Source organism: Plecotus auritus, assembly GCF_963455305.1.
Source record: "Plecotus auritus genome assembly, chromosome: X".
NCBI lineage: Eukaryota > Metazoa > Chordata > Mammalia > Chiroptera > Vespertilionidae > Plecotus > Plecotus auritus.
In genome coordinates this window covers 133,683,844-133,828,022 of record NC_137784.1, presented here as the reverse complement: position 1 = coordinate 133,828,022, position 144,179 = coordinate 133,683,844, and the positions used below count along the sequence as shown (strand labels likewise).

The 144,179-nt window shown below is 40.5% G+C and overlaps 3 protein-coding genes across 4 annotated transcripts; 2 read left to right on the top strand and 1 right to left on the bottom strand.

The window, feature by feature from the left end:
- Positions 1–29,597: 29,597 nt before the first annotated feature.
- On the top strand, positions 29,598–109,638 carry CLIC2 (chloride intracellular channel 2). Of its 2 annotated transcripts, XM_080653716.1 has the most exons (7): positions 29,598–29,722; positions 48,617–48,795; positions 99,861–99,970; positions 100,096–100,221; positions 105,948–106,054; positions 107,008–107,189; positions 108,164–109,638. In XM_080653716.1, the coding sequence occupies exons 2-7, from the start codon at positions 48,781–48,783 to the stop codon at positions 108,317–108,319; spliced, it is 696 nt and encodes a 231-aa protein (XP_080509842.1). In that variant the 5' UTR covers positions 29,598–29,722; positions 48,617–48,780; the 3' UTR covers positions 108,320–109,638. The 2 variants fall into 2 exon arrangements, with proteins under 2 accessions (XP_080509842.1, XP_080509841.1); XM_080653715.1 differs by lacking the exons at positions 29,598–29,722; positions 48,617–48,795 and adding an exon at positions 90,260–90,729.
- On the top strand, positions 56,470–58,900 carry LOC308239593 (40-kDa huntingtin-associated protein-like). Its single transcript, XM_080652362.1, has one exon. The coding sequence runs from the start codon at positions 56,509–56,511 to the stop codon at positions 57,706–57,708; it is 1,200 nt and encodes a 399-aa protein (XP_080508488.1). The 5' UTR covers positions 56,470–56,508; the 3' UTR covers positions 57,709–58,900.
- Positions 67,764–68,114, bottom strand: LOC308239787 (histone H2A-Bbd type 2/3-like; the record flags this gene model as incomplete). The annotated part of the gene is made up of 1 exon (XM_080652615.1): positions 67,764–68,114. The coding sequence occupies one exon, from the start codon at positions 68,112–68,114 to the stop codon at positions 67,767–67,769; it is 348 nt and encodes a 115-aa protein (XP_080508741.1). The 3' UTR covers positions 67,764–67,766.
- Positions 109,639–144,179: the final 34,541 nt, after the last annotated feature.

Sequence of the window (144,179 nt, the reverse complement as noted above, 5' to 3'; positions counted from 1 at the left end):
CCTGCATATTACTCTTTTATTAGATAGGATAGAGGCCTGGTGCACGGGTGGGGGCAGCTGGTTTGCCCTGAAGGGTGTCCCGGATCCGGGTGTGGGTTCCCTTGGGGCGTGGGGCAGCCTGGGCGAGGGGCCTGTGGTGGTTTGCAGGCCGGCCACGCCCCCTGGTGACCCAAGCGGAGACCCTGGTATCTGGGGTTTATTTATCTTCTACAATTGAAACTTTGTAGCCTGGAGCGGAGCCAAGCCTTCTGCTTGCTCTGTGGTGGCAGCCATTTCTGTTGGGACTTACGTATCTTCTATAATTGAAACTTTGTAGCCTTAAGTGGAAGCCTGGGCTGGCCAGGGTGTGCGGAAAGCTTGGCTTCCTCCATCACCGGGGGCAACCCTAGCCTCCTGCTCTTTCCAGCTCTGTGGCTGCCGCCATTTCTGTTTGGATTTATGTATCTTCTATCATTGAAACTTTGTAGCCTTGAGTGGAGGCCTAGGCTGGCAAGGGCAGGTGGAAAGCTTGGCTTCCTCCATTGCCGGGGAAACCCAAGCCTCCCTCCTGCTCTCTGTGGCTGTAGCCATCTTGGTTCGGTTTATTTGCATATTTCCAATGCTCTTGATTGGTTTTCACATTGAATTCATTTCACCTTTAATTAAAGAAAGTGAGATTTCCGTCTTTGCTTCTTTTGATTTTGATCATTTCCCCAAATGAACTCAAGACTTTGTCTCTTTGTTTGTAATCTTCAGTATTTCCTTTAGGAGAAACAGTCGAAAACAGTGGAGATTGAAAAGCTTTTAAGGTTTCCTTTAGGGTCCAGTTCATCCTCTCTACCTGCCCTGACACCAGGGCCTCCGCTTGGGTCGCCAGGGGGCGTTGCCAGCCTGCAAACCACCACAGGCCCCTTGCCCAGGCCACCCCATGCCCCAAGGGAACCCCCACCCTAATCCAGGGACCCTTCAGGGCAAACCAGCTGGCCCCCACCCATGCACCAGGCCTCTATCCTATCTAATAAAAGAGTAATATGCAGATTGACCATCACTCCAACACACAAGATGGCTGCCCCCATGTGGTCAAAGATCCTGCCCCCATGTGGACACAAGATGGCCACCATAAGATGGCCAGCAAGGGAGGGAAGTTGGGAGGGACCAGGCCTGCAAGGGAGAGCAGTTGTGGGTGATCAGGCCAGCAGAGGAGGGCAGTTGGGGGGGACCAGGCCTGCAAGGGAGGGCAGTTGGGGGCGATCAAGCCTGCAGGGGAGGGCTGTTAGGGGGTGAACGCATAATAATCTGGCCACTCAGTGTGTGTGTGTGTGTGTGTGTGTGTGTGTGTGTGTGTGTGTGTGTGTATTAGAGGCCTGGTGCATGAATTTGTGCATGGGTGGGGTCCAGCCAGCCTGGCCAGGAGGAGGGGACATGGGTGGTTGGGCGGCCTGCCTGCTGGTCAAACTCCTGGTTGAGGGAACAATTTGCATATTAGCCTTTTATTATATAGGATATACACTGAGTGGCCAGATTATTATGCGTTCAGAGATCATCATAATCTGGCCACTCAGTGTATATGTATATATTTTTAAAAAGTACCGGACAGGCTGGCTCCTCTCTACCACAGAAAGCTTTTACTTAAATGGCAGTGTCACCTAATACTTGTTAAGGTAACTCCTGTAGACCTGCGCCCTTGTACAGGATCTTAGATCCTCCCCAGAGAATTTACAGCAATGTACTCTGAAGACCATCAAGCTGGATCTGGGATGGCTGTAACACCCTCTTAATATGTAGTTGGGGGGGGGGGGGCGGGATAGGCTCCTCTGTGTTGAAACAGGTCAGTGGCTGACTGATTGGGATGTAATCTGTGCACTCAAAATTGAGGTGCTGTGAGTGAGATGGAATCTATTGTCAAGCCCCACTGCTATAAAGAAAAAAATTCCTCCTGAACCACATATCCTTCCATGTATTACAGTAAATTCACCTCCATTATAATCTTATGGTACCATCATCATGTATGTGGCCCATCATTGACCAAAACATAGTTATTTGGCCCATGACTGTAATATAAAATAAAAAATATAGGCGTAAACAAAATATAAGAAAAAGAGAATAAGCATTCACTACGCAGCCGCAGGAGCGCACGCGGGTGCCGTGCCACCCAGCCCTGCCGAGAGGGGCGCACTTGCTGTCGTGGAGCCGCCACCACCGCCGCTGCTCACTGCAGCCCTCACCTGGCGACCCGCAAGTCTTCTCAACTGTGCGCAACTAAGTGCTTTGCGCATTATTCCAGTGGCAGCACTAAAATCCCCAGTGATCTTGTCTACTTGGCCTACTCTCCCTATTCTGAAATCAAGAGAAGACTGCTGCACAAGACTCCTCCTGGCATTGCTGCGATGTCTGTATCTAATTTATCATGGTTGAAGAAAAAGTCCCAGTCGGTGGATATTACTGCTCCAGGGTTCAACCCTTTGGCCGGTGCAGGAAAGCAAATGCCACAAGTCAGTAAGCTCCCTGCACCCAAGACACCCATCATTGAAGAACAGAACACAGCCAATACAGCCAACACAGCCAATACCCCGAAGCATCCTTTCCACAGGAGTGAACTGAAGAGGTTCTACATGATTGGTGAGCTGCAGCTATTTCACGCACTTGAATACATGAAGTCTGTCCTAGACAGCACTGTGAATGCATGGGTCTGCAGGGAAATGCTCCCTTCTTTATACGATGTGCATGTCTTTCTGATGGTTTATGTGGACATTTCCTGATATGGTCTGAACGTGGAGATGGAAAAATACTGAAAACCTTCCGTACCGTTAAATAAGAGGGCAGGCTGGAGGGCCTTCCATATTTGGCCTAAGGGGAGTAAATTATATACAGACAGTCCGTGGGTTACGTCACCATCTCCCATTTATTTATAAAAAAAGTTCCATCATTTCGATTTATGTACATATGTGCTTCATGTTTTTCATTATTTATTTACCACAAGTAAAGGTCAGGAATTGTTATCTTTCTTTTAAATTGTTTTTACTGTTTCACTTCATTACTGCTGTGTATGTGCTCCATGTGAGTGACATGGGTGCTTACGTAGGTGGGTTCTGACTTATGGCGAAAATCGCGTTACGTCACCCGAGGACCTACTGTATCCGGTTTCACAGTGTTTAAGCTGAGGTGCTACCATTTGCATTTATGCCATTCTTCAGCCAAGACCATTTTGGGGTTTTAATCTTTGCTTTTTCCCTCCAGGCTCTCGAGTCTTTGACGCTATTTTGTCAGGATGTCAGCCTGTAACTAATAAGCCTGTAACTAAGGAAACAGAAAGTTGTTACTTTCTCAGCAAGAACAAACAACATTGTAAGTCTGTATGGAGCTTGCACGTGACCTCACCTGGAGAGACTGAATCACACCAGAGCCCATGTGGGAAAGGATCTGTGGAAAGGGTATTGCGTTTAAATGTCCCTGCTTTCCCAGGTAGAATAATATCCTGTAATTTTGAACTTTAGTATTTAATTGGAATATAATAGGTAATCAATCTAAATGAGTTGAATTATCAATTTTTATGTACAAAAAAAAAAAAGAAAAAGAGAAGAAAAAGCCTGGCTGAAAGAGTGAAAATACAGCATAAAATCTAAGACAAAGATACATTTCTGTGTTTATTAATTAGTAGTGACCCAGTGCATGGATTCATGCACATTGAAAGGAAATTAATTAGAAGGTGGCCAGCAGGGTGGGACTGGGCAAGATGGGCCGGACATGCCCTGGAGCCAACCTCCACCGGTCCCTCCCCGGTGTCTGCAGAGTGAACAGGGTTCTTCTGGCAGGTGGGGTCCCTCAGCCTGGCTTGCAGGGATCAGGCCAAACTGGCTCTCCGACATCCCTTGAGGGGTCCCAGAGTGCAAGAGGGCACGCTGCAAAGTTGCTGTCGTACAGGGTGTGGAATGCAAACACAAGTGTTCAGTAAACCAGATTTGGGGCCAACAGTGCCCCAGCAACAACATAACCCATGGCCCAAGGTGGAATCGTGCGGCCCAGCAAGGAATCAGGCTCCCTCCTCTCTGGTTTTGGGGTGCATCACCTGAGAACCCCCGCTGCCAAGTCACTGCAGCTTGGCAGCTCCTGTGTTGAGTGTCTGCCCCCTGGTGGTCATTGTGTGTCATAGCTACCAGTCAGATGGTCAAACGGTTGGACGGTCACTTAGGCTTTTCTATATATAGATGTGATCAGATTAGGGTTATCAAATATTAATAACAGATCTCACAGAGGTCATGGTGTATAATTTTACAGTGTGATACTGACTGATTGAAAGAACTAAGCTCCTGTATCCTTATCCACCAAAAAAGCAGTTAGGGCAGCAAAGTCAGGGACTAGGGATCATGCACAAGTGATTGGCCTGCAAAGAGTTAGCTACTGCATTCATGAAAAAAAAGTGACCTTGAACAATCACTTAATGACAAGTCTAAACTGAGGGAACTTAACTTTCAACATTGCAGTAGCTTTCTTCACAAAGAACCTTCATTCAGAGGCAAGACTACATCCAGGCTTTTGTGTAGCTGGAGGCTTGAAAGCTCTTGATTCTACTACTAACTCAATATATGACCTTATGAAATTCCCTTCCCCACTCTGGGTCTGTTTCCTCACATGTACAATAAAATTATACAGCTCCAATGGTTTACAAAGTTCTTTATAATTGATATGAAATCTAATTCTGTATAATTTCCACCTTTTATTTTAATTTGTGTTCTAGGATCCAATTGAATAAACTTATTATCTCTTACACAGGACAAACTTCCTTAAATGTGAATTCTTCAGGCTACACATCTCTATCTTCTTTATTTCCTAAATGTATTACTTTCAAGGCCATGGGCAAATCAATAGGCACTACAAGGATGATGTTACAGTAAAGGAAAGAAGGCCAAGGATGTGAAGACTGACATATTTATGAAATTATAAGGATTAGAAGAGAAATTAATAGAGAATAGAAAAAAGCTGAGCAAATTAGTCCAAAGCATGGATCTTTGAAATTATCAGCAAAATTGACAAACCTTTACATAGATTGATCAAGGGGGGAAAAGAGAAGACTCAAATAACTAATACAAAAAAGAGACGTTATCACTACCAACCATATAGAAATAAAAAGGATTATAAGGGAATATTATAAACAAGAATATACCAACAAATTAGATAACTTAGATTAAGTGGACAAATTCCTAGGAAAACACAAAACAGTGAAAGAGATTTAAAAAAAATTAAGCATCTTCATAGACTCATAAAAAACAGATTGAATTAATAACTTAAAAAAACATTACACTAGGAAGTGCCCAACCTAGAGGGCTTCACTGAAAATTCTACCACATCCAAAAGCAACTCTTTTCAGTTCTTTACCAGTATAGATATATTTTCTTTCTCACTTTTAGTCCTTTTTTTTTCTTCAATGGAAAGGGCTGATTTGGGATCTCTAGCAAAGGGACACAGACTGTTAATTTGCTAAGTATTTTATAAGGGATTTCTTCAGCCAGAAATATAGGACATTAGAATTGGATACTTTATAGATTAACATAACAAAATCACAAGTAGACAGGCCAGTATCTTACTCAACATGGATTTTCCTGTCCATTTTGAAGGATACTGAAGTCATTCTACTGCAGTCATTAAAGTGTTTTTTCTTCTGAAATAGGATTATAGGAACATTCTCTTAACTGCACTTTAGGACGTTAGGGATAGAATGGTTTTCTCCTAAATTCAAAGCACAGATAATAAAACTAAGGAAAGAAAAATTTACACTAAGAGAAGCCCCTTTTGACAACTAGCCCATTCAGTCTAGAATAGTCCATTAGAGATTATACAGATATAACTTGAAATTTTACAGGTTTCCTACCTGATGATGAGAGAGCAGCTGTACTGGTAAAAGCTTTTCAACCTCCACTGTTTTCGACTGTTTCTCCTAAAGGAAATACTGAAGATTACAAACAAAGAGACAAAGCCTTGAGCTCATTTGGGGAAGATGATCAAAATCAAAAGAAGCAAAGACGGAAATCTCACTTTCTTTAATTAAAGGTGAAATGAATTCAATGTGAAAACCAATCAAGAGCAGTGGAAACTCTCAGCAGGACCAGAGTCCTTTGTGTGTTCTCTTTTCACTTCCAGGAGTGGCTCATTAAGTGCTTCCCCAGAGGAAGGGGCAAACCACCTTAGGAAGTAGAAAGAGCTAGCAGTTCCTGTAGGATAACACATGTCATTTACAAGAATGTACAGAGGTGGAAAAATGGTGGCGGAATAGACAGACGTGTCCCGAACCTTGTCCCGGAGCAGACAGAAAGAACAGCTGAGGGTTGCACGGGGAGTGTCTGTTGGAGAGTTAAAGGACAGCTATACTCCAGGAGAAGGTGGGGGACTGCTGGATGGGGCTCCCATGACCAGGAAGCCCTCACTGCTGCTGGGTTCCCTCCCGGAGCCACCAGCTCGGACGCAGAGACCACGCCATCTTGAAGGGGAAAGTGGATGTTATCAGAAGCCTGAAAATCTACAACTGTGGCATCCACCGAACAGCTGCGAACCCCAGAGCACCAGTCCCCAATTGGCGCAAACACACGGATTCAGAGGAGCTCTCCACTCCACCATGGAAAGGTCAGATTTCGACTGGGATAAGGAGAGAGAGAACTACATAACCAGATACCCAGAGAAGAGAGACCATGGGGAGACAAAGGAACAGCCCACATATGAAAGAAAAGCAGGCATCACCAGAAAAGGAAGTAAACGAAATGGAGGCAAGCAACCTGTCAGAGAAAGAATTCAGAGAAATGGTCATAAGATGGCTGAAAAGAATGGAAGACAAATTCGACAATATGAGTAAAAACCAAGAGGAAATGAAGAAGAACCAAGAAGAAATGAAAAATGACATCGCTGCTGTAAAGAACTCAATAGAAAGCATCAAGAGTAGACTAGAAGAAGCAGAGGACCGCATCAGTGAGCTAGAAGACAGGGTAGGAAAAAGTACCCAAGTAGAGCAGCTTCTAGAAAAATTAGAATAGTCCATTAGAGTCTGTAAGAATCCTTACATTTCAAACCAGGCCATCTCATTCATTGTGACAGTGCTGATATACCCCTGGACACATCTTTTCCTTATTCAAAAAGCTTACAGGTTTATGTGGAAGGCCCCAGTATAGCCAAACACAAGTCTATGGTTATTCATAAAACCAGATCTTGTGTGTGTTTGTGTGTGTGTGTGTGTGTGTTTTAATCACTTTTATTATTTTTTATTTTTTAAATTTATTTATTGTCTAAAGTTTTACATATGTCTCCTTTTTCCCCACTTGACCCTCCCCCCACCACCACCAATCCATTCCCACCCTGGGCAAGCCCCCACCACTCCAGTGTCTGTGTCCATTGGTTATGCAAATATGCATGCATACAAGTCCTTTGGTTGCTCTCTAACCTCCCTCCCCCACCATTTGTCTCTGTATCTATTCTTTTTCCTCAAAGTATGTTGATCATTATATCCCACATATGAGTGAGATCATGTGATATTTATCTTTCTCCGACTGGCTTACTGCACTTAGCATAATGCTCTCCAGTTCCATCCATGCTGTGTGTGTGTGTGTGTGTGTGTGTGTGTGTGTGTGTGTGTGTGTGTTTTGGTGGGAGTTTTCCAACATTACTGGAGCGCCCAATACCAAATAGTCACTCAGTAGGCATTTCAGTCTGTTAATGGGAATAATAAAAAAGTATTCCATCAGGAGAGCCATGAAGTCTTGGCCAGGAAAATAGATAACCTTTCTGCTCTGATAAGACATTTCTTGGAATGACTTCGCAGGTACACAGTGGAATCCATAGAGGTCACATGTGTTTTCTAGATTTGTAGGAGCTCCATTTTCTGGTTATAAGGGCTCTAGGGGGGTCACCATATAACTCTCCCTTTCTTAGCTTTAGTTTGGAACCAACTTAAAAATAGAGAAGTTATACACATGGAGATAAAAAACATCAACTTTATCACTGATTAAGCTAATTTGGAGAATGTGGCTTTCTTAATATTACACCAAATAATTAGTCACTTCTTTATCCAATACTATACAACCATAGGTATGCTTATGTGAAAGCCTGTCCCTGTAAAACTTGGATAAAGAACTAGACAGGACCACATGCTTCCTTGTAGTCTGCTGACAACCAAGGGAAGAGAAGGGAAAAGAGTCTCAGTTACACATGCTCAGTTCATGTTCCCAAATTCATCAGTCAGGTAAGTCACCAGAATTAGTAGGTGAGGGAACAGACAAATAACAGAAGAGTGTAGGGAAAATCTTTTCTCTTCAAAACCAGAGGAGAGAGGAAAAATTGGTCTCCACCTCCCAGAACATCAATTTTTCACCTGCAACATTTAACATTCTAATAGTCTATGTCTGCAGGTGTAGCAATTAGATATGTCCAAAATTTACATCAGTATTTTTATTGATGAGTATTTATTTTTAACTTGATATTACTCTTAACTTTTTATACCTTTGCAAATGACTGTAATTTGTTGGCTTTTCTCACTGTGACTATGTAGTAAGAGATGCAACTATATAATCCTATGATTCAATTATTATCTATAATCACTGACATGAATCTGCTAAAACACAACTAGAAATGTACAGGATGAAAAGAAAAAATATGAAGAACTCAAAAGGAGCCTAAGATGTCTGTAGAGACGATGGGTAACATAAAAGCAGTGAGCATCTATGACTACAGAGATTTCATATTCTAATAGACCTTTAGAACCACATAATCTGTAAAAAAAAATATTAGGCATCATTTGCCCCAACTCATTCAACACTAACGTCCATAGAAGGTAAGCAACTTGCCAAAAATCGTAAGAGCAAATGTAAGCACAAGGAGGGAAATGGAAATAAAATTCAGGTCTTCTGATTTCTATTACAAGATATCTTACCAAGATTTATCCTTTGGGAACCACTCACATATGTGATTCATGTGGGGAAAATGCTTAGGCCATATATTATGTTAACATCTGATTTTTTTAAAAATCAGAAATACTCAGATACCATTTGTCCCCCTATTCCTTGTCAAAGATATTGGTTTTTGTACTGGACTTAATAAAACTTTAGAAAGCAAAATTTTTAGCCCCATAAAAGTGATGAAAGAGAGGAAAGTATGTAGTTAACTCAATGGGTTCAAGTCTTCTATCCAGATGAATCATATTCATACTGAGAAAAGTTATGGATGAGATCCTTCTTTATGATCTTTGAAGACTTATAGAGTATGGGAGAGGAACTCTAAAAAGTGCTTAACATCATTAATCATCAGAGAAATGCAAATCTAAACCATGATAAGATATCACCTCACACCTGTTAGGATAACTATTATAAAAAATAACAAGATTTAGCCAAGATATAGAGAATTGAAATACTTGTACACTGTTGGTGGGATCATAAAATGGTTTAGCTGCTATGGAAAACATATGGAGATTCTTAAAAAAATTAAAATTACGATATGATTCAGCAATCCCACTCTGGGTATTTGTTTGAACAAATGGAAATCAGGATCTCAACAATTTATCTACACTTGCATCTTCATTGCAGTTTTGTGCACAATAGTCAAGACATGAAAACAACTTAAACGTCCATTAACAGATTAATGGACAAATAAAATGTGGTATATACATACATTGGAATATTATTCAGCCTTAAATAGAAGGAAATCTTGTCATATACAATAACATGTATAAATTTGAAGTACATCATGCTAAGTGAAATAAGTCAGTCACAGAAGAACAAATACAGTATGATTCTACTTATAATGGGGAACCTAAAATAGTGAGAAACAGTGCTCGTCAGGGACTGAGAAGAGGGAAAAGTTCAATAGGCATAAAGTTTCAGTTACACAGGATGAATAATTTCTAGAGACCTACTACAACATAGTGCTTATAGTTAGAAATCCTGTATTATACACTTAGATTTTTGTTACAGGGGTAGATCTCATGTTATGTGTTTTGTTTTGTTTTAATCCTCACCCAAGGATATTTTCCATTGATTTTTAGAGAGAGTATGGAAGAGAGGGGGAAAGACAGACAAATGTTGATGTGAGAGAAACACTGGGGATGTGCCTGCAACCAAGGTACATGCCCTTGACCGGAATTGAACCCGGGACCCTTGAGTCCGCAGGCTGACACTCTTATCCACTGAGCCAAACCGGTCAGGGAGACATGGAGAACTCTTAAATGCCTATTTTGAAGTGAAAGAAACCAATCTAAAAAGGCTACATGCTGTACAATTCCAACTCTATGACACTTTGGAAAAGGCAAAATTATGGAGGTAATAAAAACTATCAGTGGTGGAGCACAGAAGATTTTTAGGGCAGTAAAACTATTCTGTATGGTGCCATAATGGTGAATACATGTCCTCATACATTTGTTCAAACCCATAGAATTTGCAACACCAACAGAGAATCCTAATGAAAACTATAAACTTTGGGTGATAATGGTGTGTCATTGATCATAACATATACCACTCTGGCGGGGAATGTTGATAGTTGGGGAGGCTATGCATGTGCAGGGTCAGGTGGTATATAGAAATTCTTTCTACTTTCTGTTCAATTTTGCTGTGAATATAAAACTGCTCTAGCCCTAACCGAGTTGGCTCAGTGGATAGAGTGTAGGCCTGTGGAATGAAGGGTCCCAGGTTCGATTCTGGTCAAGGGCATGTACTTGGTTGTGGGTTCGATACCCAATAGGGGGCGTGCATGAGGAAGCTGATCAATGATTCTCTCTCATCATTGATGTTTCTATCTCTCTCTCCCTCCCCCTTCCTCTCTGAAATCAATAAAAATATATTTTAAAAATATATAGAGTCTATTAAAATAGAGGTTGAAAATATAGTCCTTAGTTTCAAAATAATGAAGGGAAATTTAAGAACTTATAAAATGTGATCTTAATGTAAAGTTTGGTCAAGACTTTAGAACTAATTACCCAAAAAAAATAATTATGGGTGAGAAGAAAAAATGTAGTGATCACCAGGAACTGAGAGTTATGACCAACAGTTTTGACAGAATACTATTATTTCCTACTGAAAACTCTGTGCTGATTTTTGATAGAACAAAAGATCCAAATTAAGTTACTATGAATACTTTATTTTAGTATATGTTACAGCTAGAAATATATGTTGTACTGAGGCAAGTTGCTTTCTTTTCCCATAAGCATCATATTTTTGCACATTTTACACCCTTGCCACAGTGTTACATGAAGAAGCTCAATTAACAGAAAACAATATATAACAACATTGTCAGTAGCTGGCAGATGTAGCTGACCAGCCACATCTTTCCTACACTGTCAATTCATAGTCTTTTGGATGTTCTTTGTTTCACTCATAATGACCAAAGTGGTGGAAAATATTCTTGTTTGGGAACCACCATCTTTGTTGTGTGTTTCCTAACACCTAAAATTTTGTCCCTCCCACCCTGGAGGTCCTCAACTGACTACTTATTTTTGGAGTTATTTGCATATCTTTAAGCCATGTGCTGGTCACTCTCCATTACTCTGATATATCTCCTTTCTCATTCCATGGCACCCTCCCCACCAAATTTTCCTCTTCTCTTTCCATACAGAGACATAGTTCTTGTTTCTCTTGTAGCCTTTCTCCTAAAGTAAGCCAGAAACACATCCACATAAATTCTTGTGTTCTTATTGGCAAGTGACAGCTAAGTTTCCAACTTTCAATTTCATATCTATTTAGAGACATGTTGCACTTCCTTCCTATGCTGTATCTGGATTGAATGATGCAGGCATTTGACAAAGTTTCATATGATATAATTCTGAAAACAATAGAAAGATGACAACACAATTAGATAGGCTCACAGCTAGTTGAACAATAAAACCAAAAGCTAGTTCAATTTTTGCTGATGACTTAGATAGGGATAAAGAGACCTCAAATAGATTTAATATTTTGCATCTTTCTCTTTTATTAGTATGTATATCACCCATAATAGAGAGTAAAATACACATAGAATCTTGAATTGAAGCAAAATAAAGATAGCTATTGTGGAATTAGACTTAGAGAAAGATGATAAAGAAGACAAGTGGACTACATTAAAATAAAAAGCTTCTGCACTGCAAAAGAAACCATTAACAAAATACCAAGAAAGCCCACTACACGGGAGAACATACACTGAGTGGCCAGATTATTATGATCTCTGAATGCATAATAATCTGGCCACTCAGTGTCTATCCTATATAATAAAAGGCTAATACGCAAATTGTCCCCTCAACCAAGAGTTCGACCAGCAGGCAGGCCAGCCAACTGCCCATGTCCCCTCCCCCTGGCCAGGCTGGCCGGACCCCACCCATGCACAAATTCATGCACCGGGCCTCTAATATATATACTGAGTAGCCAGATTATTATGCATTCAGAGATCATAATAATTTGGCCACTCAGTGTATTTGCCAATGATACATCCAATAAGGGGTTAATCTCCAAAATATATAGGGAACTCATACAACTTAACAAAAGGAAGACAAACAATCCAATTAAAAAATGGGCAAAAGACCTAAATAGACACTTCTCCAAAGTGGACATACAGAAAGCCAAGAGACATGAAAAAATGCTCAAAGTCACTAATCATCCGAGAGATGCAAATCAAAATGACAATGAGGTACCACCTCACACCTGTCAGAATGGTTATCATCAACAAATCAACAAAAGACAAGTGCTGGTGAGGATGTGGAGAAAAAGGAACCCTTGTGCACTGCTGGTGGGAATGCAGACTGGGGCAGCCACTGTGGAGAACAGTATGGAGTTTCCTCAAAAAACTAAAAATGGAGCTCCCATTTGACCCAGTGATCCCACTTCTAGGACTATATCCCAAGAAACCAGAAACACCTATCAGAAAGGATATATGCACCCCTATGTTCATAGCAGTGCAATTTACAATAGCTAAGATTTGCAAACAGCCTAAGTGCCCATCAGCAGATGAGTGGATAACAAACAAAGAAAACTGTGGTACATCTACACAATGGAATACTACATGGCAATAAAAAAGAAAGAACTCTTACCATTTGCAACAGCATGGTTGGACCTGGAGATTATTATGCTGAGTGAAATAAGCCAGTCAGAGAAAGATAAGTACAGTATCACATGATCTCACTCATATGTGGGATCTAATGAACCAAATAAACTGATGATCAAAAATAGACCCAGAGACATAAAAACATGAACAGACTGTTGAACCTCAGAGGGGGGCAAAGGGAGGGTGGGTAGGAAGAGATCAACCAATGAACTTGTATGCATATATGCATAACCCATGGACACAGACAATGGGATGGTGCGGGCCTGGGGAGGAGAGACGGGAGCGGGCTAGAAGAGGTTAATTGGAGGGGGGGGAGGAGGACCTATATAATACTTTCAACAATAAATACTTTCAACAATAAAGATTTTTAAAAATAAAAATAAATAAAAAACAAGATAAGTGGGATAGGCTATAGTTCTAAGGGTCTGGTACAAGGAGGAGAAATCCCATCCTTGGTGCATTGATAGTAGAATTGACCAGAGGTGAATAGAGCTGCCCTCTATTTAACTGTATCCTGAATCAGTGTCTGTTTCCATAAGGTTAGTCTCTCACAGTCCATGGCCTTCTGAAAAAGAGTCTAGATACATTTTACCCAGCAAAAGACTGAATAGAAAAACTCCAAGCATGAACTGCCCAAGTAAGAAAGATCTTGGTAAAATGCAGTAAGAAGAGAGTTGGAAAGCTGGGGGACAATTTGAAGGCCTTAGAGATTTGAGAGGCAGTAGTCAGGGAGGTTGGAAGGGCACCAGAGAAACCTTGGCTGATTTCACACTTTGGCAGCATTTCTGACAAACTTTGGCCAGAAACCTGTCCCACTGCAATGTCCCCTTTTGAGAATACCAGGAAGGATTTACTAAAACCAACAAATGCTTTTCACAGGAGAAATACCAACATCTTTTCAAATCTATTTCATATTTAGTGAACAAAGAAGAAAAAAGTTATATACATATAGTGTTTTGAAAGCATATCACTTTCAGTCATATGTGGTGCTCATGACATAAGGCCCTTAAAGGCAGAAACTGTTTTGAACTTTTGTATTTGTGTTCTTATTCTGGTGCCTAAGATATAGCACCTAGATAGATAGATATACATGATAGGTATATATATATATATATATATATATATATATATATATATATATATATGATAGATAGATAGATAGATGATAGATAGGTAATAGACAGACTATGAATAACTTCTCAAAACAAATGTTTGAATGAAATAGTTGGATAATTGCTAAGACTTGGAATGGTAGCCATAAAAAGACAGAGAATGATTTGTCCTAGCCCTTGGCACGCCCTTCCTGCTTCCTCACCAAGCCCAAATACCAACCCTTAAGATATCCCCATCCCCCAGACATTTGGATAAGCAATAACCTTCCTGCAGAAGAAAACTGGCTCCTTGCCTCAAGGATCAGAATGACTCAGGGGAGAGAGAGAGTGATTAACAAAAATGTTAGGCTAAAAGATCACTGTTTAAATCATGAGCAGTCTACAAGAAAAAAATTTAAAATAAATAATTGTATTTCTCCTTCCAGCCCATCATTCCCCTATGTCTACTAGTTCTATATCCTCCGGCCCCCAGCTTCCTCATTATGTCTAAGATAAAGTATCGCAACCTAGCAGATTGCCTCAGCACCTTCCAAAGCCTTAGAAGGTGGGAGTACCATGATTCAGCAAGAGATAAAGGTAAATGGTACAGAGCATGCCAAGTATGCTAAATGAAAGGAAAAGGTTACCCAGGGCTCATATCTGAGGACAAGGAAAGACCATGGACTAGTGATGGGATGACTTCCCTCAGGTAACTCTGTTTGAGGATGATCAGTGGTTCTGGCCTCTAACAGGCTTTAAAAGGCCAGTATGGTATTATGGAAAGAACATTGTAGCAGAAAGGTTCTAGCTCCAGTTCTTCCCTGTTTGACCTTGAACAAGTCCTTTTGCCATTCCGAGCCTAATATGTAAAAGTAGAGAAAATAATGCCTACTTTGTATAACTCATAGGTTGCTATGAGGTCCGATAAGATAGTTCTTATAAAAGAATTTTAAAACTATAACGCAAAATACAAATAAAAGGAATTTTATACTCTAAGCTGTTCAATTTACGGAACAGACAAGTCTAAAGCCAAGAGATAGGGAGCCGAGTGGAGGGGGGCAAAGGGAGGGGGGGAAATGGGGGACATCTGTATTACTCTCAACAATAAAAATAAATTTAAAAAATACATAGCTACTTAGTAACAGAGCCAAAACAAGAACTCATTCTCCTGACTACAAGTCAGGTGCTTTCTCCACTACACTATTTTACCACTAATAGGATATGTGAGAATTCAATTGACAGAGCATGCAAGCATGGGGTATCTAATTCATTCAGAATAATAATCTACACATTTGCATTCACACTTCAATGGAATTTACTGAGAAATATCTAGATATTGTTACTGTAGATTTAGGTCATTTCTGTGGATTTTAACTTAGAAAAAAATGGTAATGGTAAGCATGTCCAGCCATTAATTGGAGCAGTACTGTGGTCTGTGTTGTGATTAGCTGATACTGTATTAGCATAGGGATTATAAATATGCTTATGATTCATCTTTCTAGAAGGTATGAGATGTTCAGTTTAAGGTCAGTTTCTTAAAGACACAGTTAATAATGTGGGAGATTAATTTGACTTATACATATTATACACCTTAAATAGTTCAATATTTAGAACATGGCGGGGGGGGGGGGAGAGGTCCAAGGATAAATTTTAAAAAAGCTTTTTGTAAGATGACTGAAGAATACAATAGTATGAGTAGTTAAGATAGATAGCATGATGTGAAAGAATAATAACATCAGAATAGAGGAAGGAAGAATAAAGAGAGCAAAGGATAATTAGCTTAAAGGTAACTCTATAAAAGCCATTGATGATTATTTAGAGACACATTAGAAATTATTCAGTGGGTACTTAATGCCAAGAAAGAATCCGTTTATTACTTGTCTGATCTAGGTTGTTTATCTCCAAAAGCAAATCATTGGAATGGGGCCAGTATTGCATTAGGGTTACTAATGGCTCACTGTCTATGATGGCCTACTTTTTTATTTGAAAGACACTTTAAGAGCAAATCTTCCATAAGTCTCCCGCTGAGCCCTTGGACCTTTATAACATGGACAATCCTAAATCATGGAACAAGGAAGAGGACAGAAATACACTATCCTAGAGCTGGTAATTATGGATTGGAACATAGCAACTAGAATACTCTATAAGATTGGCCTAAGCAGAAGAGAAAGGAGAAAAAGCACCAGCAATAGAACAGAAAAGGCACAGAGAAAATATGGGTCCCAAGGAGAGATAGTTACTCTAGAAGCCCAAGGGTAGTGTTGAGCTTCATAGTAAGAGGCTCAAAAAAAGGAGAGGGAGTGAGGAAAGATGTAATATAAGAATTACCTAGGAGCTTAAAAAATGTATTCGGATATAATATGCACAAAATGCATAAAGAAGAATAATCTTCAGTGTACAGCTAAATAAAATTGCACATATGTGTATATGCCTGTGTAACCTCTATAGAGATAAAGCTATAGAACACATCTAACATCTAAGAAAGTTTCCACTGGTCCTTTCTGATTCTGTATTCCACCTGTCCTTTCCCAGGAAGTAACCCCTATTTTGACTTTTTCTTTTTTTTTCTTTTTTCTTTTCTTTTTTTTTTTAAATATATTTTATTGATTTTTAAAGAGAGGAAGGGAGAGGGATAGAGAGTTAGAAACATCGATCAGCTGCCTCCTGCACACCCCCTACCGGGGATGTGCCCGCAACCAAGGTACATACCCCCGACCGGAATCGAACCTGGGACCCTTCAGTCCACAGGCCGACGCTCTATCCACTGAGCCAAACCGGTTAGGGCTTGACTTTTTCTTATCATAGATTAGATCAGCCTTTTCTAAAAATTGATACAAGTGGGATGATACACTATGCACTCTATTATATCTGGCTATTTTGCTCAGCAAACTGTTTTTGAGATTCATTCATATTGTTATATGTGTCAGTAGTTTCTAATGGCATTCAAATAAAAGTTTTATTCATTCTACTATTGATGGATTTTTGGGTAGTTTCCAGGTTGGGGCTATTACAAATGATGCTTTTCTTATCAGTCATATACATGTCTTTGGGTAAACATGCACATTTGCTTCTATTAGATATATATTCATGCGTGAAATTGCTAGGTCTTAGGGTATTCATATGTTCAGCTTCAATAGATACTGTTAATTTTTGTAAATAGGTTGTTCTAATTTATACTCCCATCAGCAGTGTATAAGACTCCAATTGTTCAACAACCTTGGCAACACTTTGTATTGCCTACTCTATAAGTCATTCAGGTGGATGAGCAGTAGACACATTGTGGATTTAATATGCATTTCCTGATTGGTAATTATGTTAAACATATTTTCATATGCTTATATTGGTCATCTGGATATCCTCTTTTGTGATGTGTCTTGTCAGGTCTTTTGACCATTTATTAAATTTATTATTTTTATTTTTCATTTACAGTTTATATTCAATACTAGAGGCCTGGTGCATGAAAATTCATGCACTGGAGGGAGGGTCCCTCAGCCCCACCTGCCCCCTCTCACAGTCCGGGAGCCCTCAGGGGCAGGAGGCAACCGGGTGATCAGGGGAAGGTGACGCCCCCATCACACCTCTCCTGCTGTCACTGCCGGCAGCGCAAGCCTTGGCCAGCCCTGGTTACCTGAGCCTCGGGCAGCCCTGGGAGGCTGGGCAGCCACCATCTGGGGCTTGCCTACACCTCAGGCTGGCCCTGGGCAGCTGGGCAGCCGCCATCCGAGGCTTGCCTATGCCTCCGGCCGGCCCTGGATGGCTGGGCAAATGCCATAGGCGGCTTGCCTGCGCCTCAGGCGTCTGCTGTGCAGCCGCCATCCGAGGCTTGCCTGTGCCTCGGGCCAGCCCTGGGTAGCTGGGGGGCTGAGGGGACTAGGGGACTCTGGAGGCAGGCATGCAGAGCGGCCAGACCACCTGGGGGCGGGCCCAGCCGTACCATGCGCCTGCTGCCCCGGTGGGGCTGAGGGGACTGGGCACCGCCATCTTGTGGCTGTGGGTGCCACCATCTTTGAGGGTGTGGCAGTCAATTAGCATATTCCCTCCTTATTGGCTGTGGGTGCCGCCATTTTGCGATGATGTAACAGTCAATTTGCATATTCTCTCTTTATTAGATAGGATTATTCTGTATTAGTTTCAGACGTACAGCAAAGTGGTTAGACAATCATGTACTTTACACAGTGGTCCCCCCTGCTGCTTCAAGTACCCACCTGACCCCATACATAGTTGTCACAATAGTATTAACTATATTTACTATACTGTAACCTACATCTCTGTGACTATTCTGTGACTACCCATTTGTACTGCTTAATCCCTTCAGCATTTTCACCCAGACTCTGAACCTCCCACCCCTCTGACAACTGTCAGTCTATTCTCTGTATCTATGAGTCTGTTTCTGTTTTGTTTATTTTGTTCATTAGATTCTACATATAAGTGAAATCATATGGTATTTGTCTTTCTCAGTGTTCATTTTAATTGGGCTATTGTCCTTTGTAATTGATTTAGAAAAGTTCTTCATATATTCTGAACATGAGCCCTTTGACATGTATATGTATTGCAATTATTTTCCTGTGGCTTTCCTTTCCCCTCTACTAATGGTATCTTTTGATGAACAGAATACACCCACCACCATCACCACCACCATCTCCCCAGCAGAAAAACTTACTTCCTAGTCCTACTTTAGAGGGATAACAAAAGCCACCAGATAAGGGTTCCTTCATTTTCTTGCCACCAACCCTTCACTTCCTATTTCTGCCCCTATTCTATCTTCTTTTCAACTTATAATTATTATAATAGAGGAGTTCTTCTTCCTCCTGGCTAAGGCCAATCTCTTTCATGCTTTGAATCTCATCCAGTCTTACCATTTCAGGAACTAGACATTATCATTTGTCCTCTAATTGTCCTGTACCTTCAAACTATACCTTGAATGGACTCTTTCTCATCAGTATTTAAGCATTTTTATTTCTCTCCCTTTTGAAGAAAACAACAAATAAACATCCCCCTATTTCGTATCTATATTGGTACATATATATCTAGTTCATCCACTTTAACTGCATTAAGGTATTCTTTGAATTAATGAACCACAGTTTATTTATCCATTTCTCTAATAAGGGATAGTTAAGTACATTACAATATTTTCCTATACAAATACTTTGTAATTAACTTCCTTTACCATATCTCTTTTTGCATATGTACAATTTTCTACAGGGTATATGCCTAAACATGGGTCTGTGCATCTTCAATATTTACTAGATATTGTCAAATTCTTTCCAAAGCAGTTTTACCAATTTAAAATTACCAGCAATTTAAAAGTTCCTAATTCTCACCCAGCCAGTGTGACTCAGTGATTGAGCATCAACCTGTGAACCAGGAGGTCACAGTTCCATTCCCCGTCAGGGTACATGTCCGGGTTTTGGGCTCTATCCCCAGTGTGGGGCATGCAGGAGGCAGCCAATCAATGATTCTCTGTCATCATTGATGTTTCTCTCTCTCCATCTCCCTTCCTCTCTGAAATCAATAAAAATATGTAAAAATAAATACATACATAAAGGTTCCTAATTCTCCTCATTCTCAATACTTGGTGCTATCAGACTAATGGATATGAATTAATAGGTCATTGTGATGTATTTGCCTGTATACCAGTGGGATGAATTTTCTTTTAATATGCTTACTGGTCATTCAGGATTCTTCCTCTAGTAGTTGCTGGCTCATAATGTACCCATATTTTTAGTTTCATTGTTTGTCCTTCTTTTCGCTTATAGAAATTTTTATATATTCATAATTTTAAAACTGTCAGATATCAGATTGTAAATGTTTTCCGGCAGTCTGTAACTTGCCTTTGTTTTTGCTTATACTTCGATATTTTAAATTTTAATGTAATTAAAGTTATCAATCTTTCCCTTTATGGTTTATATTTTTATGTATTTTATGTCATGATTTATTGTTATGTCTTATTAAATAATCCCTCTCCTACTTAGATATCATAAAGATATCTGCTGTTCTCTTTTCCTTACTGTATATGTAGATATATAATTAATGTATAAGGTACATATATAACTTTATATACATATAAATGATTTCATATTGTACATACCTTTTGAACTTACTTTTTCACTCAACATTATGTTTTTAATATGTATCTACATTGTTATATATAGATATAGTTCATTCACTTTAACTATATACAGCTGACCTTGAACAACAAGTGTTTGAACTGCTGGAGTACACTTATACATGGATTTTTTTTTCAATAAGTATACTTTTGGCATCCATGGATTCAACCAACCTGGGATAAAGAAAAACCACAGTATTTTCAGTCTGTGTTTGGGAATCCTCAGATGTGAAAGACAGACTGTATGTATTGTTCTATGCCATTTTATATAATACTTGAGCATCTGCGGATTTTGGTACCCATGTGGGGGTCCTGGAATCAGTCCCCTATGGATACTGAGGAATGATTCATCAGTTAGCATGAAAGCAAGAAGAGGGTAGAGTGAACTATTGAGACTACTGAAAAAAAACCCACCAGCTAGAATTCTATACCTAGTAAAATTATCCTTCAAAAGTAAAGGAGAAATAAAGACTTTCTCAGACAGACAGAAACTGAGGAAATTTACCACCAGCTGATTCGATTCCTGGTCAGAGCACATGCCTGGGTTGCGGGATCCTCTGTAGGGGGCATGCAAGAGGCAGTCAGTCAAGTTTCTATCTCTCTCCCTCTCTCTCTAAAAAAATCAATAAAAACATATTCTTTTAAAAAATAAAGAAAATATGGTATATAATACAATGTAATATTATTTGGTCATAAAAAGAAGGAAATCTTGCCATTTGTGGCAACATGGATGGAACTCAAGGGCATTATGCAAATGGAAATAAGTCAGACAGAGAAACACAAATACCATATGATCTCATTTATATGTGGAATCTAAAAAAAGGCTCATAATATAAACAGATTGGTGGTTGCCAGAGGTGGGGATGTGGGTGGGCAATACAGTGAAGGGGGTCAACTGGTACAAACTTCCAGTTATAAAAGAAATAAGTCATGGGGATGTAATGTACAGCATGGTGATTAGAGTTAATAATATTGTAATGTATATCTGACAGTTGCTAAGGGAGTAGATGTTAAAACTCATTACAAGGAAAACATTTTTGTAACTATGTCATAAATGTTAACTATAATAATTGTGGTAATCTTTCACAATATATACAAATATGGAATCATTACATTGTATACCTGAAACTAATATAATGTCATATGTCAATTAAACTTCAACAAAAATTAATTTTAGGAAAATAATTTTTTTAAAGTAACAAATATTTTCTACAAGTCAGAGATGGCTGTTCTGACTTCTGATGAAAGATCTTTGAGGTAGAATGATTATGAAGCTTTAGCTACCTAACAAATATTAATGATATCTCAGGTTACATTGAGATGAGAAAACTAAACTGAAGGAGAACTTGCTTGTGTGATAATTTTGGCCTAAAAAACAAGACATTAAAAACATCTCCACAGTGCAAAAAAATGAACTTGGACCTCTACATCACACCATATACAAAAACTAATTCAAAATGGATGAAAGATATATGTGTAAGAGCAAAAAAGAAAACATTGATGTAAATCTTCATGATTTTGGCTGAGGCAATAGTTTCTTATGACAACAAAAGCACAAGCAACAAAAGAAAAAAATAAACTGCACATCATTAAAAATCTTTGTCCTTCAAAGGACACCATCAAGACAGTGAAAAAAACTACTCACAGACTGGGAGAACATTTTTTGCAAATCATATATCTGCTAAGGTCTTGCATCCAGAATATGTAAAGCATTCTTACAACTCACTAATAAAATGACAAATAACCCAACTTTAAAATAGGCAAAGGATTTGAATAGAAATTTCTCCAAGGAATATATGTAAATGGCCAATCAACACATAAAATATCTCAACATCATTAGTCCTTAAGGAAAAGCAATTCCAAACCACTTCACCCCCCACTAGGATGGCCATAATTAAAAATAATAACAGCCCGGCCAGCATGGCTGGGGCTTGGGCGTCGACCTATGAACCAGGAGGTCATGGTTTGATTCCCTGTCAGGGTGCATACCCGGGTTGCAGGCTCAATCCCTGGTAGGGGTGTGTGTGCAGGAGGCAGCCAATAGATGATTCTCCCTCATCAGTGATGTTTCCATCTCTCTCTCCCTCTCCCTTTCTCTCTGTAAACAATAAAAATATTAAAAAAAAAACAAGTGTTGGCAAGATGTGAAAAAATTGGAGCCTTCAGACATTGCTAGTGAGAATGTAAGATGGTGGAGCTGTTGTGGAAAATAGACTGCCAGATCCTCAATAACTAAGGAGTGCTACCATTTGACCCAGAAATTCCACTATTAGAGAAATGAGAATATATCTCCACATAAAAACTTGTACCCATAGACTCATAGAAGCATTACTCACAAAAGCCAAAAAGTGAAAAAAACATAAATGTCCATCAACTGACAAATGAATAAACAAAATTTGTCAAATTCATACAAGAGCATATGATTCAGTCATATCAAGAAATGAAGTATTGATACATGCTGCAGCATGAATTGACCTTAAAAACAATAGGCTACGTGAAATAATCCAGTCACAAAGGACCACACATCGTATGATTTTATTTATATGAAATGATCAGTACAGGCAATATATAGAGATATAAAGTGGATTAGTTGCCAGTAGCAGGGCTGGGGGTTGGGACATTAAGGGTGTGAGGTTCCATTTTTTGTTAATCCTCGCCTAAAGATATTTTTCCATTGATTTTTAGAGACAGTGGAAGGGAGAGGGAGAGACAGAGAGAAGAACATCAATGTGAGAGAGACACATCGATTGGTTGCCTCCCAGGTCAAGCCTACAACTGAGGTGTGTGCCCTCAACCAGAATTGAACCTGGGACCCTTCAGTCCACAGGCCGATCCTCTATCCACTGAGCCAAACCAGCTAGGGCTGTGAGGGTTTTTTTGGGGGTAATGAAAATATTCTAAATTTGATTGTGATGATGAATGCACAACTCTGTGAATGTATTAAAATTCACTGATTTTTAAGTGTGTGAACTGTATGGTATGTGAATTATATCTCAGTAAATCTGTTTTTAAAACATGCCCAGAAATAGTCAGAAAAATTGAGACTTTGGGAAAATACAGATAAGCAATCCTTCAATAAACATATGACAAGGAAAAAGTAAAACAGAAGATGAAGAAGTCTACATTTAAAAAGATTTAAAAGATAAACTGACCAATTTCAGATTCTGTACAGTATTGGGGTCAAATCAAACAAACTGAAAAACAGAAAAGGTTTGTCACATGTATGAGACAATTAGAAATTAGGATACTGACTGAATAGTTGTTTATATTAGGGATATATTATTTGGTGCAATAATGGCATTGTGGTTATGGCAAATAAAAAAGTCCTTATACTTTATAGCTACATACTGGAAAATTTATAGATGAAATGATAAATTATAAGAAACTTGCTTCAGAATCCTATATAATAAAGAGGTAATATGCAAATTGACCCTCATGCCCTCACACAAGATGGCCGCCCCATGTGGTCAAAGATGGCCACCACAAGATGGCCAGCAGGGGAGGGTAGTTGTGGGTGATCAGGCCAGCAGGGGAGGGAAGTTAGGGGCAACCAGGCTGGCAGGGGAGGGCAGTTGGGGGCAACTGGGCCTGCAGGGAAGGGAGGGCAGTTGGGGGCGACCGGGCCGGCAGGGGAGCAGTTAGGTGTCAATCAGGCTGGCAGGGGAGTGGTTAGGGGCAATCAGGCAGGCAGGCAGGTAGGCGAGTGGTTGGAAGCCAGCAGTCCCACATTGTGAGAGGGATCAGGCCTAAACCGGCAGTCGGACATCCCCCAAGGGGTCCCAGATTGGAGAGGGTACAGGCTGGGCTGAGGGACACCCCCCCCCCAGTGCATGAATTTTGTGCACCAGGCCTCTAGTATCTAGATGAAACAAAACTTGGCATGAATTGAATAGTCAAAGCTGGGGGAAAGGTATGTGGGAATAAAAACATTCTTTCTACTTTGGTGTAGATTTCAAATTTGCCATCAATAACAATTTTTGAAAGGAAAAAAATGCTTCAAAATTGGATGTGATGTCCCTATACCCTAGAGAGGCTGACTTTATAATGGGGACCACCAACCTGCACTTCGGGGTGGCCTTTGGCTGCTGAGAGTTTGTAGTAAAAGTATGGGCAGAGCAGGTGCAGTGCCAGGGTTTCTTGTACTGCTCTGTTGGAGAAGTCTCTCTCTCAGATGTATAGAAGTTGTGACATAAGATGGGGTATAAACAAAGAGCATCCTGAATGCCTGGGCTGCTCTGGAGTTCCAGAGACCCTGAGTCTCTTGCCCAGGAAGTCAGTAATAACAGAAGTTGGGCCCAGCACTACTGATTATACCCTAATGAATCCCATACTGGAAGGAGGAGACCTTGGCTGACATCAACCTGACTCTCTGAGTGGACAGGATACCATTTGGGAACTTGGCCTCCAGACTCTTGAAGACAATGTTTCCTGTTGGCATGTGATGGCAGTCCAACTCATTTTATGAGAAACAGTTTAAATTTCTCATAAAATGTTTAATCTAGGGAAGACTAGTGGAAGTCAGGGAGTGGTAAAACAAAGGAAAATCCAAGAAGGGTTTGATGGTCAATACAAGAGGACCAGGATAGAATTCTAGGTTTGTCAGACTACAGAGTCTTTTTGCCTTACCAGCAGTGAGACTGGAAAGGACGTAATAGGTAATAAGATAAAAATTAATATGCCTTTGTGACTAGAATATACTTTTTCATTGTTTTATGCATTTCTTGACTCAAATCCAAAATGGATTTAAAGTCATTTATAATACAGGACATGCATGGAATAGATCTTCTAAAATAAAGGTTAAAAACTATTTACTTTTCCAAACTCACTTTGCGTGTCTCTTTCTTCCTCCTCAGATATCATTATTAATTCATTTTCTTTTATATAAGTCCATTGTAGACTCTGGCTACAAGTGATTGCCCAAGGGGCTTCAGTGTCAAAATCTTTTCATCTCCAAATGTCAATTATATTACTTCCTTTTTTTAGTTTTTAAAAATGTATTGGGGTGACATAGGTTAATAACATTTATAGGTTTCAGGGGTACAATTCTCTAATACATCATCTGTAGACTCACATAATGTCAGGAGAATAACTAAACTGACAATAATGACTGTGGCAGAGTTTGATCACAAAATTTAGTTGTTTGTACATGCTTACATTCATAATTTCTCTGTGAGCAGCCATGATAGTTGCCAGATTGAGTGTCCAGTATAGAAGTGGCAGCCATCAACATTACTGACTACAGGAAAGTTTCTGTTGCAGCAGTAGCAGTGGTATAAATAGTGGTACCTAGTGTTTTGTGATATCAAAAGAGGTCTCCTCACCACACCAGTTGTGCAGTGAATTTTTGGTTGTTGAACCTGGAAACAGCCCCATGCCTTGTTCTCTAGGCCTTATGATGATGCTGTTAGCTTCCAAATATCCTTTCTTCCAACTTAATTTTTATCCAAGTTATTTTATACACAGTTAAATATACAAATCTTAACTGCACAGGTCAATGAATTTGACAAATGTATACAGTGTGGGACCAACATCACAATCAAGACATATAACATCATCATCACTCTGAATGCGGAATGATGCTGAATTTGTGCTGAATCATATTTCTGTTGAGAGTCAGAAATGCTCACATCCTGCTCATATCCTCAGACACAAATTAAGACACTTTCAGCTTTTAACACATTTTTGTCCATTGGTAGATGAGGAAAATTTTGCATGGTCTAGGTGATTTTTTTTTAAATGTCAGTATTTATTTGTTTCTGTATAGAGTTAGTAGTAGAATTGTCATAGACCAAAGCCTCCACCAAATTCAACATTGTGTTGTGTCCAGAATATTTATTTTCTGGCTAAGAGTCATTTTCAGTTGCATAACCAAAGTTCATTTTATTATAAATCTTCATTTTTTACTTTCCTTCATTTTTTAACCTTTTTAAAGATTGCTCTTAGTTGGTTCTTTTAAGGACCATTTTGAAAAATCACAATTCAAAATTATAGCATACTGCTTTAATTCATTTTCAACAACTCAAGGTTATGAACAGGATTAAAGAGCATGGCATCTTCATTAAGATGCTGGGCAAACCAAGATGTAGATGTTGGCCAAAGATGACAGTTGCCACACATCATTCGTATACAATAGGAGTCCATGCAAGAGATGGTGCTAATTTGGTCTAGAGCAGGGGTTGTCAAATTATAAGCCCACAGGCCAAATTCTGCCTCTTGCCTCTTTTTGTAAATAAAGTTTTATTGGAACACATCCACATTCTCATTTAAGTGTTGACTGCAGCTTCTTTTGCTCACTAAAGGTAGAACTGAGTAGTAGCAGACAGAGAATGTATGCACCCCACAATGCCTGAAGTATTTGTTATCTGACCCTTTATAGAAAAAAATGCCAACTCTTGGTCCCCAGTGCTATCAGGGCAAGTGGAGACAAATAGATGAGCAGACTATATTATTGGAAGTAGAGCAGGAATAAGCCTGATGTGTTCTAGAAACACAGGGAGGCCATAAACGGACCCAGATACTATCATTTCTCCCCTTATTTTGTAGCACATTTGTACCTATTGATAATTATTTGGACATTAATTCACTCATTCAGTGAATATTCTTTAAGTTCCCACTGTGTGCCAGACACTGTTAGCTGCTTCACACACACACAAACACACACAAATCGTAATAAGGGGAACCAACTAGTAAACAATTACAACACAAAATAGTAAGTGCTAACTAAAAATGAGGGGGGAGGATGCAATTGATACAGAGGAGGCAATAAACTTTTCTTTTACCACCTAGTCAGCATCTGATATTACATGTAACCTTCCTCAAATTATACCCGAACCACATCTTCCCTGGTCGGTCATGCCTCCCCTCCTTCAGTCACTAAACTACACCATATAATAGTAACAATCATCTTTATAGCAGCTAATACTCATTGAGCATTTACTGGGTGTAAGATATAGCCAGGTACTTGACACACATCTACTATAATAAAAGCGTAATATGCTAATTAGACCAGACAACCGGATGACCTTCCAGACGAAGCTGGGGCTGCGAGGGCTGAGGCAAGCCACCACAGCTGCAAGGGCCGAGCCCCTTGCACGAATTTCGTGCATCAGGCTTCTAGTATTGATATAAATATTACTATGTCCGTTTGTGAAATAGGAAATTAAGGGTCAGAGAGGTGAAGTCCTTTACTCAAGTTCTCATGTGTGCTCCACAAAGCAGCGCTCAGGGCATCTGCTATTTTCTTCCTCCTCTGCTCTGGCTTGCTGCTGATGGCTAATGTTAAGATTGCTGCTTGATGGTATCACCTACTGAAGGCGCCAATACCAACCAATGTGTACGCCAAAGTCTTATGTGTAGAGCATTAATGTTCGAGTCCAGGGTATTGTTTCTCATAGATGCTAAATATCTGGGAACAATGATCATATTTTGTGAAAGAGTTCTTTGTAGTTTTTACTTGTGCTTTTATTACAGTTCCTGCCCTTGGGTCTGGTGCCCAATTACCTAGGTTTGAATCTCAGCCCTGAAACTTAAGTGCTGTGTGATCCTGGCGAAATTGCTTAACTTCTTCATCCCCCAGTTTCCCTATCCTTAAAGCAGGAATAATATTATCTACCTTCAGTGTCTATTATAAAACACTTAGCCCAGAGTTATTGCGAAGAAAACTGGCTTTTTTTCCCAACTCTTAAACAGGCCTCTATCTATCAACCTCTTGCCTCTTTCTGGGTACTTTCTATCTGTTAATTTCACCTTACGTTTATTGATCTTATTCACTTTAATTGCTACTGTCATGCTCCTTCCTATTACAGGAACTTTGATTATGCTGTTCATTCTGTCTGGAATGTTCTTTTTCCTGTTTGCCTGGCCAATTCTTATGTGTTCTTTAAACTCCATAAGGCTGAGGACTCTACCTGTTTTTCTTTGCCATTGTACACCCAGAGCTTAAGATGGCACTTGGTGCACAGTAGGCCCTCATTAACGTTTGGTGCATGAAAACCAACCTGAGTCAGCCTAGTAGCTCACCATATTCAGGCATTGCTCTGTATATTCATTCACATCCTAGCTACAGCTTTTTTTTCTGTCTACTCACTGGTTCTAGACAATTTTCAATAAATAAATAAATGCTATATGTTAGGTTCTGGGCTAGGGTCTTGGAAAATAAATTTTTAAAACAAAAACTTTCACCCAGCCAGTGTGGCTCAGTGGTTGAGTGTCAACCTATGAACCAGAAGGTCATGGTTTGATTCAGGGCACATGCCCGGGCTGCAGTCTCAGTCCCCAGTGGGGGGCATGCGGGAGGCAGCGAATCAATGATTCTCATCATTGATGTTTCTGTCTCTCTCTCTCCCTCTCTTTTCCTCTCTGAAATCAATAAAAATATTTTTTAAAAAATAAAATACACATTTTCTGCTCTCAAAAAGCTACTTGTTCATTGGAGGACACAAGCATTCAAAGAGAGAGGCTATAATCTAGAATGATGTGGTATACTTAAGGCCTATACTGGACTCACTGGGCATAATGAACCCATGGAAAATGAGAAAACACGTTTATTTGGGAAATATAGGAAAGGTTTCACAGATGAAGTAACGTGTAAACTGAGTCAAAAAATAAGGAGAAGCAGTTTTTCCAGTAGACAAGTAGGGGCAAAGTATGAGTGCCTTTTCTTCTTTTGTTGATCCTAACTTTTACAAACTGTTACCCCTTTGACATTAGCCTAATATTTTTCATCTCTAATAACTACAATGCTGCTCAGTTCCCCATTTTCTAGTGTCTCTATATATTATGTATATTGTTTGTTCTTGCTCTCAATGTTTTCCTCTGCCCTGGATTGCCCTTGCACTTGCTAATTCGGTGCCCTTTTTGGTCCTTCTTTGTAGTATGTATTGTTCATTAATTTTTACGCGCATAAAATATGCATTCTTAATGGCTACTTCCCTTCTAGTACTCACTGTATTTAGCGCTATACCTGCACCCTGAATTCAAGGTGCTCAATTGAATTAGGGGGAGTCCCGCATTGAGTAATATGTGACGTAAGTTCAAGAAAGTGCTGGAAGGATAGTGAAAGAATTTTAGATCCAGCAAACCTTGCTAAGCCACCATGAATAGGAGCTTAGTGGGGACACTAGGTAGGCGCATTGAAAAGGCAAGCAAGGCGACCCGCGTTTTCCATGCAGCGTAGTTTTACGGGTCCGCCTATTCTCTCTGAGCCTGTGGCTCCAAAATCTTTTAAACAGACTAGTGCGCCCCATTCCCATCCTTCTGGATCGGAGGCTCTGCTACGCCGCCGCTGTGGGCCAAGTCCCGGGCGCACGAGGAGCCCACCCTGCACGGCCGGAAGGAGCGGGGCGGGGCCTCCAGGCTCCCAGCTGGGCCTGAACCCGCTCGGGGAAGCCAGTGTGGGGCCGACTGTTTTTTAGGCAAAAGCAAAGGGCGGGCGCAAGGCTGCCTCCCCAGGCTCTCCTTACTTGCAATTCCTTCCGCTTTGCTGAATTGGGAGTCGCGATCTCCAGCACAGGTGGGTCCCGCCCCGTGGATCCGGGAAGGGGTGCCCTGGGTGGGTGCGATGGGTGGGGTTTGCCCGGGCGCTTGCATGCAGGCCTGGCGCAGTGCGGGATGGCAAGGTGGCTCCCACCCCAGCTGCTCAGGCCCGTGGGCGGTGGTACTCACCTTAACCCTCGCAGAGAAAGAGGCCACTCGCGCCTTGCTGCAGGGCCGTCCGTCGTCACAGTTCGTGCCAGTTGCGCGACAAAGAGTCCGCCCCGAGATCAGCGCAGGGCCAGATGGGCCTAACGCTGGAAAACAGCTGCAAGATCTGGAGCAAGCCCGCCTTGGGACTTGCGCCCAGTATACATTGTTTTAAACTCGATCGGACTTCCCAGTCCTGGATCTGAAACTGATTTGGTGTCTAGCTTTCAGCAAGTCCCTGCCCTCTCTCTGCTTCGCTCTGCTTTGGCAGTGGAGAGGAAGGTGGCTGCCTGCAAGACCTTGCAGCACTGATTTTTCTTTCGTTCTAATATCCACTAATGTTCTCTGCCCAGATTTTACCCTTTGTCTGCCCCTCCTGAGCGAGGATGCCTTGCAAGTCAGGAGTGGCAGGGCAAGGCATTGCGGAAGCTAGGCGAGGAAGTTCTCTTTCTAATGAAAACAACTCTGAAAAGCCTTTTTAATACTACTGACTGCCCTGAAAACTGGAAACAACATCCATTCAATGCTTAGTTTGAATGTCAACTCTGAAGAATGCTCTTGTGAATGCTTTACTATTAAAGATTTTAACTGGATGATTGTTTGACCAAAATGTTTTGTGCTCAATGAACATAATACACTGCTTAGCCAGTCTCATCAGAAAAGACCTGCGTGACTTTAGTGTGTATACCCAATCGCTGAAAGAAAACCTTGAGCTCTCACATGTAGGAATACTTTCATAATCCATTCCCATACAGCAATTTTTAGAGTTGCTTCTTAGCTTGGTATTGCTCTTTCAGGAAACACGGTAGTAAAAATTAACATGCAATTTATTTTACATGAACTTAACTGTAAAGGCAAAGAAGAATTATAACTACCATGAACCAACATTGTGGTGTCAATCTGATCCTCTGCATTAAGGAACTGGTGATAATGAGAATGACAACCATATATTATGCAAAGCACTATAATCTTCAAAATGAGGTGGATGTGTTTATTGACCACCATACATAAAAAGGTTATACTTTATTTCATAAGCAGTGTGATGAAGGGAATGTTCGCTGGGCTGGTTGAGTCTGGGGGCATCTTTTGAGTGTCCCACCGCATTCTTTATCTGGGAAGTGTGGACTGGGACGGATCACTTCCTCGCTTTGGCATCTGTGTTAGGAACCACAGGCAGTTGTGTATCTCTGCTTGGCAACCCTGGGAAGAGCAGTAAAATATCCAAACATCACTCAGCGACTGCAGTGTTTCTAGCAGCTGTGTTTTCTGCCTGCCAGGAAGGGGGTGGTGCTGGATTAATACACCTTTTGGGGAGGAAGAGTCTCTTTCTGATTAGAGCCAAAGTGAACATAGATCCACCAGTTGGACACCTTTGTGACCCTCTTTCTGCATCACCAAACGTACCCCCTGCTCATGTGGGCTGTACATGCACCTGCCATTGACCTCATGTGAAGAATTTATAGAAGAAGAGGCTCTTGACAAAACCCCATCTGTGCACACTGGCAGGTTCTGTGTAAGGAGTGGCTGATATGCAGGTGGGTGTCCTTCAGGGCACGGGACCTGATGATTTCCCAAACGGCTGATAAATGAGAGGGAAATTGTGGTAGACGTCTGCTGAGTCATCCTGGAGGGTGAGTCTAGGACTGGCTGTTTGGCAGGACCTGGTGGATGCTTTGGTCATATTTTTACTCTGTTCATTCATTCTTTTATTCCAAAGACAATCAATAAATGCTTACTTTGTGCCAGGATGCTGATCCACTCACTGCGATTGGCAGCACGGGGGACGGTAAGTTTGGGAAGACAACAGGAATTCAATTTTAAGCATGCTGAGTCGGAGGCATCCTCACTCTTCCCCATTCCCTGAATCTAATCAGTGCAAAATCTTGTCACTGCTGCCTCCTGGATATTTTTAAATCCCACCCACTTCTGTTTGCCCCCCACTGCTACTCCAGATTTCAAGCCAGAATCATTCTATTTTAGTGATTTTATAAAAAATATGTTTTTGGGAGAGAGGGAGATAGAAAAACATTGATGAGAGGGAAACATCAATCAGCTGTCTCCTGCATGCCCCCTACTGGGTATTGGGCCCACAACCCAGGCATGTACCATCGAACCAGTGACCTCTCGGTACATGGGAGGACTGAGCCACACTGGCCAGGGTATTTAGTGATTTTAAAATCTTTATTTTAGAAGATCTAAATCATTGCTGGACCCTCAGTCTTAATGGGAAAACCACCACTCCTACCATCACCACAGTAGCAGCAACAACAACATACAAGAGCCTAATGAGCTCTATATTATTCCTAATATAATGTCTAAGAAACAAACTCTTTCTCCTCTGTTTTCTAGGGTGTTTTTAAAATTGTGTATTAAAATATAATATATATACCATAAAATGGACTCATTTTAAATGTACACGTCAAGGATTTTTAGTAAATTTGTTGAGTGGTGCAACCATGACTACAGTCCAGTTTTAGACATTTCCATCACCTCAATGACATCTCTCTCTTACCCATTTGCAGTTAATCCCTGTTACCTCTCACAGCCCCTGGCAACCACTAATCTGCTTTCTATGCCTATGGATTTGCCTATTCTGAACATTTTATACAAATGCAATCATACAGTATGTGGTCTTTTGTGACTTAGAGTAATGATTTTAGGCCTTGTTTTCTTTTCTAATATATGCATTCAATGCTGTAAATTTCCCCCTAAGCACTAAAATTGCTACATCCCACAAATTTTGATAAGCTGTGTTTTTCTTTTTATTTATTTCAAAGCAATTTTACATTTCTCTTGAGATTTTTTTCTTTGACCATGGGTTATTTAGGAGTGTGTTGTTTAATCTCCACGTATTTTGGGATCTCCAGTTATATTTCTGTACACATTGTATGGTTTCTATTCTTTTAAATTGTTAAGGTGTGTTTTATGACCCAGAATGTCATCTATCTTGGTGGATGATTCATGTGAGCTTGAGAAAAAGATATATTCTGCCATTTTTGGATGAAGTAGACTATGGATTTCAATTATATACAATTGATTGATGGTGTTGTTGAGTTCAGCTATGTTCTTACTGATTTTATGCCTTCTGTATCTGTCATTTTTCTTTTTTTAATATATTTTTATTGATTTCAGAGAGGAATGGAGAGGGAGAGATAGAAACATCAATGATGAGAGAGTCATTGATTGGCTGCCTCCTGCACACCCGACACTGGGATGGAGCCTGCAACCTGGGCACGTGCCCTGACCCGGAATCAAACCGTGACCTCCTGGTTCATAGATCGACTCTCAACCACTGAGCCATGCCTGGCTGGGCAGATTTCAGTCTTTTAGTGACTCTATACCAGTTGGATAATTTGTTTTGCTTTGTTTTACAATTGAAGCTAAAACAGACATTTGCGGTTTCAATTTCTTAGCGTGATTCTTGTGCTGCAGAAAAAGGAGAGGCAAAGTCGTCATTTTTCCCAATCCCTAATGTAGTCATTCTCCTCAAATGTCACTGCCAGTCATTCAGGAACCAAAATGCCTAGTTTTTTGGCTTGTAGACTTTCAGAAGAGGATGTTTCTTTGTAGTAAACATGAAGAGATTGAAGTTGACACATGTGATTACCTACTCCAACTAGAATTTCTAGCTGTGGCCATTGCCCAAGTGTTTGTGAATATTTTGTAATCAATGATTTTTGGGTCTTGACTTAATTTAATTAACATAAAAACGCATTGAGTCTTTAGTATATGTTTGGCACTGTAGGGATTACAAAGAAATTTGTTCTGTGATCTCATGGAATTTACAGCCTATCTGGAGAATCAAAGCTTACATTCTTGAATCAATTAGGTCAATCCACTCAAGATAATACCCTCATGTTTGGTTCCAACAGTATGTGTTGTTGATCGTCAGGAAAGACAAAAATCTGTGTAGTCCAGGTGAGGTAAGGAAGGCTTCTTTCAATGAATAGTACTTGAAATGACCTTTGAAAATTCAATAGAGATTTTACATAAAGAGAACATTCTAAGTAAAGTATTATGAACAATACCATGGTCAGAACATTGAGAGCCACCCCCCTCAACTAGAATAGTTTGTCTCCTTGAATCACATATACCCATTTCTTCATCATGTACTTCAAACCATAAAAAAGGGAGTCCTGGCGCATAAGTGGCCATTCACAGGGAAATCATAAGTCATTCCATTTGACTAACACTGGCCCATGTCCCACTTGACTCTCCAGAAACTCTCTGCTGTCCTCATTCTTCATATTGAACCTTTTCCTCATTCTTCATATTGAACACTCATGGTAACCTTCTTTGTCTCCTGACCACAATCTTATCTTTTCATATTAGTAGGTCATCCTTGGACTATCTCTGATAGTTTCTATTTTGGTTTTAGTAGTGCTTACAACCTTCCACCTAGACACTGATGGAAATCCTCCTTGGGTTGCAATACCTAACCTTCATAAAGTCTATCCTTCAATCAGTAATTCTAGTAGCACCATGGTGTGTCGTTGGAAGAGATAATGGTGCACCAGTGGACAATATACGTATATGGTAAGTATGGCCCTGAGGAAAGAAGCTGCCTCCTTTCATATTAAGGATACCAACTGATAAACCAGCTAACAGAACACAAAAGTTCTAGCCTTGGAGTCATCTTGCTCCACTTACTCTCCCTGGAAAGCATATACATGCACAGATAAAGCCTTAGTTCAGTTTTCACTAAAAGGCACTAATACGGCCGAAACCAGTTTGGCTCAGTGGATAGAGCGTCGGCCTGCGGACTGAAGGGTCCCGGGTTCGATTCCGGTCAAGGGCATGTACCTTGGTTGCGGGCACATCCCCAGTGGGGGGTGTGCAGGAGGCAGCTGATCGATGTTTCTCTCTCATCGATGTTTCTGACTATCTATCCCTCTCCCTTCCTCTCTGTAAAATATCAATAAAATACATTAAAAAAAAAAAAAGGCACTAACACGTGTGCTTCTATTGGAACTTTTTTTTTCTAACAATGCATCACAGCTGCCCAGATTTCATAATGATCCCAAGGCACTTAGGAGTGCTCTTCATTTATACCACATCTTATCCCACAGCATTTATGCATCTTAAAAAGGGTCTTCTCCAACACAACAGTACAGGAGACCCCACATGGGTGATGGGGTGCCTTGTCCATATGTATACAAGTCCTCAGTAGCCAAAGGCCACTCCCAAAGTACAGGTCGGTGGTCCCTGCTGTAAAGTCATTCTCTCTAGGGCAGGGGTCCTCAAACTTTTTAAACAGAGGGCCAGTTCACTGTCCCTCAGACCGTTGGAGGGCCGGACTATAGTTTAAAAAAAGAACTATGAACAAATTCCTATGCATACTGCGGGCCCGGGACGAGTCGGCTGCTAAGCAGGACAGGCAGCCGCACCCGGCGGGCCGGATAAATGTCCTCATGGCCCGCGGGCCGTAGTTTGAGGACCCCTGCCTAGGGTATAAGGGCATCCCCTCCAGTGGGCACCAGGGTCAGTAGGCTTCATCCAGAAGCAACAACAGCCCAACACCTGTGCTCAGCAGACTTACCAAATGGACATAGAGTGTGTGGTTGATGTGTGTATGTGAGTACACTTAAGTATACTGAAAGAAGTATACTTAAGTTGCAAGTTGTAAGTCCTGATAGAAATATACTTACGTTGCCAACTCCAAGCCCAAATTCTCTGCCTGTACCATAATACCATCCCAGTGGGCCTCTGTGACTCATGGAATAAGTCACTTAAAGACGTTTTGTGGCACTGCATTTGACATTATATCTTGTGGCATGCATAAACATGAGGTCTCTTCACTGTAGACAAGGACACACCAGGAAAACCAAAAGGGAAGCTCCATATACTCTTGACCCTAGACCACCCTTGTTTGACATAAACTTTACCTCAACCTGTCCTGCCTGTCTCCCAGTACCACAAGCCATACTCATTACAGTAGGTGCACTGATGAAATTGGCCATGTCCTGCTTGACATTATTGTTTCTCACCAAGGGCCACAGTTGTCAATGCTTTTCAAACCCCTAATTCTTTAAACCCTTGCTTCTCTCTTACAGGATACTAAATAAAGTATATGTAACAGTGCTCATCTCCTTTCATGTAAAAAAAGATCTGCAACGTTTTCATCAGCACGGAGCCCAGTGGCAGGTCAGCAAAATGTCTAAAGCACCTCGTGATTCACCTCCACCTGCCTCCACCTATCAGTTGCCTGTTAGGCTCAGTCACTAAAAGGGCCTTTGGTGGTATGTGAGTTGCATGAGATAGGTTCTCAGTGAGTCACCAGATAGGGGTGAGTGGTGTTCACCAGATTGATACAGATTCAAACTCAGTACTAGTGCTAAGTCTGAGGCTACTCAGCAAAAGTCCCAGGGCACACCAAGGCCAGCTGTCACCCGCTGGGTGAACACAGACCTTTGAGGTAGGTAGGGCAGGGTCTCAGGGGGTCGTCTGGGGGAGGACAGCAGAGTTCATCAGGCTAAAAGATTTGCACGTATGGAGGGAGGGTTCTTTACAGGAATAGTAGTGCTGGTTAGACAAGTGAGGGAAAATGGCCCCTTCCCTAGATCCACACAATTAAGCCTTTCTCTCTCAATCTCTGCCACCTGTAGTCTGCCCAGACCTCCTTGAGAGCCTTCCAAGAAGGTCTGCACCATGGGCCCAGTCTGGCCAGAGGCAACAGATTCCTCCGCAAGTTGAGAGCTCAGCAGAGTGGGGCCACTGGGAGTCTGGAGGGTGAGGCTGGTGCATTCCCCTAAGCTGATGCAGTATGGAAGGGAGTGCTCAACCCAGGAAAGATGGCATCTGTGAATGGTGTGGGAGAAGGACTCAGCATAGGGACCTTGGTGGCTGTCCTTCCTGGCCTTTCCCAAGAGCCACACTACTCAATCTCTCCCTGTAGGATTCCAGTCCACTCTGAGCCGCCTTACATCCGCTGGAGCCCAGCAGAGTTAATCAGACCCAAACAGACCAAGATTTGACCATGGGAAGTGAGTGCTCTGCACTGGTTGGGCATGTGAGGGATAAATGGCCCATGACCTGGAGCCAAACAAGTCAGTCCTTCTGAGATTCTACCCAGACCTGGAGAGTTGGAGTTTGGCAGCCAGAAGTCAGGAGGGTGGGGATAGTGGATGTCCCATGAAGTGATGGCACTGGTCAGGCTTGGATAGATGGAATGGTCCCCACCCCAGAGCCACACATCTCAGTCTCTGACACCCCTTGAGTCCACCCAGACCTCTATACCCTGGGCCCAGACAGCTGACTTCTCAGGACATGAGCTCTGGAGTGCAAGGTGACAAGGAGTCAGGCCATTGCATTCCTCCAGGCTAATGCCATTTGGAGGTGGTTGTCCCTTCAACTCTCCCCAGAGACACACAATCCAGTCTTCTCACACAACTCCACTCTGCTTTGAGCCTCCCTCCCTCCGCTGGAGCCCAGGGTGAGTGGCTGCCAATGAGACCTGTGCACTAACCCATTAGGAGGGTGTCTGGGTTTCTAGCAGATCCTGTATCTCCCTGGTGGACAGAAACGCCACTGATTTTCACAGCCAGGTGTTATATAGGCTCCACTTCCCAGTTCTGGCGCTCTAGGCAGGGGAGCCTGGTTTGTGGTTGAGACCTCAGGCTCCCCAGGGGGGACCTTTGCAGCTGAGATATCCCGTTGGATTCTCAACCACTGCACATGATACCAGCCCTTTTCATGATACCACCCTTCCTACTAGTCTTGATGTGGCTTCTTCTTTAAATCATTGGTTATAAGACTTCTGTTAAGCTAATCTTCAGTTGATTATTTAGATTGATTGTTTTATATTTTAGTTTTAATTCCAATTTGGTCCTGGGAGGAACTGAAAGTAACTTCCACCTATCTGCCACCATCTTGGATCTCGGTTTGTCATTTCTATCAGAGTAAAAATCTAAGTTTTTATGTTTTAGCATAGAAGGCCCTTTGTGATCTGCTCCTTTCTGACATCATCTCCTATTAGTTTACCCCTTGATTACTCAGCTCCAGCCACACTGCTCTTTTAATTTTATATATACCGTGTTTCCCCGAAAATAAGACAGTGTCTTATATTAATTTTTGCCCCCAAAGACACGCTACGTCTTATTTTCAGGGGATGTCTTATTTTTCCATGAAGAAGAATATGGTACACATTTATTGTTAAATGAAAATAAAGGAAATTTATTACCTGTATATGGTACGGTAGTACGGTAGTTGTCAACACAAACCAGACAAACTGTGAATCCTACAGTATCAAGAATTTACTCATTTATTCAATGACAATCATGTCATCATCTTCTGGAACATCATCATAACAATCCAGTTCCTGAATTTCCTGGTGAATTTCTTGTGACTCCATTTCTTTCAGAATCAGTGGACCAAATCTCTCATGTTTAGCAATAGCACTGTCTTTAAATGAGTACTTCTTGTCAAGGTAGCCTGCTCGCAGTGCATTTGCAATGCAACTGTCAGTGATTTTCTCCCATGAATTCTTCACCCAAGTCACAACTTCTTGCAGTTTAGGTTTCACAAAGTTTCCACGCTGATTTCTCTCCATTCTATTTTCAATGTAGTCATTAATTTCCATGCGCAAATTGTCTTTGAATGGCTTGTTTATTGCAATATCAAGAGTCTGGAGATAGGCCGTCATTCCTGCGGGAATCATTATCTGATCTATTTTTCTTTCGTGAAGTAATGTCTTCATGTCTTTAGCTCGGTGAGTGCTGGCTGCATCCCAGACTAGCAGACCTCTTTGGCTCCCTCACATAACAAGCAGCAGCATTAAATCGACCCACTTCCTTATAACTGCTTGTGTGGCCCAGGCTTTGTCAGTTTCAGGAATAAAAACGCCCAAAACACGTTCAATCTTTTCCTTCTTGCCCTTAGAAATGATTAAAGGTAGGATTTTAGTGCCATCCAGACCAATTGCCAAAATACAGGAAACACATGCACTTTCATAAGCAGTGGAGGGAATGTACACTAAGGAGGCACCCCACTGTTCAATTGTTGATTGAGATGATTGGCCCATAAACACTGCAGTTTCATCCATAGCAATCATGTTGGAAAGATTGTATTTAGAGAAGTCAGCATCATCAATAAAGGACTTGAATGCAAGTGCTCGCTTAATAACTTGAGTATCTTCCAACCTAAACAATGTTGTAGATCTTCTTAAAGACAGTTCACTTCGCTGAAGGAAATTATCCAGCCAGTGTTGTGATGCTTTGAAGTCTTCGGGGGCTATGTCAAACTGTGGTGCCATTGCAAGGGCAAATTCTTGAATCTGAGCCCTATTCACAACCAAAGCCTTTGCTCTCCTGTCAACAACCCATTCACAGATCAGGTCTTCCAGCTCGGAAAATAATGGTTGCCGACCTGATCCACACTTGCGCTTTTTAGCATTTCCCTTGTCCACTTGTTCAATGAGGTTACCATACTCTTCTCGCCATTTTCGGACCAATCGGATACTCAACATCTTCTCTTTGCAGAAAGCAGTAAGATTTTGGCCCCAAGAGTCTTCCACAATTCCTTTCTTGTACTCCATGGAGTAGCTTTTTCTTTTTGCGCTCATTTCTAGGGGTAAAAAAAAAGGAATTGGGGTATCAAAGTGGGGGGAGGGGGATCACTCAAAATGCCACAGGGGGGATCAGAGGGGGGAATCAAAATGGCACAGGAGAATCAGAGGGGGGATTACCATTTTAGTAACCTCTTTTGATCCTCCTGTGTCATTTTGATTGCCCCCTCTGATCCTCTTGTGTCATTTTAAGTGATCCCCCTCCCCCCACCCCTGTGCCACTGAACACCTTCTCCAGACATCCCCCCTACCCCTTTATCAGACATTTACCCCCTGGGGCCTGCCTGGGGACTGTCACTGGGCTTGCTGGGGCCTGGATCTGGGCTGGAGCAGGGTCTGCCACTGACTGAGAACCTTCAGTCATCATGAAGGTGGCCGCGAGCATCAGGTAGTGTCACCAGAGACAGACCAGCACTCACCACCTTCGCCGCATCCCGTCCGCTCTAATCCTCCTGTTCTTCTACACGCATCTGTGAAAGTCTCCTCCTCTCTCCCGCCCCGCGCTCACCGCTCACTCCGACCTCCGCTCCGCCTCCACACAGCAGTGACGTCAGGACTCCGCTTAATGTCACTGGTTGCTAGACGCCAGTCAGGGCAGCCCTAGCGACCAGTTTACGGTAAATTAATTTTCATTCTGAGACAGAGCCTGGGTGCCTTATTTTCGGAGGATGTCTTATTTTCGGGAAACATGATATACACACACACACACACACACACACACACACACACACACACACACACTGAGTGGCCAGATTATTATGATCTCTGAACGCATAATAATCTGGCCACTCAGTGTGTGTGTGTGTGTGTGTGTGTGTGTGTGTGTGTGTGTGTGTGTGTGTGTATCAGAGAAGAAGAAAGAGAGAGAGAGCTAGAAACATCAATGATGAGAGAGAATCATTTATAGGCTGCCTCATGCATGCCCCACACTAGGGATCAAGCCCACAACCCCGGCATGTGCCCTGACCAGGAATTGAACCTTGACCTCCCAGTTCCATAGGTCAACAATCAACCACTGAGCCATGCTGGTTGGGCCACACTGCTTTTTATACTGTTCTTTGGCAACAATAGATACAATCGCAGCTTAGTACCTTTACACTGGTCTACTTTACACGAGATATTTTCATGACAAACTATCTCTTTGTTCAAATATCATCTTTCTCAATGAACTCTACCCTGACCACCATGTTTAAAAGCCCTGCTACTTAAGAGCATACACCTTTACTTTGCTGGGTTTTTTTTGCAGCTCTTATTACCTTCTAATATACTATATAATTTCCTTTATGTTGTTTATCTTTAATTGTCTACCTCCTCCCACTAGAAGATAAACTCCATAAAAACAGGAAATTTGTCTGTTTTGTTCACTGATATATCTATGCCAAGGGCCTAAAATAGTTCCTGGCAGAAAGTTGGCACCTAATAAATATTTCTTAAATGAATTTATTAGCTAGTTAATTAGTTAATAAGGATGCCAGGGAAGGTTTTTAAAATGAATTTCTATTTGAGACCTGAAAACTCAACAGGAGAAGAATGAGAGGGACAACATGGTTGGCAGAGGAAACAACATATGTGAAGGCCTTGAGGCAGTGGGGCAAGATCAATAAGGCCAATTATATAAAGCTTTGAGTGTCAATGTAAAGAGGTGACTTAATCCTTTTGCCTGCCCTCTAGAAGCTCTCACCAAATGGGGAAAGAAAAATAAAACAGCCAATTATTATACATGTTGTAAGTGTACTAGTAAGAGAATGCAAAAAGAGCTGTGAAAACACTGAGTAGTCAGCTGCTAACTCTTCCTAGGGGAGTTAGGAATATTTTACAAAGAAGGTGACATTAGAGCTAGGTCTCAGGCAGGAGAGTGACATGATGAAAGTGTTTTAAGAAGATTAATCTGGCAATAGTATAGAAAGTGGATGGGAATATGGATGGACTGGAGGCAAAGAAACCATCTAGTCTATGGCAGTAGTCCAGGCATGAAGTGACGAAGGCATCTATAGGAATGGAAAGAGAAGGACAAATCTGAGAGACATTTGGAAGGAAAAATTGACAGGAGCTAAATGGACTCTTGGCTTTAAGCCTCTCGAGAGGTAATGCTTCTTCCTTAGTAATAACCATGAAAAGATTCAGACTGACCTATTATGTAATTGCCTACTCTGACTAGAATTTCTAGATATGGCTGGCCTCCAAAAGTTTGTTATTGTGATTGATACTTGTTGGACCTTAATTTACATTAAGATGGCTTTAGACTCTTAAGGTTGGGATACTCTCAAAAACATAATTTTGACTATGAAACAGCAAATTATCCTATTAAAAAAGAAATGAGTGAAACCATGGGACTTCATAGGAAGTTTTACAATGAGCTCATAGTTCCTTTTGTAAAAGTATAATATTATATGTGGAAAAGAAGAACGCTGTAACAGGCGGCATGTGCCTAAAGGATTAGTATTTGGAAAAATAAGGCCCCAAATTACCTCTGGCTTGGATAAATACATATTTACAAAAACAATAAGAATAACATTTTAACTATGTTCTCAGAAAGAAAAAAGTACATGTGTCCTGGGTGAGTTGCAACTCAGATGATATTGTTAAACTACTCTCAATGATCAATGGAATTAAAAGACAAAATACTGCCATTTTTTTAACAACAGGGATGGACTTTGAAAGTATTATGCTAAGTGAAATAAATCAGACAGAAAAGGACAAAAATCATATGACTTCATTCATATTTGAAATATGCAACAAAAAATAAACAATCAAAACAAAATAAAAACAAATTCATTGTCATATATATGGACAACAGATTGGTGGTTGCTAGTGGGGAATGGGGGCATAATAGGTCAAAATGGGAAAAGGAATCAAATATATGGTGATGGATGGAAACTACACTTTTGGTTAGTGAGTACACAGATGTCAAATTATAATGTTGTACACCTGAAACATATAATGTTATAAACCAATGTGACCTCAGTAATAATAAAAATGTCTTTAGTTTATCCTTACCTTGATTGATAGTTTGACTTGATATAAAATTATGGGTTACAAATAAAGTACAGAAGTTTTAAAGCAAAAAAAAAGAGAGACTGGGTTAATGTAAATACATCACCATTTATAATAAAGAAAAAGAAGGAAGAGTTTTCAAGTAAGTGAGTACTTAGAAAGTTACAAAGTTATCAACAAAGACATTCCACACAAATATAATTTTTACTTCTGACAAGATCATTAGATGTAGTTTATGGAAGTATGGAAGAAATATGGAATGAGCAAATGACTGATATTTCATCACGATTTTAACACATCTTGGAAGAAATCAAGATGGCGGCATAGGTAAACACCTAAACTGCTGCCTCGCACAACAATTTCAAAACTACAACTAAAAGACAAAATGGACATCATCCAGAACCATAGGAAGGCTGGCTGAGTGGAAATTCTACAACTAGAAGGAAAGAGAAAAGCAAACTGAGACTTACAGGAGCTACAGAAGTAAAGGCAGAGGTACGGAGGTGTGCGTGTGGAGAGGGCTGGCAACTGAGTATGCAGCTGTCTTTTTCAAGTGGGAGGGAGACAAAAGCTCCCAACTGCTCTGAAATCCAGTTCTGAGTGAGACTCTGGGGACCCAGACTCATACGGGGAGAAACTGGACTGTCTGGCAGCAGACGGAACTCGAGGGTGGCTTTCTCTCAGAGGTGCTTGCAGCGATTACCGCAGGACACTGAGAACCAGGGGCCTCTTAGGGCAAGGCTGGCGGGAAGCCATCACTGTTTGCCCTGTCCTGTGACCCCGCCCCACTAAGCCATAGCTGTTTGCTCCGCCATGAGACTCTGCCCCATCCAAGCTGAGCCCAGAGGCTTTTGCATATGAATGGCCTGGTCCTTTGAATTCTAAACTTACCTACAGTTGAGTCAGTGAGACCCAGAACATCCAAAAGAAGGACCAAGGCACCACAGCAGCTTGCATTGCTTCACAGCTGGGCCTCATCTGGGCATCTCCAAAACCCAAACAAAGAAGAGGAATCTGTAGATCTCTCTGTAGCTCCTGCTGGGTGGCCTCAGGCAGAGGCTAAATTAGCACCTCCTTGGAGATGCAAGAGCCAATGTACCCAGGGGTCAGAGTGGGACCATCCAGATTACAACTCCTCAGATCCATAAGGGACACACTCAGGGGGCAGACTCAGTGAGCACCAAAGCCCCACTGAAGCAAGTCTTGTCTCATAAGGGTGTCTCCAGCACAGAAGTTCTCCCATCATAGACACAGCTGATTCTCACAGCCAATTGGCCTGGAGGTCAATTCCTCCCAGTGATACCAACAACAATCAAGGCTTGACTACAACAAGACTGTGCACACAGCCCACAAAGGGGTGCACCAAGAGTGTCCACCTCAGGTAACTGGGGAGGCTGAGCCACTGGGCCCTATAGGACACCTAGCACACAAAGCCACTTTATCAACTCAGGGAAGCAGCCAAAATGTGGAGACAAAGAAACAGATCACAAATTAAAGAAATGGAGGAAAGCAAACGACTGGATATAGAGTTCAAAACCACGGTTATAAGGTTTTTCAAGAATTTTCTAGAAAAGGCTGATAAATTTAGCGAGACCCTCGAGGATATGAAAAAGGACCAACTAGAAATTAAGCATACACTGACTGAAATAAAAAATAATATACAGAGATCCAACAGCAGACTAGAGAATTGTAAGAATCAGGTCAAAGATTTGAAATACAAAGAAGCAAAAAACACCCAACCGGAAAAGCAAAAAGCAAAAAAGAATCCAAAAATATGAAGATAGTGTAAGGAGCCTCTGGGACAACTTCAAGCGTACCAACATCCGAATCATGGGGGTGCCAGAAGAAGAGAGAGAGCAAGATACTGAAAACCTATGTGAAGAAATAATGACAAAAAACTTCCCCAACCTGGTGAAAGAAATAGACTTACAAGTCCAGGAAGCACACAGAACCCCAAACAAAAGGAATCCAAAGAGGACCACACCAAGACACATCATAATTAAAATGTCAAGAGCAAAAGACAAAGAGAGAATATTAAAAGCAGCAAGAGAAAAACAGTTAATTACCTACAAGGGAGCACCCATACGACTGTCAGCTGATTTCTCAACAGAAACTATGCAGGCCAGATGCGAGTTGCAAGAAATATTCAAAGTGATGAACAGCAAGAACCTACAACCAAGATTACTCTACCCAGCAAAGCTATCATTCAGAATTGAAGGGCAGATAAAGAGCTTCACAGATAAGAAAAGGCTAAAGGAATTCATCACCGCCAAACCAGTATTATATGAAATGCTGAAAGGTATCCTTTAAGAAGAGGAAGAAGAAGAAAAAGGTAAAGTTAAAAATTATGAACAACAAATACATATCTATCAACAAGTGAATCTAAAAATCAAGTGAATAAAAAATCTGAGGAACAGAATAAACTGGTGAATATAATAGAATCAGGGGCATAGAAAGGGAGTGGACTGACAATACTCAGGGGGAAAGGGGTGTGGGGGTGCGAAAAGAGACTGGACAAAAATCGTACACCTATGGATGAAGATAGTGGGGTAAGAGCAGAGGGTGGGGTGGGAACCGGATAGAGGGGAGCTATGGGGGGAAAAAAGAGGAACAACTGTAATAATCTGAACAATAAAGATTTATTTTTAAAAAAAGATTTTAACACATCCTTTATGACACACTTATGAAAAATAATTATGAACCCATATTGATGGTTTAGATAATTAATACAATTGTATATTAATTAATTAAATTATTATCATAGTCAAAGAGTAACGATTAACAGACCACAGGCAAAGGAAGAGTTTTGATAGGCTGTTTCAAACCTACCTTTAGCTTGACCTAGTCAATATTTTTATTATTGAAGTAAAGATTCAGAACAAGCATCTTAACAGATTTTAAAGAGACTATGAAGCTGGAAGAAAAGTAATTCAATCCAATTCCCACAAACATTTATGCAGTTTTACTATGTCTAGAAATCATACTAGATATTAGAGTATAAAGATTAATGAGACATATGTCTTTCTCTTGAGGAACATATAAGTATTTCTAGGAGGAAAGACATAAAAATATAATTTTAGCAAAATGTATTAAGAAGAAAGATAGAGACATATACAGTATTATGAGAGAACAAAAGAGATACTAGTTTATTCTGGGAGTTTAGATAAGACTTCTTAGAGGAGATGATTCTTGAGGAGGAATAAAAGAGAGTAGGAAGGGCTTCCAGTTTGAGGGAATAAAGAATATGAACATGAGTTTCTTAGAATCATGAAAGCATTCAGTGGGTCTGGGAAACTATAAGCAATAATGTACAAAAACAGAAATAGCAGAAAGTAAGGCTGAGAAGTAGCTCAGGACCAGGTAATGGAAGGCATTGCATAACATGATAAGGAAACTGGACTGTACACTGAAGGCCCTAGCAATCTATTCAAAGGGAATGACATACTGACATATCTGTTTTCCTACAGTGTGCACAATAGTTTGAATTGAAGGTAAGTGTGTATATGGATAGATTAATTAGGAGTCTATTACAGTCTTTGAGTGAGAAATAATAGTGGACCTGAACTAAGATGGTGATAAGTAGAGATATAATGTAGTAGATGGGGTTTGAGCATCATTTAGGTCAGAGGTGGGGAATATACAGCCCACAAGCTGTACAATGTCCATGAAATCATTTGGTCTGGCCCTGCCAAGGCATTAGAGGTGAGTTAATTAAATGTTTGAGCAAATATAGCAGGCTAATTTTTAAGTTCTACAAAGAACTCTGATCACATGGAGTCCTCCCAGTTTTGCCAGGCATAGTTAACTGCTTTTTCCTTTGCACTTTTTCACTGTACTCTGTGCTTACAACTATCATAGTATTGGTAATCACCTTATATTTGTCTTTCTTCCTCATTAGATTATGAGGTTCTTGAATGGTGGCTGGGATTGCTGACTTATTTATGTTTATATCTCCAGTGCTCAGTAATATGTGTTGGGTGAAATAATGAATAAATGAATTAATATACTTGCTTAAGAGTGGTTTGGGGTGGGGGAGTAATACAATATAAAAGGATAAGAGTATTTGATTAAGAATTGAACATTAGACCAGAGGTTGGAATTTTATTTTTCTTCGAAGGACCAGATAAGAAATATTGTACACTTTGGAGGCCACATATGGTTTTGGTCTCATATTCTTCATTAATTTTGTTTATAACCCTTTAAAAACGTAAAATTCATTTTTAGCTCATAAACCATATAAAAATAGGCATGGGCCATAGTTTGATAGCCTCTGTAATAGACAATACCCATAGGCAGGAGTTTGGAAAACAAGAGTCTATGGAAAAAATAAATATAACCCAAATATCAGTAGAGGCCACTCTATGCTCTGCTCCTTGCAACCACCCATAAACTCTCAATAAATTTGACTTTAGCTCTTGATTTCTAAACCTGTTATTTTAGAACATTCCCTTAGTCATCAGCAAATTCTATTATGTCTTTAGCTATAGCCTCTGGTATGTGATTGGTTTCATCCCACATCAACATGAAATTTAGTCCCTTCATCAGCTTATATCACACACACATGCACACAGCCACTCAAAATTAGCATTTTGTGCCTTGCCGGTGTGGCCCAGTAGTTGAGCACTGACCCATGCACCAAGACTAGTTCGATTCCCGGTCAGGGCACATTCCTGGGCTGTGTGCTTGATCCCAAGTGCAGGGCATGCAGGAGGCAGCCAATCAATGTGTCTCTCTCATCAATGTTTCTGTCTCTCTATCCCTCTTCCATCCTCTGTCTCTAAATAAATAAATAAAAATACCAAAAAAATAGCATTTTGTGGGTTTAGTGACCTTAGGGGGTTATTGACAAGGTTCATATCAAGCGCCATTCAGCTTCTCTGCAGTTGCATGTCCTCTCTTTTCCCACAAGACAAATTAATTGCTTTTAAGGTTTTATCCAAATAACGTTGTTTTATTAAGCTTTCTGAAACCATCACACTCAGGGAGTTCCCAATGACAAGCAGGTTTACCAAGAGATATAGTTTATTCCTAACAACAACCATAATAATTATGATGATGATAGCAGCTAATATACATAGGTCTTAGTATGGGACAGACACAGGTCTAAGTGCTTTAGTGCTCATATTAAACCCAGGAGGGAAGTGTTATTATTGTCCTCATTTTACAAAATAGGAAATGGAGTCACTGGAAGTTTAAGTAACTTGCCCACAATCACATATAATCAGTGGAAAAGAAAGCTCCAAGGAGCCAGGGTGAGGGCAATCAATACTGTTGTAAGTGAAGAGGCCCAGAAGGATGGAACCTGCAAACTAATGCTTATATGTGGTGGGAAGGTTAAAATTAATGAAATTTAGCCTTAGCCAGTTTGGCTCAGTGGCTAAAGCGTTGGCCTGTGGCCCAAAAGGTCCTGGGTTTGATTCCGGTCAAGGGCATGTACCTTGGTTGCAGGATCCTCCCTAGCCTGGGCCCTGGTTGGCGCCCTGGTTGGGGCACGTGAAGGAGGCAACTAATCAATGTGTTTCTCTCACATCAATGTTTCTCTCTGTCTTCCCCTCTCTCTTCCACTCTCCCTAAAAATCAATGGAAAAATATCCTTGAATGAGGATTAACAAAAAGAAAAAAAATAGTAAATTTTAAAAGAACTACCTCAGATTTTTTGTTCTTTGGGGGGTTTTTTGCTTCATAGACACAGACAACATTATGGTGATTACCAGAGGGAAGAGGAGGAGGGCTGGTGAGAGATAGAAGACGGTAAAGGAGGAATAAATGGTGATGGAAGGAGACTTGACTTTGGGGGTGAACACAATACAATATACAGAGGATGTAGTATAGAATTGTACACATGAAACCGATATAATGTTATTAACCAATGTCACCCCAATAAATTCAATACACATTAAAAGTAAATAAAAGAACCACTTCTTAGACAGTGGGGTAGAATCAACATTGTAAGGCATAAAATCAGAATGGCTGGTGAATAAGTAGAAGTAATGGTTATAGACCACTTATGCTTAGCTGTTTAGAATGTCTTCCTTGTTTAATCCTGCGTAGTTGAGATCATGAAATCTATTCTTTTACACAGTTTTTTTATGTAGTCTTATTCCCTTGGGCTCATAAAAGTTGTTTTATGTGTTACTAACTCTTTCTTCTGATTATTGAATTTTCTAGGATGTGCCACAGTTTGTCCTACCTGCAAAGCAGGATCGAGGACCTGCTGAGGGGAAGAGTCATTCATTGGGCCCTTCAACAGTCCAACTTCAAAAGCTTACTTCCATTAACCATCCATTGACACCATACAGACTCCAAGCCTCTGAATTGTGCTTGACAACAACATGGAGATGATTTTGGTAAGACGTGTGGAGAAAAATACTTCCTTTTTAATTGTGATAAAAACATAAAATTTAACATAACTATTTTTAAGTGTACAGTTCAGTAGTGTTCAATATATTCACATTGTTTTGCAATAACAGATACTTTTTATGTGGACTGGAAATACTTTCTGAGGACCTCTAGCCATTTATTTCCAAGGTTATCCTACAGGTTGCAAGAAAGAGAAAAATAATTTGGGCAATAGTAAAATGTCATCCCAGCTAGGAAAAGGGAACACTGTTCTAGCCCCACTCTTATCTCCCTGTATCATGTAAGGAAAAATAGGAAAGAAAAGAAAGCCTCATTGTACAAGAGAGAGGTTCAAAGTCATAGACTGGAAATGCTACCACCAGGAGAGGTATTAGGTGGAAGAGGGGGGAAAGCTTTATCCCAGTGTATTAGTTTCATAACACTGCTATAACAAATTACCACAAACTAGTTGGCTTAAAACAACATAAATTTATTCTCTCTCAATTCTGGAGGCTAGAAATCTGAAATCAAGGAATTGGCAGGGCCATGCTCCCTCCAAAGACTTTGGGAGAGAGATCTTCCTTGTCTCTTCTAGATTCTGGTTATCATTAAATCTATTCTGGTGGTTGCCAACAATCCTTCATGTTCCTTGGCCTGTGGCAACATCACTACATTCTCTGTCTCCATCATCACATGGCCTTCTTCCCTGTGTCTCTTCTGTGCCTTCAAATCTCTCTTTCCTTACAAGGACATCAATTGTTGGATTTAGGGCCACCCTAATCCAGTATGACCTCAGCTTACCTTGGTTACCTTCAAAGACCCTATTTCCAAATATAAGGTCTCCCTATTTCCAAATATAAGGTCTTATTCACAGGTACTAGGAGTTGGGATATTAACATATCTTTTGGGGGCATACAGTTCAAACCATAACACCTGAGAAAGGGACAAAAACATTTGTGAAGGCCACACTCCCAAGACATAGGCCCACTATTCACTCCAAAGATTGAAACATAATCCAAAGATTAGAGAATGTCCTCCTCCCACACACAATACAACCAACTAATACGCCTCCAGTTAAAATAAAAGTGGGCTACAGCTAGGAGAGCTGCAAGAGGCAGACTGTCTCTGATGTGCAGCACAAAGGCAAAGGGAGACAAAAACAAGGTCACTAGATAAATTTACTGCCTCTGTTACTCATAGAGGCAAACATCAGATAGAGCTCATCTCTTGGCCAGACTGATATAAATATTCACCCTGAAGTTCTATTCACCTCAGAATCTACTGTCCTGTACAGCATGCCTGGCCTTTAACAACAATAACAAAATTTAAAAACATGATAAAAAGCAAGAAATAATACAATTTGAAGAAACAAAGCACCATGAGAACTAGGTTCACATATGACACGGGTGTTGAAATTATCAATCAGGAAACTCAAAAAAACTATGATTACTATGTTAAGGACTCTCCTGGAAAAGACAGACAAAATGAAAAACCAGATGGAAAATATAAGAAAGAATCCAAAGGAAATCCCCCCCCCCTCTCTCTCTCTCCTCTCTTTTAAATATATATTGTTTACTGAGGAAGGGAAAGAGAGATAGAAACATCAATGGTGAGAGAGAATCATTGATTGGCTGCCTCCTGCATGCCCCTACTAGGGATCGAGCCCACAACCTGGGCATGTGCCCTTGATCAGAATCAAACCTGGGACCCTTCAGTCCTAAGGCCGATGCTCTATCCACTGAACCAAGCCAGCTAGGGTGAAATCTGTCTTTTTCTGACCCTTCGCTCTTTTCTTTCTGGTTTGATTCTCTCTCAGTCCTCTCTTATTTTCTGTGCAGACACTCATTCAGTCTCCTTCCAAGAATTTTCTTCTTTTGCCGGCCTCTTTAAAGAAGTTATCCTTGGTCCCCTTCTATACACTTTCCCTGTACAATCTCACTACATCATGTCCACTAGAATTATCCTAATGACTCCCAAATCTATATCTCCACCCTGACCTCTCTCTCTCTCTCTTCAATTCCCACACCATTTATCCTTCATCTCCATCTCTATATCACATAGGCATCTCAAACTGACATACTCCAAATGAACTCATCTTCCAACCAATACCAGGACCTTCATCTTTAGCCCATATCTCCAGTAATGGGTCCAAAATCCATAGTCATCTCACCCTGTATTCAAGGAGTTATGCCAGAGCTTTCCTCCGTTCCTCCACTAATGCTCTACTTTTTCACTCAGCTAACTTCTATTTGTTTTCAGCTTGGACACCAACGTCTCCAGGAATATGTCCCAAACAGCAAAATCCATGTAAATTATTCCTAAATGTTCCTATAGCATCTTGAACTTCTCTTCTCATAGCACTTACCACAATATAGTGTTTTATTTGTCAGGTTCCTTGTATATATATATCTTTCATCATACTACATGCAGGAACCTGATGTACATTGCTCATCAATATTTCTTCAATGCCTACCACAGTCCCAGACATATAGTAGGCATCCAATAAATATTTGTTGAAGGAATGAATAAAAGAATCACCAAGTCTCCAGCTAAGGTCAACAGTATCATAAATATGTTTCAAGCACCTATTATGTGTCATTTTACTAACCAAATTATTATTTTTATTGTTGACAGTAATACAGATGTCCCCCATTTCCCCCCCTTTACCCTCTCCACCCAACACATGCCCCACCCAGGCCTTCACTACCCGATTCTCTGTGTCCATGGGCTATACATATATTCATATATGTTCTTTGCTTAATCTCCTCTAACCCCCCCAACCTCCTCCCCTCTGAGATCTGTCAGCCAAATTATTTTTTAAATTGAATTTGTGCCCTGGAGTTATTTACCAATGCCATCATCTTAGTTAAAATATCTATCATTTCTTGATTAAGTTACTGCAGTAGCTTTCTAACTTCAATCTCAGTCCTTTCTATCCTATTTGCCACACAGCTGCCAGAATAAGCTTTCTGGAAACAAATCAGGTCATGCCACTCCATAGCTTAATGACCACAGTGAGCTCATAATAGCCTACAAGGTATTCCAAAACCTGAGAATAGCAGACCAGAACCTACGTGTCTTGGCTCCTGCAGCCTCTACTCTAGCCACATCAACAGCCACGCTCCCATGGGCACCCTACTCTCCAGTCTTAGTAAACTAATTGCACGTCCCCCTAAATGCCTCGGCTTCTTGTCATGGTACAGATGCCTTCTCTCACACACACTTCCACCAAGCAGCTTGCCTGGTCCACACCTATGCTTTCAACAAAAGGTGTGTGGACCATTCATTATACACTATGACCAAGTGGGATTTTTCCCATGAATGTAACATATGAAAGTCAATTAATATAATGCACCCTACTAATAGAATGCAGGGGGTGGGGGGAATCTCATGCTCATTTATTTCATAGATGTAGGGGGAAGGGAAGCATTCGACAAAATCCAACACCCTTTCATGAAAATAAATTCAACAAAATAGGAATAGAAGGGAACTTCCTCAACCTAATAAAGAGCATCCCATTCACAATGGTGAAAGGCTGGATACTTTCCCCCAAGCATCAGGAGGAAGATAAGAATGTTTGTTCTTGACACTATGCAACATTGTGCTCAAAGTTGTGCCAGGCCAAATAAATAAAAGGCATCCAATTGGAAAGGAACAAGTAAAACTATCTCTATTCACAGACATGTTCATATATATATACTAGAGGCCTGGGGCATGAAATTCGTGCATGGGGGGGCGGGGGTCCCTCAGCCCAGCCTGCACCCTCTCCAATCTGGGACCCCTCAGGGGATGTCCGACTGCCGGTTTAGGCCCGATCTCTGTGGGATCGGGCCTAAACCGGCAGTCGGACATCCCTCTCAAAATCCAGGACCGATGGCTCCTAACCGCTTGCCTGCCTGCCTGCCTGATTGCCCCTAACCGCTTCTGCCTGCCAGTCTGATCACCCCCTAACCGCTCCCCTGCTGGCCTGATTGATGCCTAACTGCTCCCCTGCTGGCCTGATCACCTACAACTGCCCTCCCCTGCAGGCCTGGTTCCCCCCCACTGCCCTCCCCTGCCGGCCATCTTGTGACAATATGGAGGCGGCCATCTTGTGATAACATTGGGGCAGCCATCTTGTGACAACGTGGGGGCGGCCATCTTGTGATGCGAGGGCGTGAGGGTCAATTTGCATATTACCTTTATTATATAGGATACACATATATACATACATATATACATACATATATACATATACACATACATATAAAACCCTAAAGAATATACTAAAACACAACAGCCTATTCAATTATGCAATCAAGGAGCTCAGCAAAGTTGCAGGAGCCCAGATCAATGTGCAACCATCAGTTGTATTTCTATACACTAGCAACGAACAATCCAAAAATGAGGTTAAGAAAATACTTCCTTTATAGTATCATCCAAAAGAAAATACAATACTGAGGAATAAATTTAACAAAAGACATGTAAGACTTGTACTCTGAAAACTGCAAACCATTGCTGAAGGAAATGAAAGACCGAAATAAATGGAAAGGCATCCCGTGTTAGTGGACTGAGCATTTAATATTGCTAAGATGGCCACAGTCTCCAAGGCAATATTCAGACACAGTGCCATGCCTGTTACAATCTAACTTGGCTTCTTTGTGAAAATTGACAAGCTGACCCTTTCATTCACATGGAAATGCAAGGAATGCAGATAGCCAAAACAATCTCACAAAGAAGAACAAAGTGGGAGGACTCTCACTTCCCAATTTCAATGCTAACTACAAAGCTATAGCAATCCTACAAAGCGTGGCCCTGGCATAATGATAGACCTATTGTAGGTCAATGTTTTAGAATTTAGAGTCATAAGTAAACTCATATATGTATAAATAATTGATTTCCAATAAGGGTACCAATACCATTCAGTGGAAGAATGAAAAATCTCTTCAAAACAAAAAAGGTGCAGGGACAACTAGATATCCACAGACATAAGAATGAATATGGACCCCAAACTCACACCAGGTACAAATATTAAATCTGATGGACCACAGACCTAAAGTTAAGGGCTGAAACAATATAACTCTTGAAATAAAACATAGGTGCAAATCCCCATGAACTTGGATTAGGCAACGGTTACAAAATATGAGAGAAAAAGCACAGCCACAAAAGACAAAGAAAAAAAAACTCAGATAAATTGTATGTCATCCAAATACTAAACTTTTATGCATCAAAGGACTCTACTTAGAAAGGGAAAGGACAACCTCCAGAATGGGAGAGACATTTGCAAATCATATATCTGATAAGGGCCTACTTTCCAGAATGCATCATGAATCTTAAAACTCAGCATCAGAAAGACAAGCAGCCCAGTTGTGGGAAATGGGCAAAGGAGTTGATGCAGGTTGGAGAAAGCAGGTGTACGAATGGGAAAGCATGCTCAACATCACTAGCCATTAGGGAAATGCAAATGAACACCATGAGATACCACTTCACACCCACTGGGATGGCGATTAGAAGCAAAACAAGAGGAAAATAAGTTTTGATGAGGATATGGAGAAACTGGGGCCCTCAGACACTGTTGTCGGGAGTGTAAAATGGAACCAGTGGGGCGGTTCCTCAGTAAGTTAAACATAGAATTACCATATGGCCTGGCAATTCCACTCCTAGATATACACCCAGAAGAACTGAAAACAGGTGTTCAAACAGAACCCTGTGCAGGAATGTTCACCGCTGTGCTACTCACAACTGCCAGAAGGTGGAAATTACCCAGACATCCATCAACTGAGGAACCGATGCACAACATGTAGTCCACCCATACAATGGAATATTATTCAGCCACAAAAAGGGAATGAAGTGCTGATCCATGCTACCACCTGGGTGAACCATAATGAGACCATTATGTTAAGTGAAAGTAGGCAGACACAAAAGCCACCTATTTATTCTGTGATTACATCTCTAGAAATTTCCAGAATAGGCGAGCCTCTATGGACAGGAAGCAGATTCATGGTTGCCTGGGTCTAGGGGAGGAGGAGGGCAGTGGAAAGTGACTGCCTGACTGGCTACAGGGGTTTCTTTTTGGGGAGGTTCCAATGTTTTGGAAGTAGATAGTTGTGCTGGCTGTCCAACACCACCAGTTATGCCTGGTGCCGCTGCATCCCACATGTTCGTTGTTTTTTTCTGTACAACATTCCTGTCCAGTGGACAGTGAGAGTTCCCTCAAAGAGAAGGTCCCATGGGCAAGGGTGAGCAGGGAGCTCCCAGCATCCCTTCTTTGCAGGCCCAGGCCCACCAGGGCCAATGGGAAAGCAGTGACCTCACCGAACTTATGTATCATACAGCCTGTACCTGGACCAATGAGGGGCCAGTCAGGGGTCGCTAGAATACAGAGCAGGAGCCTCTGTACTGGCCATCTTGAGCGGTTGAGACCAACTGGCACCTTCCTGCACCTGACCGCACTGAACCGCACCGCAGCACGCCACAGCACACTGCAGATCTAGGCGGGTCAGAGACAGTGCACCCCAGCGCCATCATGTCTGGGCAAAGGAGCCGGGGAGGGTCTTCTGATCACCAGAGGCGGAACCGCCACCGCAGCCGCACCACCAGAGCAGACTTGACCTTTTCTGTGAGCCACCTGGAGCGCCTCCTGCGGGACGGCCACTACACCCAGCGTCTCAGCTCCAACGCACCTGTGTACCTGGCAGCCATCATCCAGTACCTGACGGCCACGGTCCTGGAGCTGGCGGGCAACGAGGCCCAGAAAATCGGCTGCAGGCGCATCACCCCAGAGCTGCTGGACATGGCGATCCACAACAACGCACTGCTCAGCGGCTTCTTCGAGAACACCACCATATCCCAAGTGGCCCCGGGCAGGCAGTAGCTTCCCAACATGACCCGGGTTCCTGGGGCCTCGACCCCTCACAGCCCAGGCAGCCTGGCGCCTTGGGCAAAGTTATTGAAAATAAAGTGTTGAAGGAAACCCATGTGCCTGCTTCAGTCACTTTGTGTGGAGGTGGTTGGAGGGATGGGGCTGGTGGTGGTGTGTCCCTGGGAGCGGGGGTGGAGTTGGGGATGACAAGAGAGGAGCAGCCCCTCATGGTGACAGTGCAGGGGGTGGTCCAGGGCGGGAGAGGCCGGCTGGGGTGGGGGTAGGCTGGGCTATGGAAAACTCCCCCATCGCCTCTGAGCAAGTCAGAGCCTGGCAACGTCCCCAGAAGGCTGGTGTTCACTGGGGTGGAGTGCAAGACCATGACTCAGGCATCGTGATAGGGTGAAGGTGCAATGCCAACCCGCGTGCAGAATGGAGGGGTGGGCGGAGTGGTTGGCATCGACTCCAAAAGGGCTTTGACAGGAAGATTGAGGAGTGAACGGGAGGAGGGGACAAGGAGAAAGATGCAAAATCAGAATGAGCGAATGAGCGTCACGCCTGGTCACAAGTTTATTTTTGGTTCTGTTCCCTTAGAGATGCTAGGTGACACCCTTAGCAACCTGGGTAAACAAGCTGTCACCTAGCAACAGAGGGCACCTGGCCAGGCCCCGCCCCAGGATCTGTGATTTGTTTAAACTCATTGTTCTAGGCAAGGCCCCGCCCAGGGCACTCTATATTTGCATATCACCAGGGCAACGATAGGGCGTGCAACGCCTGTGCCTGCTCTGTAGGAGGGAGGCCAAAGCGGGACGCAGGGCACGTTGCTGTCAGCTGCCTGCACCCACAAAGTCCGCCCAGAGGAAGCACTCGGGCTGGGAACATGGCGGCGTCCTCTAGCGGCCTGGGTGGCTTTTCCGGACTGGGGCTGGATGCTGGGGACTTCCTGGCGAGGTACCGGCAGGTGTCTAACAAGCTGAAGAAGCGGTTCCTGCGGAAGCCGAACGTGGCGGAGGCCGGCGAGCAGTTCGCCCAGCTGGGCCGAGAGCTGCGCGCCCAGGAGTGCCTGCCCTATGCGGCCTGGTGCCAGTTGGCCGTGGCGCGCTGCCACCAGGAGCTGTTCCACGGGCCGGGGGAGGCCCTGGCGCTCACCGAGGCCGCCCGCCTCTTCCTGCAGCAGGAGCTCGACGCGCGCCAGCGCCTCGCCTGCCCCGCCGCCTACGGGGAGCCCCTGCAGGCGGCCGCCAGCGCCCTGGGCGCCGCAGTGCGCCTGCACCTCGAGCTGGGCCAGCCGGCCGCCGCCGCCGCCCTCTGCCTGGAGCTGGCCGCCGCCCTGCGCGACCTGGGCCAGCCGGCCGCCGCCGCCGGCCACTTCCAGCGCGCCGCCCAGCTGCAGCTGTCGCAGCTGCCCCTGGCCGCGCTGCAAGCGCTTGGGGACGCCGCCTCCTGCCAGCTGCTGGCGCGCGACTACAACGGCGCCCTGGCCATCTTCACGCGCATGCAGCGCCTGGCGCAGGAGCACGGCAGCCACCCAGTGCAGGTGCAGCTGCAGCCGCAGCTGCAACCGCAGCCGACGCCGCAGCCACAGCCGCCACCGCTCCCGCTGCAGCCACAGTCGCATCCACTGATGCAGCCTCAGCCTCAGGGGCCCCAGCTCAGACCCAGCACGGTCCCAGTGCTGTCCACCTCGCTGCGCCCTACGAATGCTGGCTTTGCGGCTGCGCCCTCTGGTGCCTTGCTGGGCGCCTTCTCAGACATCCTGGTCCGGTGCGAGGTGTCCCGCGTGCTGCTGCTGCTGCTCCTGCAGCCACCGCCCGCCAAGCTGCTGCCAGAGCACGCCCACACCCTGGAGAAGTACTCCTGGGAGGCTTTTGACAGCCAGGGCCAGGAGAGCAGCGGCCAGCTCCCCGAAGACCTCTTCCTGCTGCTGCAGTCCCTGGTCATGGCCGCCCATGAGAAGGACACGGAAGCCATCAAGGCGCTGCAGGTGGAGCTGTGGCCACTGCTGAGCGCCGAGCAGAACCACCTGCTTCACCTCGTGCTGCAAGAAACCATCTCCCCCTCGGGACAGGGGATCGGATGACTCACATTAGCCTCGTGACTTTGCTGCCAGACCTCAGGCACCGCCTTTGCATTTGGAGGGAAATAAAAGATATTGATCACAGCGGTTCTACCTTTGTTAGCTTATTCCTCTTGCCACCACAGACATTTAGTTGACTGAGAGTTACCTGTACCCCAAAGGCTTCTTTCCATACTAGTGGGAGAAAAAAGCAGTATGATAGGGACAGAGTAGAACACATGGCTCTCTTCCCCAAAACTGTACCATAAAAATGAGAATTATCCTTTTTCTCTTCCACCCAAGTCGCCTCACCCCATATCCCAATCTTTGTTTCATTATCAGGATTTTATTTTGCACTGCTGTCTAAATACTTAAGCTATGTGTTTTTATCATGACTCATTTCTTGGTGCATTTCTATATCTATGTGATCACCCAATTTCTCCTGTTTTATCAAGCCATACATATTCATGGGAACCATTTGATTCCATACATCATTGTTGCTACAGCTCTAAATCTAGGATAAAGCCATTCCAAAAGTCCTGACATGTGGTTTAGATTTACTTCATCTATAAAATGGGAATAATTTATCTACTTGTCAGGCCCCAGAAAGCAGAAACAGTTCTCTTTCAGTTCCAAGATGTATTCATTCATTTGAAATTGACAGTGTACTTAATATGCAATTACACTGGACAATGAGTCTACAGAGATCATTTTACTCGGATAGCTGCAATGCAAATGTATCTGGTGCAATGTCGGGTTGGGGGTGTGGTTGGAGGGAGGTCCAAGGCAAATGTGTCAGGTGTGCATTGGAATTCACATGTATGCTTCTATTCTATTTACCTATAACCCACAAATTATCATGACTGATTTCTTGGCGCATTTCTATATTTGTAGTAGGAATCTTTCTGCAACTCTTATTTAACTCGACTCTGTAAAATCAGCATGGTTCTTTGGTGTTGTATGATCATGTATATGACCAAAAGTATGATGGCATTCCATTTAAAAACTCTAAATCTTCAAGACTTTTTGGTCCAGATGTTACATGCAAACTGACTTAGCTGTGTGGTGTGTGTTTTTTTTTTTAATTCAATTTTATTTTATTTACAGTTTCAAGAGTGATAACAAGAATTCTTCAGAGTATAATCTCATTCTCAATCATTCAGCTTTGGGAAAATGCATCCCAAACCAATACAAAATAATATTGAATATAAACTGAAATTTTAAAAATAAATAAAAATAAATAAAAATTTTAAAAGACCTGTTTGCAATAGTACTCAGACATAATAAGGAGAGAACAAAATTAAGTAAAAAGGAAATGCATAAATAAAGTTGGTATACACTGGATGAAAAAAATTGAGTCTTAAATACTTTAAGAATAATGTATTTGTATATAAAATCAAGTTGTTAATGAAAATGAACTGGAGAATATTTGACAGACAATGGAAAGCTAACATGTTGATATTTGATGTGCCTCAGGAAAAGCCCACTCAAAGAACAGAAAAAATAAGCAAATTTAAAGCTGGAAATAAAAAGTTCCTGAGTTGATGAAAGACGTGTGCTTAAGAATGCACAAGTTAAAAATGGGAACAAATTAGGAAGTAAGCCCTAACTGGTTTGGCTCAGTGGATAGAGCGTCAGCCTGCAGACTGAAGGGTCCCAGGTTCGATTCCGGTCAAGGGCATGTACCTTGGTTGCGGGCACATCCCCAGTAGGAGGTGTGCAAGAGGCAGCTGATTGATGTTTCTCTCTCATCGATGTTTCTAGCTCTCTCTCCCTCTCCCTTCCTCTCTGTAAAAAAATCAATAAAATATATTTTAAAAATAGGAAGTAAAACTAAGAAGTAAAAGGATTAGAGAAATAAGGTAAGGGAAAAAATAAGACTATTGACTATAACAGATTAAACCGACAGGAGCAACAAAGATAAGTCACCATTACAAAAATCATATAAATTATAAGGAGGGATAGCATGAAAAAAATGCTTTTAAAATATAGAGAATCAACAAAAAGGTAAAAGTGATTAGATAAAAACATACATTATGGAGCTAGAAGTCAAATCCAGGCATATCTGACTTCCAAGTCTGCACTGTTGTCTTCTGCCCTTGGACACATACGCAACCACTCATCTTCAGCTTTCTTGCTACATTTAGCTTATTTTAATTCCATGTTAAACTCTAGATCACTATCTATTCAAATGACCAGAACATATATACTCTGTTGAGAATCACATGTCATTAAAGCCATTTCTGATGTATGATCTAATAGAAAAAGATATAAGCCTATGACTTAATAAGAAAGGTGTGTATATGAGTTCACAGAACTCAAACCCTACCTAAAATCAGCTCCAGAATACAATGTAGCCTTTCACGGAGAAAATCTGGGAAAGAGTTCATCTATGACCTGCACCCCAGGGAAGGCCCGAGGGGAGACAGTAGAGTCCAGTGCAGCCAGCAATCCTTCGCTTGTAAAATGTAAACATCTCCCAGTCAGAAGATACCATGGCCCTCAGGTTCTTTTTTTTTTTTTTTTTTTTTTTTTTTTTTGGTTAATCCTCACCCGAGGATATTTTTCAATTGATTTTTTTGGAAGAGTAGAAGAAAGAGGGAAAGACAGAGAGAAACATTAATGCTAGAGAAACACATCGACTGCTTGCCTCCTGCACGCACCAAGGTACATGCCCTTGACTGGAATTGAACCTGGGACCCTTTGGCCCGTAGGCCGATACTCTATCCACTGAGCCAAACTGGCTAGGGCAGCCCTCAGGTCCTTGCATCCTCTGTCCTGAACTGGTAAACTCCATCCTTTGTGCTCTCCACCTCCTGACCTACTTCTAAACTTGTTAGGTGCAGACCCCTCAACTCATTTCTTATTTTCTATAGTCTGATGCTCTCCTCGCATTTGCTAATTGGTACTAGACCTCAAGCACTGACCTCCACACCTTTCTTCCTCCATCAATTACTTAACCTATATGTGTCTTAAGTTCCTCTTCTACGAAAAGAAAATAATAGTATGAATTTGGCTGTGGACCCTAGTGACTTTGGGTATCATATTTTCTAGAGTTGGAATAAGAACCTTACTAAACTTTCAATAACAACAAAAATGCAATCATCAAAAATGAAACAAAAGAGAACAGGTAACAGCATTAAATTTGGCATGTAAACTATTGACTCAATTAATCAACAGGAGCTATAAGTTTCCAACATTAAATCATGGACCAGGGTCTTGCTTCAGAATGAACTGAAAAAGAGTTAACCATTCAGTGGTCTCATAAGCTCCAAGTGATGCTGTGGATAATCCTAATCATCATATTGTCCAAAGTAGTAGATTTGGCTTTTCCACTTACTTGTTCCAGTGGTCAAATATAGGGGTGGGCAAAAGTGGTTTTACAGTTGTGAGTGCATGAAACACAGAGTTTATTTATTAATTATTGTTTTATTTATTTGTATTATTTGTCACTATTATTGTTTTTATTTCATGTCCTTTCTTATTATTTAATCTTAGGGTAATAAGGGCTGGGTTTTTTTTAAATATATTTTATTGATTTTCACAGAGAGGAAGGGAGAGGGATAGAGAGCTAGAAACACCGATGAGAGAGAAACATCGATCAGCTGCCTCCTGCACACCCCCCACTGGGGATGTGCCCGCAACCAAGGTACATGCCCTTGACCGGAATCGAACCCGGGACCCTTCAGTCCACAGGCCGACGCTCTATCCACTGAGCCAAACCAGTAGGGCAAGGGCTGGTTATTTAACCTACTTTTGCCCAACCCCTGTATCTGCCTTTTATTCAACCATTTCCCTATCTGTGCCATAGGCCAGTGTCACTTTATGTAATGTCCCCAAGAGACCTCTGGAGGGAGGCAGAGGGAAGAATGTCAAGAGCTGTGGTACATAACCCAACTGGAAAGACAAATTGTAGTCAGTTTTATTACTATAGGCATGAAATCTTCAAATCAGATAAAATCTGCACATTTGTCCCCCACCGACAAGACATCTAGACTAAGGTAATCATGTTGAAGGTGTACTTTGCTCTACTAATGTAGACTCCATCTTTCTGTTCTCTAGGAAAGTATTTGGTCTTGAACCCAATCTTTTTCTATACCCTGAGCTGTGGGGATATTTTCAGTATCAACAGGAAGAGACCTTCCCCAGCAACATTACATTCACAAAAGCCAAACAATACTTAGACCCCTGGGAAAAAAGAGGTATTCAGTATGTCTCTCAGAAGACCTCATAGGCTGTTTATTCTTGACTTCCTTTTCTTGCTTTACAAGTTCTCTGACACCATGCACCTTCCTCTTGCAAATAAACATAAGACCCTCATGTCCCCAGAACAGCAAGAAGTACTTGGGAAACATGGTCTTTTGTCAAGGGAATCCCTTGGGTTTCTAATAAAAATAAATTTTCCTCTCCTATTCTATCCTCTTCTAACATCAATTTTATTATTCTCCCTTACATTTCACTCCCAAATTAGCTCCATTGTCTGTGCTCTAAGAATACTTTGGCTCAGTATAGCCCCCTTCCACTTCAGTGGTGCTGATCAGCGATGTCAGGAAATATCAACTCACACATGTTTTCTCTATCAACTCACAGATATTGTTTTCTATACAATAGTAATAAGTAATATCTAAATAAATGTCATAACTAATAATAGGAATAACTAAATGTGTGGTGGGTAGGATGGGGACTGTCCTAGTGTCAAAAGAAGAGAGAGCATCAGAAATTATCAACTCACCTGAAAATTCTGGGGCTGCTTCCAGCACAATGCCAGACATAGGCAGCTCAGCTCTAGTAGAAAATGCAAGCCTGTGCAGCTCAGAAATTGTCCCCGAATAGCCATTTGGTGCTGTGCTTCCTCAGTTGCCTGCATCCAGCTCACAATGGCACTGGGTTTTAGAATTATTAGCTTCAAACTCATTCAAGACTCTCATTGTCCATAAACAAAGAGTCTACTGTGTGTGTGTGTGTGTGTGTGTGTGTGTGTGTGTGTGAGAGAGAGAGAGAGAGAGAGAGAGAGAAAGAGAGAGAGAAAGAGAGAGAGAGAGAGAGAGAGAAAGAGGGAGAGAGAGAGAGAGAGAGAGAGAGAGAGAGAGAGAGAGAGAGCTCCACACCCAGAAAAAAAAAAGAGAAAAAAAAGATAAGAAAAAGCAAATGGACTATTTCTCTAGTCACAGGGATGTAAAGTACAGTACAGTATAGGGAATACAGTCAATAATATTATAATAACTTTGTATGGTGTCAGATGGGTACTACTAGACTTATGAGGGTGATCACTTCATAAGTTATGTAAATGTCTAATCACTGTGCTGTACACCTGAAACTAATATAATATTGTATATCAACTGTAATAGAAAAATTTTTAATTTACCTTTATTGTAAAAGTATTACAGATGTTCCCCCTTTTTTTCCCATTGACCCCCTCTACCCTGGGCCCGCCCGCCCCCCAGGTCTTCACCACTCTATTGTCTGTTCCATGCTTCTATGTTCATCAGTTTATTTTGTTCATTAGATTCCACATATGAGTGAGATCATGTGATACTTATCTTTCTCTGGCTTATTTTGCTTAGCATAATATTCTCTGGGTCCCTCCATGCTGTCTCAAAAGGTAAGAGATCCTTCCTTTTTACAGACGCATAGCATTCCACTGTGTAAATGTACCAAAGCTTTTTTTTATCCATTCATCTATTGAAGGACACTTGGGCTGTTTCCAGATCTTAGCTATTGTAAATTGTGCTGCTATGAACATAGGGGTACATATATTCTTTCTGATTGGTGTTTTGGGTTTCTTAGGATATATTCCTAGAAGTAGAATCACTGAGTCATAAGGTAGTTCCTTTTTTTCTTTCAGGAAACTCCACTGTTTTCCACAGTTGCTGCACCAGTCTGCATTCCCACCAACAGTGCATGAGGGTTCCCTTTTCTCCACATCCTCACCAACACTTGTTTGTGGATTTATTGATGACAGCCATTCTGACAGGCGTGAGGTGAATCTCATTGTGGTTTTAATTTGTTTCTCTCTGATGGTTAGTGAGATTGAGCATTTTTTCATATGTCTATTGGCCATCTATGTGTCCTCTTTGGAAAATTGTGTATTCAGATCCTTTTCCCATTTTTTAATTAAAATATTATTGTTATTGATTTTTTACAGAGAGGAAGGGAGAGGGATAGAGAGCCAGAAACATTGATGAGAGAGAAAAATCAATCAGCTGCCTCCTGCATGCCCCCCACTGAGGATCAAGCCTGTAACCAAGGTACATGCTCTCGACCAGAATCAAACCCGGGACCCTTCAGTCCATGGCCCAACACTCTATCCACTGAGCCAAACCGGTCAGGGCCCTTTGCCCATTTTTAAAAATTGGATTTTTTTGTGTGTTGATTTGTATAAATTATATGTTTTGGAAAGTAACCCCTTATCAGATGTATCATTGACAAATATGTTCTCCCATACAGTGGGTTGTCTCTTCATTTTGTTTGTTTCCTTTGCTGTACAAAAGCTTTCTAGTTTGGTGTAGTCTCATTTGTTTATATTTTCCTTTGTTTCCCTTGCCTGAGGAGACACATCGGTAAAAATATTGCTATGAGAAATGTCTGAAATTTTACTGCCTATGTTTTCTTCTAGGATTTTTATGATTTTGCAACTTACATTTAAACTTTTAATCCATTTTGAGTTTATTCTTATGTGGACTTTTTAAAGAACCTTTGTCTTTATCTTTGGATCTTGAGTCCTAGGTAGGCGTAAAGAAACACTATTAATTTTCTAAAAGACATTCAGGATCTTAACTAGGATTTTAAGTTTCATGAACCATTGTACAAGTAAAAAAAATCTGAAATAAAAGGTAGAATGGGTAACTAGATGTTGATTCCCAAATTCCTAGTCAATGAACTTGTGGAAACTTTCCATTATGCAAGGACTGTTGGGGAAAGGGGAGAAAAGAGCATTTTGAGCTTGAATTCCAACTAAAACTTGATTCCAACATCTCTAAAATATTAATGCCTTACTTTCAGTTCTGGCAACAAAGAAGACTAATCTGATAATCACACTGTAAATAAAAGCAAGCTTCAACTCCATGCTGTCTATAAAAGATGTTCTTTAATCATACAGATGACCCTTGAGGACATTATGCTAAGTGCAATAAGCCACTCACAAAAAGACAAATACTGCACAATCCCACTTACATGAGGTATCTAAAATGGTCAAATTCACATAATCCAAGAGTGTAATGGTAGTTTCTAGGGCCAAAGGGGAGGGAGAAATGGGGAGTTACTAATCAATGGGCATAAATTTTCAGATAAGCAAGATGAATTAATTCTAGAGATCTACTGTAAATATTGTACCTATCCAACAATAATGTATTGTACACTAAATTTTTATTAAGAGGATGAACCTCATTTTAAATGTTATCACAATAAAATGAAAGTTTTAAAAGGGGATTATCTTTAAATATAAAGACAAAGAAAGATTAGAAGAGGATATATAAACATATGCCACACAAACAGAAGGCATAAGAAAGCTGAAATGATTATTTAGATATTAGAAAAATCACAATCATTTTGGAGATTTTAACATCACTTTATTGGCAAGTCAAAAATATGCTCAACATCTTTAGTCATTAGGTAATTGCAAATTAAAACCACAATAAGATATAACTATACATTTACTAGAATTGCTAAAACTAATTTGCTGACAACACCAAATGTTGGCAAGGTATGGAACAACTAGGACCCTCAAACATAGTGGGAATGTAAAATGGTACAAACACTTTTTAAAAAATCTTTATTGTTGAAAGTATTACATATGTCCCCTTCCCCCCCCCCCCCATTGACCTCTTATAGGTACAAACACTTAAAAACAGTTTATCGCTTTCTTATAAAGCTAGATATACACCTAACACTAACACTTCCGCTTTTAGGAATTACCCAAGGGAAATGAAAACACACATGTACACAAAAACTTGAACACAAATGTTCACAGCAGCTTTTTTCATAATAAAAACTGAAAACAGGCCAGATGTCTATCATCATTTGAATGCATAAATAAAGTGTGATTTATCAATATAGCGAAGTAACACCAAGTGAGAAAAAGGAATGAATCATTGATACACACAGCAAGATGGGTGGATCTCAAAAGAGGCTTCACTGAAAGTACTTACATGTATGAATCCATTAATCTGAAGTTCTAGAACAGGCCAAACTATTATATGGTGTAAAAAATAAGAACATTGGCTGCCTAGGGCAGTGGTCGGCAAACTGTGGCTCGCAAGCCACATGTGGCTCTTTGGCCCCTTGAGTGTGGCTCTTCCACAAAATACCACGGCCTGGGCAAGTCTATTTTGAAGAATTGGCGTTAGAAGAAGTTTAAGTTTAAAAAATTTGGCTCTCTTGCCCTAACCGGTTTGGCTCAGTGGATAGAGCATCGGCCTGTGGACTGAAAGGTCCCAGGTTCGATTCCGGTCAAGGGCATGTAACTTGGTTGCGGGCACATCCCCAGTAGGGGGTGTGCAGGAGGCAGCTGATCGATGTTTCTCTCTCATCGATGTTTCTAACTCTCTATCCCTCTCCCTTCCTCTCTGTAAAAAATCAATAAAATATATTTTAAAAAATAATAATAATAAATTTGGCTCTCAAAAGAAATTTCAATTGTTGCACTGTTGATATTTGGCTCTGTTGACTAATGAATTTGCCGACCACTGGCCTAGAGTATGAGGATGAGGCTATATTGGGCAGGGGCTTGAGAAATCTTTTCATATGATCCAGTAGTCCAACTCCTGGGTATTTACCATAGAGAAATGAAAATTTATGTTCATGCAGAAATTTATCCATGACTGTGTTGAACTAAAAACAACAACAGTCAGTTATTTTTCCAACAAAAATGGGCTCATTGGGGAACGTCAAAGAATTGCAATTCAGGACAAACTATGCCAAAACCATAGGCAAGTGCAGAGAACAAAGGAGAGGAACTGTTTCTTTATAGAGGAATGGGGATATTTGGGAGAGGCTGTTACAAATAGAGTCCATTGGAGAAAATTGGAAGTTGGAAGTGTAGTGGGTTTTCACTGGATGGGCTATGACAGTCTCTCATTGGTTGCCTGGCAATGAGAAAATCTTTTTTGTAGTTCAGTGAAAGACTAGTACACTGGCAGAGAAGCAGTAGGCATAATCAAAATCAAACTACATAGGAAAAAAGAAGTATTATTCATTTTAAAATATGGGTATCAGAGTCAGTTATTAATCTGGCTTTCAGAAACTAAGGCCCCCTTCCCTAGGTATATGCAAATCTAGTGATTTGATGAAGAACCTGGTTGAGAACAGGTTACACACACCAACTAGGGGTTTGGGTGAAAGCCTTTCCAGGGGCACAGTTCCCATGCAAAAATGTTGAGGGGCTAGACCTTGCCTGGTGCAAGCAGCATATGCAAATAGAGAATCCAGGGTCCACCCTGGCCAGGCACCCACTGTTGCTAGGCGACACCTTGTTTACCCAGGTTGCTCAGTGTCGCCTAGCATCTCTAAGGGAACAGGACCAAAAAAACTACTGATCCTTTATGACCTTCATTCCGATTTTGCATCTTTATTGCTTGTCCAATACCCCCCACCCCCATCACTCCTCAATCTTCCTGTCAAAGCCCTTTTGGAGTCAATGCCAACCACTCCGCCCACCCCTCCATTCTGCACGCGGGTTGGCATTGCACCTTCACCCTATCACGATGCCTGAGTCATGGTCTTGCACTCCACCCCAGTGAACACCAGCCTTCTGGGGACGTTGCCAGGCTCTGACTTGCTCAGAGGCGATGGGGGAGTTTTCCATAGCCCAGCCTACCCCCACCCCAGCCGGCCTCTCCCGCCCTGGACCACCCCCTGCACTGTCACCATGAGGGGCTGCTCCTCTCTTGTCATCCCCAACTCCACCCCCGCTCCCAGGGACACACCACCACCAGCCCCGTCCCTCCAACCACCTCCACACAAAGTGACTGAAGCAGGCACATGGGTTTCCTTCAACACTTTATTTTCAATAACTTTGCCCAAGGCGCCAGGCTGCCTGGGCTGTGAGGGGTCGAGGCCCCGGGAACCCGGGTCTTGTTGGGAAGCTACTGCCTGCCCGGGGCCACTTGGGATATGGTGGTGTTCTCGAAGAAGCCGCTGAGCAGTGCGTTGTTGTGGATCGCCATGTCCAGCAGCTCTGGGGTGATGCGCCTGCAGCCGATTTTCTGGGCCTCGTTGCCCGCCAGCTCCAGGACCGTGGCCGTCAGGTACTGGATGATGGCTGCCAGGTACACAGGTGCGTTGGAGCTGAGACGCTGGGTGTAGTGGCCGTCCCGCAGGAGGCGCTCCAGGTGGCTCACAGAAAAGGTCAAATCTGCTCTGGTGGTGCGGCTGCGGTGGCGGTTCCGCCTCTGGTGATCAGAAGACCCTCCCCGGCTCCTTTGCCCAGACATGATGGCGCTGGGGTGCACTGTCTCCGACCGGCCTAGCGCTGCAGTGCTGTGCGGTGCGGTTCAGTGCGGTCAGGTGTAGGAAGGTGCCAGTTGGTCTCAACCGCTCCAAATGGCCAGTACAGAGGCTTCCTGCTCTGTATCCTAGCGACCATGGACCGGCCCCTCATTGGTCCAGGTACAGGCCCTGTAACCTATAAGTTCGGTGAGGTCACTGCTTTCCCATTGGCCCTGGTGGGCCTGGGCCTGGGCCTGGGTTGCAAAGAAGGGATGCTGGCAGCACCCTATGCACCCTTGCCCATGGGACCTTCTCTTTGAGGGAACTCTCACTGTCTACTGGACAGGAATGTTGTACAGAAAAAAACAACAAACATGTGGGATGCAGTGGCACCAGGCATAACTGGTGGTGTTGGACAGCCAGCACAACTATCTACTTCCAAAACATTGGAACCTCCCCAAAAAGAAACCCCTGTAGCCAGTCAGGCAGTCACTTTCCACTGCCCTCCTCCTCCCCTAGACCCAGGCAACCATGAATCTGCTTCCTGTCCATAGAGGCTCGCCTATTCTGGAAATTTCTAGAGATGTAATCACAGAATAAATAGGTGGCTTTTGTGTCTGCCTACTTTCACTTAACATAATGGTCTCATTATGGTTCACCCAGGTGGTAGCATGGATCAGCACTTCATTCCCTTTTTGTGGCTGAATAATATTCCATTGTATGGGTGGACTACATGTTGTGCATCGGTTCCTCAGCTGATGGATGTCTGGGTAATTTCCACCTTCTGGCAGTTGTGAGTAGCACAGCGGTGAACATTCCTGCACAGGGATGTTTGAACACCTGTTTTCAGTTCTTCTGGGTGTATATCTAGGAGTGGAATTGCCAGGCCATATGGTAACTCTATGTTTAACTTACTGAGGAACCGCCCCACTGATTTCCATAGTGATGGTTCCATTTTACACTCCCAACAACAGTGTCTGAGGGCCCCAATTTCTCCATATCCTCATCAAAACTTATTTTCCTCTTGTTTTGCTTCTAATCGCCATCCCAGTGGGTGTGAAGTGGTATCTCATGGTGTTCATTTGCATTTCCCTAATGGCTAGTGATGTTGAGCACGCTTTCCCATTCGTACACCTGCTTTCTCCAACCTGCATCAACTCCTTTGCCCATTTCCCACAACTGGGCTGCTTGTCTTTCTGATGCTGAGTTTTAAGATTCATGATGCGTTCTGGAAAGTAGGCCCTTATCAGATATATGATTTGCAAATGTCTCTCCCATTCTGGAGGTTGTCCTTTCCCTTTCTAGGTAGAGTCCTTTGATGCACAATCGTTTTGCATTTGGATGACATACAATTTATCTGTTTTATAGTGCAGGAGGGGGGTTGGAAATGCTTCTAGTTCTTAAACAGTTTTCACCCTCATTGTTTTGGTGCCCACACCCTTCACCTCCACTTTCAGAGTTACCCTTTGCAGCCTTTGAAGATTCTTCTGGGCGAGGGGGCGGGGCAGAAGGACAGTAGTAGATCAGGATGGTTTGGGGCTTTTCCTACTTAGGGCTTAGGATTCCCTGTTTGTGGCCTTCTGGGGTCTGCTCAGTTAATTACTACTCATCTATCTCCTTTCCTGCTTTTTCAATCTTGTCAAATATAATTTTCTAGTAATTTCAGTAGATTTGGGGAACTTGATAAAGTTATATATGGAAGTATGTGTTCTGCCTCAACTATACCTCATGGTGGGCATGGAGGTCTGCTTGCCTGCCTCATTCACCCTGTGCACTTTTTTTAATCAATCCACTCTCCCTAAAATACTCCAGACTCAGATGGTCTCATCAGGCTCTTTGATCCATTCTGTGACTTTTTTGCCCTTTCAGCTCTCAGCCCCAAGACCACGTACTCCAAATCAACTTCCTAACCATAAACCCTCAGGCCATGCTTGAAGTTCAGATGCCTTGCCAATATGCCTCCACTTCAGAACCTGTCTACTCTCTCTGACCCCCAGCGTTTCCACACACTTTTCCAATTCTGACCCTCATAACTTTACTCTTTCTACGTTAAGTATAATGCTGACTCATATCAGACACAGGCTAGTCCTGGTCCATCCTAATCATTCAAATAATGATATTGGTGACAGTGATAACTACTAAGTGCTGAATGTTTCTTATGTGATGCTCACTATGGTAGACATTTTATACACATGACCTTGTTTCATTCTTCATCACAGCTTTATCTGATAGATGGCATTTATTAGACCCATTTTGTAGATGAAGAATCAGAGGCTCAAAGAGGGCGAGTGGTTTCCCAAAATTCACCAGGCTGGTAAGAAACTGAGATGGAAATTAAACCAAGATCAGGCCAAGCCCATGCTCTTTTTAGGATACTATCCTGCTTCAGTCAAGGCATCAGAGAGGGAGCTGGTAAGCAGAAGGTGAGAAGATACTTAGAGCCTGAAGTGGAAAAATGGCCACCATCAATGGGACAAAAGGTAGATCATGAAGAAAGATGGGGCTAACAAAGAAAAAACTTGACTGACTTCACAGGTTTGAATAGCATTGACCCTGTGATCTTCATTTGTGCACAGGATAAATTACCATGCTTATCTACCCACACAGACAGTAAGTTAGTACACCACTATAAATCATTATGATACTCACCAACATGGGTTAACACATTGCGGGCGGATCATGAGCATTCTTGTGTTTTCATATTACACACTGTTTTACATACATGTTAAAGGCACGTCTTAAAATTAAATACCCATTGCATTTTGAAGTTATTTATTACATGTTCTTACAAGCTAATATCTTTTTTCTTTATTGATTAAGGTACTACATATGAGTCCTAATCCCTCCATTGCCCCCCTCATCCCCTCCACTCATGCCCACACCGCCCCCCGGTGTCTGCGTCCATTGGTTAGGCTTATATGCACGCATACAAGTCCTTTGGTTGATCTCTCCTCCTTACCCCCACCCTCCCCTACCTTCACTCTGAGGTTTGATGCTCTGTCTCTGGATCTGTTTTTGTTCATCAGTTTATGTTGTTCATTATATCCCATAAATGAGTGAGATCATGTGATTATTTATCTTTCTCTGACTGGCTTATTTCGCTTAGCATAATGCTCTCCAGTTCCATCCATGCTGTTTCAAATGGTAAAAATTCCTTCTTTTTTACTGCAGCGTAGTATTCCATTGTGTAGATGTACCACAGTTTTTTAATCCACTCATCTGCTGATGGGGCACTTAGGCTATTTCCAAATCTTAGCTATGGTGAATTGTGCTGCTATGAACATAGGGGTGCACATATCCTTTCTGATTGGTGTTTCTAGTTTCTTGGGATATAGTCCTAGAAGTGGGATCACGGGGTCATATGGGAGTTCCATTTTCAGTTTTTTAAGGAAATGCCATACTGTTCTCCACAGTGGCTGCACCAGTCTGCATTCCCACCAGCAGTGCATGAGGGTTCCTTTTTCTCCACATCCTCGCCAGCACTTGTTGTTTGTTGATTTGTTGATAATAGCCATTTTGACAGGTGTGAGATTGTACTGCATTGTCATTTTGATTTGCATCTCTTGGATGATTAGTGACTTTGAGCATGTTTTCATGTCTCTTGGCCTTCTTTATGTCTTCTTTGGAAAAGTATCTATTTAGGTCTGTTGTCCATTTTTTGTTTGGGTTGTTTATCTTCCTTTTGTTAAGTTGTATGAGTTCCCTATAAATGTTGGAGATTAAAGCCTTATTGGAGATAACATTGGCAAATATGTTCTCCTATGCAGTGGGCTTTCTTGTTGTTTTCTTGATGGTTTCTTTTGCTGTGCAAAAGCTTTTATTTTGATGTAGTCCCATTTGTTTATTTTTCTCTTTAGTTTCAATTGCCCTAGGAGTGGTATTAGTGAAGAAATTGCTTTGGCATATGTCTGAGATTTTGCTGCCTTTTGATTCCTCTAGTAATTTTATGGTTTCCCATCTTATGTTTAAGTCCTTTATCCATTTTGAATTTATTTTTGTGTATGGTGTAAGTTGGTGGTCTAGTTTCATTTTTTTGCATTTATCTGTCCAATTTTCCCAACACCATTTATTGAAGAGACTGTCTTGACTCCATTGTATGTTCATGCCTCCTTTGTCAAATATTAATTGAGCATAGTGGTTTGGGTCGATTTCTGGGTTCTCTATTCTATTCTATTGATCTGAAATATGCCATTGGTATTTTAATGGGGAGTGCATTGAATCTATAGATTGCTTCGGGTAGCATGGACATTTTAATGATGTTGATTCTACCAGTCCATGAACATGTTACGTTCTTCCATCTGCTTATTTCTTCCTCCATCTCTTTTTTCAGTGTCCCGTAGTTTTCCGAGTACAGGTCTTTTATCTCCTTAGTTAAGTTTATTCCTAGGTATCTTAATTTTTTTGGTGTGATGGTAAATGGGATTGCTTTTTTAGTCTCTCTTTCTGTAAGTTCACTACTGGTGTATAGAAATGCCATAGATTTCTTAGTGTTAATTTTGTATCCTGCTACATTGCCGAATCCATTTATTAAGTCTAATAATTTTTTGATGGAATCTTTAGGGTTTTCTATGTACAGTATCATGTCATCTGCAAATAAGGACTGTTTTACGTCTTCTTTTCCAATTTGGATACCTTTTATTTCTTCTTCTTGTCTGATCACAATGGCTAGTACTTCCAGTACTATGTCGAACAAGAGTGGTGAGAGTGGGCATCCCTGTCTTGTTCCTGTTCTTAGGGGAAATGGTTTTAGTTTTTGCCCATTGAGTATGATGTTGGCAGTGGGTTTGTCATATATGGCTTTTATTATGTTGAGGTATGATCCTTCTATTCCTTCTTTGCTGAGAGTTTTTATCAAGAAAGAGTGCTGGATTTTGTCAAATGCTTTTTCTGCATCAATTGATATGACTATGTGATTTTTATCTCTCAATTTATTTATGTGATGTATCACGTTTATTGATTTGTGGATATTGTACCATCCTTGCATTCCTGGGATAAATCCTACTTGGTCATGGTGTATGATCTTTCTGATGTACTGCTGGATCCGATTTGCTAGAATTTTGTTGAGGATTTTGGCATCTATGTTCATGAAGGATATTGGCCTGTAATTCTCTTTCATTGTGTTGTTGTTATCTGGTTTTGGTTTTAGGGTGATGCTGGCTTCATAGAAGGAGCTTGGAAGTGTTCCTTCCTCTTGAATTTTTTTGAATAGTCTGAGGAGGATAGGTTTTAGTTCTTCCTTGAATGTTTGGTAAAACTCCCCTGTGAAGCCATCTGGCCCCGGGCTTTTGTTTGCTGGAAGCTTTTTGATGACTGCTTCAATTTCTTCCATAGTTATCAGCCTATTGAGATTTTTAGAATCTTCCTAAGTTTTGGAAGGTTGTATTTTTCTAGGAATATGTCCATTTCGTCCAGGTTGTCTAGTTTGTTGGAATAGAGTTGTTCATGGTATTTTTAACAATCCTTTGTACTTCTGTGGGGTCTGTTGCTATTTTGTCTCTTTCATTTCTGATTTTGTTTATTTGGGTCCTCTCTCTTTGCTTCTTGATGAGCCTGACTAGAGGTTCATCAATCTTGTTTATCCTTTCAAAGAACCAGCTCTTGGTTTCATTGATCTTTTGTATTGATTTTTTGGTCTCTATGTCATTTATTTCTGCTCTGATCTTTATAATCTCCTTCCTTCTGCTCACTGTGGGCTTTTCTTGTTGCTCTTGCAAATTTTTTAAGTTGTAGAGTTAGATGATTTACTACCATTTTTTCTTGTTTTTTGAGGTAGGCCTGTAGAGCTATAAACTTCCCTCTCAGGACTGCTTTAATTGTGTCCCATAGATTTTGGATTGTTGTGTTTTTATTGTCATTAGTTTCCAGGATGGTTTTAATTTCTTCTTTGATCTCGCTGGTAACCCAATCATTGTTTAATAGCATGCTATTCAGCTTCCAAGTGTTTTAATTTTTTGGATTGTTTTTATTGTAGTTTATTTCTAATATTATGCCATTGTGGTCTGAGAAGATGCTTGATATGATCTCAATGTTCTTGAATTTGGGGAGACTTTGCTTGTGACCCAATATATGGTCTATTTTTGAAAATGTCCCATGTGCACTTGAGAAGAATGTATATTCCGTGGCTTTGGGGTGAAATGTTCTGAAGATGTCAATTAAGTCCATCTGATCTAGTGAGTTTTAGGATTGCTGTTTCTTTGTTGATTTTTTGTCTAAAGGATTTATCCAGTGATGTCAGTAGTGTATTAAATTCCCCTACTATGATTGTATTGTTGTTGATCTCTCCCTTGATATCTTCCAGGAGTTTTTTTTTTTTTTATGTATTTGGGTGCTCTTGCATAGGGTGCATATATGTTTATCGGGGTTTATCAGGGTTATATCCTCTTGCTGTATCGATCCCTCTGGTATTATGAAGTGGCCTTTTTTTTTACTTTTCACTCATTTTTATTTTTGTATTTTTTATTGTGATATACATACACAACATAAAATCTGTCATTTTAGCCATTTTTGAGTTTACGTTACAGTGGCATAAATCATCGTGTTGTGTAACTATCACCACAATTTCCCAAATATTTTTGCCCTCCCAAACAGAAACTCTGTCCCCATTAAGCAATTCCTCCCCATCTTCCTGCCTCCAGCCCCTGGTAACCTCCACGCTACTCTGTCTCTGTGGATTTGCCTGCGCTAGGTACCTCACACAAATGGAATCATACAATTTCTGTCCTGTGGCTGGCTTTCACTTAGCATAATGCCTTCAAGGTAGCATGTGTCAGGACTCCATTCCTTTTCATGGCTGCGCATTTTCTTGTTGGGGGATGCATCACTGTTCCTTTGTGTTGGAGAGGATGTGGTAGGCAGGCATCCATGTGAGACTGTTAGCTGAAAGCACACGCATGGCCTCCCTCTCATTGCCAGAGAAGCTAATAGGAATCCTTCTTTCCTCTGACTTTCCAGATCAAGTTAATTTCCCGTGTGCCCGGTGCCAGCTCTCTCCTGGGCGCTGGGGAGAGCATACCCTCCAGGTCCTCAATTTCGTAAGAGGAGAAAACATCCACCTGATAAAATTTCCCCAGCTGATTACATTTTGGGGGCCATCATTTTTTTAAATAAAAAATCTACACAAGTGAAGATTTATTTTTAAAAATCAGGTAGAATGATTGGAAGTTTAAAAACTCCTATACAGAGAGCATATCCTAGATGAGAAACTCTTCTCTAGTTCCAAGATCTCTATCATCGCGGCTCTCCGAAGCTCAGCGGCGTGAACAGTACCCTCCCTTGCCTGCTCCCTCTGATTTTTTGTCCTTTGCCACGGCTTCCCACAACCCACTTCATCATTTATGCATTCACTAATTAACAAACATGGCAGAGTTAATTATTAACTAATAATTGTAATTAACAATTCAATAAGCATATTACAAGCAATTATTAAATAACAATACTATTAAAATTAACTAACTATTGCTAATAATTATTGTTATAAGTCATTATTTAGGAATTAATGATAAAATAAAAATTGATTAAATGTTGCCATATTTAATGTTGCCATCCACGATTCTTTTTTTAAAAAATAAATCTTTATTGTTCAGATTATTACAGGTGTTCCTCTTCCCCCCCCCCAATAGCTCCCCTCCACCTGATTCCCCACCCCACCCCATGCCCTTACCCCCCGCCACTGTCTTCATCCATAGGTGTAAGATTTTTGTCCAATCTCTTCCCGCACCCCTCACACCCCCTTCCCCCTGAGAATTGTCAGTCCATTCCCTTTCTATGTCCCTGATTCTATTATATTTACCAGTCCATTCTGTTCTTCAGATTTTTTATTCACTTGATTTTCAGATTCACTTGTTGGTAGGTATGTATTTGATGTCATTTTGTTGTTCATAATTTTTATCTTTACCTTTTTCTTCTTCTTCCTCTTCTTAAAGAATACCCTTCAGCATTTCATGTAATCCTGGCTTGGTGGTGATGAACTCCTTTAGCTTTTTCTTGTCTGTGAAGCTCTTTATCTGACTTTCAACTCTGAATGATAGCTTTGCTGGGTAGATTAATCTTGGTTGTAGGTTCTTGCTGTTCATCACTTTGAATATTTCTTGCCACTTTCTTCTGTCCTGCATAGTTTCTGCGGAGAAATCAGCTGACAGTAGTATGGGTACTCCCTTGTAGGTAACTAACCGTTTTTCTCTTGCTGCTTTCAAGACTCTCTCTTTGTCTTTTGCCCTTGGCATTTTAATTATGATGTGTCTTGGTGTGGTCCTCTTTGGATTCCTCTTGTATGGGGTTCTGTGCACTTCCTGAACTTGTAAGTCTATTTCTTTCACCAGGTTGGGGAAGTTTTCTGTCATTATTTCTTCTAATAAGTTTTCAATATTTTGCTTTCTCTCTTCTTCTGACACCCCAAAAATTCGGATGTTGGTACGCTTAAAGTTGTCCCAGAGGCTCCTTACACTATCTTCATATTTTTGGATTCTTTTTGTTTTTCTGGTTGGGTGTTTTTTGTTTCCTCATATTTCAGATCTTTGGTTTGATTCTTGGGGTACGTTGATCTACAGTTGAGTTTCTGTATATTCTTTATTTTAGACAGTGTATGCTCAATTTCTGAATGGTCCTTTTCCATTTTTTTTATATTCTCATTAAGATCCTTAAAGGTCTCACTAAGTTCCTCAGAGGTTTTTAGAAGATTCTTGAGTAACCTTATAAATGTGGTTCTGAACTCTATGTCATCCAGTAGTCTGCTTTCCTCCATTTCTTTCATTCGTGACATGTTTCTTTGTCTCTGCATTTTGTTGCTTCCCTGTGTTGATGGAGTGGCTTTGTGTGGTAGGTGACCTATAGGGGCCAGTAGCTCAGCCTCCCCAATTCCCTGAGGTGGACGCTCTTGGTACACCCCTTTGTGGGCTGAGTGCAAAGTCTTGGTGTAGTTAAGCCTTGATTGCTGTTGGTACACTGGAAGGAATTGACCTCCAGGCCAACTGGCTGTGCGGACCTGCTGTATCTATAATGGAAGAACTGCTGCCCTGGAGACACGCTTATGGTGCAGGACTTGTTTCAGTGGGCCTTTGGTGCTCACTGAGTCTGCCTCTTGAATGTGTCACTTATGGATGTGAGGAGTTGAAATCTGGTGTCTCACACTGACCACTAGGTACACTGGCTTCTGGACCTCCAATGAGGTGCAGGTCAGCTACTGTCTGAGGCCACCCAGCAGGAGCTACAGTGAGAACTACAGTTTTCTCCTCTTTGCTTGGGGTTTGGAGGTTTTGGAGCTGTCTGACCCAAGCTGCAAGTTTGCTAGGTTAAGCTGTGGTAGGGCAGGCCATTCATATGCTAAAGCTGCTGCTTGGAGCTTGGGTGGGTTTGTAGGTTGTGCGTGGCGGGGTCTCAGGGCGTCACTAGGCTAGGGCATGGCAAACAGCGATGGCTGCCAGTTAGCTGGCTCTGTGACTCCAACCGCGTCCCCGTGTCCCACGCCCCAGTGCAGTAAACAATTATTCCTGTGCACAGCTCTGCAAGCAAGCCACCCTCACTTTCCGACCCGATGGCAGACAGTCCAGCTTCTCCCCATAGGAGTTTGGGTCCCCCACGTCTCCCCAGAAACTGGATTTCAGAGTAATCAGGGGCTTGTCTCCCTTCGGGTTGAAAAAAGCAAAGCCTGCCACCAGCCCGGATCGTGTGCCTCCGTACCTCAGCTTTTCCGCACTTGTGCACGTCTCAACGCTCTTTTCTCTTTCCTTCTAGTTGTAGAACTTCCACTCAGCCAGCTTTCCCGTGGTTCTGGGTGATAGATATTTTGTCTTTTAGTTGTAGTTTTGAAATTGTTGTGTGAGGCAGCAGTTTAAGTGTTAACCTATGCCGCCATCTTGCTGAAGTGGCCTTCTTTATGGCCTTCACTTTGAGGTCTATTTTGTCAGATATAAGTATTGCTACCCCAGCTTTTTTTTTTTTCATTTCCATTTGCCTGAAAGATATTTTCCATCCCTTCACTTTCAGTCTGTGTGAGTCCCTTGTTCTGAGGTGGGTCTCTTGTAGACAGCATATATATGGTTCATTTTTTTATGCATTCAGCCATTTGATATCTTTTGATTGGAGCATTTAGTCCATTTATGTTTAAAGTTATTATTGATAGGTACTTGTTTGTAGCCATTTTTATTTTTTGTGCCTGTGTTCCTTCTTCCCTTTTTATTTCTTCTTTTTACACCAATCCCTTTAGCATTTCTTGCATTGCTGGCTTGGTTAGTGATAAACTCCCTTAGCCGTTTTTTGTCTGTGAAGCTCCTTATTTCCCCTTCAATTTTGAATGGCAGCCTTGCTGGATAGAGTATTCTTGGATTCAGTCCCTTGCTTTGCATCACTTTGTAAATTTCCTTCCAGTCTTTTCTGGCCTGATGTGTTCTGTTGAGAAATCATTTTATAATCTAACGGGAGATCCCTTGTACGTAACTTTCTGTCTCTCTCTTGCAGCCTTTAAGATTCTCTCTTTGTCCTGAACATTTGCCATCGTAATTATGATGTGTCTTGGTGTGGGTCTTTTCGGGTTCATCTTGTTTGGAACTCTCTGTGCCTCTGTGACTTTTTTCTTCCCCACCTCAGGGAAGTTTTCTGACATTATTTCTTCAAATAGGTTTTCTAACCCTGGTTCCTCTTCCTGTTGTTCTGGCACCCCTATTATTCGTATGTTGTTTCGTTTCATGTTGTCCCATAGCTCCCTTAGGCTCTCCTCCTGTCTTTTGATTTTTTTCTCCAATTGCAGTTCAGTTTGGGTGTGTTTTGCTTCCCTGTCTTCTAATTTGCTAATTTGGTCCTCTGCTTCTCCTAGTCTACTGTTGAAACTTTCCATGGTGTTTTCTATTGCAGCTATATCACTTTTCATTTGTTCTTGATTCTTACATAAGGTGTTGATTTTTTTCTTCCATCCAGTTTATGAACTCTATGACCCTTATGCTGAATTCTTTTTCTGACATATTGCATGCCTCTGTTTCACTTAGCTGCTTTTCTGGCAATTCCACCTTTTCTTTCCTTTGGGGGTTTCTTTGTCTACCCATTTTTTATCTCACTGATGGATCTAGATGTTGATTCGTGCAGTGGCTGCTCCTTGGGTGGCCGTGGCTCCTCAGGCTGCGGTTGCTCCCTGGGCAGTCGCGGCAGTGGCTGCACCTCAATTGGCAGTGGCTCATCTGGTAGGTGCTGTTCACAGCAGTGGTGACTCCTCTGGCTGGTGGGGGGAGGCTGCTCACACAGCTGCTGCTCCTCGGACAGGGGCAGGCTGCATGCGGCTGCTGCTCCTTGGACAGGGGCGGACTGCTCACATGGCTGATGCTCCTTGGGTGGGGGCTGGCTGCGTGCGGCTGCTGCTCCTCAGATTGGGCGGGCTGCTTGTGATGCTGCTGCTCCTTGGACAGGGGCAGGCCACGTGAGCCTGCTGCTCTTCAGCCTGGGGTGGGCTGCTGCTCCTCGGATAGGAGCAGGCTGCCCACGTGTCTGCTATTTGCATGGTCGCAGCACCCTGGGCTTTCTCCAGGGGTCCTCTGCCCTTCTTGGCTGCAAATTGTCTCACCAGCTGAGTCTCCTTTGCCAATTTGGGGTGGACGTTATTTGTTTCAGCTGCTCATTCTGTCTGCTCCGGGACAAGGCTCGGGACACATCCATCTATTCTACCGCCATTTTGTCCTCTCCAATGAGCAGAAATATTTAAGATTGGCTTTCCATGAAAGGATTTCCATGTGTGAGAAGAAGGAGAAGGGTTGGGAGAATCCCAGTAGCTCTCTTAGCTTTCTGCTCCTGGTTTTCAAGATTTATTTCTGGGGCAGTGGGGCAGGGAGTGGCCAGAGACACCCACCACAGCCCTGCGTCCAGCAGCGCACCTCACTAATATCTTTTTAAAGTATGATACTTTGTAAAAAGTTTTTTGTACTCGTTCAATAGAAACTTACCTGGCCACTGGGTAAAGCTAGCAATAAAACTACTGGTGCACAATGTGTTAAGATGATTTATCACAATCATAAAAGATGCCTGATTATTTTTGTCCAGAAAGAAAGCTTGAATTCTATTAATCAAGCTAAGACTTTATACTGCTTCCTAGCCTGGCACAAAAATGAAGTCATAACAATAAGCCTGAATTGTCAAGAAAGCATGCAGTCATATTTTGCAAACCAAATTTAGGGAATTATGGCCCTAGCCAGTTTGTCTCAGTGGATAGAGTATCAGCCTGTGGATTGAAGAGTCCCAGGTTCTATTCCAGTCAAGGGCACATGCTCAGGTTGCAGGTTCAATCTTCAGTGGAGGGCATACGGAGGCAGCCAATCAATGATTCTCTCATCATTTATGTTTCTATCTCTCTCCCCCTCTCACTTCCTCTCTGAAATCAATAAAAATATATATTTTTTTAAAAAAATTTACGGAATTAGGGAAGAGTAAAATCCACATGGGAAAGATTTACATTGATCGACCTCCCATTCGAGATGGTACAGTGAGTTCATACTATGGAAAGCCTGCCACTCCAAACACATGGCAATGATGGAAAAAAATATTAACAGGTAAAATAAAAAATGAACGGCCAAGACAAAAGAACATTGTTTGTGTTGAATTGGCAGGCTTTGTAGACTGGAAGCAAATACTGATAGCAAGAAGATGAGCTCCTGCAGAGTATAACATTCCAAAAGTACTTGAGTAAGATGAAGCACAAAAGCCAGGCTTATTGCTTCAAGCCAAAGACTAGCATCAAACTATCCAAAACCCACTAACTCCTGAATGCATATCTGACAGAAAAAGAACTACTACCAAGTCTATCAGGGTCATTGGCTCTTGTGAGTTGCAGGCCTACAGAGATGAGGACAAAGACATTGCCTGAAATCACAACTAGGAGCTGAGCTAAGTAACCAGCTGGCTCTGTGAGTGGATCTCCTAAGATGCCCAGGAGCTCTCTGGGGCAGTGATATGAACATGTCCTATGAAATGGTTTTAATCGTAACAACTGACTGGTATTTTGCAAGAGTGCAGTAAGAAGGAAAGGGTGCTAAATAGGATGATTTCCTTCTATCACAAAACTTCTACCTTTGCAACAAGTAAAATTAGAGAAATTGCAAAAACACTTTTTAGAAAGTGAGGGCGTTTTGTTGATGTTTGCAAACTATTTATAAAACTAATCTAGCTATTCTCATGTGTTTTTTAGGGAATTTCCATGTAAGCAAGAAGACAATGGAGTTACATTTTTAAATTATTGAACAATTGAACCCATAATTCTATACCAATTGAAAATATCCCTAGAAAAATAAAGAAGAAATACTTATTAGATGAACAAAAACTAAAAGAATTGTCAGCATACCTACCCTGCGAGATATGTTAAAAGAAGTTCTTTCAGAAGAAATACAATAGAGTTTAGAAACTTGGATATACACAAAGAAATGAACAACTTTGTATATGATATAAAGGAATGTAAAATACAACTTATTTCTCTCATTTTAAGGGTATTGAAAAATAACCCTTTGTTTAAAGCATTAATGGTAGCAATATATGGGCTGTTTATAACATGAAAAATGAAATCTAGGAGAACAATGGCACAAAAAAAAAACGGATACAATTCTTACATTACACAAGAAGTGGTATAATATTACTGGAAAATAAACAGACTACTTATTGGAAACTCAAGATAATGACTGAACTAGTTTAAGAAAAGATGCATAAATTATGTCAATGGATGAGATAAAATGGAATCATATAAATTGCCCAATTAAAACCAGAGAAGGCAAGAAAAGAGGGAAAATAACACAGCAGACCTACAATAAAAATAAAACAGCTACAAATATGATAGATGTTTATCCAATTATATTAGTAACTTCTAATATGAGTATACTAAATACACTGGTAGAAAGAACTTGTCAGATTGCGTTAAAAATTACGACTCAACTATATGGTATCTTCAATAAACCCAACTAGAATATAAACTTATGTAGATTAAAAGTAAAGAGATGAGAAAGGCATAGCATGCAAATGTTAACAAAAAGAAACCTGGATGGGTGTGACATCAGCATCATGACAAAGTGTGACACCCTCTTAGTATTTCCCCATAAGTCTGCAGCTTGTCAGACATCTATAATGCAACAAGAGTTTCTCTGTACAACACACTAGGATCCCTGAGAGATCCACGCATCAGCGCATCTGAATTTGAGCATACTGGAATGCATGGGAGAAGGATGGATGTGGGGGGAGGAATAGGGACAATGCCCACAGACACAGTTTCTCAAACACCGTGACTGTTACCATGATCCCAGTGACCACGGTAGTGTTAGAGGATCCCCAACACCACTTCACCATGAAGGGTAAGATGGGCAGCAGCAGAGTCAATGCCAGAGAATCTGGCTCCCTCCCCCAATGATGGCGGAGCCCCCTAGCAGCAGAAATAAGTCTAAGATTTGCCATGGTGCTAGCAGCCATAGGGAACCAGGCAGCAGCACAGAAGGCTTGCAAACCTGGCTCCTCCCACCTGCCACATCTCCTCACCATGGTGATGATGTTCCAACAACCAGGAGACCCATCACCCTAATTACCCACAGGTTGACTACCAGGGCCACAGAGTGCACCCCTACCCCGCACTGGGACTTTGGAGGTGCAAGTAGTGCAGGTAAGAGAAAACAAAAACTTGCACTATAGCACCATCTACTGGAAGACGTAAAGAAAGAACGCTAATTACCAACCTGATGAATTGCTAAAATCACAATGGTACCTAAATAAGAAAAGTGTTCACTGCTTCAAACATGCCAACAGAGAAACAACCCATCAAGCACCGTGAAAAACTAAGGTTACATGGTAACGCAGAAAGAAAATGACAATTCTCCAGAAACTGAACTCAAACACATGGATTGTGATCTAGAGGATTCCAAATAGCAGTCATGAAAAAAACTCAATGAGATCGAAGAAAACTCAGAAAAGCAGTTCAATGGGATTGGGAATAAAAATAATAAACAGAAGGAATATGTTACCAAGAGATTGAAACTCTGAAAAATACCCAGAAATCTTGGAGCTGAAGAACTCAGTAAATAAGATTAAGGATGTATTGGAACTAGAACAGACCATATGAAAGAGAGAATTAGCAAGCTGGAAGATAAAAATCTAAAAATGATTCAGGTGGAGGGGAGAGAGAACTAATTTTTTAAAAATTAATGAACTATACAATAACTAGCTGATTTCTTTAGAAAGGGAAATATAAGGATGATTGGTATCCCAAAAGGAGAAGAGGAGAAGGGAACAGAGCCTAGTCAAAGAAATAACTAATGAGAACTTTCCGAACCTGGGGAAGGAACTGCACATTCAAGTACAAGGAGCTAACAAAACACCTAATTTTCTCAACACAAAAGACCTTTTCCAAGACAAATTCTATTAAAACTGTCAAAAGTTAATGATGAAAAAGAATTATCAAGGCAGTCAGGGAACAAAGACAGTAACACACACACACACACACACACACACACACACACACACCCCCATTAGGTAATCATCAGATTTCTCAGCAGAAACCCAATGGACCAGGAGAGAGTTAAATGATACATTCAAAATATTTAAAGAGAGGAAACACTAACCAAAATTAATATATACAGCAAAGTTATCCTTTAGATATAAAGGATACATAAAGGCTTTTGCAGACAAGTAGAAGCTGAGGGCATTTACCAACACAGGGCCTGCATTATAAGAAATGTTGAAAGGAGCTGTTCTACCTGAAAAAAAGGCAAAATACACAAAACTTTGAGTAAGATGACAAACAGGCAGGAGCAGAAAAGAATGGCATGTAAACACTTAATTATACAATAAAGGTTAAAGAAAAAATTAAAATATCTATAGCTACTTCAATTTGGTAATGAATGCACAACATAAAAAAGGGATAATTTTTTAAATACATTTTTATTTGTTTCAGAGAGGAAGGGAGAGGGAGAGAGAGATAGAAACATCAATGATGAGAGAGAATAATTGACCGGCTGCCTCCTTCACGACCCACACTGGGGATGGAGCCTGCAATCTAGGCATATGCCCTGACCAGGAATCAAACCATGACCTCCTGGTTCATAGGTCGACACTCAACTATTGAGCCACCACAGCTGGGCCAGGGATAATTTTTTTATAATAAAAACATAAAAGGAAAGGGGGAAATAATGGAAATTAAGTAAGTAAATGAAGATAAGATGCTCTCGGGAAAAAAAAAAGAATTATTATATCTAAAATTTTTTATTACAAACCTCATGGTAACCACAAAACAAAAATCCAGATCTGAGACATAAAACATAAAAAAGAGGAAACAAAGAAAAAGATCATAGAAAAGCACCAAACACATGGATTAGAGAGAGAGAACTCATAGACACAGACAATAGTGTGTTGATTGCCGGGGGATGGTGGAGGGAGGTGGAGGAGGGTATAAGGAGGATAAATGGTGATGGAAAGAGACTTACTTGGGGTGGTGAACACACAATACAATGTACAGATGATACATTGTAGAATTGTACACCTGAAACCTGTATAATTTTGTTAACCAGTGTCACCTCAATAAATTCAATAAAAAGGAAAAAAAAATTTTAGGACACAATGGAGGTACATGATAATCAGAAAACAAAAGATAAAATGGTGGTAGTAAATCCTCACATATGAATAATCAGTCTAAATTTACATAAAATAAACTCATTAATTAAATACCAGAGTAGCTGCATGGACAAGATCCCAATATATCCTGCCTTCTGAAAACCAATTTCAGAGCTAAAGACAAATATAGGCTCAAACTAAAGGGGTGGAAGATGGTACACTAAGCAAATGGTATTAAGAGAAAAGATGGGCCCTAGCTGGTTTGGCTCAGTGGATATAGAGTTGGCTGGGATGGTCCCGGGTTCAATTCCGGTCAAGGTACATACCTTGGTTGCAGGCTTGATCCCTGGCACTGGTCCAGCTGTGTGCAGGAGGCAACCAATCGATGTGTCTCTCTCACATAAATGTTTCTCTCTCTCTCTCTCTCTCTCTAATATATACATATGAATATAAATATATATAAATATATAAATTATATATATCCATATATATCTATAGCTAGCTAGATAGCTAGATAGATAGATAGATAGATAGATCCTTGGGTGAGGATTAACAAAAAAAACCCACCTTTTTTTAAAGAAAAAAGATGGTGTAGCCATACTTATATCAGACAAAATAGACTTAAAAACAAAAAAGTTAAGAGGATATTCTAAGGATAAAGGGAACAATATATTAAGAAAACATAACATTTATTTATGCATATGCACTCAACTTGGGAGCACCAAAATATATAAAGCAATTATTAAAAGACCTAAAGGGGAAATAGACATCAACACAATACTAGAATACTTTAAAACTCCACTTACAACAATGGATAACTCATCCAAACAGAAATTCAACAAGGTAACATCAGCCTTATATGACATATTAGACCGGATAGACTTAATAGATATTTACAGAATTTTTCATCCCAAAGTGTCATAATGCACATTCTTTTCAAGTGCACATGGAACATTCTCAAGAATAGAAAATATGTTGGGACACAAACAACTCTTAATAAGTTTAAGAAGATTGAGATCATATCAAGTATCTTCTGACCACAATGGTGTGAAACTATAAAATCAACTACAAGAAGAAAACTTTAAAAAATTACAAATATGTGGAGATTAAACAACATACTACCCAGCAACTATTGGGTCAATGAAGAAATAAAAGAAGTCAAGGGACCAATGAAAATGAAAATATAACATACCAAAGTCTTTGGAATGTAGCAAAAGTGGTACTAAGAGGGAAGTTTACAGACCTATCTCAAGAAACAATAAAAATCTCAAATAAACAATCTATTATTACACATTAAAGAACTATAAAAAGAATAAAGGAAGCCCAACATCATTATAAGGAAAGAACGTATAAAAATCAAAGCGAAAATTAATAAAATACAGAATAAAAAGACAATCGATATAAATTATTAAAATTTTAGAAGAAAATATTGGAAAAAACCCTTCATAACCTTGGGCTAGGTAAAAAGTTCTTAAATACAACACCAGAAAAAACCCACAACCCATAAAAAATGATAAATTGAACTTTATAAAAATTCAAAACCTTTGCCCTTTAAAAGATATTATTAAGAAAATTAAAAGACAAGCCATAGACTGGGAGAAAATATTTGTAAATTATATATCTGATAAGAGTCTAGTATCCAGAAGAACTCTTACAACTCAAAAGCAAAATGACAATTCAAATTAAAAATGAGCAAAGTACATGAGTAGATATTTCTCCAAATCAGATATACAAATGACCAATAAGAACATTAAAATATGCTCACCATCATCAGTCTTTAAGGAAATGAAAATCAAAACCACAATGAGATACCACTTCACACCCATTAGGATGGCTATAATTTTTAAAAAGAAAACCAAAAATAGAAAATAACAAGTATTGGTGAAGATGTGGAGAAATTTTGAATTTTAATATATTGATTGAAGGAATGTAAAATGGTGCAGACACTGTGGAAAATAATTTAGCAGTTACTCAACAAGTTCAACATAGAGTTACCACATGACCCAAAAATTCAATATCTAGGTACATACTCAAAAGACCTGAAAATGGGTATTCAAACAAAAGCTTGCATGCACATGTTCATAGCAGTACTATTCGCAGTAGTAAAAAAGATGGGAACAATCAACTGATGAATGGATAAACAAAATGTGATATATACATATGACTGAACATTATTCAGCCATCAAGAGTAATATACATACTACAATATGGATGAACCTTGAAAACATCATGATGAGGCCCAGCTAGCATGGCTCAGTGGTTGAGCATCAACCTTGAACCAGGAGGTCACAGCTTGATTCCTGGTTAGGACATATGCCCGGGTTGTGGGTTGGATCCCCAGTGTGGGGGAGTGCAGGAGGCAGCTGATCAATGAGTCTCTCTCATCACTGATATTTCTGTCTTTCTCTCCCTCTCCCTTCCTCTCTGAAATTTATATATATATATATATATATATATATATATATACACACACACACACACACACACACACACACACACACACACACACTGAGTGGCCAGATTATTATGATCTCTGAACACATAATAATGTGGCCACTCAGTGTGTGTGTGTGTGTGTGTGTGTGTGTGTGTGTGTGTGTGTATATATATATATATATATATATATATATATATATATATATATATATTATAGGCCCAGTGCATGAATTCATGCATGGGTGGGGTCTGGCCAGCCTGGCCAGAGGGAGGGGACATGGGCAGTTGGCCAGCCTGCCTGCTGGTCGAACTCCTGGTCGAGGGGAAAATTTGCATATTAGCCTTTTATTATATAAGATATACACTGAGTGGCCAGATTATTATGTGTTCAGAGATCATAATAACCTGGCCATTCAATATATATATATCATAATGAGTAAAAGAAGCAAGTCACAAAAGACCACATACTGTATGATTGCATTTATATAACACTAGAGGCCCAGTGCACAAAATTTGTGCACGGGGGTGGTCCCCTCAGCCCAGCCTGAACCCTCTCCAATCTGGGATCCCTCTCACAATCCGGGACCACTGGCTCCTAACTGCTCACCTGTCTGCCTGCCTGATCACCCCTAACTTCCCCTCCCCCTGCCAGCCTGGTCACCCCCAACTGCCCCCCCTGCTGGCCTGGTTCCCCATATGCCCCCCCACCGGCCTGGTCACCCCAACTGACCCCTGCCAGCCTGGTCACCCCCATCTGCCCCCAACTGCCAGCCTGGTTGCCCCTAACTGCCCCCCCTGCTGGCCTGGTCACCCCTCACTGCCCCCTCTGCCAGCCTGGTTGCTGCCAACTGCCCCCCGCTGCTGGCCTGGTCTCCCCTCACAGCCCCCCCTGCTGGCCTGGTCACCCGTCACTGCCCCCTTCTGCCGGCCTGCTCGCCCCACGCAGCCTGCTGTTCAGTAGTTACTGTGAGGGCGTCCTGACCAATTTGCATATTACCCTTATTAGTATAGACGCCCCATGCAGCCTGCTGTTGAGTTATTACTATGAAGGCATCCTGACCAATTTGCATATTACCCTTTTATTAGTATAGATATTTAGAATAGGCAAATCCATAGGCACAGAAAGCAGATTAGTAGTTGCTAGGGGCTGGGAGAGGTAACAGGGATTAACTGCAAATGGGTAAGAGAGAGATGTCATTGAGGTGATGGCAATGTCTAAAACTGCACTGTAGTCATGGTTGCACCACTCAACAAATTTACTAAAAATCCTTAAAAGTGTACACTTAAAATGAGTCAGTTTTGTGGTATGTAAATTATATCTCCAAACAAGATTTTAAATACCCTGAAAAGCAGAGTAAAAAGATTTGGAAGCAGCCAAGTATCCATCAGTAGATGAATGGATAAAACAGCTGTGGTACATTTACACAATAGAATACTACTCAGCCTTAAAAAGGATGAAAATTTTACCCTTTGCGACAGCATAGATGGATCTGGAAAATATTATGCTAAGTGAAATAAGCCAGTCAGAGAAAGACAAGTATCATATGATTTCACTTATATGTGGAATTTAATGAACAAACTGAACTAACAAACAAAATAGAGACAGACTCATAGATAGAGAGCAGGCAGACAGCTCTAGTAGGAAGGGGTGTTGGGGGTTTGGATGGGTTGAGCAAAAGAAGAAAAAGAAGAGAAAGAATTTGTGGACATGGACAACAGTGACGGGAAGGGTCTGGAAGTGGAAGAGGTATATGGGGGGGGGGGGGGAATGGTGATGGGAAAATAAAATAAAGAAAAATAGTTCATCACTTTGACAGTTTATTAGGCATGATACAGAGCTCCTTGGGCTGCTGCATGTTGTTGGTGCTGCTGCTGCTGTGGTGATGGTGGGAGTGGTGGTTTTCCCATGAGGACTGAGGGCCTAGCAATGATTTGGATCTTCTAAAATAAAATTTTTTAAATCACCAAAAAAGAATGATTCTGGCTTGAAATCTGGAGTAGCAGTGGGGGGCAAACAGAAGTGGGTGGGATTTAAAAATATCCAGGAGGCAGCAGTGACAAGATTTTGCACTGATTAGATTCAGGGAATGGGGAAGAGTGAGGATGCCTCCGACTCAGCATGCTTAAAATTGAATTCCTGTTGTCTTCCCAAACTTACCGTCCCCCGTGCTGCCAATCGCAGTGAGTGGATCAGCATCCTGGCACAAAGTAAGCATTTATTGATTGTCTTTGGAATAAAAGAATGAATGAACAGAGTAAAAATATGACCAAAGCATCCACCAGGTCCTGCCAAACAGCCAGTCCTAGACTCACCCTCCAGGATGACTCAGCAGACGTCTACCACAATTTCCCTCTCATTTATCAGCCGTTTGGGAAATCATCAGGTCCCGTGCCCTGAAGGACACCCACCTGCATATCAGCCACTCCTTACACAGAACCTGCCAGTGTGCACAGATGGGGTTTTGTCAAGAGCCTCTTCTTCTATAAATTCTTCACATGAGGTCAATGGCAGGTGCATGTACAGCCCACATGAGCAGGGGGTACGTTTGGTGATGCAGAAAGAGGGTCACAAAGGTGTCCAACTGGTGGATCTATGTTCACTTTGGCTCTAATCAGAAAGAGACTCTTCCTCCCCAAAAGGTGCATTAATCCAGCACCACCCCCTTCCTGGCAGGCAGAAAACACAGCTGCTAGAAACACTGCAGTCGCTGAGTGATGTTTGGATATTTTACTGCTCTTCCCAGGGTTGCCAAGCAGAGATACACAACTGCCTGTGGTTCCTAACACAGATGCCAAAGCGAGGAAGTGATCCGTCCCAGTCCACACTTCCCAGATAAGGAATGCGGTGGGACACTCAAAAGATGCCCCCAGACTCAACCAGCCCAGCGAACATTCCCTGGTTAAGAAGAGAGAAGTGAAATTTGCAACCCAGAAGGGAAATCTCACAGTGGAAGCAGTAGAATCGGGGGTGGGGACATTTGATGAAGTACACTTTTTTAACCCCCTTTTAGTCAGTATTGTTAGATAAACATCCTTTTCAATGAGAAAACCCAAGTCATTTCTGGTCCTTTTCCTGGAAGAGCATTCTGTTGCTGTCAGGCTACAGGAACAGTAATAAGAGGCCATATTCTGGGCATAGAGCCCAGGACTCAAAGGGAGGCTTGAGAGAACATCTGGTGTACTTGATATATAGAAGCCAGAACTGCATGTGTGTTTGTGTGTGTTTGTTTCTCCTCTGCTGACTCATGACGTTGAAACCTCGGTGGAAACACCCTCATCTTGCTAGCTAGCCAGTTTAAACACACCCCTTTGGCTCCTCCTTGATTCAAATGATAGGTCAAGAGGAAGAAGGAAAACAAATTCAAGAGGTGCTCTCAAGCATCTAGAATTCTCTGCCTCCCACCTCTTGAGAAGAAAATTTGGCCCCAGCTCTGACTCAGTCCATTAAAAACTGGACTGTTCTCTTAAAGCACCAACTGTATTTGAGCCTTTGGGTGAAACTGGAAGAAAGGAGTTCACAAGTGCTGTGGGCTGTGCAGGAGTCAGGGGCTGCCAACTAGCAGTGAAAACAGAAAGATGGCAGGCCTGAGGCCCAACATTCAAGCAGATCCTGAGATTGAGCTTTTTGTGAAGGTAAGTTTTCTAGCTATAATAACAGACTACAGAATATTTTCTTTCTTGACCCTGGGCCTCAGCTTCATCTTAAAAGGGCAACATTTGGGCTAGAGATAGGAAAGAATTTTGTAATTGTATTTCTATTCTGAGTCCCAGGATGCCTGGGTGTTTGGTTGTTCTTAAATAACAACAGGAAAACATCTCACCTGGAAAAGGCACAGAGACATAGTGGAAGGAACACTAGACTGCTTGGTAGTTAGAGCAACTGAATTGTATTCTTAGTAGTTTCCTATGTAACCTTAGCCAAACCCCTTCCTCCCTCTCCACTTTCTCCATCTATACAAGGTAGGAGGCTGACAAAATGATCTATAAGAGTTTTCCAGCTCTCACACTCTGCGTTTTATGCGATAGGTTTTAGAAGGCCTGAATGGGAGAAGAGGTGCAAGAATAGCCAGAGAGCCCCATTCCCACACATGGCCCAGACAGAGCTTTCTAAAATTCTCCCGCAATGGACAAACATCACAGCAGGCTCACATGGACATTATAGGAGAAAAAGATCCAAGAGTCTGTGTGCCTGCTATGTGAGAAGGAGGCATTTCAGAAGGCTACGTTTCCTCTTTATGGTCTGCCTTGGTGATGTTGGTTTGTGTGTGTGTGTGTGTATGTGTTTTTTTTTCCTTAACTTTTCAGAAAAGCCCTTTGGAAAACCCCTAAAGCAGGAGAAAGGAACATGTGTTTCTAAATTAGCTCATCAAGAGAACTAATTGTGCGTGGGTTATTCCAAGTAGAAATTACATAATTTCCTAAATCCTTGCTTATGTTAACTATTTGTTCTCTATACTTTCATTGACTACTGGAAGTATTCAGGATGCTAATGGTAACAACAAACTCTTATATCATGCATGATGCTTTTGAACAACTTACATATATTGTCTCATTTAGTGCTACCAACAACTCAGGAGCTATAGTATTAGTAGTGGTAGTAGATCAGTAATAATAGTGGTAATAGTACCCATTATTGTAGTAATATTGTCACCATTTCTAGATAAGTAAGCTCAGGCAATAAAGTATAAGTAACTTCCCTCTAAAACTATATAGCCCCATGATGGCATACAAAGACGTAAAATAATGTATGCTTACCAAATGTTAGCTTAAACTTCAGTTAGCCAAAGTAATATTTTCCCAATCATTTTTAAATTTTTAACAACTGGTTGTATATATCCACCAAAGACATAATCAACCTGCCTTTTCAAAATCATAGCAGAGAAACCCTTGAATTCTTGCATTGCAAAGCAATCCAAACAAATGTTTGCTGGACCATGGAGCATAAGAACTACTTGTCCTATCTCTGGATTCTAGCAAAACATGTGACTGCTCAGAAATTATATAAATAAGCCTTAATTTTCTAACTGGCCTTTTACATCTACCAATTCCAAGCCAGAGGTCATGTCTTTTCACAGGATAACAAAAGTGTTTCTTTTAGCGAATCACACCATAACCAGTCATTGCCATTGATCTGTGTGTTTATCTTCATAGATTACCCATATTTGGGTGGTCATCTGGACAGGAGAAGTTAGGAAAGCATACGGTATATTGGATGAACAAATGTTGAATTAAATATTAACTTTCAGGTTAAAATAACTAAACATTTATTATTTACTATATGGCAGGCACTGCGCTAAGTGGTTTATTAGTAACCATATTTTATGGATACAGAAACTAAAGCAAAGAGAAACTAACTTTGTGCAAAGTCACATGGCCAGTGAATTACAGGATTCCAATTCCTTAAAATATGCGTGTGGACAACAGTGTGGTGATTGCGGGGGTGAAGGAGGTTGCGGGGAGGTGGTAGAGGGCATAGAGGGGATGAAAGGTGATGGGGAAATTTAAATTTAATTTAATTTAAAAAATAAAATAGCTATGTCTAATCTTATTCAATTGTTTTCCACTTGGCAAGCTTTTTCGAAAATTTTTCCAGAATTTCATCAAATGGAATCCTTTAGGTATATGCTTATCTAATGACACTGATACAGATGAAAGATTTACTGGAAGAATCTTGAATATCATCTGGTCCAGGTTTCTGTTTTGCTTTGCTTTAAGATGTGATCCTCAGATATCTAGAAGTTTTATAGAAGATGGTGGAAGGGGACACAGAAATTGAGAGGGATGAAAAATATTGATGAGTAACTTTTAAAAGCACTGCTCTCCCCCGTGGTATCTCATTTATAGATAATGAGGTATCATTCTAAAGATTAAATGAGTCTGTGATTTCCCCAGATACCTCTGGTTGTAGTTTTAAAACCCTACCACAACTTCTTCCCCAGGCCCTGATGAGATTCCTGTAAGAGATTAAGCACTTCCCTATCATAATTAAGAATTTATATCACACCACCTATGTGTTCCATATAGTCAAGGAAACATTGCCTTTCAGCTCTGTATGATTTGGGGAAAGATTTATATCCAGATACTGAAAACAAAAGATTTTCTAACACATTTTATTTTATCTAACTGCAGCATTTATCGTATTGGTTTGTTGTTCATTGTTAAACGAAGTTTTTGTGTTTTCTACCAAACAGTCTAAAATTAACTTTTAGTAGGTCTGTACATAACATTATAGCATCTAACATTTGGCTGAAATTCTGAATGTAATGTTTGTCTAAAACATGTTGTCTATGTGGGAAAGAAGAAAGAGATGATACTCTTCTCTGAATGTTCAGACCATTTTCGAACTCTCTTAGAACTATCATAACAACCAATTATTTTTTTAAAATCCAACAAAACTGTTAGGTGAGAGAAAGCAGCATTAAAGAATATAAGTTCTGGAGTAGATAGTCCTGGATTTGCTACATGAAAAGAGTACATATGTCACCTGGCTGGTGTGGCTCAGTAGTTGAGTGTTGACCTATGAACCAGAAGGTCAGGGTACATGTCCAGATTGTGGGCCCGATCCCCAGTGTGGGGAGTGCAGAAGGCAGCTGATAAATAATTCTCTCTCATCATTGATGTTTCTATCCCTCTCTCCCTCGCTCTAAAATCAATAAAAACATATTTTTTTATAAAAAAGAATACATATGTCATCAACTCTTGTCTAAATGAGGGTACTTAAGCAAGTCAGCTTCTCTGAGTTTCAATTTCCTCATCTGTAAAACATGAGTAATAACAGAACCTACCACACAAGATCATCTTCAACATGAGGATTAAATAAAATAAATACATAAAACAGAGGAGTTGTTAACATAGTTAACAATAAATGTCAGGTATTGTGGCTATTATTATTTTTTATGGTTAGAAACTTAGATCACAAACACAAAGAGAAATAAGTTGTTTCGGTGAATGACCATGTCCTGGCTTTGCCAGCTAACGACACTTAAGAGGTAGATAATTCATCAATCAGGCTAGGAAATTTACATCCTGAAATTGTATGTGATGGCACTTTAAATCAGCATATTATAAACAATAAAAAACCCTACAGTTTTCCTGTAAAACTTTGCTGCATTTCCCACCCCCCCCCCACCACCACCTCACTGTTTTTGCCTTTCCTTTTGCCAAAGGCGGTCCACCCTTCCTGCTGTATCTATTATCAGAGGCCATTTTTCTTCCTGCTTCCCACCCCTAATCATGTTTCCACTCACTAACAGCAGTTGTGACTGCATCCTCAGTCTGACTTCTGTTACAAAAGAAATCAGCTGCCAAGATTGGTGGCTATTTCCCATACCTCTTCGTGACATCACAAAGAGCAACAATAAACATGATTTTCTCTGTCGCACCCACTGCCAAGGAAAGGAAAATTTACCTAAAAACTAGAATTATGCCCATGGCTTCTCGGACCTTAATAGTACTAGTAGAAATGACAGATCAGAGCTGCTGGAAGATGAAGTCGCTTTTATTTTCTTCTACAGACTGAGGCAAAAGAGGAAATATAGATTCAAGAGATGAGAGAGGCTGATGGGTTGGACTTGGAAAGCTAGCATTGAACATAGTAAGCATGAAATAAACATTGAATGAATGAATGAATGACATAATAGCCATGGAAAATGAGAAAACTGAACTTATTTGGAGATATTGATAGGTAAAAACTGACAAAAATTAGTATTGGATTCAATATTCAGAGTGAAACAAAAGGATTATTAACGAGTTTCTAGTTTGGTCACCTGGGTGGATAATGTCTTGTCTGCTCAGGCCGCCATAACAAAATACCATAAACTGGGTGGCTACAACAGCAGACATTTATTTCTCACAGTTATAGAGGCTATATGTCCAAGATCCAGGTGCCAGCATGGTTGGTTTCTAGTGAGAACTCTTTTCCTGGCTTATAGGTGGCTGCCTTCTTGAACTGGAGGAGGGAGGGAGGGAAGGAGGGAGAGAGGGAGGGAGAGAGAGAGAGATAATGTGTGTGTGTTTTGGTCTCTTCTTATTCAGGCATAATACCAACATAAGAACCATCCTCATGCCCTCATGTAAACCTAATTACTTCCCAAAGGCCTCACCTCCAAATACAATCACATTGAATGTTAGAGTTTCAACATATGAATCGAGGGGAGCACAATTCAGTCCATACCAAATGATAGTGACTTTCACTGGATTAGGAGCCTTAAAGAAAAAGTAGGTCAGTGTGTGGAGTAAAGAACAGGGAAAGAATTTATTTTGAGACATTATTTTATTATTTTATTTTTGAATATATTTTTATTGATTTCAGAGAAGAAGGGAGAAGAAGAGAGAGATAGAAACATCAATGATGAGAGAGAATCGTTGATCGGCTGCCTCCTGCACACCCCCCACTGGGGACTGAGCCTGCAACCTGGGCATGTGACCTGACCAGGAATCGAACCGTGACCTCCTGGTTCATAGGTTGACACTCACCACTGAGCTATGGCAAGTTTGCTGGCCAGGCAAGACTGAGGTGTCTAAAACCTGAATCTCTCACAAGGACACTACATCAGCTATAACCCTCTCAAGAAGGGGCTGCCTTTTCTTCCTCATTCCTCTTACCACTGTGCCTGGAGATAGGGTGGGTTTCCTTTAGGTATTCTTGCTCCTCATTCCTGTTTTCAGACCATTCTGTCACCCCCATCCAGAGAAATACCTAGGTTGAGTCTCAGAAAATCTGACTACACCACTCACTACCCCTCCTTGTTATAGTAGACTTTCAAACCCCTGGTCACTCTCCCTTATTTCTCAAGGATTTAAGCTCCTGGATCATTGTCACTCTCTCCAACACTACTCTTAATTCTTGGTGATTTTAATATCTACACAGATAACCCTTCCAATACTATGGTCCTCAGATCCTTGACTTCTTCCCCTCCAGTGATCTCGTTCCTCACCATCTCTCAGGCACCTCCTTCCATGTCCATACCCTTACCTTTGTCATTGCAATGTCTGCAAACCCTTCATAATTATTTATTTGAGGGGCTTTTTGTTCCTCTTTTTGAACTTCTCTATTTTAATACATTTTATTGAGGCATAATTTGCATAAAATAGAAACTGTCATTTGACCCAGTGATCCCACTTCTAGGAATATATCCTAAGGAACCCAAAACACCAACCAGAAAGAATGTATACACCCCTATGTTCATAGCAGCACAATTTACCATAGCTGAGATCTGGAAACAGCCCAAGTGCCCATCAGTAGATGAGTGGGTAAAAAAGTTGTGGTACATTTACACAATGGAATACTATGCAGATGGAAAAAGAAGGATCTTTTACCTTTTGAGACAGCATGGAGGGACATGGAGAGTATTATGCTAAGTGAAATAAGTCAGAGAAAGACAAGTATCACAAGATCTCACTTACATGTGGAATCTAATGAACAAAATAAACTGACAAAAAAAATAAGACCATCGACATGGAAGCATGGAACAGACTGACAGATCTCAGAGGGAAGGTGAGAGGAAGGGCTGGATGAGATAAATAAAAAAAACTTATATGTATATATGCACAGCCCATGGGCACAGACAATAGACAGGTGAAGGCCTCGGGGGGAAGGCCTGTGGAGGAGGGCAAAGGGGGGAAATGGGGGACATCTGTAATACTCTCAACAGTAAAATAAATTTTTTCAAGAGAACAAAATGCACCCATTTTAAGTGCGTCCAATGACTTTTGACAAATGTATACACACATGTAGCCACCACCCCAATCAAAATACAGACTACTAGAGGCCCAGTGCACAAAATTTGTGCATGGTTAGGGTCTCTAGGCCTGGCTGGCAATTGGGGCTCATCTGTGTGGCAACTGGCGGGGCAATCAGGGGACCCCCGCTGGCACCCGCCTTGGCTGGCCTGGGGCCTATAGGCTGGGGGCAGCTCCTGCATTGAGTGTCTGTTCCCTGATGGTCAGTGCACATCATAGTGACTGGTTGTTCCACCGTTCGGTCAATTTGCATATTAGGCTTTTATTATATAGGATTTCCATCACCTCATAATGTTCCATTATGTCTCTTAGCAGTCAATCTTCCTCACTCTATCCCACTACTGCCCTGCTAGGCAATCACTGATCTGCTTCCTGTCAGGATAGATTGGTCTGCATTTTCTAAAAATTTCTATAAATTGAATCATGCAGTATGTACTCTTTTTGTTGTCTGGCTTCTTTTGCTCAGCATAATTATTTTGAGATTTGCCCATATTGTGTACAGCAATAGCTCATTTGTTTCATGGTTGAAGTATTCCCTTGTATGGATGTACTACTAGTATATTTGTTTATCCATTAAGGACATTTGAGTTGTTTCCAGATCTTGGCTATTATGAATAAATTTGCTATAAACATTTGTGTACACATCTTTCTGGGGCTATATGCTTTCATTTCTAACCTAGGATTGGAATTGCTGGATCATATGGTAGATAACAATTTTAACCTTGGTAAACTCTTTCTAAAGCAGTTGGACTATTATACACTCTCAATAACATTGTGTCAGTTCCAGTTGCTCCACATTCCAGCCAATACTTGGTATGGCCAGTCTTTTTAATTTCAGCTATTCTAATGTGGGTGTAATGGCAACCCATTGTGGGTTTCGTTTGCATTTTCCTGATGACTAATGATGTTGAACATCTCTTCATGTCCTTATTTACTATCTGTATATCATCTGTAAAGTGTTTAAAAAATAAAATGCCATTTCCTCAGAAAACGCCTCCCTGACAAACCCCATATAAACTATATTTCTCTCTTACACATTCTCATAACATGTATGTCCTTCCTTCAAAGACTTTTCGAAGACTTTATCTCAGTTTAAAACAGTGTGAATTTGGGGGACTAGCTTTTATTTTAATATCTGTTTTTGCATATATAATGTCTGTTCTATGTTAAAAACATAATTATTTCTTCAGTAAATATTTATTGGGAGAACGAAGGAATGAATGAAAAATAGAGTCCACAGATAAACTCAAGTATATATAAAATTTCAAAGCTGAAAGTGTGTTGTTGTTGTTGTTTTTTAAATATATTTTATTGATTTTTTACAGAGAGGAAGGAAGAGGGATATAGAGTTAGAAACATCAATGAGAGAGAAACATCGATCAGCTGCCTCTTGCACACCCCCTACTGGGGATGTGCCCGCAACCAAGTTACATGCCCTTGACCGGAATCGAACCTGGGACCTTTCAGTCCACAGGCCGATGCTCTATCCACTGGAGCCAAACCGATTTTGGCAGTGTGTTGTTTTTAATCAGTGGGAGAAGGACGGGGTTTATTATTATTATTACTATTATTATTATTATTATTATTATTATTATATATTTCAAGTGTACAGCATTATGGATAGACAATTATATAACTTACAAAGTGAGGTTTTTTTTAAATAAATATATTTTTATTGATATCAGAGAGAAAGGGAAAGAGAGATAGAAATATCAATGATGAGATAAAACACAGACCGGCTGCCTCCTGAATGCCCCACACTGGGGATTGAGCATGTGCCCTGACCGAGAATTTAACCATGACCTCCTGGTTTATAAGTTCACACTCAACCACTGAGCCACACCGCTGGGCAACGAAGTGGTTTTAACAACTGGTATTAAAACAACTATTAACTATTTGTAAAAATATTAAAGCTGGAGTCCCTATACATTTCTTACAACAAAATAAGTTCCAAATAGATTAAACAAATGCAAATATTAAACCATAAAGGTACTAGAAAAAAACACAAGAGAACATCTTTATTTTAAAAAAAAATAACAAAGTAATTTTTGTAATCTTGAGATATATACACTGAGTGGCCAGATTATGATGATCTCTGAACACATAATAATTTGGCCACTCAGTGTATATCCTATATAATAAAAGGCTAATATGCAAATTGTCCCCTCAGCCAGGAGTTCGACCAGCCAACTGCCCATGTCCCCTCCCCCTGTCCAGGCTGACTGGACCCCACCCATGTACGAATTTATGCACCAGGCCTCAAATATATATATATATATATATATATATATATATATATATATATATACACTGTGTAAGCATAACAGAAAAAACAGACTGCATAGAGGAAAAGAATGATGGATTTTATGTAAAATTTAAATTTTACACAAGACATGCATTTGTAAAATTACCTGTAACATGTACTAAAATAGTTACTATCTTTAGTATACAAATAATTTTTCCAAATCGATAAGCAAAAAGTTATCACCTTAATATCACATTAATAGAAAAATGTAAAATTTTTATAAACATTTCATAAAATAAGGAAATCAAATAGCCAATGAACACATGGAATACCTTTCAGGGAAGAAATTTGGCAAGATCTATCAAAATGGGAAATATACATACTTTTTACTCAGCACTCCCATTTTAAAGATTAACTCTAAAGATATAATCTCAGAGGTACAACAAGTTATATGATAAAAAATATTTGTTGCTGAAGTAGACTAGCAAAAATTTTGGAATATTTAAAATGTCTATTGTAGGAAATGGTTATACAAATCTTGGTAATATATATTATACATAATTTATTTATTATTATTATTATTATTATGTCATCACACTTGTAATTTTACATACAATGAGATTATCTGATTCATTGTCTCTCTCTGCCCACAAATGGTAGAATCCATAAGATTAAGTATTTTTAACTTTGTCTCTAGCAACTAGCTCATTTCCCAGTAGGCACTCAATACATACTTGTTGAGCAAATGAATGAATGAGGCCTTTCTTTATCTTAATAGGCTGGAAGTGATGGGGAGAGTATTGGAAACTGTCCTTTTTGCCAACGCCTTTTTATGATCCTCTGGCTTAAAGGAGTTAAATTCAATGTGACTACTGTTGACATGACCAGGTAAGAGAAATCAGAACAGGTTTCATTCTAAGGATTGAAATTGGTAGGTGCCAATACAGTGTTAGTGTGTGCATGATGTGTGCCTGATCTACAGGTCTAACCCTACTTATTTTTAATAATTATAGAAAGCCCGAAGAGCTGAAGGACTTAGCTCCAGGTGCCAATCCTCCCTTCCTGCTGTATAACAAGGAGTTGAAAACAGACTTCATTAAAATTGAGGAGTTTCTAGAGCAGACACTGGCTCCTCCAAGGTACAGCATTTTACAGGGTATTATTGTTCTTGAGACCATTTGTTTCATTGGCTTATTTATTGCAGATTAAGCATTCTTAGTTCTAGACAGCTCACTCTTTTTTAATGTCAGACCTCTCTTTTGTTATACTTCTATACAACTTTGCAAAAGTCCCCCTTGATCACTCCACATATGATTAGAAAACTTTACTACAGAATTATTTATTTAATGTATGTAAAACCATTAATACTTTATGAATGTGGGTAGTATATTAGGAAAGGGCAAAGAACAGACTTGGAAACCTGGGAAAGGCAGGTAAATTTGGGCCACATTTAATTTCAGCCTCATTATCTAACCCATAATGAAGTTTGGGAGCATATATACTGATAAAAATCAGACGTTTTTGTTGGAGAGCCCTCAAAAGATCTTCAATTAATGATCTTCTTTCATTATTCAGTCTGATCTCTTAGCTCTACAGGTTGAAAAATATTATGCCTATTATGCTAAATTTTCCCCTTCAACTTTAAATACACAAACACAATAGATAGAACATTTCAAATTATTTTTAAATGCATAGCATACTTAAAATAAGAAAGTAACTTCTCATTGGTCTAGAACAGTGGTCGGCAAACTCATTAGTCAACAGAGCCAAATATCAACAGTACAACAATTGAAATTCTTTTGAGAGCCAAATTTTTTTAAACTTAAACTTCTTCTAATGCCACTTCTTCAACATAGACACGCCCAGGCCGTGGTATTTTGTGGAAGAGCCACACTCAAGGGGCCAAAGAGCCGCATGTGGCTCGCAAGCCACAGTTTGCCGACCACTGGTCTAGAAATAGAGAAATAACCCAAGGTTGAGGAAGAGTAAGAGCATGGGTAATAACACAGTGTAGCCCATGAGAACTGATCAGGACTAGGCTTTCACATCATCGATGGCATGAGGTAGAACATGCCCAACACTAGGGCTGGAGGTCAGGAAACAGGTCTCGCAGTTAGCCAGAGGCCAGAACTGCACTGTCTACACTTGAATGAAAGTTATATCTATCTGCCTACACAGGATAGTGTCTGGAAACAGGAAGCCTGCTGTGTTTTTTTTTTTTATTATTGCTGTACAACAAATTACTGCAAACTCAGTGTTTTAAAACAACACTCATTTATTATCTCACATTTCCATTGGTAAGGAGTCTGGCTGTGAATTTAAAACTGCTCTAAAAAATGAAGTCTCAGTCATAAATATATATATATATATATATATATATATATATATATATATATATATGGTAAACAAAAGGTTCTATCAGTCCATAATTCTTCTTACATAAGAAACTAAGAACACTCTTCTAGATTCTCCTCTGTTTGACTATATTAGGCCTCTTTCATCAATTACTGATGGCTTCTTAGATTTAAGCACCTGCTCCAAGTTTGTCCTATACCTATTGAGTCTTATTTTGTTCTTTACTCCTCTGCCATCTTCCTCTACTACTTCTTCCTTCACATTATCTGCTCCCTAATTTTTTCTTGCTCCCAAAGTGGAAAACAACAACAACAAAAGAACAATTGTGTATCTTTCCATACCTTTTTCTAGGTTCACATAAGCATCATAATAATAAGCATCATTTATAAATATTGCATCTTGCTTATCTCACTTCAAAGAACATTGTAGCATCCTTCAACTCTACTGGTTTCGATTTAATTCATTTTAATGTCTGCATAATAGTCCATGTCGCAGATGTGCTACAAGTTGCTAAACTATTCCTTTACTGATGGACATTCCCTTTCCTTCCATTTTTTTTACCACTACAAACAGTGGTATAAATAACATCCTTGTGCATATGTCCTTATGTGCTAGTGTTTTTATTCCTATGTAATATATTCCCTGCAGAAAAATTCAAATGGTATATAACCCGTGAACACAGACAATAGTGCAGGGGAGGCCTGGGGGGAGTGGGGTGGAGGGGGGAAGGGGATATCAATAGCACTTTCAACAATAAAGATAAAATTTTAAATGCTTGGTTTGTATTTAGCCACCTTAACAAAATAGCTCATTAATGCTAGTAATTTTTTTCCTATACTTTCTTGGATTTTTCCAGGCATACAATTATGTTGTTGCTTCTCTTCTAGTTTTTATACTGATTGCTTTAAAATAGTGTCTTCCACCACTTGCTAGTACGTCAAAAACAATATCAGCTATTGCCCTGGCTGGGTGGCTCTGTTGGTTGGGGCATTGAACACCAAAAAGGTTGCAGGTTCAATTCCTGGTCAGGGCACATACCTAGGTTGTGGGTTCGATACCTGTCAGGGTAAGTAAGGGAGGCAACCGATCGATGTTTCTCTCAAAAAAACAAAACAAAACAAACAAAAAACCAATAAACATAACCTCGGGGAGGATCAAAACACAGTATCAGCTGTAATATTAATTTTGGGTGTTTCTGTGTTGTTCTTAAATTTAATATGAATGGTTTTAGAGCCACCAAGTAGAGTGATTTTTTTCTTGTCTTAGCGGTTAGTACATTCAGAACAATGTTGAAAGAGCAGTAGTGATAATGATTATACTTGCTCTTGGCTGGTTTTAAAAAATTAGTTCTAACGTTTCACCTTTTTTTCTTTTTTCTTTTTTTTTGATTTAAGTATAGTTAGTATACAACCTTATATTGTTATATTAGTTTAAGATATATAATATAGTCATTCAACATTTTTATACCTTACAATGTGATCACATTGCTAATTCTAGTAATCATCTCTCGCTGTAAACATATCACAATATTATTCACTATATTCCCCTTCCTTTTTTCACCCATACCTCCATCCCATCCTTTCTTGTAAAACTTTTGTCTCTGATTCTATAGATCTGTTTTTGTTTTGTTTTTTGTTTTTTATATTTCATATATAAGTGAAGCCATATGGTATTTGTTTTTCTCTGCCTGACTTATTTCACTTAACACAATACTTTCTAGATCCACTCATTTGTCACAAATGGTAAAATACTAATTCAAAAAGATATACAACGTGTGGTAAAAGTAGGTTTACAGTTGTAAATACATGAAACACAGAGTTTATTCTTGTATTGTTATTTATTGATGATTGCATTTTTCCATATGAACAACTGTACACCTATGTTTGCCCCACCCTGTATGCACCCCTATGTTTATTGCAGCATTATTTACAATTGTCAAGATATAGAACCAATCTAGATGTCCAAAGATAGCTAAATAGATAAAGAAGATGTGATATGTATACAATGAAATATTATGCAGCAATAAAAAATTATATCTTGCCATATGCAACAACATGAATGTATCACCTTTTAAAAAATATTTGCTATTTTTTGAGGTAATACCGGCTAATAACATTTATACAAGTTTCAGGTGCACAACATTGTAATTCAATATCTGTATACACTATAGTGTACTCACCACCCAAGTCTAGTTTCCATCCATCACCATATATTTGACCTCCTTATCCATTTTGCCCTCTCCAACCTTTTTCCCCTCTGGTAATCTCCAATCTGTTGCCCATATTTATGAGTTTGTTTTTGTTGTCTTTTGTTTGTTCATCTCTTTTTCTTTTTTTGTTATATATCCCATGAGTGAAATCATATGATGTTTGCCCTTTTCCTTCTGACATTTCACTTAGCATAATACCCTCAAAGTCCACCAATGTTGCAAATGGCAGTATTTCATCTTTTATGGCTTTTATTCCACTGTGTATACAGGGTGGGGCAAAAGTAGGTTTACAGTTGTATGTGAATCACAGAGTTTAGTCTTGTATCATTATTTATTAATTATTGTATTATTTTCCATACAAACAACTGTAAACCTACTTTGCCCTACCCAGTATGTAACATAGCCTTTTCATCAATTATCTATAAAAGGACGTTTACTAGTAGATTGTTTTCATGTTTTGGCTATTGGGAATAATGCTGCAATGAACATAGGAGTACATATATCTTTACAAATAAGTGTTTTCAAATCTGGGGCGGGGGGTAGATACCCAGAAGAGGAATTGCTGGGTCATACATAAGTTATATTTTTAATTTTTTGAGGAAACTCCATACTGTTTCTCATAGTGGCTGCACACCAGTCTGCATTCCCACCAGCAGTGCATGAGGGTTCCCTTTCCTCCATATCCTCTCCAAAGCTTGTTATTTCTTGTCTTGTTGATAATAGCCATGCTAACAGGCATGATGTAATAATCTCATTATGGTTTTGATTTGCACTTTCCAAAAACATTTTACCATTTTATATGATACTTGCTGAAAGTTTTTGATGAATCCCTTTTATCAAGTTAACAAAATTAATGAATTCATGCAATCATTCAACAAATATTTACTGAATACTTACTAAGGATCAGGTACTATTCAAGGCACTTGGGACACAATCGTGTATAAAATGGGCAAAAACTCTCTGGCCTAGTAGACCTTACATTCTAGTTGGAGAAGACAGTAAATAATCAAGATAAAAAGCAAATAAAAACTACATTAGATGATGATAAATACTAAGAAAAAATAAGGCAAGGGAGGGAAATAGTAAGTATTAGGGACAGGGGAGAGTTTGCAGTCTTAGCTAGGGTGGCCAGACAAAGGCTCGCATAAGAGGAGCTATTAGAAAAAAAAAAGACCTAAAGAAGAGAGGATGCAGATCATGTGCATATATGAGGGAAAGCACTCCATTTAAGTGCAAACCAAGCGAAAATGCCCTGAGTTGGAAGCCTATTAGACCTATTTGAAAAACAGCAAATGATCCAGTATTGAGTGAAATATGTAATGAAGAAAAGAAGAGATGAGAACAGAGGGGTAAGGTGGCTCAAGATCCCACCAGTCCCTGTAGACCTCTGTGAAGACTTGAGCTCTGGGTCTGAATGAGAAGGGTACATTGCAGGGTATTGCGTAGGGGAGACACATAAGACATATTTTAACATGATTGCTCTCGCAGCAGGTAGAGAATAGTCTGTCGTGTGGGAGGCAAGCATAGGAATAGGGAGAATAGTCACCAAGCTGTTGCAGTAATATAGGCTTTGGACCAAGAAGTGGGCAATGGAGGTGGTGAGAAGTGGACAGATTCTGGGTACATTTGGAAAAGTAAACTGGCTGGAGTTGCTAAAGGATCCAGTGGGGATGGAGATTAAGAGAGGAATCAAGGAAGATGAATATTTGGCCTGACCACTGTTAGTTGCTAGGAGATGTTTTATTATTAGGAATTGATTTTCATTGAATACTTTTTCTGCATCTATTCGTGATCATATGGTTTTCCTTATTTAATTTGTAAATGTAATGAAATTATCACTTTATTTTATTTTATTATGCTAAATGATCTTTGTATTACTTAGAAGAGGACATCTTGCCTACTGTTTTCCATCATCACCATCCCCTTTATTCCTTCATTTGTTTTATAAGTTACAATATTTGAAGCTATATTTTTCCTACTACTTATTTTTGAAAATGTATTACCACCATATCTGATGCCAAAGAGACTTTCATGAGCAAGTGTGGGGACCTACCTACCATTTGAAACATTGTTTCTATAGGTAAATGAACTTTGAATTTCAGACAACTGGTTTCCAAGTGAACTCTATAAACTAAATTATTCTGAGATTGGGAAAATATGAATTTCCAATGAGATAATTCTCAGGATCTTCAGTTTCCAACACAATTTCCAAAACCTTCATTCTCAATAGAATGCAAGCTAGGACACCTGGTCTCTGTCTCCTTATGTGTGAATGATAGTGCAGTGATGTTTCTTTTTAAGGTACCCTTGCTTGAGTCCCAAGAACAAGGAGTCCTTTGATGTGGGCAGTAACCTCTTTGCCAAGTTTTCTGCATATATAAAGAATACACAAAAGGAGGCAAATAAGAGTAAGATAACTTTCTTTAAATCTCTGTTTTTCTCACTCACTTGCTCATTCTCACATTCTCACTCAGCTAAAATAGGGTGTGTTTTTTTAATATATAGTATATGTTGGAGAATACCCTTCCTCTCAGTCTCTGCTCTCTTTTCTGAAATTCCTTGGTATGAAGTTTTATTAGATTTAGAGCCCAAGACTCAATATAGAAATTACCAATGTAGCTCAACTAGAGCATTGGCATGCCAGGTGTAAACTAACTGCAGGACTGGATTTGTTAGATGCCCCCCTACGAACTTTCCCAGTCCTGCATACTTTTAAGGTTTCTTAAACCATAGCACATAACATTCTCTTTTTTCTTTTTCTTTTTTTGTTAATCCTCACCCAAGGATATTTTTCCCATTGATTTTTTTAGAGAGAGTGGAAGGGAAAGACAGAGAAACATCGATGTGGGAGAGACACATCAATTGGTTGCCTCCTGCACATACCTTGACCAAGACCAGGGGTTGAGCCTGCAACCGAGGTATGTGCCCTTGACCGGAATTGAACCCAGGACCCTTCAGTCTGCAGACCGACACTCGGTCCACTGAACCACATAGGGCTCACAAACATTCTTGAAGTTTACTATCCTCTGAGTTATGAGAGCTATTAGTCTCTGGTTCCACTTTCTGACTCTTCTGGGCTGAGGGATAACATATCACCTTTTTTCACCCTTCTTTGACTTTCCTCCCAATGCACCTCTTCAAGAAAAATCCAGAAATATTTCCACTCATCATTTGATTAAACATCTGACTCTGCCTTATCAGTGACTAGTTAAGCATTCTAGTTAACTATTTAGATTTTTAATATCTAGTGTAAGGAGCGTGTATAGATAGAGATGTTTAAATGTGTGAAAAGCATATTGAAAATGTATTTAGTCATGAAGACAATACATTTATAAGTAACCCTCTGACTTCATTGCCTCAGATTTTGAAAGAGGTCTGCTCAGAGAATTTAAGCGTCTGGATGACTACTTAAACACCCCACTTCTGGATGAAATTGATCCAGACAGTACTGAGGAACTCACAGTTTCCCGAAGATTGTTCTTGGATGGGGATGATCTGACACTGGCTGACTGCAGCTTGTTACCCAAGCTGAACATTATTAAAGTAAGTATTTATAAGGTAGCCTGAATGGTTTGAGCTGGGTTTGGGAGTTGCCAGCATGAATCACAGTGACCATTCTGTGTGAGGTTGTTATATGATGGCTTTAGCATCATCATTATGCATAGTGTGTACATCTTTTCTCTCCTCAAAGGAAAAATCCATGATCTCCCCCTGTAAAGCATGAAAAATTATTATTTCTTCCTATATCAGGGGTTTTCCATTGTCTTGGCTATAAGACAAGAATAATATTACCCAGCCCTAGCCGGTTTGGCTTGGTGGATAGAGCATCGGTGTGTGGACTGAAGGGTCCCAGGTTCAATTCCCAGTCAAGGGCACATGCCCAGGTTGCAGGCTCGATCCCCAGTGTGGGGCGTGCAGGAGGCAGCCCATCAATGATTCTCTCTCATCATTGATGTTTCTATCTCTTTCTCCCTCTCTGAAATAAATTTAAAAATATTTTTAAAAAGAATACTATTACCCATTTCACAGAATTGTTGAGTAAATTAAATAAATTAGGACATGGTAAATGCTTAGAATGGTGTCTGGATCATAACAAGTAATAAATAATGTGGGCTGTTGATATTATTATGACAATTTAATCACCATCAAATTTTTATTGAACAGAATTTATTCTATCTCAGGTCCTATGCCAGATACAGAGAATTCATAAAGTAATGACATAGTTGGGACCCTAAACAACCTCTTAGTTTAATGGAGAGATATGTGCTCTTTTTCTGCACTCCCTTCTTCTAAACATTAAATACAGCTTAATATAAGTATGATTACAGGCATATAGCTTTGTCTACATGTGTACACTAAACATAAAAGTAGTAATTTCAAGATTCTTTCATTTTATTTTGTAGTACTTTTTGTGTAGATAGCATGTCCACAATGATCCTGACTTTTGAAATATGTTTCTACACACTGGGAATGTTACTGATGCCTTTTACTACCAACTGCTTTTTCCAAAACCCTAGATCGCTGCCAAGAAATACCGTGACTTTGACATTCCAGCAGAATTCTCAGGAGTCTGGCGCTATCTCCACAATGCTTATGCCCGTGAAGAATTTGCCCACACGTGTCCTGAAGACAAAGAAATTGAAAATACCTATGCAAGTGTGGCTAAACAGTAGTTAGGGCAGCTCTTCCAATAGAAAAAGCACTCTAAATAACTCTCTTATGAAAAAAAAAAAAACACAACAACAACACCACATCATGCTGTATTTTCTGTATCTGGCCACTGTGTATTTTAAAGGTCTTCATATTTTTGCTTTAATTTTCTTTATTTCCATGGCATAACCACTGCAATTCCTGTATAACTACTGAAATCCTAAAGGATATGGAAAGCACCAAGATCTTTTGCTATTTGACTGAATTCCTAGAATGCATCATATATAAGATCAACAGATGACTAAAGTTATAAATGACATAAGTAGAGGCACAATCTCAAACTGCTGCTTAGAAAAAAATCCACCTAAACCATTAAAACAATGTTATATTTTTGTTACTTTAATATATGCATGAGTTTATCTCTGATATGAGTAATAAAATCAGAGAATGAGCATATCAGAGAGGCAAATCCTAAAAGAATGATTTTTCTTAAATCAGCTCTAGGAAGATATCAAGACCAACTGGTCTTCGAATGGCATTCAACACCTAGAAATATTACTGCCTCATAGTCAGAGATGAGACTAAACCTTTCAGACCAGATGATATTGCTGTTAAATGAACAATATTTATTAGATAAAACATAATAATTTTTAAAAGATTGGAAGCAAATACATGGCAAAGGTGCAAAATAAATCTGATCTTTTATTCAATAGCAATAAAAAGGAAACTAAGAACTCTGATTTACCAAAGGTCTTGTTGCTGACCTTAAAAGGATAAGGCACACTTCCTTAGAGGATGATCACACAGCTTTCTACAGAATTGAAAAGGTTCCATTGCTATATATACTCGTTTACATGTTAAAATACAATCAAACCTCTCAAATCTGAAAACGAAAGCTGAGCTTAACTCTTATTCCTTCACAGGAGAAACAAAGTTCAGCCTCAAAAAAGGAAGGCACAGTCTTATTATAGGCTTTTGGGGAGCGGAGGTAGGTAAAATTTAAATGAGGCAATGTTTTAATAGGTTCAAAGAAAAATATGGCAATAAGTAAAGACATAACAGTCCTGGGCACAGGAAGGGCTCCAGTCCTTGGAAACCAGAGTTAAGATGAATGTATAATGTGGTATCTCCTCTTTGCTGGAAGATCCCTGATGTGAGAAATTGCATCTGAACTAGATGGTGTGGTTGTGGCTTCTCTGAATAGCTCAGAGCATTCTATTCTCACTGATATGATTTCAAAGAGTAAGGTTTTTTGAGATCCATGATTTTTTTAGTTAACTTTGACCCTCAAGCTCCATACCATGGCTTTGATCTTTGCATTAAAATAATATCTTTTTTATTAAATGTGTTGGGGTGACATTGGTTAATAAGATTATATAGGTTTCAACTGTACATTTCTATGATACATGATCTGCATATTGCATTGTGTTCCCACCACCCAAAGTCAAATTATCACCAAATATTTGGCTCCCTTTACCCTTTAGTACCCCCCACACCTTTTCCCTCTGGGTAACCACCATACTATTGTCTATGTCTATGAGTTTCAGTTTTATATCCCACATATGAGTGAAATCATATGGTTATTAGCTTTTCATGACTGACTTATTTCACTTAGCATGATATTCTCAAGGTCCATCCATGTTGTTGCAAATGGCAGTATTTCATCTTTTCTTATGGCTGAGTAGTATTCCATTGTCTACATTACCATGTCTTCTTTATCCAATCATCTACCAAAGGACACTTTGGTTATCTCCATGTCTTGGCCATCATGAATAATGCTGCAGTGAACATTCAGGTACATATACCTTGCAGATAAAAGAACTGATCCAACTCAACACCAAACAAACAAACAATCCAATTAAAAAATGGTCCGAGACCTGAACAGACACTTCTCTCAAGAAGACATAAAAATGGCTAACAGATATATGAAAAGATGCTCAACTTCACTAGCTATTAAAGAAATGCAAATCAAAACTAGAATGAAATACCACCTCATGTCTGTTAGAATGGCTATTATCAACAAGACAAGTAATAACAAGTTTTGGAGAGTTGGTGAAGAAAAAGGAACCCTCATTCACTGCTTGTGAGAATGTAAACTGGTACAGACACTATGGAAAACAGTATGGTGGTTCCTCCAAAAACTAAGAATAGAGTTACCATATGACCCAGCAACCTCTCCTCTGGGAGTCTACCTGAAATTTTTGAAAGATCCATGATTTTAAAGAACAAGGCTTCTTTAAAGGCTCCTTGCCCTAAAATTCATCAATAGCAGGTTTTTATGGATTACACCGTACTTAAAGTGTGTTCATGTCACCACAAGCTCCAGCATGTAACAAGATGGGTAGCTATGACAACTGTTATCTAACTCCATAGGTACCGATACAGCTCAGAATTATCCTCTTAGACAAAAGAATTATCTTCTTAGATATCTCATTACAATTTCATTCAGTAATTTCTTGACTACTTACGACATTTAAATTATTATTTAGTTATTTAATCCTCCCAACAATTCTATGAAGTATGTGAAAACACAATTCAGCCGCATGCCAAAGGAATAGTCCCTGTTTTCACAAAACACACAGTTCAATAATGGAGACAGGTACTTAGTCATGCAATTACAATCCATATATGTTACGAAAAGAGTAAGCACAAGGTTATATAACAGAAATGCATTCTTACATGTTCCCCTAGCCTGACCTCAAACAAGTTCTATTTGGTCATATAGCTTTTGCATAGCACAATCTCTGTGAAAATTCTGAGATGCATGTGTTTTTATGAGCAGGTAAATATACATGTGTTTTTCCAGCCTGGACAGACACAAGATGGGGTTCTAGATGAGTCCAGTACCAGCAACCTTTTCTCTTACTGATGCAAATTACACAATATGGAAAGGGAAATTTTTATCTATTGGGATCACATTTTTTAAATAGAAAAGGAAATTTTTTATTAGGAAAGCATTACATGTTGGTGCAAAAACAGACAGTAGTGGAAGAGAGAGTCGTGAATCTCAGAGGGAAGGGGGGTGGGAAAAAGAGATTAACGAGGGAACTTATATGCATATATGCATAGCCCATGGACACAGACAATAATGTGGTGAAGGGTAGGTGCAGAGTGGAGGGGGGTCAATGGGGGAAAAAGAAGGTATATCTGTAATGCTCTCAACAATGAAGATAAATTTAAAAAAGAGAAATGTATGAAAACTTATCTGATAAGGTGGCATTTATAATCAATGGTGAAACACTAGAACACAATTCAGCCAAGTCCCTTGCCACTTTATAACAAGAATTAGAGGCCTGGTGCACGGATTAGTGCACTGGTGGGGTTCTCAGCCTGGCCTGCACCCTCTCGCAATCTGGAACCCCTCGGGGGATGTCAGACTGCTGGTTTCGGCCTGATCCCTGCAGGCCAAGCCGAGGGACCCCACTGGTGCATGAATATGCACTGGGCCTCTAGTATGCATATAAGATCTTTGGTTAATCTCTTCCCACCCTCCTCCCTCCTCGTTTCCCTCTGAGATTCATCAGTCTGTTGCATGTTTCCATGCCTGTGCGCTGAGCGTCTGCCCCCCTAGAGGTCAGTGTGGGTTATAGCTACTGGTTGAACAGTCAGATGGTCACTTAGGCTTTTATATATACAGATGTCCTTTTTTCCAATAACACGTCTCATTTCCAACTGAGTTCTCACCAGAACAGACTTTAACATTCACATTTCTAAGAACATTCAGTCTATTATTATTTTTGTGTTCTCTCAGAAGATGGAAGTTTTCTCTCTAGTGCTCCTCTTTTCTCTCTGAGCCTTCACTAGAGTTGCCTCTAACAGTGATATTTCTAGCATGTACCATAAAACTATTCCAGCCTCTATCCATTACTCACTTAAAAAGTATCTTCCACATATTTAGGTATTTGTTATGGTAGCACCCCATTTCTCAGTACCAAAATCTGTCTTAGTGTGCTCAGGATGCCATAACAAAATACCATGAATTGGGAGGCTTAAATAACAGACATTTATTTCTCATAGTTATGGAGGCAATGAATCTGAGATCAGAATACCAGCATGGTCAGGTTCCAACAAGAACTCTCTTTCTGGCATACAGACAGCTACCTTTTTGCTGTGTACTCACATAAAAAAAAAAAAAAAGAGAGAGAGAAAGAAATCCAGAGCTCTCTGTTGCCTCTTCTTATAAGGGTACTAATCCCATTGTGGGAGTTCCACCCTTATGACCCCATCTAACCTTAATTATCTCCCAAAGGCCCCACCTCCATAAACATTCACATTAGAGGCTATGGTTTCAACATATGAATTTGGGAGTAGGGCCACACAATTCAGTTCATGGCAGTTAAAAACATCAGGGTGTCCTGCAATGTGTACATGTCCCACATCCTATAGATCCCCTCTACTCTTCCTAAGGCTCATTTTACTCCAAATCCTGCCAACTATACCAAACTGTGGTGGCAAGAAACCCCACAGAATCATAATTTTTAAAAACAAGACATATTTATTTTTTTAAAAAAGAAGGTAAGTGTGTACCAGTTAGTATCTGGGGATAGGCTCTCTTATATACAAGTTACAAGATCTGCTTTGTGATCAACAAGGGGTAGAAGGGCCTTGAGACGTTCAGGTAAAGAAAATGGTAAGTTGTGAACTCAGCAGAGTAAGGAATGGTGGGTCTGATGTTTATAAGTTAGGAAATGTTGAAAAAGACTATTTAATAAGATTTCCAAGCCAGCTGGTGTGGCTCAGTGGTTGAGCATTGACCTAGGAGCCAGGGTGTTGCAGTTCAATTCCCAGTTGGGGCACATGCCTGGGTTGCAGGCTTGATCCCCAGTATGTGGTGTGCATGAGGCAGCCCATAATTCTCTCTCATTGTTGATGCTTCTATCTTTCTCTCCCTCTCTCTCCCCTCCTCTCTAAAATCAATAAAATTAAAAAAAAAAAACTTCCAGATCACTAAAGACAATGGTGGCTGCCTCGGTCTTTGTCTCCCAATATTTCCTCCCAAAATAATCCTATATAATGAAAGGCTAACATACAAATTGTCCCCTTGACCTGGAGTTTGACCAGGCTGCAAATTCATGCACCGGGCCTCTAGTACATAATAACAAAAAACTTAAAAGGCATGAAAACCACATGGTAAACATAACTTGAAGACACAAAAATCCCCAAACCTCAAAATAATTCTAAGTTTATAAAATAAAAAAAGAACCAATTCCCAGCAAGTAGTCTCTCACATTCATGCTACATCACAAACTTTTGAGCAAGGGCAGGCTGGAAAAAAGAAACACGGTAGGGAATAAGAGAGCTAGTCATGGGCCTAATGTTGATCTAAAATCTTTGAAAGAAAGAATAAGTTCACCTCAAGTATGAAAATATTTTAAGTGCCCTTGTAGACCAGAGCACAGAGTACAGGGAAGTAACTTAAAAGTATGCACAATTTTGAAGTACCAATCTTCAAAAGGCATGAGTTCTAGGGAAGAAATAAAAGGCCAAGGAGAAGTGAGAAACAGCTTTTGGTAATTGGGTGTTGAAGGGAAAATGAAAGAAAAAGAGAACATTTAGGGTCCTACAAGAAAAAAGAGAAAAAGAATCAGAGAAACACAACTCCTCCCTTACACACAAAATAATAATAATATAATAAAGACCATGGACTTTGATACAATAGCAGAAGATGGTGTGCCTTTAAACTAGAAATATTAGAAACCATCACGAATCCACAAAAATTCTAGAAGACTCCTCAGTAAATCTATACAGAGTTATTACCAAAACAATCGACACACCTCAACTGATAAAACATTCCATTTCAGAAAACAACTATGAAGCATAAAAAACTGCAAGACAACATTCCAAACTAAATTAAATACATGCAAACAAATATTTGGAGGTATGAAAAAATATCACCTCAATTCAGACTTTCAAAGAATCAAGAAAAAAAAAGAGAAAATTGAACTGTGAAAATAAATGGAAGAAAAAGGCAAAATTATAAGTGAATGTAAATTAAAAGGTCCCCAAGGGAAACTAGACTCAAGAAAATTGAATGACATGCATTTAAAAATGCAGAAAAATAGCTGAGAAAAATAAAACAAAGAAAGAAGTTAAAAGGAGAAAGAAATTGGTGAATTGAAAGAGAAGCAAAGAAAGAATGGCAGTTGTATAATTGCAATCACTGGGGAAGGAAAAAAAACAATGAAACAGAAATAATATTTAAAAGTTTTAAACTATGATCCCCCCCCAAAAAAAAAATTCCAGAATTAAAGACCTCAGTCTACACATTGAAAGATTCCACAGGATTCCTGGGGAAATTAACCAAAATGATCAAATCCAAGACATAGCCTAATAATCTATTAAATATCAAATATGATAAAAATATAGTCTCAAGGCCTCTAGGCAAAAAGATTAAATAACTTATGTAGACAAATGAATTAATCTGGAATTAGGCTTTCCAAAATACAACATACAAAGCAAGGCAAAAATAAAACAGCATTTTTTAAGAAACTTAAGGAAAGAGTGTGACCAACAATTTTTTATCCAGTGAAGCTAGTCTTCAAAATCCAGGTTATAAAAAAAGATTTTAAATAAAATAGAACTTAAAAATTTCTGGCCCGGCCAGTATGACTCAGTGGTTGAGCGTCAACCTATGAACCAGGAGGTCATGGTTCCATTCCTAGTCAGGGCACATGCCCAGGTTGTGGGCTCAATCCCCAGTGTGGGGTGTGCAGGAGGCAGCTGACCAATGATTCTCTCTCATCACTGATGCTTCTCTCTCTCTCCCTCTCCCTTCCTCTCTGAAATCAATAAAAATATTTTTTTAGAAAATTCTTGAAAAAACTTATAACCAAGGTTTTGAACTCTATATCCAGTAGTTTGCTTTCCTCCATTTCTTTCATTTGTGACCTGTTTCTTTGTCTCCACATTTTGGCTGCTTCCCTGAATTGATAGAGTGGCTTTGTGTGCTAGATGTCCTATAGGGCCCAGTGGCTCAGCCTCCCATTACCTGAGGTGGACACTCTTGGTACACCCCTTTGTGGGCTGTGTGCACAGTCTTGTTGTAGTTAAGCCTTGATTGTTGTTGGTATCACTGGGAGGAATTGACCTCCAGGCCATTTGGCTGTGAGGATCAGCTGTGTCTGCACTGGGAGAACTTCTGTGCTGGAGACACCCTTATGAGACAAGACTTGCTTCAGTGGGGCTTTGGTGCTCACTGAGTCTGCCCCCTGAGTGTGTCCTTATGGATCTGAGGAGTTGTAATTTGGATGGTCCTACTCTGACCCCTGGGTACACTGGCTCTTGGATCTCCAAGGAGGTGCTAATTTAGCCTCTGCCTGAGGCTACCCAGCAGGAGGTATGGAGAGATCTGCAGATTCCTCTTCTTTGTTTGGGTTTTGGAGGTGCCCAGATGAGGCCCAGCTGTGAAGCAATGCAAGGTGCTGTGAGGCCTTGGGCCTTCTTTTGGATGTTCTGGATCTCTCTAACTCAGCTACAGTTTGATAGGTAAGTTTAGATTTCAAAGGACCAGGCCATTCATATGCAAAAGCCTCTGCTCACAGCTTGGATGGGGCGGAGTCTCAGGGTGGAGCAAACAGCAATGGCTTCCCATCAGCCCTGCCCTAAGAGGCCCCCGGGTCTCAGTGTCCCTTGGTAATTGCTGCAAGCACCTCTGAGAGAAAGCCGCCCTCAAGTTCCGTCCGCTGCCAGACAGTGCAGTTTCTCCCCGTATGAGTCTGGGTCCCCAGAGTCTCACCCAGAACTGGATTTCAGAGCAGTTGGGAGCTTTGTCTCCCTCCGGATTGAGAAAGCCAGCCGTGTACTCAGTTGCCAGCCCTCTCTGTGCGCGCACCTCCATACCTCTACCTTCCGCAGCTCCTCTGAGTCTCAGTGTGCTTTTCTCTTTCCTTCTAGTTGTAGAATTTCCACTCAGCCAGTCCTGCTCTGGTTCTGGATGATGTCCATTTTGTCTTTTAGTTGTAGTTTTGAAGTTGATGTGCAAGGCGGCAAGTTCAGGTGTTTACCTATGCTGCCATCTTGGTTTCTCTCCAAAATATTTTTTAAAAAGATGCAAATCAAAACGACAATAAGGAACCATCTCACACCTGTCAGAATGGCTATCATCAATAAATCAAGAAACGACAAGTACTCACGAGGATGTGGAGAAAAAAGGAACCCTGTACACTGCTGGTGGGAATGCAGACTGGTGCAATCACTGTGGAAAACAGTATGGAGTTTCCTCAAAAAATTAAAAATGGAACTCCCATTTGACCCAGTAATCCCACTTCTAGGAATATATCCCAAGAAATCAGAAACATCAATCAGAAAGAGTATATGCACCCTTATGTTCATAGCAGCACAATTTATAATAGCTAAGATTTGGAAATAGCCTAAGTGCCCATCAGCAGAGGAGTGGATTAGAAAACTGTGGTACATCTATACAATGGAATACTATGCTGGTGTAAAAAAAGAAAGAACTCTTACCATTGGCAACAGCATGGATGGACCTGGACAGCATTATGCTAAGCGAAATAAGCCAGACAGAGAAGGATAAGTATCACATGATCTCACTCATTTGTGGAATAAAATCAACAACGTAAACTAATGAACAAAAATAGATCCAGAGACATAGAAACATCAAACAGACTGTCAAACTTCAAAGGGAAAGCAGAGGAGGGGAGGAGGAGGTAAGGGATCAACCAAAGGACTTGTATGCATGCATATAAGCATAACCAATGGACACAGACACCAGGGGGGGGGGTGAGGGCATGTGCTGGGGGGTGGAGTGAGCAGGGAGAGGTCAATGGGGGGGGAGGAGACATATGTAATACTTTCAACAATATAGAATTTAAATTAAAAGAAAATAAATTTCTGTACCAATGTACCCATAAGTGATTTTACAAAGCTATAAGTACAATAGTTATGCAAGCATTACTGTTGAGGGAAGCTCTGTGATGGATATAAGGGGCCTCTCTGTACAATTTTTGAAACTTCTTTTAAATATATATATATATATATATATATATATTTTTATTGCTTTCAGAGAGGAAGGGAGAAGGAGAGAGAGATAGAAACATCAATGATGAGAGAGTATCATTGATTGGCTGCCTCTTGTACGCCCCCTACTGGGTATTGAGCCCACAACCTGGGCATGTGCCCTTGACCAGAATCAAACCCAGGACCCTTCAGTCTGCAAGATGATGCTCTATTCACTGAGCCAAACCAGCTAGGGTTTGAAACTTCTTTTGATTCTGTAATTACTTCAACAAAAGTTTCAAAAAAGTTTAAGTACAAAGGTAACCACTAGAAGAAAATATAAACCTTTCTGAATATAAAAATAATAAATAAGCAAGCAAGCAATTATAAAAAGCACATCTTGTAGTCAAAGAATCATAAAATATCACAGAAAATGCTATGACTAAATTGAGGCAAACATGTCAGTTATATCAATAAAGATGAATGGGTTTAATTTGTCTCTTAAAATATTTTCAGTTTGACTCACAAAACAAGATCTAATCATATGCTACATGCAAGAGGCCATAGAAAACAAAATGATTCAGAAAAGCCAAAAATAAAAGAAGGGATAAAGATATACCGAGAAATAGAAACAATACGAAATCAGGGGTAGTGATTCTTATATCAGACAAAATAGAATTCAAGCCAAAAGCACTGAATGTGATCTTATTCATTACAAACTAATATTAAAAAAAAATACATCTTCTCAGGTGTCAATGAAATAATCACAAGAATTGATTATACATTAGTTCACCAAAAAAGATTAGTAATTTAGCCCTAACCGGTTTGGCTCAGTGGATAGAGCGTCGGCCTGCGGACTCAAGGGTCCCAGGTTTGATTTCAGTCAAGGGCGTGTACCTTGGTTGTGGGCACATCCCCAGTAGGGGGTGTTCAGGAGGCAGCTGATCGATGTTTCTCTCTCATCTATGTTTCTAACTCTCTCTCCCTCTCCCTTCCTCTCTGTAAAAAATCAATAAAATATATATTTTTTTAAAAGATTAGTAATTTGTGAGAAGAGAACCAAGATGGTGGTATAGGTAGATGCCTGTACTCACCGCCTCCCACAACCACATCAAAATTACAACTAAAATACAAAACAACCATTACCCAGAACCCCCGGAAAGGTGGCTGAATGGAAGCCCTACAACTAGAGAAGTAAAGAAGAGAGCACACTGAGACTGGTAGGAGGTACGGAGGCACAGAACAGGCTGGTCTGGTACCCACCTGTGGCGCTTTTTTAATCAGGAGGAAGATCGCCTCTGTGGAGGCCACCTGGGGGAGCAAGGGGTCCCAGCCCCTCACCAGACCCCCAGCCCAGGGTCCCAGAGCTGGGAAAAGGAGGCCCTATGAGCAGTAAGAACTACGGTCTGTAAAAACCAGTGCAGATTCTGGCTCAGTGACACAGAGGCTGCTGGAGACCCAACTGTTCCTCTTAAAGGACCAGCACCATGAACTGAATTTACAAGGTCCTGCTTCCTCTGAACTCCAACACCAGGGCAAGACTCTGGGGGACACATTTGTCAGGCATGGGGCAGGAACTTGGGGGCGGCTTTCTCCCAGACAGAGGTACTTGCAGGGATCATTGTTCATGTGCTGGGACCTCCCTATTGCAGGGCTGACTGGAAGCCATTCCTGTTTGCTATGCCCTAGTAATTCCCCCAGACCCCGCCTTATCCAATTTACAACCTGACCCAAGCTGCCTGCAGCAGCTTTTGCATATGAATGGCCTGCCCTTGAAAATCTCAAACAAGCTACAGCTGGGTCAGGGAGCCCCAAATTTATCAGTAAAAGGCCCAAGACCCAGCACCAGCACCAGCCTGCCTTGCTTCATATCTGGGCCTCATCTGGGCATCTCCAAACACAATACAAAGAGAAGGAATCTGCAGATCTCTCTGTAGCTCCTGCTGGGTGGCCCCAGGCAGTGGCTGACTTTGCACCTCTCTGGAGACCCAAGAGCCAGTATACCCAGTAGCCAGTGTCAGACCATACCAGATTACAGCTCTTCACATCCATAAGTGACACACTTAGGGGGCAGACCCAGGAAGCACCAAAGCCCCACTGAAGCAAGTCCTGCTACATAGGGGTGTCTCCTGCACAGCAGCTCTCCACTGTAGTCGCAGCTGGTCCTCATAGGCAATTGGCCTGGAGGTCAATTCCTCCCAGTGACACCAACAGCAGTCAAGTCTCAACTACAATAAGACTGTGCTGACAGCCTACAAAGGGGTGCACCTAGAGTTCCCAGCTCAGGTGGAAAGGGAGGCTGAGCCACTGAGCCCTATAGGACACCTACTACACAAGGCCACTCTACCAATTCAAGGAGACGTAACAACTCTACCCAATACATAGAAACAAACACAGGGAAGCAGCCAAAATGCAGAGACAAAGAAACATGTCACAAATGAAAGAAATGGAAGAAAATAAACTACTGGATATATAGTTCAAAACCACAGTTATAAGGTTACTCAAGAATCTTCTAGAAACCTCCAAGGGATTTATGAGACTTTCAAGGATCTTAGTGAGAATGCCAAAAATATGGAAAAGGACCAGTGAGAAATTAAGCATACACTGACTGAAATAAAGAATAATTTACAGGGAATCAACAGTAGAGGATTCTGAGAATCAAATCAACGATTTGAAATATGAGAAAGCAAAAAAACACCAAACCAGAAGAGCAAAAAAGAAATAAGAATCCAAAAACATGAAGATAGTGTAAGGAGCCTCTGGGACAACTTCAAGCATACCAACATTCACATTATGGGGAGGCCAGAAGAAGAGAGATAGCAAGATATTGAAAACCTATTTGAAGAAATAATGACAGAAAACTTTTTCTACCTCGTGAAAGAAATAGACTTACAAGTCCAGGAAGCACACAGAGTCCCAAACAAGACCACATCATAATTAAAATGCCAAGGGCTGGAGGAAAAAATGGGGGCAGAATAGACAGACGTGTCCAGAGCCTTGTCCCGGAGCAGACAGAAAGAACAGCTGAGGGTCACACAGGGAGTGTTTGTTGGTGAGTTGAGGGACAGCTATACTCCAGGAGATGGTGGGGGACTGCTCTTTGGGGCTCCCTTGACCAGGCATCCCCCACTGCTGCTGGATTCCCTCCTGGAGCGACCGGCTCAGATGCGGAGACCGTGCCATCTTGAAGGGGAAAGTGGATGTTATCAGAAGCCTGAAAATCTACAACTGCGGCACCCACCAAACAGCTGCGAACCCCAGAGCACCAGTCCCCAATTGGCACAAACATGTGGATTAAGAGGAGCTCTACACTCCACCAAGGAAAGGTCAGATTTTGCCTGGGATAAGAAGAGAGAGAACTATATAACCAGACACCCAGAGAAGAGAGACCATGGGGAGACAAAGAAACAGCCCACATATGAAAGAAAAGCAGGCAAAACTAGAAAAGGAAGTAAATGAAATGGAGGCAAGCAACCTGCCAGAGACAGAATTCAGAGAAATGGTCATAAGGTGGCTGAAAAGAATGGAAGACAAATTCGACAATATGTGTAAGAACCAAGTGGAAATGAATAAGAACCAAGAAGAAATAAAAAATGACATCGCTGCTGTAAAGAACTCAACAGAAAGTATCAAGAGTAGACTAGAAGAAGCAGAGGATGGCATCAGTGAGCTAGAAGAAAAGGTAGGAAAAAATACCCAAATAGAGCAGCTTCTAGAAAAAAAAAAATAATAACATTAAAAAGCAGGAAAGGCCTAAGGGAACTTTAGGACAAAACAAAACAACATCCACATAATAGGGGTTCCAGAAAGAGAGGAAACTGAGCAAAGAATAGAAAACCTGTTTGAAGAAATAATGACACAAAACTTCCCTGATACAGGGAAGAAAAAACCCACACAAATCCAAGAAGCTCACAGAGTCCCAAGCAAAATGAACCCCAAAAGACCGACACCAAGGCACATTATAATTCAATTGGCAAACACCAACGACAAAGTAAGACTCTTAAAAGTGGCCAGAGAGAGACAGAAAGTTACCTACAAAGGAACCCCCATCAGACTAGCAACTGATTTCTCAACAGAAACTCATCAGGCCAGAAGGGAATGGAATGAAATATACAAAGTCATGCAAAGAAAGGGTCTGAATCCAAGAATACTGTACCCAGCAAGGCTATCAATCAAAATTGAGGGTGAAATCAGGAGCTTAACAGACAAAAAAGGACTAAGGGAATTTATTACCACCAAACCAGCAATGCAATAAATGCTAAAGGGTCTGCTGTAAAAAAAAGAAATAGGAAGCGAAGAAGGAACACAGGGGTAAAGAATAAAAATGGCAACAAATAAGCACCTATCAATAATAACTTTAAATGTAAATGGATTAAATGCACCAATCAAAAGACATAGGGTAACGGAATGGATAAGAAAACACGACCCATACATCTGCTGTCTACAAGAAACCCACCTCAGAAAAAAAGATGCACACAGACTGAGGGTGAAGAAATGGAAAAAGGTTTTTCAGGCAAATGGAAATGAAAAAAAGGCTGGGGTAGTAATACTTATATCTGACAAAGTAGATCTCAAAGTGAAGGACATAACAAGAGATAAGGAAGGTCACTTCATAATACTAAAGGGAGCAATCGAACAAGAAGAAATAACTCTGGTAAACATATACACACCCAATACAGGAGCACCCAAATACATAAAGAAACTCCTGGAGGATATCAAGGGAGAGATTGACAGCAATACAATCATAGTAGGAGACTTTAATAACCCACTATCACCATTGGACAAATCCTCTAAACAAAAAATCAGCAAAGAAACATCAGTCCTAAATGACTCACTAGACCAGATGGAATTAATTGACACCTTCAGAACATTTCACCCCAAAGCCACAGAATATACATTCTTCTCAAGTGCACATGGGTCATTTTCAAAGATATACCATATATTGGGACATAGGCAAAGTCTCTTCAAATTCAAGAAGATAGAAATCATATCAAGCATCTTCTCAGATCACAGTGACATAAAACTGGAAATCAGCTACAATAAAAACAATCCCAAAAAATCAAACACATGGAGACTAAACAGCATGCAATTAAACAATGACTGGGTTACCAGAGAGATCAAAGAAGAAATAAAAAACATCATGGCAACAAATGACAATGAAAACACAACAATCCAAAATCTATGGGACACAGGGTAAGCAGTCTTGAGAGGGAAGTTCATAGCTCTACAAGTCTACTGCAATAAACAAGAAACAATGGTAATAATTTACCTAACCCTACAACTCAAAGAGTTAGAAAGAGAGCAACAAGAAAAGCCCTGTGTGAGCAGAAGGAAGGAAATAATAAAGATCAGAGCAGAGATAAATTACATAGAGACCAAAAAAAAAAAAATACAAAAGATCAACAAAACCAAGAGCTGGTTCTTTGAAAGGATAAACAAGATTGATGAACCTCTAGCCAGGCTCACCAAAAAGCAAAGAGAGAGGACCCAAATAAACAAAATCAGAAATAAAAGAGGAGAAATACCAACAGACCCCACTGAAATACAAAGGATTGCTAAAAAGTACTATGAAAACTCTATTCCAACAAACTGGACAACCTGGAGGAAATGGACATATTCTTAGAAAAATATAACCTTCCAAAACTCAATCAGGAAGAATCTAAACAGCTCAATATGCCAGTAACTATGGAAGAAATTGAAGCAGTCATCAAAAAGCTTCCAGCAAACAAAAGCCCGGGGCCAGATGGCTTCACAGGAGAGTTTTACCAAACATTCAAGGGAAAACTAAAACCTATACTCCTCAGACTATTCAAAAAAATTCAAGAGGAAGGAACACTTCCAAGCTCCTTCTATGAAGCCAGCATCACCCTAATACCAAAACCAGATAAAGACAACACAAGGAAAGAGAATTACAGGCCAATATCCCTCATGAACGTAGATGCCAAAATCCTCAACAAAATTCTAGCAAATCGGATCCAGCACTACATCAGAAAGATCATACACCATGACCAAGTAGGATTTATCCCAGGAATGCAAGGATGGTACAATATCTGCAAATCAATTAACATGATACATCACATAAACAAATTAAGAGATAAAAATCACATAGTCATATCAATTGATGCAGAAAAAGCATTTGACAAAATCCAACACCCTTTCTTGATAAAAACTCTCAACAAGGTGGGAATAGAAGGATAATACCTCAACATAATAAAAGCTATATATGATAAACCCACAGCTAACATCATACTCAATGGGCAAAAACTAAAACCATTTCCCCTAAGAACAGGAACAAGACAGGGATGCCCACTCTCACCACTCCTGTTTGACATAGTACTGGAAGTATTAGCCATTGCAATTAGACAAGAAAAAAAATAAAAGGCATCCAAATTGGAAAAGAAGAAGTAAAGCTGTCCTTATTTGCAGATGACATGATATTGTACACAAAAATTCCGAAAGACTCCATCAAAAAACTAACAGACTTAATAAATGAATTCGGCAATGTAGCAGGATACAAAATTAACGCCAAGAAATCTATGGCATTTCTATACAACAATAGTGAACTTACAGAAAGAGAGACTAAAAAAGCAATCCCATTTACCATTGCACCAAAAAAATTAAGATACCTAGGACTAAACTTAACCAAGGAGGTAAAAGACCTATACGCGGAAAACTACAGGACACTGAAAAAAGAGATAGAGGAGACGTAAACAGATGGAAGAACATACCATGTTCATGGACTGGTAGAATCAACATCATTAAAATGTCCATACTACCCAAAGCAATCTATAGATTCAATGCACTCCCCATTAAAATACCAACGGCATACTTCACAGACCTAGAAAGAACTCTCCAAAAATTTATCTGGAATAAAAAAAAGACCCCGAATAGCCACAGCAATCCTGAGAAAGAAGAATAAAGTAGGAGGGATCTCAATACCAGATTTCAAGCTGTATTACAAAGCCACTCTTTTCAAAACAGCCTGGTACTGGCACAAGAACAGACATATAGACCAATGGAATAGAATAGAGAATCCAGATATTGACCCAAACCACTATGCCCAATTAATATTTGACAAAGGAGACATGAACATACAATGGAGTCAAGACAGTCTCTTCAATAAATGGTGTTGGGAAAATTGGACAGATACATGCAAAAAAATGAAACTAGACCACCAACTTACACCATACACAAAAATAAAGTCAAAATGGATCAAGGATTTAAACATACGATGAGAAACCATAAAAATACTAGAGTAATCCACAGGCAGAAAAATCTCTGACATCTGCCAAAGCAATTTCTTCACTGATACCACTCCTAGGGCAATGGAAACTAAAGAGAAAATAAACAAATGGGACTACATCAAAATAAAAAGCTTTTGCACAGCAAAGGAAACCATCAAGAAAACAACAAGAAAGCCCACTGCATGGGAGAGCATATTTGCCAATGATATCAACGATAAGGGTTTAATCTCCAATATTTACAGAGAACTCATACAACTTAAAAAAAAGAAGATAAACAACCCAATGAAAAAATGGGCAACTGATCTAAATAGACACTTTTCGAAAGAACACAGAAGGAAGGCCAAGAGACATATGGAAACATGCTCAAAGTCACTAATAATCCAAGAGATGCAAATCAAAACGACAATGCGGTACCATCTCACACCTGTCAGAATGGCTATCATCAAAAAATCAACAAATGACAAGTGCTGGCGAGGATGAGTAGAAAAAGGAACCCTCGTGCACTGCTGGTGGGAATGCAGACTGGTGCAACCACTGTGGAGAACAGTATGGAGTTTCCTCAAAAAACTGAAAATGGAACTCCCATTTGACCCAGTGATCCCACTCCTAGGACTATATCCCAAGAAACTAGAAACACCAATCAGAAAGGATATATGCACCCCTATGTTCATAGCAGCACAATTCACCATAGCTAAGATTTGGAAACAGCTTAAGTGTCCATCAGCTGATGAGTGGATTAAAAAACTGTGGTACATCTACACAATGGAATACTACGCTGCGGTAAAAAAGAAGGAGTTCTTACCATTTGCAACAACATGGATGGAGATGGAGAGCATTATGCTAAGTGAAATAAGCCAGGCAGAGAACGATAAATAACACATGATCTCACTCATTTGTGGAATATAATGAACAACATAAACTGATGAACAAAAATAGATCCAGAGACAGAGAAACATCAATCAGAACGTCAAACCTCAGGGAAGGTAGGGGACAGTAGGGGTAAGGGGGAGAGATCAACCAAAGGACTTATATGCATGCATATAAGCCTAATCAATGGACACAGACAACAGGGGGGTGGGGGCATGAATGGGAGGTGGGGAGGCAATGGGGGAATAAGGACACATATGTAATACCTTAATCAATAAAGAAATTTAAAACAATTAAAAAATAAAAATAAAAAATAAATGAATAAGAAACCTAATGAACAGAATAAACTGGTGATTAAAATAGAATCAGAGGCATGGAAATGGAACAGACTGACGATTCTCAGAGAGAAGGGGGGTGGGAGGGTGGGAAGATATTAAACAAAAATCTTATATGCATATATGCATTACCTATGGATACAGACAATAGGGTTGTGAAGGACTGGAGGGAGGCAATGGGGTGAAGGGGGGACATCTGTGATAATCTCAACAATAAAGATTTTTTTAAAAGATTAGTAACTTACATAAAGGACCATTATTACTAACAATACTGTCTTATCATAATACAATGAAACTAGAAAGTATTAACAAAATTTAAAAGGGGCCTTCCACCTTAAATTTTTTAATTTAATGTTGATAGTACTGAAGATGGCCCCCATTTCTCCCCCTTTGCTCCCCTCCACCCAGCCCCCACCTCACCTCAGGCCTTCACCACACTATTGTCTATGTCCATGGGCTCAATAAAACAAAAACATGAGAGCATGGCAAAGGGACAGAGGAACCAACCTCAAAGAGCTCCCAATAACCAAAGCTAGAACAATTTGAACCATGAAAATTAATACTGTTGTCTTTTATTAGAACCCAAGGTAGAAAATAAATATCCATGAATCTATATGGATATAAATAAATAATTCAATAAATAAATGGGTAAACCTCCCACACAGAAGAATTCCAAATAATTTATGTAGATAACCCCCACTCTAGGAAGTGGATCTTAACTCCCCAGCTCTAAAGTGTGGGCTGTGTTTAGTGATTTGCTTCCAAAGAGTATGAAAGGGGAAAGAGTAGGAGTAACTTTACAGTGGAGAAAACTAACAAACAGTACCTCAAAACAAGTGTATTTGTCAGGGTTCTTCGGGAAACCAGAACCAATAGGAGATACACACTCACACACACACGCACACACACACATTGTAGAAATTGGCTCCCACAGGTATGGAGGCTGATAACTTCCACAACGTGCCATCTGCAAGCTGGAGACCCAGGAAAGCTGGTGGTGTAATTCAACCTGAGACTAAAGGCCTGGGAACTGGGGTGGGAGGGAGGAGTGAGCACAGGTGTAAGTCCCAGAGTCTGAAGGCCCAAGAACCAGGAGCTCCAATGTCTGAAGAAAGGAAAAGTTAGATGCCCCACCTCAAGAAGATAAAGGGAATTAGCCCTTCTTTTGACGTTTTGTTCTATTTGGTCTCTCAATGGATTAGATGATGCCCACCCACAATGGTAAAACTGAATCTTCTTTATTACCCAGTCTACCAATTCCAATGATAATCTCTTCTGGAGATACCCTCACAGACACACTGAGAGATAATGTTTACCAGCTATTTTGGCATCCTTATTCAATTTGACACATAAAATAAACCATCACAAGTCCACCCCTTGTCAACTTGGCACTTACACAGATCTCTTTACATCATATTTAATCTCCAAATAAAGACAATGAACAAGGTCATAATTCCACCTATCATGATACAATTGTCCTTCACATAACCTAAAACACACTAACCCTTGCCCCAGAAGAGGAGGTAAAGTCCTCAAGTGATGTTTACTCTTCCCCCTGATAGCCTATAACTTGAATAGTATGATGTAAACTTAACAATACTTAAATACTAAGATATCAAGTCAATACACCATATGCTACATGATAAAGGAATTAGAGAGAAATGAAAACAAACATATTTGCTCAATATATGTATATGTATGGAAACAAAATAAGGAAGAAATAGTCATGATTACAAGTACAGTCCTCATTTCTGTAACTGGTCACGTGGCCCATTTATAACTACCTTCTTCTACTACCCATTCTGTATTCTTTTTGGCCCTCAGTAAGCACCTCAGCTGGTTGTGATTCTTTACATGATGAGGTGACCTAAACCTTCATTCCTGAAAGGTCTGGGCCATTAGTAGTCCTGTCTGAATTGGGTTGTTGCAGCTTTCCACTGATCTTAATCACAAGGCATGGTAATACTAAGACACACCCTAAGGGCTCTCCTGTATTCCAGACACACTCTTCCATACCTTCAGTGTGGAGTATTAGTCCAATTTCCCCTTGGTGGTCAGGATCAATCATCCCTACCAACAAAATAACTCTCTTCTTTGCCTGCTGATTCATAGGTACGAGAAGCCCAAAGTGACCAGGTGGCAATTCAAAGGAATCACTGTTGTATCTCCTGGTGGAAGCTTTCCTCTCTCTGGATCTAAGATTGCCGCAACCTGCAGGGTTAGGGTTCAGGATCTGAAGGAGGGGCTGACGCACATATGAAAATTCTATACAAGAAATATGAATTTAGAAGGCATGGAGGGCCAAGTGGAGACACACTGAAACCTGGCCTTATCCGCTTTTTATTCAATTTTAGATACACATCTTGCCCTCAGTAAAGCACAGCAAACAAGTAACAGACAGACCGTCTCTAAGGTCAATAAAGATCAGTAAAGATCAGTAAGGTCCAGTAAACATTTACTTTAAGACTATGAGGTCAGGAAATTGCTTTGAGCCACCACTATCTCAACACAGCCCTGCTAATGCCCAAGGTCCATCAGCCTTCTGCATTCCTTGGTGAACTCTTATGACAGTATTGGGAAAGCGGTGGCTTCCCGCATAAGACCTCCAGGCCAGAAGAGCATTAAGTTGCAGGGACAGGAAGCAAACATTTTGCTGGTGGCTCACTAGGAGCAATAGTGAGTGGTCCACTCCCATTTCCTCCCCTTGATTCCTGGACCCATGAATCCTGGCTATGCGAGAGAGAGAACCACAGATTGGACACCGGCTAAGAGCATATACATCCTTCTGGAGAACATTGCCCAGCCATGCAATGCATTGCCACCTAGTTGGCACTGTAATTAAGTCTTCAGAAGACCATTCCACCTTTCCATCAAGCCAGTGGCTACCATCACATGCTCGGACAACTCAGCCAGAACCTCCACATTGTCCTCATTTCCTCTTTTGCCCTCACATGTCACTTCTCTGTCCTTAGTTTCAGTAAAGAGGTGGAGACAAGTCACAACATAGAGAAATGTGGAACCAAAAGGGGGACATGAAACTGTTCTGCTGACTCTGGGCCAACTTGGGTGAATTTCTCACAGGCTGTTCAAGAGGTCAGGGTTTTCACACTGTTTATGTCCCAGCCACTACTGCCACCACCAATCTGGGTCCAGGCCCTACCCTGCCACCTCCTCAGGATCCCTGGTACATGTGACTGCCCCATGAATGTCAGGCATGCTGCCCACTGCCTCTGTGCCTGTGGGCCTGGACCCGCATACCTGCATGCCGGCACCAGCCTATCTGCTTTCCTCACACCCATGCTCCATTTTCTCATCTGACTTCACTTATATAACAAAAGCTCAAATACAAAATGATTAAGAATTTCAGCCCTAGCTGGTTTGTCTCTGTGGATAGAGCGTCAGCCTGCAGACCAAAAGATCTCAGGTTCAATTCTGGTCAAGGGCATGAACCTTGGTTGCAGGCTCCTCCAACCAATAGATGTGTTTCTCTCACATCGATGTTTCTGTCTTTCCCTCTCTTCCACTCTCCCTAAAAATCAATGGAAAAATATTGTCGAGTAAAGATTAAAAAAAAAAAAAAGAAAAGAATTTCAGACAGCAACAGCAAAGCACTGAACCACACATGAGGTGAGAGGGCTTCTGACTCCAGGGACCCATGCAAAGGCTGCACACCACGTGAAGGAGGACAGCTCTTGTCACATCTAATGGCACCTATCTATGTACAGAAATTTGATTCGTTGATACAGAGAACTTGTTTTATTTAGGTTATCTGTCTTTCTCTTAATAATCCTGCTTGATTTTCATTAGCTTGAATGCTTTTTCAGAGCTGAAAAGTAGATTCTTTACTTTTTCCCCATACAGGAAAAATAGCTTCATAATTTTTTAAAAACTTTTAAAAATTGCCCAGCTGGTGTGGCTCAGTGGTTGAGCGACGACCTATGAACCAGGAGGTCACGGTACAATTCCCAGTCAGGGCACATGCCCGGGTTGCGGGCTCGATTCCCAGTGTGGGGTGTGCAGGAAGCAGCCATTCAATGATTCTCTCTCATCATTGATATTTCTATCTCCCTCTTCCTTCCTCTCTGAAATCAATATATATATTTAAAGAAAATATCATTGTGTCTAATTTAATTCTCCTAAAAGTTCTGTGATGTTAACATTATTTGCTTTTGATAAATGTGGAAATGCATTCTCACATAAATTGAGTGACTTTCTTAAGGCAACAGGAAGGAAGATTCAGAGCTGGGTTTGAATCCAGACCAATGTTTCTTTTTTTTTTTTTTGTAATTGTATTTTTTTGAATCATATATGAATATTTATTCCAATAATGCCAGCAGTATGGGAAAGCAGCAGGTCATCCACAAAAGTCTGCTGTGCATTTCCCCATAAACCAGCTACTTATATGGGGTAGAAGGACAAAGATTACATGGGCAAGTACGCAAAAGGAATAAGAATGGGTATAATGGTTATAGATTATAGGCAATGTGGGCTGGGGGTTTGCAAAGGGCAGGGGCAACTGGGACACCATTGTTTCCTTTCTGAAACAAAGTTGTTAATCTTTCCATGATAATACTCCCATGTCCCAGCGCCTTCCAACTCTCAGCCAGGTTAGAATGTGCTTTCTTTCTTTCTTTTTAAGTTTTAGGTGTTTTTTTATTTTTTTTCTTTATTGATTAAGGTATTACATATGTGTCCTTATCCCCCCATTGCCCCCCCACCTCCCCACTCATGCCCTCACCCCCCCCCCCCGGTGTCTGTGTCCATTGGTTAGGCTTATATGCATAAGTCCTTTGGTTGATCTCTCCTCCTTACCCCCACCCTCCCCTACCTTCCCTCTGAGGTTTGATGGTCTGATCAATGCTTCTCTGTCTCTGGATCTGTTTTTGTTCATCAGTTTATGTTGTTCATTATATTCCATAAATGAGTAAGATCATGTGATATTTATCTTTCTCTAACTGGCTTACTTCACTTAGCATAATGCTCTCCAGTTCCATCCATGCTGTTGCAAATGGTAGGAATTCCTTCTTTTTTACCGCAGCATAGTATTCCATTGTGTAGATGTACCACAGTTTTTTAATCCACTCATCTGCTGATGGGCACTTAAGCTGTTTCCAAATCTTAGCTATGGTGAATTGTGCTGCTATGAACATAGAGGTGCATATATCCTTTCTGATTGGTGTTTCTAGTTTCTTGGGATATATTCCTAGAAGTGGGATCACTGGGTCAAATGGGAGTTCCGTTTTTAGTTTTTTGAGGAAACTCCATACTGTTCTCCACAGTGGCTGCACCTGTCTGTATTCCCACCAGCATGCACGAGGGTTCCTTTTTCTACTCATCCTCACCAGCACTTGTCATTTGTTGATTTGTTGATGATAGCCATTCTGACAGGTGTGTGATACCACATTGTTGTCTTGATTTGCATCTTTCGGATGATTAGTGACTTTGAGTATCTTTTCATATGTCTCTTGGCCTTCCTTATGTCTTCTTTCGATAAGTATCTATTTAGGTCCATTGCCCATTTTTTGATGGGGTTGTTTATCTTCCTTTTGTTAAGTTGTATGAGTTCCCTGTAAATGTTGGAGATCAAACCCTTATTGGTGATAACATTGGCAAATATGTTCTCCCATGCAGTGGGCTTTCTTGTTGTTTTATTGATGGTTTCCTTTGCTGTGCAAAGCTTTTTATTTTGATGTAGTCCCATTTGTTTATTTTCTCCTTAGTTACCCTTGCCCTAGGAGTGGTATCAGTAAAGAAATTGCTTTGGCATATGTCTGAGATTTTTCTGCCTGTGGATTCCTCTAGTATTTTTATGGTTTCCATCTTATGTTTAAGTCCTTTATCCTTTTTGAGTTTATTTTTGTGTATGGTTTAAGTTGGTGGTCTAGTTTCATTTTTTTGCACGTATCTGTCCAATTTTCCCAACACCACATATTGAAGAGACTGTCTTGACTCCATTGTATGTTCATGTCTCCTTTGTCAAATATTAATTGAGCATAGTGGTTTGGGTCAATTTCTGAGTTCTCTATTCTATTCCATTGATCTATATGTCTGTTCTTGTGCCAGTACCAGGCAATTTTGAGAACAGAGGCTTTGGTAGAATCAACATTATTAAAATGTCCATACTACCCAAAGCAATCTATGGATTCAATGCACTCCCCATTAAAATACCAACGGCATATTTCACAGACCTAGAAAGAACTCTCCAAAAATTCATCTGGAATAAAAAGAGACCCAGAATAGCCACAGCAATCCTGAGAAAGAAGAACAAAGTAGGAGGGATCTCAATACTAGAATGTGCTTTCTAATCAGAACAGAACAATCACGGATAACAGAGCATGATTAATATTTCTGCTCCTAACATTCCCCATTGCTATTTTTATCATCTCATATCTATGATATTAGTTTTAGGTAAAAAGTCTCATCCTGCATCCCCTCGAACTGCTTTCAAGGCACAAGTAACTCTATTTTTAAATTTCTCCCTAATAATAAAGTGTGTGCTTATTAGCAAAACCCTGTGAGACCTCACCTTTGTTGGCCTCTCCAGTTTCAGTTGTTTATCTCCATTCTGCCCCTCTCTCACTGTGCTCTAGGAACATTGGTCTTTTTGCTGTTCATATTTTTTGCTGGTCTTACTTCATGACATTGCTACTTGATGTTCCTTTTACTTAAAATACACTTCTTCAAAATCTGCACACTACCCATTCCATCTCATCATTTGGGTCTCAAGTCAAATGTCAACTGCTCAAAGATTTCTCCACAACTCCTAGCTATAGCCCAGGCCATACAACTATGTCTGACACATACTAGGCACCAAAAGAATACTTACTTCCTAAAATACTGGTATCTTGCCCGGTTGGAGTAGCTCAGTGGTTGAGCATCGACCTATGAACCAGGAGGTCACAGTTTGATTCCTGATCAGGAAATACGCTCAGGTTGTGGACTCATCCCCAGTAGGGGGTGTGCAGGAGGCAGCCGGTTGATGATTCTCTCTTATCATTGATGTTTCTATCTCTCTCCCTCTCCCTCCCTTTCTGAAATCAATAAAAATATATTTAAATAAATAAATAAATCCTATCTAATAAAAGAGTAATATGCAAATTGACCATCACTCCAAGACACAAGATGGCAGCCCCCATGTGGACACAAGATGGCCACTGCAAGATGGCTGGCAGGGGAGGGCAGTTGTGGGCAGTTGTGGGTGACCAGGCTTGCAGGGGAGGGCAGTTGGGGGGGATCAGGCCTGCAGTGGAGGGCAGTTGGGGGGAACCAGGCCTGCAGTGGAGGACAGTTGTGAGCGATCAGGCCAGCAGAGAGGGCAGTTAGGGGTGACCAGGCCTGCAGGGGAGGGCAGTTGAGGGGGACCAGGCCTGCAAGGGAGAGCAGTTGTGGGGGGACCAGGCCTGCAGGGGAGGGCAGTTGGGGGGTACCAGGCCTACAGGGTAGGGCAGTTTGGGGTGACCAGGCTGGCAGGGGAGGGCAATTAGGGGCAATAGGGCTGGCAGAGGAGCAGTTAGGTGTCAATCAGGCTGGCAGTGGAGTGGTTAGAGGGTGATCAGGCTGGCAGGCAGAAGCAGTTAGGGGCAATCAGGCAGAGGCAGGTGAGCAGTTGAGAGCCAGCAGTCCTGGATTGTGAGAGGGATGTCCGACTGCCCGTTTAGGCCCAATCCCACCAGGATCGGGCCTAAATGGGCAGTCGGACATCCCTCAAGGGGTCCCAGATTAGAGAGGGTGCAGGCTGGGCTGAGGGACACCCCCTACCCCCACCCCCCATGCACAAATTTCATGCACCGGGCCTCTAGTAAATAAATAAAATACTGGTATCTTAAAGTACCATTACACACACACACACACACACACACACACACACACACACACACACACAGCATTAATTAATCTTCTATGAAGTATGTGAGATTGTTGTAGTCACCCCATAGAGAATCAATAGTTTATTAATTCACATAATGAGGCTTTCTGGGAAGAGCAGGACCAAGACTGGTTTGAGAGAGCTGGGAAAGGAGACTGATTTGGGCTTTATGGTAGTTAAGAGCTGGCCCTGTGGCCCTAACCAGTTTGGCTCAGTGGATAGAGCATCGGCCTGCAGACTCAAGAGTCCCAGGTTCAATTCCGGTCAAGGGCATGTACCTTGGTTGCGGGCACATACCCAGTAGGGAGTGTGCAGGAGGCAGCTGATCGATGTTTCTCTCTCATCGATGTTTCTAACTCTCTATCCCTCTCCCTTCCTCTCTGTAAAAAATCAATAAAATGTATTTAAAAAAAAAAAAAGCTGGCCCTGGGGTGAGGGTTCCTGTGAACTGGGGCTACTGTGGTTAAACGTTCTGTCAAAGTTCTTTATCCACTTGCCCAGATGTGGGGCAGAAGATAGGAAAAGAGTAGGGCCTCACAACTGTCAACGGTCAAACAACAACAAAAATGGAGTCCAACTTGTTATTACACACTACCCCACTCTCCATCATATCAGATATCTCCCCATCTGAGTTCTGGTAATCTAAACCCTGATGTCACCCTTCTTTTTTTTCTTCCAATACCCCCTTCCACAGAAACACCAAGGTTTTTTCTTCTTTGCTTATACGTTAAAGTGTCAAGGAGGGAAATCTTTCTTCAGTGCTTAGTCATGACCCAGTCCTTGTACCCAATGTTTGTGTAACTGTTGACCTGCCAGTCTGATCCACAGCTCTGCTGCACTCTACCTTCCTCTCTTCTCACAAACCTGTCTCTTCCTATTCTCCCTTCCTCCCTACCATCAGACAATCCACGAGAACACACACACAGGCAGACCATTTTCAAAACTTGTTGATTTTATTGTCACCATCAATGTACCTTTTTGGGGTATGATTTAGTCTCTATGGGCTGGCTGTTTCTGCAGAGCCTCCACTGGAGACATAAGGATAGTTGCAGCTCTCTGCACTCTACTACACATAGGGCATTACACAGGCAGAATCTGAATCCCTAAGAATCAGGAGAGCTGCTGGGGTAACTCCCAGTCCAAAGGCAGAAGATGAGATAAGATGTCCCAGGTCCACTAGTGAGGCAGGAAAAGAGATGAACTTCTCTTTCTTCATTTTGTTCTATCTAGTCTCTCAACAGTTTCTATAATAGCCACTCACAAAAGGGAGGGCAATCTACTTTACTGAGTCTACAGATCCAAATGCTAATCTCATCTGGAAACACCCTCACAAACATACCCAGATAGAATGTTTAGTCTGGGCACCCCATGGCCAGTCCAGTTGACACAGAGTTAACCATCACAAGTTGAGTTACACATCACAAGGGGTCACAACAAGTTGACCCCTTATTAACTTGACACCCATACACATCTCCTTAAATGATACTTAATCTCAAATGGAGATAATAACAAGGTCATTATTCCACCTAACATGATACAACTATCATGGATCAAGTTGAAAATGAACTAACCCTTTCCCCAGAAGAGGAGTTAAAGCCCTTGAGAAATATTACAGAAATAAAAATCAAAACAAAACTGAGATACCATTTCTCACCATCTCTCATATGTTGCTGGCAGAACTGCAAACTAATATAGTACTTGTAGAGGGTCATTTGACAGTATCTTTACATATGTACTTACATTTTGACTCAGCAATCCCATTTTTCTGAATTTACTTCTAACAATATAAAAACATACATATTTGATTATTAATTTCAGCATTGTTTATAATTGCAAAATATTATAAACAATTTAAATACCAATACATAGGCAAGTTGTTGAGCAAACTTGGTACATCCACAGAATGGAGTACTAGACAGCTACGAAAATGAATAAGGAAAATATCTATGAACCAAACTGCGATTTCTAGAATGTTTATCATTAAGTTAAAAAGATAAGTCTAGAAAAGTTTATTCTACTCTAATTTTTATGTAACAAATGAAGGGAAATAAAAGAACATTTACAGATGAAACACAAAAAAAGTAAACCAGAAACAAATAACATTGGCTACCTACAAGGAGTGAAAAGGGTGGGGAAGAGAGGAAGTTTTATCATTCCTGTGTATATATTTTTAAATAGTGCAGACATTTTTATAATTATGTTAATTTTCTACATATTAAAAATATAAAATAAAATCAACAAGGATAGAAGAACAATAATCCAAAAACTAAATGAAAACATACAAATGATTCCAACTACAGCTTCCCCCCCTCTTATCCACAGGGGATATGTATCAAGACCCCTCAGTGGATCCCTAAAATCATGGATAGTATCAAAGCCTATATATACTGTACTATGTTTTTTCCTATACATATATACACACATACATACTATGATAAAGTTTAATTAATAAATTAGGCAAAGTTAAGAGATTAACAACAATAACTGATAATAAAATAGAATACATGAGCTTTCTTTGGCATACCTGAACTGCTGGCATCACAACTCTTGCACGTTGGGGTCATTATTAAGTAAAATTAGAGTTACTTGAACACAAGCACTGCAGTACCATGACAGTCAATCTGATCACTGAGACAGCTACTAAGCAACTAATGGGCAGGTATTGTGTACAGCATGGATACACTAGACCAGTGGTCGGCAAACTCATTAGTCAACAGAGCAGCAAACTTCGGCTCGCGAGCCGCATGTGGCTCGCGAGCCGCAGTTTGCCAACCACTGCACTAGACAAAGGGATGATTTATATCCCAGGCAGGACAGAACAGGGTGGCAAAAGATTTCATCATACTACTCAGAATGGTGCACAATTTAAAACATATGATTGTTTCTTTCTGGAAATTTCTATTTAATATTTTTAGACCACAGTTGACCCTGGGAAAGTGAAACTGTGGATAAAGGGGAATTACTGTATACTTCAACAAACTAACAAGCACACTCAAGGGAAAAAATGGACAAATTCTTACCAAGATACAAATTACTGAAACTAACTCAAGAAGAAATAGACAACCTATAACAAGTGAAGAGATTAAATTAGTAATCAAGGAACTACCCACAAAGAAAAGTCCAGGCCCATATGACGTCACTGCTAAATTTTAGCAAACATTTAAAAAAAAGAGTTAATATCAATTCTTCACAAACTCTTCCAAGAAGCATAAGAGGAAAGAACACTTCCCAACTCATTCTATGAGGCCAATATTACCCTGATATTAAAACCAGACAAGGACTACAGCTGCCATGGATACTGATGCCTCTAGTGGATTTGAGCAAAGTAAATTGAAAACCTTCTGGAAAGGATTCGCCATTCAGAACATTTGTGAATCACAGGAAGAGGTCAAAATATCAACATTAACAAGAGTTTGAGGAAGCCGATTCCAACTCTCATGGGTGACTTTGAGGGGTGCAAGACCTCAGTGGAGGAAGAAACTGCAGATGTAGTGGAAGCAGCAGGAGAACTAGAGTTAGGAGTGGAGCCTGGAGATGGGACTCAATCACTGCAATCTCATGACACAACTTTAACAGATGAGGGAGTTTCTTCTGTGGATGAGCAAAGAAACTGGTTTCTTGAAATGGAATTACTCCTGGTGAAGATAATTTACTCCTCGTGAAAATGCCTAGAAACTTAATTGCAGTTTCAAAATAACATTTTCCCTAAAAAACATAGGGTTCCTTGCAGAAACAGCTGATTCCAGGTCTGGGACAGAAAAGGTGCCTGGTGAAGCTCTAACATCATACCATACCACCAACAAGGAAGCTAGAAACAAGCAACGGGGTCCTGTGCAAAGGACTCAGGAGCCAAAGGTGGAACAATTTGAACATTTCTAAGGTGGAAACACACTGAATATGTTTCAATGCATAAATTCTAATGATCCTTTTGAGAAAACCTTATTGGTTACATTTGGAAGACTCTAGAGCAGTGGTTCTCAACCTTTCTAATGCCGCGACCCTTTAATACAGTTCCTCATGTTGTGGTGACCCCCAACCATAAAATTATTTTCGTTGCTACTTCATAACTGTAATTTTGCTACTGTTGTGAAAAGTAATGCAAACATTTGTGTTTTCCAATGGTCTTAGGCGACCCTGCTAGCGGTTCTCAACCTTTGGGTCACGACAGGTTGTGGGTTGAGAAGCGCTAGCAGGGTCGCCTAAGATCATTGGAAAACACAGATATTTGCATTACGATTCACAACAGTAGCAAAATTACAGTTATGAAGTAGCAACGAAAATAATTTTATGGTCGGGGGTCACCACAACATGAGGAACTGTATTAAAGGGTCGTGGCATTAGGAAGGTTGAGAACCACTGCTCTAGAGAAACAATTCATTATATTGAAAACTGGTGAATACAGGGAAAGAATCAAGCACAGTTCTTGTTTGTTTTATGTATAATCATATCTCAGACTATAATAATCACCTTTATACAGAGAAGTTTCTCTTTATAGAAAGAGTCCAGCTAATAAGTAAAGAATGATACAATATAAATGTAACCATTTTGTAAACCTTCATGAAATAATGGATCTGAGAAAGATTATTAATACCTTTAGCTGAGCTTCTAACATCACAAAAAATGGGACTTTATTGTGTCCAGATGGAAGTACCCAAGACCACATGCCAAATAATCAAACATAAATCTCTCAAACCCTATATTTAAATACCAGGTTACAGAAATGCAAGGAAGAGCAGAATATGTTAAACAATACCTTAGGGATGCAAGGAGCAAATTCCAGACCATGGATAATTCTACAGGACAAAAAAGACCGAGTTTCTTGAACAAATAAATTGCAAAGGAAAAAAAGGGGAGGTGGTGCAATTATATATTAAAAGAGACTTTAGAGTCATACCACCTAATAGCAGTGTATGGACTTTGAGTAGTGATTCAAACAAACTAAAAAAAAATTGAGCATCCGACCACCCTCCAATCTCTTTTCCAGTCATCACCTTAGGAACCATCCTCAGCCTCTGAGACCAGTCAACACCATTTTTGACCTTAACTCCTTATTGCCGAACAACCATGAGCTCCCAAATTCATCAGAATCATTCCACTGAGGTGGAGGCTGCCGTCAACCACCTGGCCAACCTGCATCTGCGGGCCTCCCACACCTACCTCTCTCTGGGCCTCTATTTCCACGGTGAACATGTGGCTCTGGAGGGCATGGGCCACTTCTTCCTAGAGTTAGCTGAGAAACCCAGAGCGGTGGCCGCATTCTCTCCAGAACGTGCTGAAGCCTCCCCAAGATGAGTGGGCAAAACTCAGGATGCCATGGAAGCCACCATGGCCTTGGAGGGGAGCCTGAACTTGGCCCTTTTGGATCTGCAGCCCTGGTTCTACCCGCACAGCCCTCAGCTTTGTAACTTCCTGCAGAACCACTTCCTGGGTAAGCAGGTGAAACTCATCAAGAAGATGGGCTACACTTGACTCACCTCCACAGCCTGGCCACCCCAAGCTGGGTTGGGTGAGTATCTCTTCAAAAAAGCATGACTAGGAGCCTTTGGAGCCCAGAGGCCTTTAAGGGGCTCCTCTGCATCCCATGGTATCTGACTCTTGCCTGAGCCTCTCCCTGAAACCCCTAGCCTTTCTTTTAACCACCCTGTAGCCCTCTCCCATGCATTGGACCAATGGAAGCAATAAAGCTTTTTACAAAAAGCTTTTAAAAAGCTTTAACCAAAAACAACAACAACAAATAAACAAAGACAATAAAAGAAAACTATAGACCAATAAATATTATGAATATGAATGTAGAAATCTTCGAAACTACTAGCAAGCAAACCAAATCCAAAAACATATTTTAAAAATTATACACCATGATCAAGTAGGATTTACACCAGGGATGCAAGGTTAACTCAACATTCAAAAATCAATTGATGTAATATATCATGTCAAGAGGGTAAAGACAAAAATCATATGATCATCTGAACAAATGCAGAAGAACCATTTGACTAAATCATTAGGAATACACTAAAAAGCTATTAGGATTAATAAATGAGTTTAGCAAGTTGGAAAATATAAATCAATATAAAAATCAATTGTATTTTATACACTTGCAATGAACAATCCAAAAATAAAATTAAGAAAACAATTCCAAAATAATTTTAATGCTTTAATATTAGAAAAAAATAATCATATTCACAATAGCATCAAAAAGAATAAAATACTTAAGAATAACTTAGCCAAAGGAGTATAAAACTTTTAAATTAAAAACTACAAAACATTATTGAAAGAAATTTTAAAAGATCTAAATACATGGAAAGATTTTCTATGTTCAAGGCTTGGAAGACTTAACTTTGTTGAGATGGCAACAGTCCCCAAATTGATCTACAGATTCAATGAAATCCCAATCAATATCCCAGCTGTCTTAGTTACAGAAATTGACAAGTTGGTTTTTAAATTCATATGAAATTGGAAGGGGTCCTAAATAGCCAAAACCATCTTGGAAAATAACACAACAGGAGGACTCATGTTTCTTAATTTCAAAACTTACTACAAAGTTACAACAATCAAGATAATGTGGTACTGGCATGAGACTGCACATATAGACCAATAAAATTAATATTGAGAGTCCAGATATAAACCCATAGTCTATGATCAGTAGATTTGCAACAAGAGTGCCAAAATCATTCAATGAGAAAAGAATAATCTCTCCAGCAAATGCTGCTTTGACAACTAGATAGCCACATGAAAAAGAAAAAAAAACTGTAACTCTACTTCACAGCATATATAAAAATTAAGAAAGATATATGCACTCATATGTTTATTGCAGCATTATTCATGGTGGCCAAGACATGGAAACAACCAAAGTGTCCTTAAATAGATGAATGGATCAAGAAGATGTGGTACATGTAGACAATAGAATACTGCTTAGCCATAAGAAAGATGAAATCGGTGGAAGGGAGGGAGAGAGGAGAAAAAAAAGATGAAATACTGCCATTTGGGACAACATAGAGAGATCTTGAAAATATCATGCTAGCCCTAGCTGGTTTGGCTCAATGGATAGAGCATCGGCCTGTGGACCAAAGGGTCCCGGATTCAATTCCAGTCAAGGGCACATACCTTAGTTGCAGGCTCCTCTCTGGCCCAGGCCCTGGTTGGGGCTCTTGCAGGAGGCAACCAATCAATGTGTTTCTCTCACATCGATGTTTCTCTCTGTCTTTCCCTCTCTCTTCCACTCTCTCTAAAAATCAATGGAAAAATATCCTCGGGTGAGGATTAACAAAAACAAAACAAACAAGAAAATATCATGTTAAGTGAAACAAGTCAGACAGAAAAAGTCAAGAACCATATGATTTCACATATATGTGGGATATAAAACTGAAATTCATGGACACAAACAGCAGTGTGGTGGCTACCTGCTGGAAGGGGGATGGAGGGAGGTAGTAAAGGCTAAAGGAGTCAAATATATGGTGATGGAAGAAGATTTGACTTTCATGTATCATAGAAATGTTCTCTTAAGACCTATATAATTTTATTAACCACTGTCACCCCAATAAATTTCATTTAAAAAATAGACCATAGAAATTCTTACCATTTGCAACAGCATGGATGGAACTGGAGAGCATTATGCTAAGTGAAATAAGCCAGTCAGAGAAAGACAAATATCACATGATCTCACTCATAAGTGGAATATAATGAACAACAAAAACTGATGAACAAAAATAGAACCAGAGTCATAGAAGCATCAAACAGACTGTCCAACCTATGAGGGAAGGCGGGGGGTGAGGGGGTAAGAGATCAACCAAAGGACTTGTATGCATGTATATGAGCATAACCAATGGACACAGAGGGGGTGGGTGAGGGCATGTGCTGGGGGTGGGAGTGACCTGGGAGAGGTCAATGGGAGAAAAAGGAGACTTATGTAATACTTTAAACAATAAAGAATTTAAATTAAATATATACATATATATAATGTGAGCCTCAAATGTTAGCCTCTGGTATAATTTCAGATTTTCTAGTAGTCACATTGTGAAAAAAAGTAAAAACAAGAGGATTTAATTGAATAATATTTTAATAATATTCATGTAACATCATATATGTAAAACATTATAATTTCAACACAATATAAAATTATTAGATTTTTTTAAATAAGCCATAGACCTAAATGTATAAGCTAAAACTAAAAAAACTCATAGAAGAAAGCATAGGCATAAATCTTCACGATCTTGGATTTAGCAAAGCATTCTTAGACTTAACACCAGAAGCACAAGCAACAAAAGAAAAAAAAAGTAGATAATTGTTACTTCATCAAAATTTAAAACTTTGTACTTCAAAAGATACCCTCAATAAAGTGCAAAAAAAACACACACAAAGAATGGGAAAAACTATTTACAAATCATATATCTCATAAGGGACATATACCTAAAATATATGAAGAACTCTTACAACTCTATAATAAAACGACAAGTAATATAGTTAAAAAGGGCAAACAATCTGAGCCTACATTTTTCCAATGAAGATATACAAATGGTCAATAAGAATGTGAAAATATTCACATTATCCTTAGTCATCAGGGAAATTCAAATCAAAACCACAATGAGATACCACTTCACATCCACTAGGATTTTTAGAATCAAAGAGTCAGAAAATAAAAAGTGTTAGAGAAGAAATGGAGAAATCAAAAACCTCATACACTGCTGTTAGGAATGCAAATGGTGCAGCCACTGTGAAAAGCAGTCTGACATTTCCTCAAAGGATTCAACATGGAGTTACCATAGGACTAAGGAATTCCACTCCTAGGTTTCAACTCAAAAGAGTTCAAAGCACATGTTCAAACAAAGACTTGTACACAAATATTCAGAATAGCCAAAAGTTAGAAACAACCCAAATGTCCAGAATCCTGATGACTGGATAAATAAAATGTTTATCCACACAATAGAATATTACTCAACCATGAAAAGGAATAAAGTACTGATTCATGCTACAATGTGGACAAACTCTGAAAACATCACCATACTAGTGAGAGAAGCCAGACACAAAAGGCCACATATTGTATGATTCCAATTTTATCAAATGTCCAGAATGGGGAAATGTAGAGAGACAGAAAGTAGATTAGTGGTCGCCTAGAAGGGAAAGAGGATGTTGGCTAAAAGGTAGGAGCTCCTTTTTGAGTGATTAAAATATTTTAGATTTGTGGTGATGGCTGCACAACTCTATGACTGTACTAAAATTATTAAATTGGCCCTAGCCAGTTTGGCTCAGTGGATAGAGTGTCGGTCTGCGGACTGAAGGGTCCCAGGTTCGATTCTGGCCAAGGGCATATGACCAGCTTGCGGGCTCAATCCCCAGTAGGGGGTGTGCAGGAGGCAGCCAATCAAAGATTCTCATCATTGATGTTTCTATCTCTCTCTGCCTCTCCCTTCCTCTCTGAAATCAATAAAGATATATTTTAAAAAATAAAATAAAATTATTAAATTGTACACTTTGAGTGAGTGAATTATATGACATGTGAATTATATATGACTAAAACTGGGTTTTTTCAAACAAAAAAAATGAGTAAAGCAATTATAAAAGACTACATAGAAAAAATACATGTGATATGAAGAGGCAATTCCCAGAATAGTAAATACCAATGGGCAATGCACAAGCCATGGTGTTGACCTCATTAGCAGTCAGAGAAATGTAAAATAAAGCAGAGACACCTTTTTATTTAACTACAGCAGATTGGAAAGAATCATGAGAGAATATAACATACCATGCTTGAAAGAATGCAAACAAATGGTCTTTTCACCAATTGCTGACTAGAATTTAAATTGGTCAATATTTCTGCAAACTACATATAATGCCCATATCCACTACATTTAACATACTCATATCCTTTGACTTCCTAAGCCATGTTGTAAGACTCTCTCTAAAGGAAATAATGTATGTGTGACTGTATTTAAGAGCATTTGTAATGGCAAGAGGAAGATTAGTTGGAAATGGAGAGATGTCTATGATTTTTTTTGTTAATTTCAAAAAGCGAGTGTCAGATCTATTTTGATCCAATTTTTATAAAATCAAAAAGCAGTAAGTGTACTAGTATATATGTATATACATATTTTTGTTTTTTAAATATATTTTTATTGATTTCAGAGAGGAAGGGAGAGGGAGAGAGAGATAGAAACATCAGTGATAGAGAGAATCATTGATCGGCTGCCTGCTGCATGCCCTACACTGGGGATCGCACTCACAACCCTGGCATGTGCCCTTGACCGGAATCGAACCCAGGACCCTTCAGTGCACAGGCCGATGCTCTATCCACTGAGCCATATCAGCTATGGCCACATATATCTTAAATATATATATACATATACATATATATATATATGTGTGTGTGTGTGTGTGTGTGTGTGTGTGTGTGTGTGTGTGTGTATGCTTATATATACATATATATTTTCAAGGAAATCCATGTGGAAGAATATATGCCAAGCTGTTAATATCTTGGGGAGGAAAGGGCGCAGATAATTATGCACTTTTATTCTTGTGTACATTTTTGTATTGCTTCCTAGTTTTAAGAAAAGGTACTACTTTTGCAATTTGAAAGGTAACATTTTAAATTAAGAACAGGGGGTGGGTGGAGAAACTAGAGAAGGGA

Excerpts from the sequence above, each read along its gene's own strand:
- LOC308239593 (XM_080652362.1), top strand. The coding sequence starts at position 56,509 with ATGGCGGCGTCCTCTAGCGGCCTGGGTGGCTTTTCCGGACTGGGGCTG.
- CLIC2 (XM_080653715.1), top strand. The coding sequence starts at position 90,673 with ATGGCAGGCCTGAGGCCCAACATTCAAGCAGATCCTGAGATTGAGCTT. Across the intron at positions 99,971-100,095 it reads ACTACTGTTGACATGACCAG|AAAGCCCGAAGAGCTGAAGG; the intron begins GTAAGAGAAATC and ends TAATAATTATAG. Across the intron at positions 107,190-108,163 it reads CCAAGCTGAACATTATTAAA|ATCGCTGCCAAGAAATACCG; the intron begins GTAAGTATTTAT and ends CCAAAACCCTAG.